At 43.4% G+C, this 144,179-nt stretch overlaps 2 protein-coding genes across 8 annotated transcripts; both read left to right on the top strand.

Annotated features, from left to right (window-relative positions):
- The first annotated feature begins 13,136 nt into the window (after positions 1–13,136).
- On the top strand, positions 13,137–18,361 carry LOC123348023 (collagen alpha-2(VIII) chain-like). Of its 3 annotated transcripts, XM_044985428.1 has the most exons (3): positions 13,137–14,329; positions 15,802–15,858; positions 17,420–18,361. In XM_044985428.1, the coding sequence occupies exons 1-2, from the start codon at positions 13,286–13,288 to the stop codon at positions 15,814–15,816; spliced, it is 1,059 nt and encodes a 352-aa protein (XP_044841363.1). In that variant the 5' UTR covers positions 13,137–13,285; the 3' UTR covers positions 15,817–15,858; positions 17,420–18,361. The 3 variants fall into 3 exon arrangements, 2 of the variants coding, with proteins under 2 accessions (XP_044841363.1, XP_044841270.1); XM_044985335.1 differs by having other exon boundaries at positions 15,802–18,361; XR_006573153.1 differs by having other exon boundaries at positions 13,137–15,858.
- A 42,162-nt stretch (positions 18,362–60,523) lies between these two features.
- On the top strand, positions 60,524–101,743 carry MSL3 (MSL complex subunit 3). 5 transcript variants are annotated; one of them, XM_044983801.1, is made up of 15 exons: positions 60,524–60,655; positions 63,701–63,783; positions 66,364–66,459; positions 67,987–68,087; positions 69,601–69,689; positions 70,576–70,698; positions 71,158–71,318; positions 72,443–72,580; positions 74,176–74,334; positions 74,869–75,131; positions 78,741–78,850; positions 79,696–79,795; positions 80,444–80,528; positions 94,856–94,944; positions 97,598–101,743. In XM_044983801.1, exons 1-14 carry the CDS (start codon positions 60,557–60,559, stop codon positions 94,902–94,904), a joined length of 1,656 nt encoding a protein of 551 aa, XP_044839736.1. In that variant the 5' UTR covers positions 60,524–60,556; the 3' UTR covers positions 94,905–94,944; positions 97,598–101,743. The 5 variants fall into 5 exon arrangements, with proteins under 5 accessions (XP_044839736.1, XP_044839591.1, XP_044839810.1 ...); XM_044983656.1 differs by lacking the exon at positions 94,856–94,944 and having other exon boundaries at positions 97,598–101,736; XM_044983953.1 differs by lacking the exons at positions 60,524–60,655; positions 94,856–94,944 and adding an exon at positions 61,052–61,466 and having other exon boundaries at positions 97,598–101,739.
- The last annotated feature ends 42,436 nt before the right edge of the window (positions 101,744–144,179 follow it).

Raw genomic sequence — 144,179 nt, 5'->3', positions numbered from 1 at the left:
CTTCTCAAGCCCTGCCAGGCCACTTTTAAACCCCTCAGGGCCATGGGCGCCAACTTATATGGGCTCGTGGAGCTAAAGCCCCAGGAATATTCACAATCAGGGGCTCTGCTCCACCAATATTTGGAGCTAGGTTTTGCCCCTTTAAATCCCAGCCGCAGCCGGGAATCAGAGGGCTCTGGGCTGCCCGCTGCTGCGGGGAGCCCAGAGCCCTTTAAATCCCAGCCGCAGCCGGGAATCAGAGGGCTCTGGGCTGCCCGCTGCGGCGGGGAGCCCAGAGCCTTTTAAATCCCAGCCGCAGCCGGGAATCAGAGGGCTCTGGGCTGCCTGCAACCGCGGGGAGCCCAGAGCCCTTTAAATTTCAGCCGCGGCTGGGATTTAAAAGGCTCTGGGCTCCCCGCAGCAGCGGGCAGCCCAGAGCCTTTTAAATGCCAGCCGCGGCCGGGAATCAGAGGGGTCTGGGCTGCCAGCAGCAGCGGGGAGCCCAGAGCCCTTTAAATCCCAGCCGCGGCCGGGAATCAGAGGGTTCTGGGCTGCCCGCTGCGGCAGGGAGCCCAGAGCCCTTTAAATCTCAGCCGCGGCTGGGAATCAGAGGGCTCCGAGCTGCCTGCAACCGCGGGGAGCCCAGAGCCCTTTAAATCTCAGCCGCAGCTGGAATCAGAGGGCTCTGGGCTGCCTGCAACCGCGGGGAGCCCAGAGCCCTTTAAATCTCAGCCGCAGCTGGGAATCAGAGAGCTCCGGGCTGCCTGCAACCGCGGGGAGCCCAGAGCCCTTTAAATCCCAGCGGCGGCTGGGAATCAGAGGGCTCTGGGCTGCCCGCTGCGGCAGGGAGCCCAGAGCCCCTTAAATCCCAGCCGCGTCTGGGAATCAGAGGGCTCTGGGCTACCGGCAGCAGCGGGGAGCCCAGAGCCTTTTAAATCCCAGCCGCGGCCAGGAATCAGAGGGCTCCGGGCTGCCTGCAACCGCGGGGAGCCCAGAGCCCTTTAAATCTCAGCCGCGGCTGGGAATCAGAGGGCTCTGGGCTGCCCGCTGCGGCAGGGAGCCCACAGCCCTTTAAATCCCAGCCGCGGCTGGGAATCAGAGGGCTCTGGGCTGCCGGCAGCAGCGGGGAGCCCAGAGCCTTTTAAATCCCAGCCGCGGCTGGGAATCAGAGGGCTCTGGGCTGCCGGCAGCAGCGGGGAGCCCAGAGCCTTTTAAATCCCAGCCGCAGCTGGGAATCAGAGGGCTCTGGGCTGCCTGCAACTGCGGGGAGCCCAGAGCCCTTTAAATCTCAGCCGCAGCTGGGAATCAGAGGGCTCCGGGCTGCCTGCAACCGCGGGGAGCCCAGAGCCCTTTAAATCTCAGCCGCGGCTGGGAATCAGAGAGCTCCGGGCTGCCTGCAACCGCGGGGAGCCCAGAGCCCTTTAAATCCCAGCTGCGGCTGGGAATCAGAGGGCTCTGGGCTGCCTGCAACTGCGGGGAGCCCAGAACCCTTTAAATCTCAGCCGTGGCCGGGAATCAGAGGGCTCTGGGCTGCCCGCTGCGGCAGTGAGCCCAGAGCCCTTTAAATCTCAGCCGCAGCTGGGAATCAGAGGGCTCCGGGCTGCCTGCAACTGCGGGGAGCCCAGAGCCCTTTAAATCTCAGCCGCAGCTGGGAATCAGAGGGCTCCGGGCTGCCTGCAACCGCGGGGAGCCCAGAGCCCTTTAAATCTCAGCCGCGGCTGGGAATCAGAGAGCTCCGGGCTGCCGGCAGCAGCGGGGAGCCCAGAGCCTTTTAAATCCCAGCCGCAGCTGGGAATCAGAGGGCTCTGGGCTGCCTGCAACCGCAGGGAGCCCAGAGCCCTTTAAATCTCAGCCGCGGCTGGGAATCAGAGGGCTCTGGGCTGCCCGCTGCTGCGGGGAGCCCAGAGCCCTTTAAATCTCAGCCGCGGCTGGGAATCAGAGGGCTCTGGGCTGCCGGCAGCAGCGGGGAGCCCAGAGCCTTTTAAATCCCAGCCGCGGCTGGGAATCAGAGGGCTCTGGGCTGCCCGCTGCGGGGAGCCCAGAGCCCTTTAAATCCCAACCGCGGCCGGGAATCAGAGGGCTCCGGGCTGCCTGCAACCGCGGGGAGCCCAGAGCCCTTTAAATCTCAGCCGCTGCTGGGAATCAGAGGGCTCTGGGCTGCCTGCAACCGCGGGGAGCCCAGAGCCCTTTGAATGCCAGCTGCGGTGGCTGGGATTTAAAGGGCTCAGGGCTCCCCGCGGCTGCCAGCAGCTTAGAGCCCTTTGAATCCCAGCCCCTGGCCGCTGATTGCCCCCTCCCCAGACCCCTGCCCCAACTGCCTCCGAGGACCCCCACCCCCTGTCTAAGCACCACTGGTCCTTGTCCCCCAATTACCCACTCCTGAGACAACTGCCCCTTGGGACCCTAGCCCCTATCTAAGCCTCCCTTCTCCTTGTCCCCAACTGCCCTTCCTGAGACCCCACCCAACTTCCCCCCAGGACCCCACCCCCTACCTCTCCCCTGATAAACCCCCTGGACTCCCATGCCTATCCTCCTGCTGCCTGTCCCCTGAATGCCCCTCCGAACCTCTGCCCCATCCAACCCCCCCTGCTCCTTGTCCCTTGACTGGCCCCTGGAACCCCCTACCCCTTCTCCAACCTTGTAATCTTGTGGCACTGACGCGTTGTAGCTTCATTTTATATCGGCTTACAGGTTGTGAGCGGGGGGGCACCACCATTTTGGGCCCCACCAAAAATTATACAAACCTGCCGCCTATGCTCAGGGCAGGAGCAGGGGCCACTCTGCTACAAGCAGCATTTGCCAAGCAAAGAAATTTATTTTCAGGGATTAACAAGTCTAGCGAAGATTCAGTAAGAGCAAGTTTTGTGATAAGCGAAATGATAGCTAAATCATCGCGACCTTTTACAGAAGGCTTATTCATAAAAGAATGTCTTATGAAGGCCAGTGAAATTTTATGTCCTGATAGGAAGAACGTTTTTGAAGGCATAAGCTTGTCTGCAAATACAGTTGCCTGCAGGATAACGGATTTAGCTGATAATGTGCAAAAACAATTGATTCAAATGGCAAAAGACTTTGAAGTATTTTCAATTGCTCTTGATGAGAGTACAGATGTATCAGATACCGCACAGTGTGCAGTGTTCATTAGAGGTGTGGACTGCAATTTGAATATAACTGAAGAATTGCTAGACTTAATGCCACTGAAGGGTACCACAATGGGACGTGACATATTTCAAGGATTGAAAGAGTGCATTGAAAAAGCTGCGCTGCCATGGAATAAACTCGTATCTTTGGCTACGGACAGTGCGCCATCAATGTGCTCTGAAAACATTGGTGTGGTTGGATTATTGAAGACTAAACTGAACAGCCTCAATATACCAGGAATTAGCTTCACCAGTATACATTGTATTTTGCACCAAGAAGCCCTGTGTAGTAAAAGTCTACAAATGAAAGAAGTTATGGATGTATAAAACTGTTAATTTTATACGTGCACGAGGGCTGAATCACAGACAGTTCACTTCTTTTCTAGCAAGTATGGACAGTGAATATGGGGAACTTCTGTATCACACTCAAGTTAGATGGCTGAGTCGTGGAAATGTTTTGAAGCGTTTTTTTGCACTTAAAGAGGAGATTGATTCCTTCATGAAAATGAAAAACAAGGAGGTTCCACAGCTTGCTGATTCCACTTTTATCTGCAACCTTGCTTTTCTAACAGATGTAACTGATCACCTGAATGCACTGAACTTGAAACTTCAGGGTAGAAAACAGGTGATAACACAGATGTATGACAGTATTAAGTCATTCAAAGTCAAGCTTACTTTATGGGGGAAACAGCTGACTGCTGGCAATTTGGTCCATTTCTCAACTCTGAATTCCTTAGGAAAAGTTGAACCCAAATCCTTGAAAGAATATGCAGAGATCATTTCTAACTTACACAAACAGTTTGATGTGCGGTTTAAAGATTTCAAGGCACTTGAACCACATTTTCAACTTTTTTCCACACCATTTGCTGTTGAAATTGACAATGTTGCAGAGGAAATGCAGATGGAGTTAGTGGAGCTTCAGTGTGACTCGATTTTGAAGCAGAAGTATACAGATGTTGGAATTCCAGAATTCTACAGGTTTCTTTCACAAGAAAGATTTCCCACGTTATTCTCTGCTTCTGCAAGGATAATGGCAATGTTTGGAAGTACATATATATGTGAACAGTTTTTCTCTTCCGTGAAGATTAACAAATCTGTGTTAAGGTCAAGGCTCACTGATGAACATTTGCAAGCAACACTGAGATTGGTTTCGTCTCAGGATATCAAACCTAATATTGATGCTCTGGTTGATGCAAAACGCTGCCAGCTAAGTGGCCAAAAATGAAATGACTGTCAAAATTAGCACTGACGTTTCACATTACAATTAAAGAAGTTAATAAAAAAGTTAATAAATTGACTTTTAATAGCATACTATATTTTAATACTATACTACTATATTACTCTTCATTTTTTTTTCTGCCTACCTCCAGGCGCTTCCCGCCACCAAGCAACCAAACAGCTGTTGGTGGCGCTTAGCACTTTCCAGGAGGGAGGGTGGGGAGTGGGGAGCCGCGCGCTTAGGGGAGGAGGTGGAGAAGAGACAGGGCAGGGGCGGGGCCTCATGGAAGGGGTGGATTGGGGGTGGGGCCAGGGGCAGCAAGGGGGCGTGTCAGTGATGCGGCCCTCGGGCCAATGCACTAGTCCTCATGCGGCCCTCGGGGTCATTTGAGTTTGAGACCCCTGCTATAAGCTAACATCTGAATGAGCTCTCCCTTGCCACCTAGTGCTGAACTGGGGTGTGGCAGACTGACAATTTCCTGCAATGTACTATTAAATGAAGTTTACTGAATTATACTTGATTGAATTCTGTTGATAGATTTGGAGTCCGTTGTATTAAAATGCAACTGTGTATGTGTTATTGTATATATTTTCATGGGAAGGGTAAATAGGAGAACAGCAAGAGGTGATTAGGCAAATTAACTCTGGTTATAACCTCCCCAGAGAAACCACCCCCATGGAAATGTATACATGTACTTGTTCAAACTGGTTTCTCCAGGGACCAACAAAGGAAAGAGTTTTTGGATAAATATCTTAGTTTTAAACTGGCACTTAGCCTTCTTCCTGATGCAGCAAACAGACAGACCCTCAATCCTTAAGGTAGGGGGGTTGGAAGGACTGATCCTGCCAGAATCCTTATTAGGGTTGGGGTTAATTCTGGTAATCTTATTGGCATGGGGGTAAGTTATTTTATTCTTTCTCATGTGTTTTCTCTGTAATGCTTTTTACCTTAATAATAAATTAGACTTGCATAGAAAAAGCTGTATTGTAACTTATAATTGTAGCAATTCTCCTTGTTAACCATCTCTGAGGAGAAAACAACCAAGCGTCCTTAGGCAACATGTCTGTGCTGGGAAATACACAGTGAAGGCAGGGAACATGTCTGTGCAGCCTGGAAATACTCTGGTCAAAAGGAAGAGAGGTGTGGGTCTCTCCACCCAAGAGAGGTGATAGCCAGGGGAGCTGGAAGCCTGAGAATGGGTGCCCTTGCTGGATCACGGAGGGAAAATACACAGTGCTTAATTTGTAATGAAAGAGGGCCAGGGCCTGCTCCAGGCACCAGCCCAGCAAGCGGGTGCTTGGGGCGGCCAACGGAGAGGGGTGGCATTTCTGGCTCTTCGGCGGTAATTCGGTGGCGGGTCCCTCCCTCTCGGAGCGAAGGACCTGCTGCTGAATTGCTGCCAAAGACTGAAGTGGTGGCGGTAGAGCTGATTGTGATTGCACCTTTTTTTTTTTTACTGCTTGGGGTGGCAAAAACCCTGGAGCCGGTCCTGGCCAGGGGTCCAGCATCTGTTTTACTTTCATAATTCATACGGCAAGCCCAGAGGTGCCGGGCCTATGAACTGCCAAGCCTAGAGCTTCTGGAGCTCAGTCTTGGCAAGCCCTGGCACAAATTAAGCATTGGAAATACAGATGCAGTTGCCTTGCACCGTGACATGGGAGGAAAGAGCATACCTTATTTGCATAGACACACCTATTTTGCCTAGGTAATCATCAGACAGACCCGCTTTGTCAAAGTGATCAATTTTGGCTGTTTTGGGTTAAAATTCTCTTTGGTCTTGAATGCATGGTTAATTCAATGTTGTTATCCTCATTGAATGAGTAAAGGATAGCAGAACTGTACTTAATATGCCCTAGTGGGGGGGGGGGCGGGGGAGAATCTCCCTAACTTTAACCTCATTTACTAAGCAGGGGGTAGTGATGAAACATTCAAGTGAAAGTTAAAAAGGGTGAGTATTTGGTGGTAAAGTCTTTTTTTAAAGAACCCCAGTTACAAAAAATTGATTTTTTCCCTTCCTATGTTTAAAGACAGATGATAAGATTCAATTTGGAGTATTCAATTCAATGTATCTGCTCAATGATCATTAGAGCTGAAATCACTGATCAGCTGTGGGGATAGTTTTGTGATGAAAGACAATATGGAGGATGTAGTAGTGAGTTTCCTCACTACCTGCTGAAATCACTAAGAACTGGGTTATGTGAAGGAACCTCACAATGTGATACTGCAGCTAGAGGCAAATGCAGCAGAGACAGCGGTGAGCAGTGGCAAATGCAGCAACAGGTGGCAGCAGGGACAGCAATGAGAAGCAACAAAGTTTGTTGCAACATGCAGTGACAGACAATGGTGACAGTGGTGAGCAGCAGCAAATGTGTTAGTCAACCCCCCCTTCATGGGTGAGACGTGAACCCATGCAAGTGTACCCTTGAATTGTCTGACTTTGCTGACTGCGAATAGCTAGCTGCGCAATGACACTGAAAGGAGTGGTGTATTAAAAGGACATTCCTCCATCAGACTTTCACATCATTATGTGAGAAGCGAAAGCAAAGGACACTGCCCAAGATTCTGCTGGGTTGGTGTTTAGTTATGGTTTGCATACTTTTGTATCACTGGTACAGTGTTTTCCCAAATTAATGCTGAATTCCTTCTGCTCTTAATAAAAGTTTTCTTTTGTTATACACAGACCCAGTGCTCGTGAGTGGGGAAGTATTGCCTCTTAGAGGCAGCATGGGATAGTATTTAGTTCTTTACCCAGATATCTGGGTGAGGGGTGGCACTGTTTAGGTTTTGTAATGTTAAGAGGAACCCTTTCCCAGGGCTTCCGCGGCTATTTAAAGGGCCAGGGTGGTAGAGGCAGGAGAGCCCTGGGCCCTTTAAATAGCTGCCAAGCCCTGGGCTGCTGCTGCTACCCCGGTGGGGAAGGGAGGAGGAGGGGGCACTTACTGTACAGGGTGGGCTGTACCCCCTGTACCCACACCCCCTGCCCACAGCCAGTCCCTGCTGCACCCCCTACCTGCACCAGTCCCGCACCCCCTGCCCTGCCCACAGCCAGCCCCTGTCTCCAGCCAGCCCCGCACCCCCTCTTTTTTTACATTTTTTTTTTTTTTTAGTCATCCCTGCTGAAAATGTTCCAATTGGGCCCCACACTTCCTAAAGCTGGCCCTGGATATTGAACCCAGCCCTTGTTGCTGTCAACGCCACCTGGCTGAAGGGTTATACATGGTACCAAGAAGAAGGTCTAAAATGTAAAATATGAATAGTTATTTGATCTTGGTTTTGGAGCTGCATGACAGAGTGTTAGCAATATTGGAACCCATGTGCGCTGTGCAAACTTCTTTACAGAGCTGCAGCTATCAGCTCTCTTCCTCTCCCCCTCCTCCAGTCTTATCAAGGAACATTATGGGGACAAGAAAAGAGAGAGGAGTAGAGATGCTGGGAATTGAAGCTGTGTCCTGCTCTCCCCAGTTATCCTGTGGGAAATGCACCTGCACATCATCAGCCAGAGAATCCAGTTGTAAAATGCAGCCTGAATCCCCTCTCATACCCTCCCCAATACTCCATCACTGGGGAAGGGCTGCCTAGGTTACTGTTCCAAGGGGTGGGGGGGAAGGCACAAGTTGTTTCCCTTTGCACTTGTCCACAAAGTGGGGAAGGGGTCCTATGGTTCCATTTCCCCTATTCAAGGCTCCCCTGTATACTATATGCCTATCTCCAGTGAGTGATCCAACTCTGGATCGTCAGTCACAAGTGCCAGTTTAGCAACTCACAGATGGATCATCAGAATCATAGGCCATGTCTACTCTACAAAATTATGTTGACTTAACTTACGTCGGCATACTGCCACCCCAGTTATTAAATTGCTTGTGTGTGTTCACCTGCAAACTCAATCATGTGAAGCATGGATAGCACATGAAGCAGAAAGTGGCGTGCACACTAAAATACATAACTGAACATATGTACAGATTAAAAAAACCCACTAACACAGGCGTTAGCAACCTTTCAGAAGTGGTGTGCCGAGTCTTCATTTATTCACTCTAATTTAAGGTTTTGCGTGCCAGTAATACATTTTAACATTTTTAGAAGGTTTCTTTCTATAAGTCTATAATATATAACTAAACTATTGTTGTATGTAAAGTAAATAAGGATTTTAAAATGTTTAAGAAGCTTCATTTAAAATTAAATTAAAATGCAGAGTCCCCCGGACCGGTGGCCAGGACCCGGGCAGTGTGAGTGCCACTGAAAATCACCTTGCATGCCGCCTTTGGCACCCACGCCATAGGTTGCCTACCCCTGCACTAAAACTTAAGAAAACTAGTAGCGAAGGCACTATACGACTGAGCATGCGAGACTGTAAACAAAAGTCTACACTGCTATTATATCAACCTAATTATGTCAACCATGATTTTATGCCGCTCGGGGAGATGGTGTTACTAAACCAGTGTAGAGAGGCACTTACGTTGGCAGGAGTCAAATTTATGTGAAGACACTTTCACAGCTAGGTCGACACAAGGCAGCTTACATTGACCAAACCCTGTGCTTTAAACTCAGCTCAGCAGTAAGCTTTAAACACAATTTGCTACCACAAAGCTGAACATGATTTGTCCTGAATCTATATTGACTGTTATGCTACATCATGTCCAGCATTTTATCATCACAAATGTTCACAACCGTGTTCAGATGGCAATGTTTTGTAATGGAGACCAAGCCTGAGACTTCAACTGACATGTATGTCTCTCTCTAATTGAATACAAATTGCACTGCATATATCTTTCATTGTCTTCAATCATAAACAGGAATCTTGCATGTTTCATATTCAGACTTGTTGGATCTTTCATTAGCCACTCTTTATTTCAGTTTTTGCTTCGTTCTTTAGCCCATCTCCTCGCTTTTTACAACCTGCTAACGTAATGACATTACAGCACCCAAATTTTGCTGCCTGCTGTTTACTGCATGACTAAAATTTTGAATGTGCTGTATTTATTAACTCCTACCTCTGCTAGCTACTATTTGAGTTTACTACTCAGCACTAACCTCCACTCAGCTCAAACTCCATTACTGCAGAGTATGAAAAGTTTACCAGACACCTTCTAGTTGATAACCATTTTTTCCCACAGTGGCACTTGTAAGTTGCTGAGAAATGTACTGAGATTCCTATCAGGTTGCCGTTTCTGGCCATTGTTCTTTTGCATGACTCTCTGGTAGTAGATATCTGATAAATTTGAAGACCAGCTCCCTTCTACCTGCTTGGTGAATGAGCTTTTTTATTATCTTTTCATCCCACCCAGACCCTCCTGGTAGTTGAATGTCATTACTATTCCTATCCTTCCCCTATCCCATTGTCAGTTAAGGCAGGTTTCTCTGATATTCTACCCTTTCTCTCACTTCCAGTATATTTATCCTTCTGTACCACTATTATTAATTATATTATTATTTATTATTATTTATGTTGCACTAGTGCACAGAGCCCCAATCAGGATCAGAGCCCTGTTGTGTTAACACAAGGATGCATGTCTTGCTCAGAAGAGCTTATCTTTTTAGGCCCAGACCCTGACACTGCTTTCATACGGGCAAAGCCCTGCATGCATGAGGAGCTATCTTGACTTCAACACTGGTGTCCACCCACACAGAGGCAGTTGCAGAATCAGGGCCTTAGACAATGGACATATGAGGCACATGGAAAGAGACACACTCAAATAAATACAATGATATGGTCTGTGTTGTTTTTTTTAAAGGCTATAAATGAAGTAGGTGCCAAGTGTCTGCATTCCCTTCCCTCCTCCTCCAACCTAACCATTGTTTGGTATCTGATATCTGATAGGTGTCATGACAGATGTGGGTTCTGAGGTGGGATTTGAAGGAAGAGATTTACGGATTACTTTAGAAAAGGAGTTCCATGCGTAAAGGGCAGTTTGTAAAAAGATGTGTGGAGGTTTGTGTGAGAAGCTGATAAACAAGCAGATAAGGCTGGTATTGTCAGAACAGAGGGTCTGGAGGCAACACAATAAAAGACTAAAGCGAACACTTTTAGTGATTGTCTTTGCTGCTGCTTTCTCAAGAAACAGTAATATGACACTGATTGCTGGTTATGCTGATAATATGGCATGATTGCTGGTTATGTTGCTGCCCACAGGGTTTTCAGTGGCAGCCTAGGACTATGTCCACACTACAAAGTCTATGAGTGCATAGCCCCTATTGTAGACAGGCAAGTTTTAGAGGAATTATTGTGCTGTACAAAATTTTCAACAAATTCTGATAAGACTAATGCCCCAGTTTGATGAGTTAGTAAGAGGTTGAGTTTTGGGGTTGGTTTTTTTTAAGTTACTTGAGAGGAATTTAAAAACAAAAAGTTTAAAAACTCATCACTAGAAATGTACCTACTTATGCCAGCAGTAATTTTTGCTCATAGTCACTACAGAATATGAATGAAACGTCGCTACAAAATATGAACTTCATTTCACAAACTGAACACAGATTCTCCTGCTACTGTGACTAAAACCTTGTTAAACTTAAGTTAAAAGTTAATTGGAAAGAAAAAGAAAAAGGGGTTGCATCCTTTCATTACTGCTGTACAATGTATCAAAATGGGCTCAAGTATAATTAAAAATATGTAGTTAACTTATTTTTTCTTACTTCTTTCTTACATTAGAAACTCCAAGTCTTGAATTAATATTTTTTGTCAGAGGACCAATTGGAGGACTGGAGATTTTAAATAAAGCAGTAATGTCACAATAGGCTGATACCTAAGATGTAGCTTTCCTAGTCCTCAGCTGAAGAAGGAAGGGTTGTTAAGTCTGTAGCAGAGGCCTTATCTACATCATGGCATAAATGGTAGCATACACCACCAGCATAGAGGTGTTTTTACCACCATATTGTCTAACCCTGTTCGGAGCTGCCACTCGACAGGGGTGTGCTCTGAAAGCAAGACTTCAGAATTCTGTTCCCATTGGCAAGTAGGTGAACATAATATCCACACAGGATAGTAACCATGTCCCAGATCCTCAAAGGTGTTTAGGCTCCTCACTCCCATTGAAATCAATGGAAGTTATATGTCTAAATACCTTTGAGCATCTAGGCTCAAATACCTTTCAGTTTTGTTAATGACTTCAATGGGAACAGGACTGGGCCATCCCCATAACAAAAGATTTGGACATGACTGGAACTGCAGCTGATTGCAGGACCCTGGCTCCCTCCATAGTCCTTACATTTACTCACTCCTGACCTGGCTCAGAACTCCACAGGTAAGTAGCTATGGCACCTCCTAATGTCAGCAGACTTCACTCAGACCAGCAGCTCCTTATCTGCTAGAGCCTGATCCATAAGGACATTATATTTAAAAACATAAATTCTTTATAAATAGAGATACAAATTAATAGTCAAATGAGATAAATAAGGAGCTGGAATGATTCTCGGCCCCCACATAATATTTTTTATTATAGATTAGATAGAGCCTTTCAGTAATCAGCTTTACACTCCAAATCAAACACTCCCAACATATTACATTATTCAGCCAAGAGGTTCAGATGAACACATAACTCCAACAGGAAATTAAGTTTTACTAACCAAAGAAAAGAGCTAAATGAAACTGCAAATACAAATTCATAACAATGTTTCTCTCAAATGCCATTTACTGTGATGTGTTCCCTGAATCACTGGCAGCACATGCCAAACCCATGGGGAAAAAAAAACAGAAATTGAGCTTGTTTTTGGCTAAATTGGCTTGTGAGCTGTTTGTTGGCTAGTTTTTTGTTTATAGCTTGCTGCTTGTTTGGCCTGTAGCTTGTTGCTTCTTTTTTTTGATTGGCTCCCGGCAAGCAGGGGCAAGCTGGGGGGAAGTCAGGGATTGACTCCACACTGCACACCAGGGGGATCTAGTCACATAGAATGTTGAGGTTCTTAGGGATTGGCTTGTTTTGGCCTTGTTTTGAAATGGGATTAGCTTGATTTTTGGTTTATTGTGAAAGTCGGGGTGCTTATTTACTGCGTGAAAGTTGGCAACAGCGGCACACACACTTGTGTATCACACACATGAAACTGTTTGGCTATAAGCCACCATGACATGGGGTGAATGGTCCCCTCTCAGGATCTGCTTTCACAGTCCCTCCCCTTAGACTGACAACAGCAGAACAGAGCTGTCTGCCACTAAGGCCCCATCTAAACCTGGTCCTAGTTTTTAGATAAATTAGACCCTCACCTATACAGAGCAAGCAGCCATGTTTAGCAACTGTATTTAGTTAAAATTAGCTGGCTAGTGTGTCAAGAGGAGCCAAACTGTGTTATAGCCAGGTTTTATTAGCCCTGGTACAGACACATAGCTCACACTGGCCATGTCCATCCTGACTAACCAAACCATGCTTTTGCCCAATTAGCCACATGCATAAACTATGTTACCACACAGCTGCTTTGTGTACCCACTGGGACCGTAGCTTGTGACATGATTTGGGGTAGACAGTCTGCCCATAGCTATATTGTGTTTAAACTGAGTTCACCACCACGTGATTCCCTAAGTGGGGTCTTGGAAACAGTCCCTGACTGCAACACCAGCCTTGGGGCCCCGCTTCCAGCCAGTGCAACCGCGCAGCTCTCCCTGCTCTGGGCCACAGAAAGCTCTGGGCATGAAGCGAGGGGCCGCACACAGGGCACCTGCATTGCAACTGGGCCCCGGAACACAGATGTGAGTCCGGGGTGTGTGTGTGTAAAACTGGGGAGGGAGGAGCAGCTCGGGCCGGAGGGCGGCGGTGAGTCCCTGTCACGGGGGCGGGGCGGGGCCGGCCCTGCGGGTCCCTAGTTCCGGGGAGCAGAGACGGGACTCGCTGGCCTGGGCGGCTGTAGGGCCCTGGAAGCACCGATCCGCCCCGGTCCTGCGGGCTGGCTCCTGCCGCTCCGCCCCACCACTGGGGCTGGAGCCGGAGCCGCCGCCGCCTCCCGCGGCCCGTCAGCCCCAGCCGCGCCGATGCCACGTGGGAGGCGGAGGAGCCGCCGCCGGCGCCGGCTTGGAGCCCCGGGCCCCCCCCAGGCGCAGGGGGCGCCGCTGGCGGGGCTTCGAGAGGCGGGAGGCTCCCGGGAGCGGGCGGGGCTCGGCCTGCCCCGCTGGGCCCCGCGGGCGGAGGGGCTCGGCGGCGCCCAGGGAGAGCTGGGCCTAGCGGGGCTGCTCCCGGCCCCGCCCGGTAGCGCGGCGGGGCCTGCCGGGGTCTCCCACCCGTGGGCCGCCCCCGTCCCGCTCCTCGCCCCGCTCCTGGCCCCGCCGGCCCCCCGAGCGCAGGGCAGCGGCCTGCCCGCCGCGCTGGGCATCTTCCGGGAGCTGGCCGGGCTGGCGCGGGAGCCGGGGCCCGGGGGCAGCAGGGCGGGGGCGGCGCCGCGGCTGAGGACCGTGTACGTGAACCCCCGGTGGCTGGAGCGGCAGGCGGCCTTGGCGGCGGCCCCGGAAGGCCCGGTCGGGCCGCAGGGCCTGGAGGCTGCGAGCGGCTCGCCGGGGCCTCCGCCCGCCACCCAGGGGGAGCCCTGCCCGGAGGCAGCGAGTCCCTACGTGGGGTTGCGGAGACCCCTGGGCTATCAGCTGGCGAAGGCCACCAAGGAGCAGATCTGGAGGGGGGAGTTCATTGACCTGTTCTCCTTGCTCCACACAGAGCTGGCCCCGGAGCACGAGCCTGGCCAGGGCCTGGGGGACACGCTGGACCAGTGGGTCTCCGCCTTCCTGGTGTACGCCAGTGTGCTGTGCGAGAAGCACCCCAACAGGTGTGGGGCCATGTTCAAATACCTGGATGTCATCCGCAAATTCCACGCCACCTACGGCGGCACTTCCTGGCTGCACTATGACGAGGACTTCAGGCGGCTGGCGGCTAAGGACCCCACCATGGCCTGGGGGGATGTGGACTTGAATCTGTGGATAAAGTGGATGGCCCCGTTGAAGCCATCAGCAACCAGGGAGCCGCAGGCTGCGGGTGACCAGCAGGCTCCACTGCGGTCTCAAAATTCCAGGACAGATGATAAAAGTCAGGTGTGCCGGGCTTGCAACAGTGGCACTTGCTCCCACACTGTCTGCGCATTAAAGCAGAAATGTACAAGGTGCCAGGGGCATCAGGGTGCTGCCCATGCATGCTGTGCATCCAAAGGGGAAGAGGAAGAAGGGCAGATTGAAAGACCACGGAAAGCAGAAGAGCAGCAATGCTCAGAATGTCACTCGAGTTGAGACAGGGCCTCACTCCTAATAGTCTAGAGATTTTTTTCAAACAGATACAGATTATTTGGCTAAAAAAGTCAACTATGGATTCTTAGTTGACTGATGCAGCATGGTTTAGGGTGTAAACAAAGCTCCAGCAAGTTAGAACAGAACACTTACTACAAAATGTGTTCCCTACTTGTATTCATTTTTTGTACATGCTACTACCCAACGGAAATTAGTTATTGATACTGTTGTAATGTTAAGGCCCCCCAACAATCTGTTTTTCCTCTTTGTAAAGAATATGTTGCTTCCCAAGAAATCCCGGGTGGGCGGGAAAGAAAACCAGGAGACCTCTGATTGTTTTAAATATGTTCCTAATGATAGAGTTATTCATATACAAAACAGAATGTGCACGAGATTTTGCTGTTGTCATTTTGGGAGGTTTTGGCATCTCCAGGTGGGGTGAAAGATAAAAGCTGGTGAAGAATGCACGTCAATGCAAGTGAGATAAACCAGAGTTTTGGTGGGCACAGTTTGCACCACTGCTAACGAATAGAGGATTCAGGTCAAACTCAGGATTCAACAGATGAAATCCACAAGAGTTTTAGCCTGCCTTGGTGCAAAAGCACAAGAAGAAGGCCTTATCTACATTGAGGATTTGCCATTATTACAGTCATGGGTGTAACTGGACTGGTGCAACCCCTAAGGTGCACCTGGTGAAACTTATTCTATTTGAAGCAGGGAGGGGCTCTTCCACCAGTACATATAGCAGTGCTGTCTGTGTACATGAGGGGTTGCACCTGTCCAGTTATAATAATGACTGAAATGAAAGCAAATCCCCAGTATATACAAGGTCAAAAACTGAATATTGAGTCTCGGGTCAAATTTATGCTAGTTGAAAGGCTTTGTTAATGCATTCACTATTCTTATTTTTTTTAATTGTTTTGAGGACCCTAGGAGGCAAACTAATTTTTGATGCATCCTTTTGGATTCTTGCTATTCTATATTATATTTTTATAGTGACTGGCACAGAGCTGTTAAAGGTTGGGACTGTAGTGGCATGATCTGGAGATAGATAGCTTTTCTAGAATTGCAATTATTTAATCAGTCACTAAGTCCTGTGTTTTGTACCATATCAAAACTGGTTTGTCTGAGCCAACTGCAAAAACAGTGGAAATAGGTACCATAGAATGTGTACCAAATAACAAGTACTATAATAGCTCCCAGTGCAGCTATTGTGGCATTAATACATTTTTGTAATGATAATACTCTATGCTTATGCAATTTGTTCTGACATCTCTCTTTAGACTTCTCATTTCTGAAATGTAGCAGATCAATTTTTACTTCACTGCAGATCTTACCATGTGAGTACTCTAAATATAACATGTTAGACATATTTTTCATCCTGTTAGAGATTGGATTTGCAGTTTGTAATCTTAATCAGACTCTTAATTCTGTTAAAGGTTATTCTAATTATTAGTACTGGGTATGGAACAGCTGTTGTATTAATCACGAGAGGGTTTGATCCTCTTCCTATTGAAGTCAGGGGCAAAACTCCCTCTGATTTCAACAGGACTAGGATTGGGCTCCAATTTGCAGTGTTTTCCTAAGAATTTGAGGAAGCTGTCAGAACTTCCTAGCATATACAAAAGTGTTAAATGTGTCTGGGAGGGTTATTTTAAATGGGTTCAGAGAAACAGTTTGTTTGTATTTTACAGTAAGGGCTTGTCTAAAATGAAAAATTGTATCCACCTTAACTATAATGGTAGTTAACTCTACCAGTGTAGTTAAAGCAGTATAGCTGCCCCTAGCATGAATGCAGTTGTGTTGGTATAAAAGAGCTTATACCAGTGTAGCTTCCCATAAGGAAATAATCTCTCATACTGCCAGAACTGCATCCACACTGGAGCACATACAAGTATAACTATTTCAGTTTAAAAAAAAATGTGCATTCCTAACTGAAATAGCTATGCCAGGATATCCGTTATGGACCGGACCTAAGTTAAAGTGTGAGGCTTCCATGGCAGGGCACTGATGAAGGCACAAAAGTGTCGTGGAGTTGCTTTCCTTATGGGTGACCTGCAAAGGAAAACATTTCTTTTCCTGAGCTATTTATTGCTCCTTTATGATGTATAAAGATGGTCTCCAAGAAATAAAAGTTGTGTTGTCTGTTTGTGCTGGAAGACTATAGAACTAAACGGAATAGTAACATCACATTAAGCTTAAATCTTTTTCATTCTTGAATGAGAGAAGGAGATGCTGTCTTCACACAGGGAGCTTTTCTCCCAGCTGTTTGTTTGAATATTTCTTTTCATTTTTTTGCTTCATAAAAACAAAACAATACAAAAATTCAGTTTTAAGCTATGTGACTAAACATTCTTTCCTTTTACAATTAAAGGTTGTGAAAACTACATCTTAGATTTCAGTTTCTTGTAATGTTTTATCCCCCTCAGTTCTCCTGTTCTACAGAAGGTTGATCACAGCTAGAACAAAATCAAGACTTGATATTTCTAATCTAAAAATTAGAATAACTTAAAAAAATAAAAAAACAATTGAGGCACTCTTTACTTCATAAGGAAGCAATCAAGAAACAATTTTTAAGGGCTGGAGTGAGAAACGATATTTTGGTTTTGGACTTGATAGCATCAGTGCATCAAACTTATGTCAAGATTAATTTTAGGTAATTCTCAATTCTTTTTAATACCACATTCAAAGAGGAAGCTAGTTGGAAGGGCAGTCCAACTAAATTGGTGAGTTACATACTATAACTGACTAACTCTTAAAATTTAAATGTGTGTGCTTTTGTTAAATACAGAATTTTTTATAGGTACCAACAGCCTGACTCCATTGTTGTTTAAGTGGAGCTCAGGTATTCTAATGCATCCATTTACCTCTGTTTTTGCTACATTGCATGCTCTGCTAAAGAAGACATAGGAGATTCATTTTACCCAACCAGCAGTTGTAGCAATGGACTACAATCAAGCCAATTTGTTGGACAGTAGGAATACTTGCAGTGCAACATTTGACACAGACTATCCAAAGAGGGCAAAGATTCAGGAGGGTGAATGAGTTGAACCGCCTTTGCATGAAGTCTGAAACAACTTCCGGAAGGGGAATCCTACTCTAAAATACTGCATAGAAAGTATAAGTTAAAGTGAATATTGTAATTACCAGATTGTCCCTTCTCATTCAAGCAAACTCTTTTGTGCTGTTCTGGGTCCTTAAAAGATCACACCTGAATATTTCAAAATCTGTGTACTACCCTTATTTTAAAAAATATTTCAAATATTTGTCTTTATTAATTTTGCCATTTCATGAAGAATATCTGCAACAACAGGTACTGAGTTGAAATAATACCCTACATTCAATAGATCAGCAGCTGTTGACAGTTTTATAAGATTCACACAACATTTCCTCTCTTTTTCCTCTGGGGGAAAAGAAGCATTAACTTCCATTGGCACCTTCAAAGAAGCCATAGGGCTGTCATACATACCTCGCTTCTTCTCCACATAGAGATGACAAATTATTCTGCCATGCATCCCAATAGTATATCTAGCATTGTAAATATCGGGTTATGAATGGTTATTGTCTGGTGCCAATGAAAGTTAGATTAGATGGATCATGGCTTAATTATTTTTTTTTCCAGTGTTCTGTTTTTCTCTCCCCCTCAGCTCACATACTAGGGCGTATGATCAAGGTGATAATAGTATTAGGTATCAGAAAATCAACCATTAGCTGTTCTGTTTTCCCATTCTTGGTTGTCACAATATTATGCACTAACTTGAAATGTTTGTAAATTCATATTAAAAATGTTTGAGACCTCATCTAAATAATTTTTTTATATAAAAATGTCATGCTTAACTTTTAGCTTTAGACTCATTTTTTGTTTTCCCTTGTGCTGCTATGTCCCCTTTAATTGCTTTCTGACCCTTTGTGGTTTTGGTTTTTCATTGTGATGGTGCAGCAGAACCTTTTTTGTGCATGGAAGGAAATTTTACTAGGATCATCTACAGAAGATGCTTTTAGACATGGAGCTTTTGTTTCCTTGGAACTTGGCAGTGTGTTTTACAAGAGTTTCCTGAGTGCAGTAACTGTTCTGGGGACAGATTCTCAGCTGGTGTAAATTCACCTAATTCCAGTGACTTTAGTGGAGCTGTTTATACCACCTGCCGATCTACTTCCTGTTGTCCAGAAGTTGGTATGACTTATAGTTGTGCTTGGATAATTCATGCTGTACTTGAGACAGTAACACTTTGAAAGTCCCAAAATAGGGCCTCCACGAGTACTCTAATAGTCAGTGGACCACCTAGTACTATAAAATCCAATTGTTAATTTTATAGCTCTGCAACTGAAAAGGCTTGTTTTAATTAAATGCGTTGTCCAGGTGCTGAAGATTGCCATATTTGAATTTCATATTTTTCTGTTCTTTACCCCCCCTTTTCTTCCTGCTTGTGTTAAAATTCCTCTACTCGGCAATCATGTTGTCTCCCACCCATTGCTACTGCTGCAGGTGCTGACTGGGGAAATGGTTGTTAACATTGATGCTATTGTGACAGGATCCCTAGGGGTTAGCTTGGGATTGTGAGGCTGTGTCCCCTTAACTCTCCCGCCTGGGCTGTCACTCACAATGCCTTGCTAGTGACCATCAGCAAACCCCTCCAGGTGCTGTGACTGCTCAGCACAACAGCACCTGGAGCCCCACACCCAGCTATATTGCATGAATGCTCGCAGAGCCACTCATGAATCACACACAGGCATCAGAGCCAAATCACCCCCTGCTCTCAGCACTGTACCCCAGGAATATACTGTCTTGCACTGCTCAAGATGACTAGTGGAAATGTATTAATTGGCTCACCACTTTATCAATAGAAAGTGGATATACACCAGTCTTTGCAAAATCTGAGCAGATTTGCCATGAACTTCATACAAACTAACTGGTAGCGATGAACAGTTAAACAAATTTATTGACTATAAAAGATAGATTTTAAGTGATAGGCAAAAAGTCAGAATTAGTTACCAAAAGAAATAAAATATAAGCATGCAGTCCAAACTCTCAACCCTGTTAGACTGGGCAGCAACTAGATTAAGCAGTTTTTCTCACCCCGCTGGATATTGCAGTCCTTAATATACAGATTTGTCCCTTAAAGCTGGGCCAGTCTCCTCTGTTGGAGTCTTCAGTCTTCTAGTGGCCTTGTTGCTTGCATCATAGGTGGGGGCAGGAGAAAAAGCCAAGCATGTGGCCACTGTGTCTGGTTTATACCCTCAGTCCATGTGCTTGGAAAACACAAGTCTAGGCATGTCTGGGTGAGTATTGCTGAGTCTCCAGGCAAAGTTGAGTGTGGCCTCATGTGGGTGAGTCATTGAATTGTAGCTCCCTTGCTGGAAATGGCTGTTGATGGGTTGTTTCATACCCTGCCTGGGCACTGGTTACTTTCATTGCTGTTGCCTCTGGGGAGCTAATATCTGGCTGAATCCCCAACTTACAGCATGTTTTAGTGACAACCATACAACATAATTCTCATAACTTCATATGTGTTAATGATATGGATAGACAAATGATTTTCACCAGATCATAACCTTTCTCCTGATACCTTACAAGGCATGCTTTATATCAGGGGCCAGCAACCTTTCAGAAGCAGTGTGCTGAGTCTTCATTTATTCACTTTAATTTAAGGTTTCGTGGGCCGGTAATACATTTTAATGTTTTTTAGAAGGTCTCGCTCCATAAGTCTATATATTATATAACTAAACTAGTGTTGTAAAATAAACAAGGTTTTCAAAATGTTTAAGAAGATTCATTTAAAATTAAAATGTTGATCTTACGCCGCCGGCCCGCTCGGCCCGCTGCAGGTCTGGGGTTCTGTTCACCTAGGCCAGCAGCGGGCTGAGCGGGGCCTGCAGCCGGGACCTTGGCTGGCAAGCATCCGGCAGCCAGATCTCCAGACCAGCAGCAGGCTGTGTGGGGCCAGCGGCTGGGACCCCAGACCGGCAGTGGGCTGAGTGGCTCAGCCCATTGCTGCTCAGGGGTTCCATCCATGGGCTTCTGACAGCTGGGATCCCATACAGTGGGTACCTACCTTCTCCCTGGTTCTGGCCCATTCTCTTCCTCTCTCTGCACTGAGCTGAGGGTGGGAGTGCACTGAGCACAGAGCTGGGGGTGAAGGGTCTGGCCAGGAGCTAGAATGAGGAAGGGGGCTCAGGAGATTTGGGTGTGGGGCACTTACCTGAGCAGCTCCAATTTGGTGCGAGGGGTGCAGGTGCGAATGTGGGTGTGGGTGTACAGAAGCTCTCGTTTGCTGTGAGGGGTAGGGATGGGGATGCGAGAGGTGTAGGGGGGCTAGGTATGTGGGGGGTGCAAGTCAGGACAGAGGGCTGGGGGCATGTGAGGGGAGTGCAGGTATCAGGGTGGAGGGGGCTGGGTATGTGTGGGGGTGCCAGAGTCAGGGCCGGGGTCTTGGGGGGTGGGTGAAGGAGTCAAGCAGAGGGCTGGGTGTGTATTAAGGGGGTACAGGGCTCAGGGCAGGGGCCTGGGGGTTGTGCGGGGCTCAGGTCAGAGGGCTGGGTGTGTGAGTGGGGGTCAGGGCAGAGGGCTGCAGAGTGTGTGAGGAGGGGTCAGGTCAGGGCAGGGGGCTGGAGGGGATATGCTCAGAGCCGGTGCAAGGAAGTTTCGCTTAGGGCGTGAAACTTCCACCTTGCCCTCTTCTCGCCCTGCGGCAGCTCCCCCCCTTCCTCTGCCCTGAGGTGTCCCCCCAGGCGGCAGCTCTCCCACCCTGGGGAGCCATGCAGCACCTCCCCACCCCAGCTCACCTCTGCTCCGCGTCCTCCCTGAGCACACCGCCCCCGCTTCAATTCTCCTCCCAGGCTTGTGATGCCAAACAGCTGATTGGTGCTGCAAGCCTGGGAGGCGGGAGAAGTGGAGCAGTGATGCGCGCTTGGGGAGGAACCGCTGTAAAAAAAAATTGGCACAGCTTTTTGGCGCCTCCAAATCTTGGCATCCTAGGCAACCGCCTAGTTCGCCTTAATGGTAGCACCGGCCCTGTATATGCCCCTATTCCACCCACCCCACTGCTTCTTCTCTGCCTCCGCAAGGAGCAGCCAGTATGCTGACTCTGCTCCTTCCCAACCCCCTTCCTTGCAAGGGTCATGAGCTGATCGGCCGGCAGGGAGAGAGGGATGGAGAGGCGGAGGAGGGGCAGGAATCCAGCACACTACGGGAAGAGGCAGAGGAGCCGGCAGGACCAAGCTTCTGCCCATAGGTGTGCACAGCACATTTCACTAGGGTGTGCACCCAGGGAGCCCTGCTCTAGCCCCGCCCCCCATGACCTAGTCCTGCCCCCGCCCTGCCCCCATCCACTCCCTCCTACTTTCTGCTCCTTGACTGCCCCCCTCAGAACCCCCAACCCCCCTGCTCCTTGTCCCCTGACTACCCCCTCCTGGGACTCCTCCCCCTAATTGCCCCCAGGACCCCACCCCGTATCTAAGCCTCCCTGCTCCTTGTCTCCTGACTGCCCCCCTAGGACCCCCTACCTGTCCCCTGACTGTCCTGACCCTTATCCACACCCCTACCCCAGACAGATCCCTGGGACTCCCATACCTATCCAACAGCTCCCTGCCCCCTGACAGGACCCCCAGAACTCCTGACCCATACAACCCCCACAGCTCTTTGTCCCATGACCATTCCCTCCAGAGACCCCCCACCCTAACTGCCCCCCCAGGACCCTCCTGGCTCCCAGTCCCCTGACTGCCCTGACCCCTATCCACCCTCCACCCTCTGACAGACCCCGGGACTCCCATGCCCCATCCAACCCCCCCTGCTCCCTGACTGCCCCCTCCAGAGACGCCCCCCACCCCTAACCACCCCGCCCGGGATCCCACCCGCTATCCAACCCACGCTGCTGCCTGTCACATGACTGCCCCCACCTCTTATCCAACCCCCCCCCCCCCGCCCTGGACCCCTTACCATGAGGCTTCTACCAGCATGTTCTGCTCCGCACAGAGCCAGACACGCTGCCCCGCGGGAGACACAGCCCCGTCCCTCAGAATGCTGCACGCGGAGGTATGGCTCCAGGGGAGGAGGGAAGGCGGGAGAGGGGCTGGCGGCTTGCTGCACACCGGCCTGGGAATGCGGACCCCGCGGCTTGCCACGCTGGGAGAGTGGGGCCATTTGCCCACCCCTGCATCAAGGTGTGCCTGGGCACACCCTGTGCGCACACCTATGCTTCTGACCCTTGCCCCCGCACGGGGGGAGGGGAGAGCGGAGGGCAGAGAAGAGCGGGCTGGGCAGGATTTTTAATGGCACGCTGCTGCCTGCTGGGACTCCGGCAGGCAGCAGTGTGCCATTAAAAATCGGCTCGCGTGCCATATGTTGCTGACCCCTGCTTTATATGCAAGATCACAATCATATATAAATGAGGCATATGGGGGCTACAGGGTGCTCCCCAAGATATAGAATGTCACAGCTATCATCAGTGACACTTCTGCTGGAGAAACATTGTGTAAGAGCAGCACAGGTGTTCCTCCAGGGGTTATGGAAAACACATAGCCTTACTACTGCCTCTGAACTTAACTATCTCCAGTATTTGTTTCCCCCTGAACTTGCTTAACTCAGCCCTCACAGCCTCCTACTATCCTCAACAGTTAGTTACTTGGCACTTCTACTAACTCCCATTCTGTCCATGGGATTGACTAGCCTTTTCCCTCATGAACACTGAAGTTACCATGCCTTTGGTTAGTAATCATCCCAGTTGTGTGCACAGCAATTTTTTCTTTGCTAAGTTTCACCAAATATAATGGAATCTCTAGTTGGAAATACTCTAAAATGCTCGGGCCCTAAGTTTGCATTAACTGACTTGCTTGGGAGAATCAGCACCATTACAGCGTTATGGGATTCTGAAGTAGTTGAGCAGGCCCAAGCGTATGTACTGCTTGAGATAACTCCAAATAGTTTTTCTGATTTCTAGCAAGATAGAGAATGTGTTTTCACAGATGTGCTTTTCAGTGTCCTGGTTTGACATTGATTGTTGTTGCAAAGGGCAAATTAAAAACACTGAAAACAGAAAAAGTGCCAGATGCAACATGACTCTGACAACACCAAGCCTCTTGTGTCTCGTCTGCAGCGCATACAACAGAGGAGAATTAAGATAGCCAAAGGGATTTGTCTTTGAGCTAGCTGATAGTGTCAATTGGCTAAAAGAGTGAGGTTACAGTAAAGGCAGCATCAATTTAATGGAGTTTCTTCACTGTAAAAACACCTCTAGTAACGTTTACCCAAAGTATTTGAAATTAATTGTGAGCATTTGAAAAATGAAATAATATTGACATTATCCTGACCTGACTGATAAAGTGACTTGTCTTATCATCCTCTCTTTAGCTGAATGAGCTGTATCTGGAGAAACCTCTGCGCGCCAAACACTTGACTCTAGAAAAGTGATAACCTTTGAGCTCTAATATGTGGGGGTGGGGAGAGTACCATATATGATTTAGATGTGGCTTCAACTGCTATTCTAAAATGCTCTTTTTTCTTTCATACTGGAGCACTTGGCTTGTTTTGTGTCAGGGCCAGCAGGTCAGCAGTCAGCTGAAAAGGTGCCAAGTCTAAGCTTCGCTATCCCTGCTTTTGCGCAAGTAGTACTTTGAGCTAGCTCAACTGTGAGTGATGTTTTGTGGTGCTCTTCTTTCCTCTTCTTTGCCAGTCAGGGTAGAAAAGTATGTATAGGGCTAGATTCTATTCCTCTTTGCATGAATAAGTGTTTATAGGTTTGGACCTTAGTAAAGCAAAGCATCACAAAGCCTGCAAAGCATTAGTCAAGCCAGATAAAACACCCATCTTTAGTGTATGCACTGGCATCAGACTAATCTCCTTTTGGGGCATAACACATTTCCATTTGGTTTTCATTGTTTTCTTCCTGGAAAATACTGTTTATCACAGAACTTATAGCATCTTGCTGTCCTGCACGTTAGTGGGCATTTCGCAAAGGGATAGATGAGATTTTAAAAAATGGGACTTCTTTAATAATTAAAACTGAATATTTTTTAAATTGGCCTGTTTTCTATATTTGATCTTTGTTTAATGGACACTTTCAACATCCCATGCCCCAGCACAATATTGCTGTGTTAGGGTTTCTAGCATAGCAGGGGAATGTTTACATCCAAATAGAATATTTTCTTTTTCTTTTTTTCCCAATTGCAAACAGTTGTAGCCATAGAATGCCTTCCACTCCACTGTTTAATTTGATTCTCAATTTTAATTCAATTTAAAGGCTCTGGAATGAAATTGTGTATTTAAAAATAAGACTTTTACCTTGTTTAGGTGAATTACTTTAAACTAGCAGTGGTGGATAATTCAGTCAGGATGTGGAAAATGTCCTTTACCATTTAACAAATGAGGTACCAAAATTCTAGAGATTCAACATGTAAGAATGACCTGCGTGGTAATAAATACAAGTAAAAGTTGTGGTACTGATGTGTGTTGTGGGGCATACTTGCCCCCATATCATCCTCTGCTGCTTGAGAGTGGTACTGCAGGCATTCCCTGCTTGAGTTTCCTTCTGCAAAGTAGGTTTCCTCTGCTCTCCACCCACCTGTGTGTTGGAGATGTACCTGAGCCCTAGGGCCAAGTCACAAACAAAACTTAACCCCTTCTACAGTAGCAAAAATCCAAACAAGCTAAAGATCCTTCTGACCTTTGGGGCTTCTCTTCAGCCCACCCTCTGGGCCCAGTTTTTAGCCTCTTTCTAGGCTACCATTAAGACCTGCATGTTGTTTGTGAGGGGGCCAGGTGGGAGCTACAGCAGCAAATTATTGTGAGGCACCCCAAGAGTCTCTCTGACTCTGAGCTAGAGAATTCAGCCCCCAGGCTGGCTTCCCTAGAGCACTCTGTTCCTTGTCACCTTCCTTGCTCTAGTAAAGGGCAGTGGGCCCCAAGCTGATTCCCCAGAGTACCTTCCTGCAGACCATAGCTCAGTATCTCCCACAAGAGCCTACCCACTGCCTCTGCTTCTAACCCCTGACTGAGCGCTCTCTCCTTTTTTAAGGCCTAGGTCTCCATTAAACTATCACTTGACCCCCTTAGCCCTACCTCTCAGGCTGGGAAGTAGTAGCTAATTAATTATAGGACAGTCATGCCTGGTCCCTTCTCCCCTTAAAGGGACTGGTCACCCTGAGACAATATTATAAGTTCTAACCATCAGCCATTTCACGCTGTGAGATGCACCCAGCTGCTCATGAACAAAACATGGCTAATTTTGTATTTTAATCAGAAGTTCAGCTAGTAGCAAAATCTTGGGGGTTAACTTCCAAGGACCCGCTTGGGGAATTCATCCCTTAGGGATCTCTCTGTAGAAAAGGCCATAGGGCCTGCCCCAAATTTGGAGGGCTTCATGGATCTGTGTGGAGGCCTACTGTCTTTGCACTGGGCCTGGGCCATGGTACTACCCCCTCTAGCTCCATGGCAGTATGGCTACATTGGACTGCACTATCTCTTGCCTATAGTTACCCTTGGGGAGGAGAGGCCTTCATGGAATGGATAATACAGTGCAAGCCTATTTGTAAGAGCAGAAACATAAGAATGTAAGAATGGCCATATTGGGTCAAACGGTCCATATAGCCCACTATCCTGTCTTCTGGCACCTGTTGCGGCAAAACCTCTGTCTTTAGGGGGGCGGGGGTGAATCATAACATCCCTGAAGACAAAAGTTTTGTCGTTCAATTGCCAGTGTAGACATAGCCTCAGAGAGACACAGCTCTGAGTCACAATTCCTCCCGTCCCCTCCCAGGGTGAGGGGGTGTGGTTGTAAATTACTTACAGGGTAAGCTCTTTGGGGTAGGAACAGACTTTTTGTGCTATGTTTTTACAGTACTTAGCATAGTGGAGTCCTGGTCCATGATTTGGGCTCCTAGGCACTACGGTAATCAAACAGACTGAAACATTAAGGAGAATTTTGGTTGCAGGAAAAGGGTGTGGCTCATTCTGAATAAGACGATGTTGCATTTTAGGCCCGAGTCTTGCAGTTTACAACATGCAGGCATACTCCTGTACCCATGCACATCCCTATTGAGGCTTTCCATAGGCACAGGAGTCCACCCCTGCATTGTAAATTGCAGGAGTGGGGGCTTATTGTCTGATATCTAGGAAGCTGTCTTGGTATGAAAGATCAGTAAGTTTAAATCACCCTTGCCCTAAATGTGAAGATGACTAAAATAACTGGTGGCTGTGAGAACGATCACACAAACTACTGTCTGTAGTTGTGAGGAGCTGAGAACATCCTGCTTTGGTATGTTCCTTTCCTTCTCACAAATATATAGAACTATACATTAAGTTTAAATAAATACATTTTTTTTAATTATCTGAGCAAAAAAAAGGTCTGAATAGTTTTCTTCATATCCAAACAACTGTTTTTCCTGTGTATGTAATTCAGAAATGTCCCAGTAGAGTTTCCTCATGCTTCCTCTTACTTTATTTCCATAGTAATATCAGAGCTAAATGCCATTTAGAAGTTCTATCCTAAAGGCAGCCTCCCTTGATATCAGACCCTTAGTGGACCAGGATGTTGCATGTGCTGGTTGCATCACTAGTGACAGGTCTTCACAGTCTTAAATTACATTTTGGGCAAGCGCCAAATGAATTGCATTGTGTGTCATAGATTTACCATCACTACTGTAGATACGTGTGCCATAAATTGCTTAAGCTTCCGGGATTTGTTATCATGCTAAACTAGATAATTTGAAAGTGGATGACAAAATAGATCATAGACAGTTTCTAAGAGCAGGAATCGTTTGAATACTCTCTTGCTGCACATCATCCAAATATCCCAGAAAGACTTTCCACTGCCAGAAAAATGTTTATTACATTTTAAAACAGGATACATCTTTCTAACTGTATGTGTTCATGTTGGTGTCAATTAGTTTTCTACATACTAAATATAAACCTTTCTTACCTAGGTAGCAAAAGTCATCGTATCCTGCTGAGACAATAATGTAACTTCTCTTTGCCACTGTTGGATCTCATAATGCACTGTAGCTCAAAATAAATACTGAGTGCTTTTATTGTGCAGAATTTTAATAGATAGTTTTTGAGTTAGGAAAACATATCAGCATGTTAAATAGATTGTAGTTCTAGGCAAAAAAATTAGTTGGAACTTGCTGCAGTTTTGAATTGTGAGAATTCTATCTGAGAATAGCGATCTCTCCTGGGAAAAAGACAGGAAAGGATAAATGAAATAAATAAGAGAATTGGGATGGAAATCATGAGTTATCAGCAACCCAAGGTGGAATGCAAATGTTTATCATAGAATGTGTGCATGTAGTAGACATACATTTCAAATCTAGAGAGCATACACACAATCTGTCCATTCTTTCCATCAACTACCTTTATGACATTATCTAACTAAAACAATTAACATTTGTATTTTCAGATAGCACAAATACTTTAATAGGATAATATATTTTGTACTGTATAACTAATGGGAGATAAACTGTAGTGATATATTTAGGTGGTTAAATTTGATGGATTGATAATTTTGATCCTTTCCACACCCCACTTTAAATTACACCTTGTATGCTGACTAGCTGGTTATTTTGTTGTCTAGTGGAAAATATACAAACTTGGTAATTTTGCTGTTTGATTTATTCTCTCATTTAATAAACTCAGTGTTATAGTTAATCAATACATGGACAGCTTCTGATACTTGTGAAAAATAGGGGTAAGAGATTCTGAGTGTAAGCGAAGAAGAGTTAGATATTTAGGACCAGATCCTGGTCCATGAAAAGTCTCCTTTGTGTTGTTCAGAGGTTGGATGAGGATTAATTTAGGACTTGTCTACACTTACAGCACTGCACTGGTGCAGCTGCGCTGCTGTAGCGCTTAGTGAAGATGCTGCCTATACTGTTGGGAGAGCTTCTGCCATTGATGTAGATACTCTACCTCCCTGAGAGGCGGTAGCTACATTGAGGCGGTAGCTCCTGTTGACACAGCGTGGTCTACACTGGGAGTTAGGTTGGTATAACTGCATCGCTCAGAGGGGCAGATTTTCCACTCCTCTGAGCAGCATAAGTATACCAACATAAATCTGTAGTGTAGACCAGAGTTTAGTGTGGGAGACATCTTGGTTGATGTGAGTAATTGCAGCTGGTCCTACACAGCTCTCATGGTTCCTTTCCAACATGAGCGATTTACTAGAGTGAGAGAACATGGCTAGAGCATAATCTAATGATCACTTTTGACATAAAGGCCCAGTTTCAAGCAAGCATAATTTAGAACAGCCCTGAGGATCAGAAATTTGGCATGTCACTCCTTCCCACGTGTGCTGAGCTCATCTAAAGTACACCTGTAGCTTTCTGTAGACTTTTGTGTCTTAGAGCCACACAGTGGAGGAGGAGGGAAGATATGCTACAACGGTGGTGCCTGGAGACCTTACACTTTTGGTGGCCAAAAAGGAGATGCAGTGACTACCAGGGTCGGCTCCAGGGTTTTTGCCGCCCCAAGTGGCAGAAAAAAAAAAAGCCGCGATCACAATCAGTGGCAGCTCCACCATGCTGCTTTCTTCTTCGATGGCAATTCGGCAGCAGGTCCTTCCCTCCAAGCTGGACCAAGGGACCTGCCGCCGAATTGCCGCCGAAGAGCCCGACGTACCGCACCTCTCCGCTGGCCGCCCCAAGCACCTGCTTGCTGAGCTGGTGTCTGGAGCCGGTCCTGGTGACTGCTCCTGACATACTCAGCAGCAGCCCTTGTACACCTTTGGAAAAAGCATGGCATTCACTTCCCAAGCACAACCCTCTAGCTGCAAACTGCCACAGGAGGTGGATGGAGACATTGCCACATACCTACACTATCAAAGCAAGCCCTCTCTGGGATAGCACTGCTGTCACTGGAACTCCCTCACCCCCACTCCACACCCAGAGAATGCAGGTATTATAGAGCACGGGGCAACACACTTTTTTACTTCTTCCACGAAGCTTATTCCACATGCCAGGGGCTCCTTCCATCCCTCCATTCCACCTCACTAGCTCCCTTTGTTGCACCTCGTGTCCCCCTCTATTTCAGGGACTCAGTGCAATCCCACCAACTTCTTCCTTCATGCCAAGGGCTCTTAGTAGTCTCCTTATCCTTCTTTTCACCAAAATCAATAGGGTTCTGCCCACTGATACCTTGAACATTCCCTGAAATTTTGGAATTGATCAAATGGGGCATTCAAAAGTAATCATATTACAAACAGACAGACAGACCAAAGAGAGCAATGTGGACCTGTGAGTTGCATGTCGGACCTCACTTCACTCAGCCAAGTATTAGAGCTGGATGAAAAACTGGACAACATTTTGGCAAAAAAAGACCTTTTTTGGGGGAGGGGTGTCAAAATTCCAGATTTTGGAAATTTTCAACTAGTCCAACATACTGTAGCTGCTCCCTGCACAAGAGGGGCAGCCATAATTTAGCTCTTGGACATGGGCTTCACAGAAATCTCAAAGGTAAGGTGAATAACAGGAGTGAAGATGGTCAGGAGATGCTAAGGGTGTTTAATATTGTAGCCAGTCTTTGTTTCCTCAGCCAGGACTATCAAATCATTAAATAAGCTCCTTGCCAAGCTCTGACTGAGTGCTACAATTGCTGAGAACCATCCCAATTTTGCCAACCTACACAAACTCTTATGCTTTATGGACCTTGGATTGAAGGCTACGTAGGCCTTGTGGCCAAGGAAAAATAGACAGGATTCCCTTTTTGAGCAAACCAATTGTGCTCCGTGGCTGCTGTTGAGTAATATGAGGCATGCCTTCTTTCAACAGCAGGGCTCTTTCTTCTACAGTGCTGAAGGTTCACACAATGGTCTTGTCTACCCTAAAGAAATTTGGCATGTAATATTGCTGTTTGGTCCCTTAGCCTGCTTGTAACACCACAGAGCCACATGCAAAAGTGCCTTCAGTGGTGCACAGTGTCAGGATCACACCTATCTTTGGATTCAATTTGCTTTGAGCAAAGCTAGCCCACATGTGGTCCTTCACCAGGCTAATCTCTGCCAGTGCAGTGGCTGTGTACAGGGGAATGAATTATGTTACAATAATCCCACCTGCACAAACAGTCCTCCCGTTACCGATCCATAGTGCATTGGTCACTGCTTAGCTACTACTGCCAAAGAGCTTCAGACATGGTCCAGGACCCCACAGTGCTAGGCACTGTACAAATATAAAACAAAAAGTCAGCCCCTGCCTCAAAGAGTTTACAATCTAATCTTTGACGTCCTATGGGATCTTGGGTCTGCATTGTACCACAGAGGACCAGCACTTGCTGGAACCCACTTACTTGTACAAATAGCGCTTGCAAACATTTGCCTGATATTTTATCAGTATCGATTTCTTCCACAATAAATTTCTCATAAATTTGTAGTAACTTAACCATGCCGTAGAGGAATACTTCCTGTGAGTTTATTGCCAGAAGCATGTGTGTGGGCACTGGTGACTATATGGAATGATGAGGTAATGCAATCTCATCTGAACTCTCTCATATGGAACACCCTGGTCTACACGAACACCTTGATAAGCAGGGCCCCACTTGGTCTGGCAAGCTCTTACATTTCAGAAGGCAATCTAGAGAAACTCACACCAAGAACAAGAAGAACAAAAAAAGCATACAGCAACTTTGTGAAGGGTTTTATTTTTTGTTTTAAATGAACCTCATCAGAGATGAATCTCTGAAATACATCACTGAGATGCAAACTAAGACAATATTCAGATCTGAAACTAGACAAAAAAAAAGTCTATCATGGTGGGTTCAACATGTCACAGTAATGAGATGGGGGACAAACCAAAACCCAGCTCCAAACACCCCCCGTATTTTGAGGGATTTGATATCCATAATCTAGGAATCATCTCTACCAATAGTGTTTTAGACATTTGCTTTACACCGGGCTCTCCTGAGGGGCGAGGTGTTGGTCCGATTAAAGGTATCACATCACATCTTCCTTCTGTATTCTTTCAAGAACTAATACAGGAACACAAACATAATCCTGTTGAATTGCTCTTTATAAAGAAAGCGTTATTAAAGAAATCTCATTTTAAGGTTCATTTAAGATCTGACACTTTTAAAATCCCATTCCTACTGTCTGATTTGTGATGTTCCACTGCAGGATCAGTTAGCTGTACAACATTTTACTTGTGAAAATAAAGTTAATATAGTTGTCTTAATAAATGCTAAAGAACTTTATTATTTGTACTTTAAAAGCTACTTAAATTACCAAATCTATTGTGGAATAATTTTAAACTACAACTGTTTTTTAAATAAAATGGGCAGCTCCTCAGCTGAGGGATGATCCAAAGCACAGTGAAATTAATGGGACTTTTTCCATTGACTTCAGTGTGCATTGGATCAGGTCCTTGGTATAAACTGGCATAGCTCCATTGCCTATCTGGCCTGTTGTCTTTAGCAACTAATGCAATAAACAGCACTTTTCCAAGGGCCCAAAGAGTGAGTTCAGGTTAAGGTCACATGATTAAAAGGGTTATTTGATCCTTGGGAAGATGTTAACCAAACCTTTCAGGAACCTTTGGTTGGTGGGATAACTGAAAATAATAAAACTATCCACTAGCAAACACTGAAATGGCAGACAGATGCACCTTGAAAGAATAAGAGGAGAGACTGAGATTCTTTAGTCCAAATAATTAGTCCAAAACAGATGATAAGAGAACAAGATTGGAGACAGATAGAAAATGTATGGTCAGCAGATAACTATTTCTCAAGGCAACCGTAAGTCAGTGAGCTAGCATATGAGCCCATCCGCCAAAGAACATGCTCTAGCAACAGAATCATAATGTCAGTCTCCTTTGTTTTCAGGGCTTCAGTTTTAGTTCTTCAAAGTAAAAGTATTTAGCACAAGTTCAAAATCTCAGTCATGTCCTCTCCCCCCTGACCCAGGGTCTTCTACAGGAGCTTATTTACTCCCTGCAGCTCTTGCACTCCTTCCTAAACTGCTCCAAAGCCATCTAGATTTAAGCTAGGAGCTAAGGTAAGCCTCTCTTCTCCCTTCTTTCTCTAGCATAGTTCTTGCAGGATTACACCCACCAGGCTATCCACATGGGAGGTGCATAGGAACTGAATTCTTTCTTCTGATCTATGGACTCCAGTAAAAACCTTCCTACTCCCTCCAGTTCAAATGAGCTACTTGCTGGCTTTTATGAGGACCAGATGATATGCAAGCTATCACTTGATCCCTTGCCTCACAGTATCAGATGGCAGGGTGATGGTGTGTGGTAATGCCAGGTTAGACCCAAATACTTTAAAGGGCCAGTCACCCTGTGACAGTAACATTGCAGCATAGATGGCTTTCTATACTGCAGCATAAACTTCTGTACTTCTGCAGCGCTTGAATGTCAGAAGTAGTTACTGTCACATAAATGGGAAGCATGTCAACCTTCACTAACATGAATGGGCATGGTTCACACTACTTAAGTGTGTCCTTCTTATCTTATCTTTGGTAGCTTGATTGGCCCTGACCAAAAAGGTTAGAGAACTTGGTCCAGATAAAAATTAAGTGTGGAATGGCTCAAACTACCCAAAGCTTACTAACTAAGGCATTGTTGCTCCTGCAAATGCTTAGATAAATGCTTATCCTTAAACATGTGAGTAGTCTACTTGAAGTCACAGGAACTACTTGTGTGCTTAAGGTTAAGAAGTGACTTAAGTGTTTGCAGAAGAGGTGTGTAATTAATTACCAACATAATCATAGGTGCTGACTTCCCCTCTTTCCCCATGGTGCTCAATCCCCCGCTCTGCCCCTGGCTCTGCCCCCATTCCAACCCTTTCCCCAAAGTTCCCACCCCAACTCTGCCCCCTCCCTGCCTCTATTCCAACTCCTTCCCTAAATCCCTGCCCGGCCCTGCATCTTCCCAGCCTCTTCCCCTGAGCGCGCCACATTCCTGCTCCTCCCCCTCCCTTCCAGAGCATGCTAACGCTGCCAAACAGCTGTTTGGCAGCAGCCGGGCAGGAAGCACTGGGAGGTAGGGGACGGAGCGGGTATGCGGCGCGCTCAGAGGAGGTGGGGCGGAAGGTATGGGGAACTTGGCTGCTGGTGGGTGCAAAGCACCCACTAATTTTTCCCTGTGGGTGTTCCAGCCCCGGAGCACCCATGGGAGTTGGTGCCTATGAATATAATACAGTAACTATAAAAACTAGGGTGACGGGCAGTTGCATATAATCTCTGAAATCACCCAAGGCATGTAAAGAAGGTCCTTACACCTTTAACTAGCTATGGAAACAGCTGACATGGATGGGGCCACAAGTCCCTTTTATAACCAGGACTCCAAATATTCAGGCATCTCTACACTACAAACTTTGGTCCACACAAATTATGTCAGTGTAAAGCTGTCACAGTTAGTGTGTTGCTTGTGTGCAAGCATGTTTGACTGCTTGCATGTGCTTCACGTACTCACTAGGAGTGCTTGTGTTGATGCAAAGTGCAGTGCACTATGAGTAGGTATCCCAATGTGTCACATGCCACCTGTATCGGGGTGGTCACCCGCTCCTGGCCTGAAAGAGTTAACAACAGCCCTGGGAGAGGGCTGTGGCAGGGGAAAGCTGGGCTGATTGGGGGAAGCAGCCTCAGCTGGGGGCCACACCCCAATCAGGGTCCAGCTGGCCCTATAAAGGCCAGTGAATCCAGGAGCTGACACAACCTCTCTCTGCTTTCAGAGAGCATGGGGCCTGGCTGCTGGGAAGCTCAGGGTACCTAGAGTGAGGTGGGGCTGGGGAAAGGCCAGAGGGGCTGAGGAGCTCCAGGTTGGCACCTCCCCAGGTTGCAGGGCCTTGTCCAAGGCCCCATGGAGGTATTGGGTTGCAGGGAAAGGCAGCAGATCCAAAAAACTCCTTGCCTGTGATGAGTGGCTCATACCGCAGTCTGCCCAAGGGAGTGGGGGCTAGTTGGTGACTGGCAGCCTACCCCTTGCTTTCCTGTTTTAGGAAGCTGTTCACCAGCCACCTTAACTGAATCTTTCCTTAGTGCTGTCATCATGTCAGCAGGTGAAGAATGACAGTTAAATATGCTTTCAGCAGACTGAATGAATATTGTTGGTGTTTCCTCACTAGATTGGATCCCAATGAGAAAAATATCCTAGTTGTTATGCAGCACTCAACAGGCAGTTATAATATCTGTGAGGCGGAAGTTGCCACTGTGATGGAGAGCAGAGGTGGAGTGGCTCTCTGCTGAGTTTGAACAGCTAGACACAGGGGCCATTAGAAGATCCGTGTGGAACTATGTGACTGAGGGAGACCTTGAAATAGCACTTTAATGGTCAGCCAGAGCAATGTACTGTGCTCTATCTAGCCCTGAAGTTTTGGGGGCTGTTAGGAATTGTGTAGGGCTTGGTGTACATGTATGAATATCACACTGTCATAGAATCATAGAATCATAGAACTTAAGATCAGAAGGGACCATTATGATCATCTAGTCTGACCTCCCGCAAGATGCAGGCCACAAAAGCTGACCCACCCACTCCTGAAATAATTCTCTCCCTTGACTCAGCTGTTGAAGTCCCCAAATCCTGATTTAAAGACTTCAAGTAGCAGATAATCCTCCAGCAAGCAACCCCTGCCCCATGCTGCGGAGGAAGGTGAAAAACCTCCAGGGCCACTGCCAATCTACCCTGGAGGAAAATTCCTTCCCGACCCCAAATATGGCGATCAGCTGAACCCCGAGCATGCGGGCAAGACTCTCCAGCCAGACACTCAGGAAAAAGACTTTCAATATCCCAACATTGACCCTCGGTACTAATTACCAGTGGTCGCACGTTATTGACCTATTGACTAAATCACGTTATCCTATCAAACCATTCCCTCCATAAATTTATCAAGCTTAATCTTAAAGCCAGAGAGGTCCTTCGCCCCCACTGTTTCCCTCGGTAGGCTGTTCCAGAATTTCACTCCCCTGATGGTTAGAAACCTTCGTCTAATTTCAAGCCTAAACTTCCCGACTGCCAATTTATATCCATTTGTTCTCGTGTCCACATTAGTACTGAGCTGAAATAATTTCTCTCCCTCCCTGGTATTTATCCCTCTGATATATTTAAAGAGAGCAATCATATCTCCTCTGAACCTTCTTTTGGTTAAGGAAAACAAACCGAGCTCCTCAAGTCTCCTTTCATACGACAGGCTTTCCATTCCTCGGATCATTCTAGTGGCCCTTCTTTGTACCCGTTCCAGTTTGAATTCATCCTTCCTAAACATGGGAGACCAAAACTGCACACAGTACTCCAAATGAGGTCTCACCAACGCCTTGTATAACGGGACTAGCACCTCCTTATCTCTACTAGAAATACCTCGCCTAATGCATCCCAAGACCGCATTAGCTTTTTTAACGGCCACATCACATTGCCGACTCATAGTCATCCTGCGATCAACCAGGACTCCGAGGTCCTTCTCCTCTTCCGTTACTTCCAACTGGTGCGTCCCCAGCTTATAACTAAAATTCCTGTTAGTCATCCCTAAATGCATAATCTTACACTTCTCACTATTGAATTTCATCCTATTACTAATACTCCAGTTTACAAGGTCATCCAAATCTCCCTGGAGGATATCCCGATCCTTCTCCGAATTGGCAATACCTCCCAACTTCGTGTTATCCACAAACTTTATCAGCCCACTCCTACTTTTGGTTCCGAGGTCAGTGATAAATAGATTGAATAAGATCGGACCCAAAACCAAACCTTGAGGAACTCCACTGGTAACCTCCCTCCAATCCGACAGATCACCTTTCAATACGACCCGCTGCAGTCTCCCCTTTAACCAGTTCCTTATCCACCTCTGGATTTTCATTTCGATCCCCATCTTTTCCAATTTAACCAGTAATTCTTCATGCGGTACCGTATCAAACGCCTTACTGAAATCAAGATATATTAGATCCACCGCATTTCCCTTGTCTAAAAAATCTGTTACTTTCTCAAAGAAGGAGATCAGGTTGGTTTGGCACGATCTACCTTTCGTAAAACCATGTTGTAATTTGTCCCAATTGCCATTGACCTCAAGGTCCATAACTACTCTCTCCTTTAATATTTTTTCCATGACTTTGCATACTACAGATGTTAAACCAACAGGCCTGTAGTTACCTGGGTCACTTTTTTTCCCCTTCTTGAAAATAGGAACTATATTAGCTAATCTCCAGTCAAACGGTACAACCCCCGAGTTTAGAGATTCGTTAAAAATTATCGCTAACGGGCTTGCAATTTCACTCGCCAATTCCTTTAATATTCTAGGATGAAGATTATCCGGGCCGCCGGATTTACTACCGTTAAGCTGTTCAAGTTTGGCTTCTACCTTGGATACTGTAATTTCCAACCCCGCACCTTCATTCCCATCAGTCACTCTGCCACTATTCCTAAGCCCTTCATTAGCCTCATTAAAGACCGAGGCAAAATATTCGTTTAGATATTGTGCCATGCCTAGCTTATCCTTAATCTCCACTCCGTTTACAGTTTTAAGCGGTCCCACTTCTTTCTTGGTTTTCTTCCTATTTATATGGCTAAAAAACCTTTTACTATTGGTTTTAATTCCCTTCGCAAGGTTCATCTCTACCCGGCTTTTGGCCTTTCTCACTGCATCCCTACACCCTCTGACCTCAATAAGGTAGGTTTCTTTGCTGATCCCTCCCATCTTCCACTCCTTGTATGCTTTCTGTTTTTTCTTAATCACCCCTCTGAGACGCTTGCTCATCCAGCTCAGTCTAAAACTGCTACCTAAGGACCGTTTTCCCTTTCTCGGGATACAGGCCTCTGACAGCTCCTGCAACTTCAACATGAAATAATCCCAGGTGTCTTCCGCCTTTAGATCCCTAAATATGTTAGTCCAATCCACTTCCCTAACTAGTCGCCTTAATTTAGTAAAGTTAGCCCTTTTGAAATCGTAAACCTTAGTCTCAGATGCAATTTTGTTTATTCTTCCATTTATTTTTAACCAAATTAGCTCATGCTCACTCAAGCCAAGGTTGTCCCCTACAACCATTTCCTCACCAAGGTCCTCACTACTCACCAAAACCAAATCTAAAATGGCATCCCCCCTCGTCGGTTCAGCTACTACTTGATGAAGGAATTCATCAGCTATCACTTAAAAGCTGTCTTTTAATGAACCCATGAATTATGTGGTGCTTGCTGTTCATGTATAATTAAAAAGCGACAAAGAGTCCTGTGGCACGTTATAGACTAACAGACATATTGGAGCATAAGCTTTTGTGGGTGAATACCCACTTCATCAGTCTATAAGGTGCCACAGGACTCTTTGCTGCTTTTACAGATCCAGACTAACATGGCTACCCCTCTGATACTTGACATGTATAATTAATACACTGTGTTTTTCACTGAACCTATGAGCTCTGAGGTCCTGTTCTACTACAAGTAAAGTGTACTGTGAGGAATGTTCCTGTCCATTTCTGCCTAACACACACCAGTTATGGTTCTCACAGGTCACTGTATGTGAAGCTGTGGTTGTCCTGACTGTCCCCAAATGGTAGGGGTAGAGATGTGGCCCATGATGCCCCATGAAATGTTGCACTGGAGGGTGGAGGGAGCTGCTGAAATGGTGTTCTCCATGGACTGCAAAGTGAGGCGAGCTCATTGCCGTTGAACTTGTAGGTCAAGAAGAGTCTGCAGCATTTGTGCTTTCAGCCTGGGAATCCCTATTACATCCTGTTGCATCTCCCTCTCCTTTTGCTACTGGGACTCCTGGGCCTTTCTTCTGCCCACTCATTCCTCCTCCAGGCTGTCTGCTGGATTCACCCTCCAGACCCTCTGTTCCCGGTCCAGTGCAGCCCTTGCTTGCAGGATATCAGTGAACATGTCCTCCTTAGTCCACTTCTTTCTCCTCCTCATCAGGATCAGGCATCTGCAGGAGTGTAGAGGGTAACCCTCAAGGTCTCAATGGCAGCAGCTACAGATAAAACAGACAGATGTATCACTGTATGTACAGTCACAATGGAAAGTGCAAAATAAGTTTCAGAACCTCCCTTCTTTTATTCCCATATGAGTTTTGAATAAGACATATTTGTGATACTTCAGCAAAACGCCACTCTCCAGCCCTCCCAATGGTGAGTATGGTCTGCCATGGACAAGGTGGAAGGGGTAATGAGGAGGGAATTATTCAGCTGTGTAAATCAATAACATTTCGGCCCCTGTTTCCATGGACGTGAATAGGGCAATGGCACTGAGCATGGGCACTATTTTCCACAGTGGTGGTGATTTTAGCTGATATCTCATTCCTGAGGGTCACAAAGGCACAGAGTATACAACTGCTGCTTGCATCCTGAAGCCGCCTGGGCCCGTATGTTACTAGCAATGGTGCCTGCTGAAGTCATTGCAGAGCGGCGTGGGAAAGGGTCAGAAGAAATAAGATCGCTAGAAATCTTAGGGAGAGGATTGCAGAGGACCTCTCAGGAGGACACAAGGGACATCCCTGTGTACTTGTACAAACTGCTCTACATGACTCCCTGTGCCTAACCCTACAGGGGGATGAAAAGCAGATAACTCTACCTCTGTTTGTTGTACCGTTGCCTCTTCTCATACTAGTAAAACAATAAACAGTTGTACCTGTGTCCAGCTAACCTGGGGTTGAGCCAGGTGCCATCTTCACATTTAAACATTGTAAGGGAGAATGCTTGAACACACTTACAATTGGGCTTCCCCTGCACTGGTCTCATCCATGCTCAGCTAGTGGGACTGGCAAGACTGCAGTGAAGTCTAGAAAAGATCCTGGCTCACAGCATAGCTAGACCTCCCCCGCCCCCTGCACTGCATCAACAGTATATCAACCATGGTTTAAGGCCATTTGGAGAAGTGGTGTTACTGCATTGCCATAAATAGGCACTTACATCAGTGGGAGACAAATCTGAGTGTAGACAGGTGCACAAATAGGTTGACGCAATGCAACTTACATCAAACTAACTTTGTAGTGTAGACCAGGCCTCTGTGTCATGGGCTCATACTTGTACAGCTCCAATGGGCACCACTTCCAAAAAGGTTCCTGCAGCTCAGTAGCATCAGAGGCATACTTGGAAATATACAGAGGCCACCATATAGAAGAACATTGTTTGTTGTGAAAAAAGAGCCACCATTGATTTCTCTACTAACAGGTCTTTTAATATAAGAAGTCAAATGTCAGGAATAATATTGGTTGGCATATGCTTCTACAAAATAAAGGTCTCCTTGCAAATTATTTTCACAAGAAATCAGCATTTGTTTTGCCAGTATTTATCTTAGTTACAGTAACATCAGTTATACAGAGATAATCTCATTTTCTGGGAACCTTATTGCATGTTTACATGGCACCCTGAAAGCAACCCAGTGCATAGTATGAGGGTGAATGTATATACTGGCAAATAATAATTGTGTCAGATGTTGTGTATGAAATAAATAATTGAGGACAGTGTTATGTTACTGCTGAATGGATTAAGTAGCCAGGCCACCTTGAGGAAAATGAAGGCAATAACAGCCTTTACTGACTGTACTTTGTGAAGGGGAGATTGAATGTACAGTAACTCTTCACTTAAAGTCGTCCAGGTTAATGTTGTTTCATTGCTGATCAATTAGGGAACATGCTCGTGTAAAGTTGTGTAATGCTCCCTTCTAATGTTGTTTGGCAGCCGCCTGCTTTGTCTACTGCTTGCAGGAAGAGCAGCCCATTGCAGCTAGCTGGTGGGGGCTTGGAACCAGGGTGGACCAACAGCCCTCATCAGCTCCCCCATCAGCTCTCCGCTCCCCTAAGTTCCCTGTGCAGCAGCTGCCTGCAGTTTAGCTGTGTCCCTCCTCCCACTGCCGTGTGCTGCTCCTGCCCTCTGCTTTGGAGCTGCTTCCCGAGACTCCTGCTTGCTGTGCAGGGGGGGAGGGAAGGAAGAGGGAAGCTAATGTCAGGGTGTCCCCCTCCCTCCTGCTCCTGCACTCTGCTTACCCCATCTTCCATAGAGCAGGGGGGACACACCGGGGGGACACACCAGGGCTCAAGATGGAGGGAGCTTGCAGCAGCTGCCTATCAGCAGGCTGATCTAATTAACAAGGCAGTGTACTTAAGGGAAATGCGCATATCTCCCTCCATTCCTGCTGCCTTGTGTAGAGAGAAAGTTAACCCTTGAGGGCTCAGCCAATGGCTAGTTCATCATTTAGTAGAAAGGGAAATATCCCACCCTCTGACTCCTCCACCTCAACCAAGCTTCACAATCATCATCACTGTGTACTAGTATTAAATTGTTTGTTTAAAACATATACTCTGTGTGTGTGTGTGTGTGTGTGTGTATATATATATATATAATATAGTCTTTTGTCTGGTGAAAACAATTTCCTTGGAACCTAACCCCCTAATTTACATTCATTCTTATGGGGAAATTGGATTCGCTTAACATCATTTCGCTTAAAGTCGCATTTTTCAGGAACATAACTACAACGTTAAGTGAGGAGTTACTGTAGTATGTACCCGAGTAGTCAGATTCTAATATCTAAACTGTATTGTTAAATCTATTCACCTAAATTTAGGTTATTGCTGATTATGTACTCTATGTATTATATAACTTTTAAAAACTAACTTTATATTTGTGGATAATCTAAGCACTATACCCAGATGTACAGACACTCTTTTCCCAATCTATGTATTATAATTTTTTTTACATCATTTAGCTGTGTGTTACTGTTCCTTTGTTCTACCAAAATTCAGGTTCATTTACCATGAGTTTTATTTTTTTTATCAGCAGAGAACGTTAGCACACTGTACCCTAATCAACTGCTACTTTCTTTACTTCAGGTTAGTGCCATCTTGGAGAACACTTTCAGACAAAATCCACATTCTGCATCCTGTTATAATTCAGACCAGTTGGCAACCTTCTTTGTGAAGAAGTAAGGAATAAGACCATAATGAGGAGGAAATTGCAGCATAACCTAACAATGATTTGGTTGTAGCTATGGTAACTGAGAGGGCAGTAGAAGGAAGCTCCCCTCACTTTACCCATTTATAGATGAGCAGGCTTCAATGTCTACAGTTCTGGAGACCAAACCTTCAAACCCACAAAGCAGTTAATAAAAGAAACCCTAATAAATCATAATAGCCCCTGTTATTCCCTATGTTAAAAACAAAGTTTAAAGTTTTCTTAAATCACACTAAGCAGATTAATCAATAAACATGTTAGACATGAGAGTATGAAATGACCAAAATGTTTGGCCGGCATCAGGCCATTCTCAGTGTTTGAAATCACACATTAAATTATGTGGCTGTGAGGTGTTGATTGGCTTTGGTAATTCATTGATAAGTGTTCAGAGACTGGTGGTATTTCTGTTCGGTTTCCAACTTTTAAATCATCACAGAAATTATATATTTGCCCGTCATTTGTTTTTCTTAGACTCTAGCTACTGGCAAACTTCAGTCTTCTTTTCAACCATGTTCCTGCCCTGCTAATGTGAGTGAAGCAGTGCCAGGTTTTGTAAATATCCTTCTCAAAAGTGTGACCAAGTCAGATCTGATAGTTATAAGAGAGTGATGGACGCCAGATATATCTGTCCCAGAAAGTCCTTTCCCCCTATGAATTGAAAAGAGGTTACTTCAGGTTAATTGGAGGCACCTGAATCCAATTAAGGGCTGCCAATGACCTTTAAACCGCCCCCCACCAGTCCCCCTTCTCCTGAGAGGAAGGGGGAATGAAAAACAAGCTCTAGCAGTAAAAAGAGGGTCCTCCTAAGTGGATAGCTGTTCTTCTCCCTATAAGGAAACAACCAACTTTACTTCTGTTTGGGGAAGGGCTGCAACCAGAAGCCAGCATAATAAGTCAAGGCCCCAGGGAGGGAGGAAGAAAATATATTTCTTATGTGCTGTGAGTCTGGCTTTTTTGCTTAAGAGAACTATTTGGGCCTACCCAGAGGCCTACCTTGTAAATACCGGTATTTGAAAAAAACAAAACCAAAACCAAAGTGAAGAACTGATTTACTCCAGTCCCACACTGCCAGAGGGGAGAAACTCTGAGACTGACAAGGCCAAAGAGATGCCTTGTCACAATAAAAGCAGCAAAGAATCCTGTGGCACCTTATAGACTAACAGACGTTTTGGAGCATGAGCATGATGCATGATGCATCCGACGAAGTGCTCATGCACGAAAGCTCATGCTCCAAAACGTCTGTTAGTCTATAAGGTGCCACAGGATTCTTTGCTGCTTTTCCTGATCCAGACTAACATGGCTACCCCTCTGATATTTGTCACAATGAGCATTTTAATCTCTTCTTCAGACCCCTTGTTTTTATTCTTTGTTATTTCTGGATATGTACAATACATAAATCCAGTCCTTGTACTCAATAGCCAAGACTAGTCTACTGAAGAACAGCGTCGTCTGTATGATCCAAACATATCTGAACACCTTTAGGCTATTTGTCTGACATTAACAACTGACTTCAATAAATAAAATTGACAATATAAACAAAATGTTATGGTTAAATGGTTTTTTTTAACATAAAAATTTGTAAAATGGAAATGCTAAGGCCATCATTTGGATACCAGCTATAGTTTTAATATGGCATGAGGAATGAACCACTTAGCTTCTACTAACATCACTGATCACATAGCCCACCTTCCCAGTATATAGGCTAGAAAAATATTTTCTGGGAGTGTAGAAAATGATCTACATTTTTTCAGATCTGATCACATATAACAGAAAGACAACTTTTCCTAGTGAAAGCATAATAATAATAGTAGTAAACAAGGAATATGCACTTTTCTAGCAACTGTTAATTATGGATTTCAGTGTGCTTTACAGACATTAAGCAATTAAACCTCAGAATAGCTGTGTGAGGTATTTAGGTATTAATATTTTACAGATGGGGAAATGGAGGCTGGTTTGCTCAAGTTTGATGCAGAAACCAGATTAGTAAATACAGGTGAAATCCTGATCTTACTGATATTAACAGAAGTTTTGCTCTTCATTGGCGTTGGGATTTCACCCCATATTTCTTGATGCTAAGTTCTGTGTCTGATGGGTTCCCTGAGGTGCAACCTGGAACTGGGGTACCTTGAGCCCTCTGTCTTACCAACTTGGGCTCCCTCTCACACTGTGATAAGCTGAAAACCTCTCTAGGTCCTGCACTTACGCAACCCTCCACAGGCAGGGACACACCCAGCTGAGTTACATGAATGCAACCCAGCTCCCCAGCCTAGGACTCACAGAGCTGTACTGTCTTGTCCTGGTCAGAAGCCTGACCAGTGTATGTTTATTACCCAGTCTGCCACTTCTACAAAGGAAAGTGGATGTGTACCAGCTTTTGTACACTGAGCAGACTCACCAATCACTTCAAGCAAAACACATTGTTTTAAGTAAAATATAAAACAGATTTATTAACTACAGAAAGATAGATTTTAAGTAATAAGTGTACAGATCAAAGTTGGTTACTTAAGAAATAAAACAAATTGGCAGTCTTAGTTTTATAAACTAAACAGTATTTGAATCAAGCAGTGTCTCACCCTGATGGTATCGTTCCTTAATAGACAGGCTGCAATTCTCCTTTCTATCTTGGGACCACCTCCCTGTTCAAAGACTTTGTCCTTCAGACTTATTTCCAGGTGTTGAGTTGTGAAGGGAGTGAGGCCAAATGTCACTTCCCCTCCTTTATAGGTTCCTCCAGCTTGCTGGAAAGATAATTTGCTATGATGCGAGACAAGCAGTCTCCACTGTCTACATGCTCTCTCTCAGAGGTCTCCATTGTATACAGTTCCTGGGGTAATCCTCATGAGTGTGTATTCCCCTTAATGGGCCATCATCAGTGTCTGGTTGCCCCATTGTTGTATCTGAAAGGCTGGTTGTGGGTGTTTTCACAACATATTTCAGTAACATACACACAACACAACTTCATAACTCCACATACAAGGATAGCACAGACAATTCAACAGGATATTAATGTTTAACAGAGCAATTATAATTTAAAAATAATACCTCACAAAGCATACTTTGTACAATATATATCACAATTATATGACAGAAACTGCTAGACCAAATGCTTTGAGACCCAGGATGAACATTAGTATCTGTATAACTACTGACTGAGGAAGGAGACATTGACAATTGCCCTTAGAACTGGCTATCTTGCATAGTTACTTGTCTGTAGGGCACCAATATTGGGCTGGAGAGCCCAGATATTATGCAAAAATAATCATACTTGCATGAATGTTTGTAAATAGTGAATAAAACACATATTTGCAGTATTCAGTCTGTTCTATTATCAACCATTATTGTGTATTTAGAGTATATCTTCAGTGCAGCTGGTTGCATAGTTACAGGATTCCGTACAGTATAGCCTGTGCACAGTGCTTAACTGTTTGAAAATGAATCTGGAAAATTTCCCAGGATATGCATTTGCCTTTCTAATACACCTCAGATGATGAGAATGAACAGGGAGGCACTCAGAATAATAAATAACAGTGCTGGACTATTTTATTTCTGTAGAATAACTTTCTCCTGCTCAGACGTGTGCGCAGACGCACCTCCCCCCAAATCTAGCATATTTTGAATCAAGCATCTGTATGCTAGATATACACAGATGAGTTTGAATTGCTGGTAAACCATCTGCAGAACACACCACAAGCTAGTTGTTTGATTTGGGGTGAATTAGGAGAAGAAGTTACTGAGAGGGAGTGGGAGGAATGGGGGGAAAGAAAGTTCACAGCTCAGTTAAGAAACCTTGGAGTAAAAATTCTTTTCACTGCTCTTATCTCCCTCTTTCTCAAGTTTCTTTGTTTTTCCCCAGATGTAACATAAAAGTTGTGCCAAATAGTAATGAGAACACTTGGTTGCAATCCCAGACAGTCATTTTTCAAGCAATTTTTCTTGGTTTTAGTTTCACCAGTCACCTCATACTTACGTTTTAAAGGTTGATTACTTTGGAGTATTTTGATGGATCAGGTATTTAAATTCTTGCACATTTTTAGAGGTCTGCACAGATAAAATATTTACAGATAGAAATATGATTTAAAGTGGAAGTTGTCCTTTTAAACCTCCTGGCCAGATTTTATGCTGATTTATGCTAACCCACTGATTTGAATGGGATTGCAGGGTTTGTAAATCAGTGCAAGCTTAATGGTTATAGTTCAACTTTCTCTTTCTAGTTTGTAGCCATTAATATAAGCAAAATAAAAGTACAGGTAAAAGGACTGAGCTCTACAGGGACACTATTCAGTGCTTCTCTCTCCACTATGTTGGCAAAACTCCATTTTCTCTGTTTTGTTCTGTTGCCAATTTTTTATTCTTTCCCATGGTCCAAGCAGGATCCCTGCTGCCTTTAGTTTAACTGGTCCATTAAATGGAACAATATCAAAGCCTTCCTGAAAATCTAGATCAATCATATTGTATGCATTTCCCGTTACCCAATTAATCTGTAAATTTCTCCAAAATATACATATGCATTTAAAGCCAATGAGATTAGTTAGATTGGCTCTTTCTATTTAATTTGCATATTTTCCCTAATCTTAAGGCTTTAGGCCAGTGGTCCCCAATGCCATGCCCGCGGGCACTATGCTGCCTGCCGGGGCATCTATCTGCACCCACGTACTTGCTGGTGGACAAGCATCTGCCGAAATGGCACCAAAAAGCGGCAACGTCAAGAGGCATTGCCACCGAAAAGCTGCCGAAAAGCAGCTTCTACACCTGTTTAGTTAAATTGGTACACAAATTGAGTGTATACAAGACTTTAGAGCGGGGATGTCAAACTCATTGGAGGAGAGGCCAAGAGTCCATATTTAAATGTGACCCAGGGAGTGAGATATAATTTCTGGACTTCATAGTTCCCTCACTCCACAGTAAATCTCCCACTCATATCAATAAATTTGCTCTGAGATTAAGAGGACAATATAGTCTTTATGCAGTAACTAAACTTTTTTTTTCCCCAACAACATTTCATTCAGTATCACTCGCTAAAATAAAATTTTAAAAAATCTCACTTTTAGGCCACTGCTGCTTCTGCTTCTTTCCCTTTTGTTAATAAGGGTTGCAAGGGGTTGTATGGGAGAATGAAGAAAGGCAGCTGGGAGAAGAAAAGGAGCAGCTTGAGGAGAAAATTTCACATTTTGAAACTTTCTCTTCCCCCACCAAGTGCCAAGCTCCCCTTTCAGGCACAAAGTGAGGACCTGAAACATTTATTTTACCCACTTTTTATGGTATAAGCCATGCTGGAAACTGCAATATTTTTGGCATTTTTTTCTGCAGTAGCAATTGAGTTGAAAGTGAATGGTGGAGCCACAAATTGGTCTTTCCCTTCTAATTCTCTGTGAGAAGGACAAAGAGGGCGGGGCTCCACTCTGCAAACTTGTAGCTTCTTGTTCTCTGGGAACACAGAGTATCTTCCGAAGTGGGATTCGAACCCACGCCTCGAGGGGAGACTGCAACCTGAACGCAGCGCCTTAGACCGCTCGGCCATCCTGACAGCTGTTCTTCCACATGGAGGTTTGCTATGTGCCACATGATCAGCTCCTTGCCTCCCTTGGGTAGCATGGCCCCTGCAGGAACCATGGTGCCAGGGCCCTGGCTCACATTTGCGCCAGAATCACCTTCACATTGTGGGGTTCTAGGAGGATGAAGTAAGTGTTAAGATACTAATGATTCTTTATCTGCAGTAACTTGCCCCAACTTCTCCCACTAGGGTGACCAGACGTCCCGATAAAACTGGGGCTATACCAATATTTAGGCATTTGTCCCGTTTTTTGCTACACCGGCGAGACCCCCCCCATGTGTCCTGATATTTTCTTCCTCTCGTCTGGTCACTCTATCTCCCACAGATTTGGATGGGGTTGAAGAGAAAGTGGCATTATCGGAAGATTTGAAACCAATTGTATTAAGCCTATGACGTTGCCTACAAATGCTGCTCTTAATTTAAGACCTTTATTTTTAATTTATCTATTCCAGTAATTAAGGATGTGGCCTGCCCTAAAGGAGGTTCCAGGTGAAGCTGCGGCTAGCTAACTTTCCCTTGAAAGGATACGGATACAGCCAGCCAATCAAGAATAGACAGTCAAGCAGTAAATCTTCGAAAACAAAAGTAATATTTATTGAAAAGTGAGTGGTTACAGTGAAAGAGTAGAGATATAATAGAGTTACAGTTAAACTGGTTAAAAAGAAGCGGCACAGCAAATAAAAACGCAACACTACAATAACAATTTCAATTAACTCGATGGCATATGACGGTAGAATCATTCACTTAATACTCTATACCAGTGGATGGCACTCCCATTTCAAGCTTGGATCCCTGGACACAGGATCCCTTCTGCATTTATTTGATGGGGACCACAGGACGATGGCCTTTGTTATTTCAAAACCAAATTTTTATTGACCAATTAAAGGAACATTTTCCCATTCACAACTAAGTACATGCCAAGTTTCAGTGTTTAAAACCAAAATTAGTTTGGGGCTAGCCAAGACAGAAAGGGTCAGGGGGAGGAGGGGGAGTGAACCTGAAAACAAACAAACAAAAGAGATTTTTTTAATGTTTAGATAACTCAGAAGAGGCCTAACAGGCATTTGTGAAACTTTCCAAAAGGAAAAAAAAATCACTTAATCATGTATGGGCTAAATCAAGCATGTAAAATGTCAAACCCTTTAGGAGAAAATTATAAGTCACTGAAAATGGGGATTTAGAATGAGAGTGCCATCTCAACCTTAACTATACCATTGCTTCTCCAGTGCTGTAATAAAAATAGATGAAGTTAAAGAACAGTCTCCTCAGTGTGAGCTTTTGCCCATTCAATTTGTGTAGAAGTGATTCAGAGTTACTCACGTCATGTGAGAGAAAGATTGTCAAGAGTACTGCTTGAAAAGATATCTTCATTACACTGGCATTGTAAGGGATTTTTCGCCAAGGGTTGCTTTGAGACCCCTGTCACATAATCTTCCCAGAAATTGCACAAGTCAAGGACTACCTGTGTTGGAGACATCCAAACTTTCTTTTTAAAATTCTAAAACATATTTCAGTGGTACTATATATCATGATTTTGTTGGAGCCTCATTTTGTCTGACTTGTTCAGTCTACATGTATTGAAGCCAAAAGAAGAATGGAATGCACTGATTGGGTGACCCCACAGCATAAAAATAAATATACAATATGTTGTTATTTTAAAACGATCTTTGGATGGTCTTTTATACTTTGGATTAAGCAGTTGGCTATGTGGTGTGCAGCCCACGGTCCCAGTAGGAATAAGACAACAAGGAAGTCCCAGGCTCAATGTCTAAGTTAAAACTGCCCAGTAATGATTTGATCACATGCCTCCCAGCAGAAATGTAGGTGACTTTACCAGTGGACACTTGGGTGCCTAGGGACTTCAGGTGCCTACAGAATTAGGCAGCTGCTGAGCAGGGGTTTTGTGAATATCAGTGGCACCAGTATGTGGAACCTGAATGTCTAAAGGTGCAGTTAGATGCCTATGTCTCCGTTGTGAATCCAGCCCTCAGGCACTATAATAATAATAATAATAGTAGTACCTAGCTCTTATATAGCACGTTTCATAGGTAGACATCAAAGCTCTTTACAAAGGGAATTAAGTATTGCTCCATTTTACAGAGAACTGAGACACAAGGTGTGACGTTGCACCACATATGTTTTAGGAAATAAGCTAGTGAGTGTGAATATAATGTAACTGGAATATGCTTTATACAAAAGGTCTCTTGTCGGGTATCATTACAAAGTTTATAATCTACTGAGTGTGTTCATCCTATTTGTTTGCATGTATTACTTCTATGTCTGGAGCTAGGAGAAAAAGATATAAACTTGTGTTACTGATGTAAACATGTTAAGTGGAAGCCATTAAGGGTGCTTCAGAATCAATGAACTGTGAATGGGTTTGTTTACCTGGAACCCTTCCTATGTACCTGTGTCTTCCATCTACTAGGTAATGAAGAAGGAGGTCTTACAGTGACGTGTGATCATGACACCTGAACTGGAATCCATCTTAAACCTGGTCCTTTTCCATTTAGAAGGAGAGGTGGGGAGCCAGGGAGACAAAAGATTCCCACCTTGGGCCAAAGCTATAAAAGGGGGTGGAACAGAACAAAGGGGGCTGCAGTCATGAGAAAACCCCTAGTTACCAACTGAGTTGCAATTAACAAGGATAGTACCAAGGGAAAGGATTGGGCCCAAACTAAGAAGGAGTCTAGTCTGTGAAAGAAGCTTATTGGAACATCTCTGAGAGTGAGATTTACCTGTATTCAGTTACTTAAATTAGGCTTAGACATGCGTGTTTTGTTTTATTTTGCTTGGTAACTTACTTTGTTCTGTCTGTTATTACTTGAAACCACTTAAATCCTACTTTTTATACTTAATAAAATCACTGTTGTTTATTAATTAACCCAGAGTAAGTGATTTAATACCTGGGGGAGCAAACAGCTGTGCATATCTCTCTATCAGTGTTATAGAGGGCGAACAATTTATGAGTTTACCTTGTATAAGCTTTATACACAGTAAAACGGATTTATTTCGGGTTTGGATCCCATTGGGAGCTGGGTGTTTGGGTGCTAGAGACAAGAGTACTTGCTGAGCTCTTTTCAGTTAAGTCTACAGCTTTGGGGGCGTGGTTCAGATCCTGGGTCTGTGTTGCAGCAGGCAAGTGTGTCTGGCTCAACAAGACAGGGTTCTGGAGTCCCAAGCTATCAAAGAAAACGGGCTGAGTGCCAGTTTCAGCACATCAGTGACATCCCCAAGGGGGTCTCTGTGACTGAACCCATCACACAAAAAGGTGAAGTGCCTAGCCTAAGGTGTGACAGTTCTGAGGGTGCCCAGGATTGTAAGTCATCTTGTTAGCTCCCCTGCCCCCAGTGTGAGTGAGATTCAAGATCAGCACTTTGTTTAATACTGCAACACTATGATATAATTATAGCAAAAACAAGAACCCAACCCTGGACCTTTATTTTCAAAGATTCAAGAGATAGTGAGTAAGGATAATGAAAACAAGTGGTTACATATAAAACAAAATCATAGCATGCCTTCTAGAGACTAAATTTAACTGAACAAGCCAACCTCCTGTTAGCAGTTTATCTCACCCCAGATGTCTTCTGCTGCTTTTTCAACGAAGCCTAGCTGGGATCCCATTTTCATGAATGCAAATGTACTGCTCATTTACTTCTTAGGCCCAGGATGAGGGGGTATCTTCCTTGCCTTCTACTTATAACTCCCAAAATTCATTATCTGTACTCAAAGACAGTATAATCCCTGTGGCTTGCTTTCCTATGTGCTGCCCCATTGACTTCACATTCCTTTGATAATTTAGTATGTAAATGTGCAACCATTGTGTTAGCTTATAGTTCTTAGCTTACATCCAACGGAAAGGTGGGTGAATAAACATCCCTTGTCTGACAGGAAACCTGTTTCTCCACTTCTGTTGTGATACAAAATCTAAGAACATATTTTTAGTATACATACATAACTCCTGACATCGTATCAGTATATACATTTCACAATGATATCAATGACCAGTGTAACCTTGGCTTTCATTTAGGACCTCACATGATTTTCTCTGGGAGACCACAATCATGATATTCTTGTAGCCTCCTTGACTTGACAGTTAGTACTGAGGGCTTCTTAAGGTCACACAAATTCTGTTCCCAACAGAGCTGGGAACAGAACTCAGACCTCCTAAATCCCAATCTAGTGCTCGGTCTTTTTAGCCACACTACCTCCCTCAGTGATGAGTGCCATAGAAAAGCCTCTGAGGAAATTAATAATTCTGTCTTCAGAGCAGGGCTTGAATAGTGTGCAGTAAATAAGGCCTCAGGCCATACATTCAACAATGAGGAGAAAACTAAATATTGAATAGCTGCTCATTAATGCAGCATCATCCATCTTGTGCACTGAGTGAAGCAGAGGTCCAGTGGGAAAACATAGTATGTAGTTACAGACTGCAGCATAATACATACATATATGGGGGTTAAATTAAGATTGCACCAGCAACCTTAATTCTGGCATTTCCTAACTTCTAAGTGCTTGACTTTGCAACCTTAATAAAATTCTTTTAGGGTTTTTGTGTTCAATTTCCACAGTTTTTAGAAAAGCAAAATGAAAAAACAGAAATTGCATCATGGGGCATCACATGGGTCATTAGCAAGGTTAGAACCTTCAGATCCACCACAAAGACCTCTTCCACTTGATAACAACTTATTACTGCTTATCAGTTAGCTTCTCTTTGTGGACTAGCACTAGAAGGGGAAAAGACACTTTGCAGTGGCTTTCACAGATATTTGCTGACAACAGAGGAATGGTGAGACTCAGGAATCTTGGATTCTATTGGCTCTGGTGTGCTCTACTGGGCACAGACTCTGCTGCCCTTTCCACTCAGGCTTCACCCCTTCAGCTGGACCCTTCCAACCTGTCCCAGTCCTGTCTCTTCTCCTTGTTCAGTCCCTTTTTCCTTGCCTACCCAGTCCCAGTCTCCACTCCTCAGGCGTCTCATCCTAGGCCCAGTCTCCTTGACCAGTCAATCCTACTCTCTCTCTTCAGGTTTTTCTGTCTGAGTCCCAATCTTCCCCACCTCCTCATTCCCAGTTTCCCCCTCTCCTCACTCTTCCCGGTCTCACTCTTTTTGCCCAGCTAGTTCTAGTTCTCCCCTCCTGACTCCTCCTATGACTGGTGTCTCCCCACACTGGCTCCCAGTTCCAGTCTGTCTCCATCCCAGGCTCCCCAGCCAATCTCATCCTCCCCCTATACCCCAACCCTGGACCTTGGTCCCAGTTTCTTTTCCCAGCCAGTTCCAGTTCTTTCTCTGCACCTCAGCCCCTTGTCAGATACATCTCCCTCCTTCTTCCCCATACTGCTTCCTAGTCTCAGTCTTCTTGTCCAGCCTGTACCAATTTCTATCCTCCCCTCAGGTCTTCACCCAATCTCAGTGTCCTGTCCTCACCCCCAGTCAATTGGCTACCAGTCTTTCCTCAGACCCCACTTTGCTCACTAGCTTCCAGTCTCCTCTGGGTCTCAGTCTCCTTGTCCACCCAGTCCCAGTCTTCCCCCAATTCCGAGTCACAGTTTTTCTCCCCCAGTGTCCCAGTTTACCAGACTGCTTGTCCCAACCTACTCCTTTCCATCTCCCTCTGGTCTGGGTTTTGTCTCTTCTGCATTCAAGTTAGGCAGCTTCCTCCTCCATGCAGCCTGGATCCCAGTAGGGGGGTTATTGAGCACACAGGAGACACAGGGTCCTTGTTCTCAGTTCCAGTGTCCTGCCTCACCCTGGGAAACAGCAATTACAGGGAAAGTCCTGTTAGCCCTGGGCTGGCGCATGCTCAGTCACTCAGTGTGGATTGCGCATGAGTAGTCCAGTCAGCACCAGGAGCTGTAAGAGGCTCGACCATGCACACTGAAGATGGAATCTTCAGACATTTTAGCTGCTAAAATGAAGACGTCTCTACTGAATATGTGCACACTGCAATTTTTTAAATGCTTATAACTTGGCAAAATGTAGGCAGATGTTTTCACGGGGATGGCAAAAGGCACATCCCTGACACAACAGTCACCCCCTTGCTGCCAAATTTCAAGTCCCTGCTCTAACGCATGGGTGCACTAGAGCAGCTGTTCAAAGAAAATGCCACCCTAGTCCTAGCCTTGTTCTCAGAAGCAGCTGAACTATTTTGTCTGAAATTTTCCAAAACAATTCAGCCTGAGGCAGACACCCAGCATGTAAAATTTCAGACCAAACTGTTCAAGTTTGGCAAAGTTATATGTAACTGAAATGGGAAATGTCAGGAAACCTTAATAACAGGCAGAGATACCACACACACTCCTGTTACCCCACCCCACTATACTAAATGGAAATGGAGCCCTTACTTCCAGAGTTTCCCATGGCTTTTTGTATGGTAGAATAGTGATTGCCCTTTTCATATCTCTTAATTAAATTATGGAAAAGCAAGAAGTACACTTTGTATAAGTAATGTCAGGATCTCTCTGTAGAGCTGTATCCTGAAAAGAATAACTGCCTCACCTTGGGTAAAGGTTTATGGAGCCATTGTAAACAGCTGAAATTAGTGTAATTAGCAGGGCAGAACCTGAAGGAGATTTGAAAGGAGCAAATTTCCCCTTAATAAAATGAATTAGTTTTTATGTAGGAAAGGGAGATTGCAGAAGCAAAAAGGAGTTTCCACTATTAAATGTTTACTGTCTGAGCCTTGCTAATGATTGTCTCAAAGAATTTAGAAGTTGATTCTCTCCTCCCATTCAAGTCAATGGCAAAATTCTTATTGGCTTCAGTGGGAGCAAGATTAGCCCTTTACTTGCTTATACATGGGGATATAATTTTCTTCATATATGATATTCCAAATCAGCCCAATATTAAATACTACCAGTCATGCAATATTTCTGAAAAGCTGTACAATGGATTATTGTTGAAGGGAAGTTTTTTATGAGTTGTGCTTTGATTCTCACTATGGAGTCTGCTGCTCTGACAGCTTGATGCCTCTGTCCAGTTCCTTCCAGTGACCTAACTGAGAGGGGACAGAAGTATTGAAAGCATGAGTTATTATACTGGTGGGAAGATTTGCATGACTGGATTATGAAGGATTAAGGGGGCGAAAGGAGAGGGAGAATGGGACTCTGTCAAAAATGGTATACCTGTTTCTGAGTCATCGATGGAAGCAAATGATCTTGATTTCTTATGGATCAAATCTCTAACAGGTAAAACACAAGATGAGATAGTAGTTGATGTCTGCTACAAACCATTAAATCACACTGGAGAACAGGATGAGCAGATCCATAAGCACTTATCATTAAGGGGTAGGGAAAAAACTCTGTAATATTAGGGGACTTCAATCTGAGCAATATGCCAGAGGTCTTCCAGTACTACACTGTCCCTGGAATTATCATGGACAAGTCTGCCATTCCCATCTATAGTGGATCAACACAATTACTAGAGTTCCTTTTGCTCCTGATGTACTTAAAGAACTCTTTATTGTCTTTAATTCGGTGGGGCATGGAGGTCTCCTTTTCTCCTTTGACTTCCCTTATCAATTTTCTACAATTCCTAGCCTCTAATTTATATTAATTGCCATCAACCTCCCATTTTTCCCCCATCTGTTATACATTGCATTATTTTTTACAGCTGCTTTCACTTCCCTATTAAGCTAGACTGTTTTTGTTTGTTTGTTTGGGTTTAGTTTTTTAACCATTGTAGTCTTCTTTCTTGATTATAGGATTGCGGCTTCTTGGGCATCTAGTAAATTGTTCTTAAACCATTCCCAATTATCCTCACTTTTTTCTGTTTAAATTCTATTTCTCAGTGGATTTGGCTCATAATTGTTTCAGCTTTGTGGATTGGCCCCTTTAAAGCACCAAGTATTTATATTACTGGTTGGCACTTTATTACGTTTGCACATAACAGATATAATCATGCAATGGTCATTTTTCCCCAAGCAACCACTAATTTTAGTTTTGTGATCAATTTTTCTTGATCTGTCTCCGGCAAAAGGAGGTAGTGAAGGAATCCTGCTGGGGAAGAAGCAGATGTAAGAGAAACTTTGCAGGGGCCAGGAAAAGGAGCCAAGAAGCAGATGACAAGAGGCAAAGCATAAGAAGTTATTAGTTTGGAAATTTATTTATTGAACTTTCTGTTGCCCTGAATGGGGCATGGATTTTATGTGACTTGGCTGGAGGGCTGAGCCACAAAAGACACAGTGAGAGGCAGTTGGCTTGCAATAGGCACAGGAGCCGAGGATAATGGCAACCTCACGCACTGACACAAGGGGGCATTATGGTGGCAAACCCAACCTATCATAACCTACGTTAAATCGATTAAAATCTGGCTTTCTGGTAGGTCTCAAAATGTAATTGTAAATGGGGAATCATTAAGTGGGTGTGTTTCTAGTGGGGTCCTCCAGGGATTGGTTCATGGCCCTATATGAACCATTTAATATTTTTAGCAATGACCTGCACAAAAATATAAAATCATGCTGATAAGTATAGATGAAACCTAGATTTGGGGAGTGATAAATAATGAAGAGGGCAGGTCACTAATACAGCGTGATTGGGATCACTTTGTAAGCTGGGTATAAGCAAACAATATGTGTTTCAATAAGGATAAATGCAAATGTATGCATCTAGAGACAAAGAAAGTAGGCCATACTTATATGGTGGGAGATGCTATCCTAGGAAACAGTGACTAAAAAAGGCTTGGCTATCATGTGGATAATCAACTGAACCTGAGCTCCCAGTGCAGTGCTGTGGCTAAAAGGGCTAAGGTGATCCTTGGATGCATAAACAGGGAATACTGAATAGGAGAAGAGAAAGCATAAGAGCATAAGAAAGGCCATACTGGATCAGATCAATGGTCCATGTAGCCCAGTATTCTATCCTCCGATAGTGGCCAATGCCAATGCTTCAGAGAAAATGAACAGAACAGGCAATCGAGTGATCCATCCTCTGTCATCCACTCCCAGCTTCTGGCAATCAGAGGCTAGGGACAGCCAGAGTACTGGGTTGTATCCCTGACCATCTTGGCTAATAGCCATTGATGGACCTTAACTCCATGAACTTATCTAGTATTTTTTTGAACCCCGTTATAGTTTTAGCCCTCACAACATCCCCTGGCAACATCCCCTGGCACAGGTTGACTGTGAATATATTACCTCTGTTATTTGGTACTGGTGTGATTGCTACTGTGCAGTACTCATGTGTACAATTCAAGAAAAAGGTGAAAAATTGGCCAGGATTCAGAGAAGAGTCACAAGATGGATCGGGAAACACATCTATTTGTGAGAGATTCAAGGAGCTCAAAATATTTTGCTTATTTAGCTTATCAAAGAGCAGGTAAAGGGTGATTTGATCACAGTCTACACGGCCACAGAAATTTTGTAATACAGGGCTCTTCAATCTAGCAGACAAAGCTATCACAAGATTCAGTGGCTGAAAGTTGAAGCTAGACAAATTCAGTCTAGAAATAAGGTGCACATTTTTAACAGTGAGTATAATTAATCTTTGGAACAACTTACCAAACTTTTTGGTGGATCATGGATTCTTCATCACAGGAAACTTTAAAATCAAGATTGGAGGTTTTTCTAAAAGATATGATCTAGTTCAGTGGTTGTCAACATTTTTTCCTTTGTGGACCCCTAAAAATTTTGAATGGAGGTATGGACCTCTTTGGAAATGTTAGACATAGTCTGTAGACTCCCAGGGGTCCAGGGTCTGCGGCCCGTGAGTTGAAAACCACTGATCTAGTTCAAACAGAAGTTAATTCAGGAAAGTCGTTTGGCCTGTCTTATACAGGAGGTCAGACTAAACGATTACAATAGTTCCCTCTAGCCTTAAAATGTATGAAAGCTACAAAATATGGATTTACAGGTAGTAGTACAGGCTCTGAAATAAAAGCACTCAGAATACTTATCCAAAGTTCCACAGGTTTTGGAGAGCTGTTTTTTCATCACATTGTGTCTTTTCTGTGTGGGGCCAGTGAAGATGCAGAAAGGCCAAGGGATGAGCCTGGCCACACAGCCTGGTATCTACAGGAAAACCTGACCCAAACCCCACTGATTTCTGGCTAGATGTGGGTGCGACACTTCATCCATTATTTTTCATGGTTGTAGATTATGATCTGATTATGACATAATTATGATGCAATTTGTACAAGATGAGTCATGTAAGGTGTCACTGGAAAAGTTATAATTTGCTGAATATGATTCTTATTTGTGTACATGTATAATTTTGGATCTAAAGTTATGAACATTGACTATGTATCTGTATTTCAAATGTAGGTTTCAGAGTAGCGGCCGTGTTAGTCTGGATCCACAAAAAGATCAGGAGTACTTGTGGCACCTTAGAGACTAACAAATTTATTTGAGCATAAGCTTTCGTGGGCTACAGCCCACTTCTTCGGATGCATGGAATGGAACATATATTGAGGAGATATATATACACATACAGAGAGCATGGAAAGGTGGGAGTTGCCCGACCAACTCTAAGAGGCCAATTAAGTAAGGGGAAAAAAAACAACCTTTTGAAGTGATAATCAAGATAGCCCAGTACAGACAGTTTGATAAGAAGTGTGACCCTTCTTGCTTCAACCACCATTCTAGGGGACATGTGTCCATGCCGATGGCGAGTTCTGCTTGATAAGAATCCAAAGCAGTGAGAACCGATGCATGTTCATTTTCATTATCTGAGTCAGATGCCACCAGCAGAAGGTTAATTTTATTTTTTGGTGGTTTGGGTTCTGTAGTTTCCACATCAGAGTGTTGCCCTTTTAAGACTTCTGAAAACATGCTCCACACCATGTCTCTCTCAGATTTTGGAAGGCACTTCAGATTCTTAAACATAGGGTTGAGTGCTGTAGCGATCTTTAGAAATCTCACACTGGTACCTTCTTTGCATTTTGTCAAATCTGCAGTGAAAGTGTTGTTAAAATGAACAATATGCTGGGTCATCATCCGAGACTGCTATAACATGAAATATATGGCAGAATGTGGGTAAAACAGAGCAGGGGACATACAGTTCTCTCCCAAGGAGTTCAGTCACAAATTTAATTAACACATTATTTTTTTTAATGAGCATCATCAGTGTGTCCTCTGGAATGGTGGCTGAAGCATGAAGGGGCATATGAATGTTTAGCATATCTGGCCCATAAATACCTTGCAATGCCGGTGACAAAAGGGCCATGCAAATGCCTGTTCTCACTTTCTGGTGACATTGTAAATAATAAGTGGGCAGCATTATCTCCTGTAAATGTAAACAAACTTGTTTGTCTGAGTGACTGACTGAACAAGAAGTAGGACTGAGTGGACTTGTAGGCTCTAAAGTTTTACATTGTTTTGTTTTTGAGTGCAGTTACGTAACAAAAAAAATCTACATTTGTAAGTTGCACTTTCACGACAGAGATTGCATTACAGTACTTGCATGAGGTCAATTGAAAAATACTATTTTAAAACCATTTTTACAGTGCAGATATTTGTAATAAAAATAATATACACTTTGATTTCAATGAGAACACAGACTACAATATATTTGAAAATGTAGAAAAATATCCAAAATATTTAATAAATTTCAGTTGGCATTCTATTGTTTTAATTTTTTTAAAATCACGATTAATTTTTGAGTTAATCACGTGAGTTAACTACAATTAATCGACAGCCCTAGTTCATTTATAAATATGTTCTTTAAGTCACTGCCTCACACATTTGTTTTCTCTTTGTGGGGTATTTTAGTGCAATATCTAGAGGGACAAACATCCATCTCAGGCTTATGTTGTGCAGAGTGAAACTGGCTGTATAGTGAGGGGGAAGCTTTGGCAGGATTGGCATCCATGTTTCTTGTTAGGTTCATGAAGGGATTATATACTGAAACACTCAGCAATCCACACTGTGCACAACAAACATATACCTTTGTTTTCATGTATCTCAGATGCTTTTGACCTTTCTAACCATGGGGATCTCAGCAGGGGGAAAACATTTTTCCAAATGATTGAGACAGATCACGAATCACTGACTGGAATATTAGCACTTTCCTAGTTCAGGAAAAAAGCCATTTTCAGAATGAGGTTAACAACAAAATGTATGCTACAGGGGAACAGTGCTTCATAGTGAGGAATGAGCAAATGTATGATTGAGGTTTTTATGAAGTGCTTACTACTTACAGCACAATGTGTTACTATCAGATCAATTGAGGTAAAAAGATATGATGTGCAACTGTGCAAGTTATGGTGAGACTGTGCTACAGAAGCTCCAAAATTGCAAATGGGAACACATACACCTCTACCCTGATATAACACGACCCGATATAACACGAATTTGGATATAACGTGGCAAAGCAGTGTTCCGGGGGGCGGGGTGTGCACACTCTGGCGGATCAAAGCAAGTTCGATATAACGTGGTTTCACCTATAACGCGGTAAGATTTTTTGGCTCCCGAGGACAGTGTTATATCGGGGTAGAGGTGTACAGGTAATAAAATACTAATGTGAAGGTTTCAATAACATTAATTTGGTTACGTTTCACATGAGTAGAATTTTCAATTGTTGGCTAGTGTTAAATGTATAATTTAAAGTAACTATATGCACTGTCTCTCTAGTTAATGGACGTTAAATTCTGGACATTTAATTTTGTGGTTTTGAAAGTTTTTGTGTTTATATAGTATTAAGTTTTTCAGGTTTTCTTTATAGAGTTATTTGTAAGACTGTCTTTGGTCATATATACCGTTATTATATATTTCATGAAAATTTATTTTAATTTATAATCTTAACATAATTATTTTCCTTTTTGTTTAGTGTTGTGGATTCCTCTATGATTATCTTCACATTACAGGTGTAATCTGGATAATTTAGATTGTCAAGAACAGATGCTGATTTTTTTTTTGAATATTTGACATTACAGATGAAAATAACTAAATTGCCTAAGAACTGCAGATACAATAGTGAAGTTAGCACTAGCATCATGTTGGCAGGCCTTTTAAGGGTAGCTAGGTTCAGCCACACCCCTGTGGGATTAGGGGCCCCTTTCCTGATCAACTGGGTGATTTCTATACAAAGGGCTGAGAACACTGTTTGCAGGAAGACCTACAAAGGCAGAGTGAAAACAAGGAGGAGTCCTTGCGGCGCCTTAGAGACCAACACATTTATTTGGGCATAAGCTTTCGTGAACCCACTTAATCAATATATTAAATACCTGCTCCTATATTTTCCACTGCATGCATCTGATGAAGTGGGTTCTAGCCCACGAAAGCTTATACCAAGATAAATTTGTTAGTCTCTAAGGTGCCACAAGCACGTCTCCTTGGTTTTGCTGACACAGAGTAGCAGGGCTCCCGCTCTGAAGGCAGAGTGAGTTAGCGGGCGGCTCTGCTGGAGACGGCGGGGAAGGAGCCAGGGACTGAAAGGCAGCCCCGGAGGGACTGGGACCGAGGAGGGGGCTGAAGAGGAGGCAACTGGGCCGCCCCCTCCCCCGGGCGGTGACGGGCACATCATCCCCAGAAACGCTCCCTGTGCGCCGCACGTCAATCATGCAGCCCAGGGGCGCTACAGCCGCTCCTTGCCCCCACCCCTCTCCGTGCCCGCGGCGCGGGGGCCCGGCCGGGGGGCGGGGCTAGCCCAGGCCCCACCCCACCGGCCGGGGGGCGGGGCTTCTCCACGCTTCGCCATGACGAACAAATGACCGCGCGGGGAATGAGATTGAAGTTCCAGCGAGGCGAGCGCGTTCTCTGCTTCGAGCCCGACCCCACCAAGGCCCAAGTGCTCTATGATGCCAAGGTGACCCGCCGGCCGCGCGCGCGCCGCTCCCCAGCCCCGCCCCCCGCCGCGGCCCCCTCCCTCGCCCCCCTCGCGCCGGGCCCGCAGTCGGCGGAAGCGGTTGCTCCGCCCGGCCGGGGGGGGGAGGGGCGCATGAGAGTCAGAGACAGGCCCCGCCCCGCCCGCCGGGGTCTGGCCCAAGGGGCTCCTGGTCCCCCCCCGCATTTCCCGCTGGCTCCAGCCGGGCGCCCCGGTCTCTCCCGCCGGAGCCTCGGGCCGGGCCGCTTCCGCCCCGCCCCTCCCCCCGGGCGCGGTGCAGCGTCACACCGGGGCCTGGCTGCCGCCGCGGCCCGCCCCCGCCGCCTTCGGGCCCCCGCCGCCGCGCCGCGCTGAGCCCCGCGTGCTGCTGGGCCCCTTCCCTCGCCCCGCCGCGCCGCGCTGAGCGCCTGGAGCCCGGCGGCCCCGGCCCGGACCCGCAGGGGCGTCAGTCGCGGTCCGGGGCACTTCAGTACCTTGGCGCACCGGGGCCCGAGGCCGCCAGCGAAGCGCCTCGCCTGCTCCGGGCTGCGTCCCGGACTGGGTTAACATCCTTCCCCGGGCGGGGGTGCTCGGCGTGGGAGAGGGTGGCAGCTGTGTGGGCTGCCAGTCCCGGGCTCGCTCGTGTAGTAAAAGCTGGGAGCGAGGAGATTCCCGCATCACAGCAGGGCTCTTCCTAGCCTGGAAACAGGAGCGGTGTGAACGGGCCTGGGCCAGGCACTTGCGCACCCGCAATCCCTTGTGCACCTGCAAAATAGTCTCCACTCTAGAGTTCAGTCCTAGGAGCCTTTAATAGGTACAGTACTGTTAGGGAGCCCTCCCTGCTAAAAGCGTCTTAAGTTTGGACTTCAAGTCAAAGGTGCTGTTGAATTAAGCAGAAACAGAGTGGGTAAAGTGGCAGTGTGAGCTGAATGACATAGTGTTGGTTAAGTGGTTTATTTCTAGGCATTCTGACTTTAAAAAAAAAAGATGTAAAAAAAAGAAATTTCTAGGAATTCTGACTTTAAAAAAAGGTGTAAAAAAGAAATGTAATATTGGTTTTGGGTGTTAACTAAATAACATTGAAACACCCTTTAAATTAATTCCTAACTCAGGCTGTGTAATGGTGCAGATTCTTGTCTTTCCAGTTTCAGGGACTTCATCAACTTTGATTTTTTTTTTTCATCACACCCAAAGGATAGTTTGAAACTTTTAAGTCCAGTTTTCATTTCTGTGATAGAGGACTTTTCAGTTTCTCTCTTTGAAGACTGCCCTTTTAGTTGCTATAAGAACATCCAGGCTTGTATGTCTGACCTGCTCCCTTTAGAGTTCCATTGGGATAGTTGCCTGCAGGAGCTCCTTAAAGTGGGTGTTGCAGAGTTGTGTATTATTTTGTTAATGCTCCCAAATGTATTTGCAAAAGACATAGAAAAACACAAAGACCCATTCTCTTCTGTGGCCCTGGCTCCTTAGCTGGATCACAACTCCTATGATGGACTGCGTTGATTTAACTGGTGAGAAGACTACAGTGCATCACAGGAGATGTTACAGTGAGGTCTAGTGAGGGAGCCAGGCCCATAGAGGAGAATGCGGGCATGAAGCACCTGAACTACACAAGGCACGGCACAGGGCCGGCTCTAGACCCCAGTGCGCCAAGCGCACGCTTGGGGCGGCATGCCGCTGGGAGGGCGGCAGGCAGCTCCGGTGGACCTCCCGCAGACATGCCTGCGGAGGGTCCGCTGGTCCCGCAGCTCGGCTGGACCTCCTGCAGGCGTGCCTGCGGATGCTCCACCGGAGCCGCGGGACCAGCGGACCCTCCGCAGGCACGTCTGCAGGAGGTCCACTGGAGCCGCGGGACCGGCAACCGCCAGAGCGCCCCCTGCGGCATGCCGCCCTGCTTGGGGCGGCGAAATTGCTAGAGCCGCCCCTGGCACTGCAACAGCACAGGTGGATACAAATTAATGTTGACCTAAAACAAAATGTTTTGGTTCAGTTCTGCAAACCAAAATATTTAAATGAAACTGAATTTCTAGTGGAAAATAGAAAAAATTCAGCCACATTGAAATTGTGGAAGCTGCATTTTATGCCCAAAAATCCCAAGCAGAAAATTCCAGTCCATCTCTAGTTAATATAATTGACTTGATTATTGTGAGCATTGTGGAAGAGATGAGGTTTCTCAAGGGATTATCCTAAGAAGCACTATATAACACTCCTGATATGTGTGGTGTGTATGTTGAGTGTGTATTTAAGTCTTATGTGAGGCACAATTGTCCAGACTAGATTTTAAGTTATTTGGCAAGATTTAAGGCAATCCTTCAGTCTTCTAGATTGTTTAGTTTTTTGGGAGATATCAAAGTAAAAGTACTTTGAATTCAAGTCTGTTTATATGAGTAGGTAGAATTGCGGTACTAGATGGAATAAAAGCACACTCTGTGAGGGGCTATGGCTGTATTCGCTTTTAGTATCAAGAATATCTCCATTCTCAAAATCTGCTGTGTTATTTCACTTGGAGTTCAGTTCTGACATTCGCAAAGCATACTGCAGTTTGGCCCTACATGCTGTTCACGAGAAGTGTTAAATAATTTTAACTAAGCATTTGGTCTTCCTTCTGTACCATGATGTTACTGGTTAGTCTCCTGTATTGAAGGTCTGCAGAAGCAACTCATGCAGGAGATAAGGCGGCTACTTGTCCAAATGTGCAAATCCACAATGTTCCATCCCTCTTCTTCAGAGCACTTTTTGGGATGCTTTGGGATGGATAGGAAATGAGGACAGGGCAGGGCCCATTGGTAGTCTCTTCAGTGTCTAGATCTCAGGTCAGTACACAAACATTGTCTATCATCTTTGCTGCTCTTAGTAGTTCCATGGGCTCAGGAGAAGGTGCATGATTTCCTACAGTATGGATGTTCAAAGGCAATTCATTAGGTTTCCATTTACTCATAATTATCCATTCCTTTCTTGCGCCCACAAACCCATTCCCTAAACACTCATTTCTATAGAAAGTGCACTGTAATCTTTGTATTATGCCACATTCTTTGTTTTCTTTTTCAGATTGTTGATATTGTTGTTGGAAAAGATGAGAAGGGCAGAAAGATTCCAGAATATCTGATCCATTTTAATGGTTGGAACAGAAGGTGAGAATATACAGTGCACCATTTTAAATAAAAAGTTTTTGTATTTACAAAATCTTTTCAGTGGCATGCTGTAGCCTACAGGATGGTGTAGGCTAAGAAATAAGTAGAAGTTAGGTTTTGGGCCTAAATTAGCGTAAGGGTAGAGGAGTATGGGAAATGGAAGTTGCTAGTGTAAGGAAGTTGGAAATAGTGTTATGGGTAGGGCCCTACCAGTTTCACAGCTGTGAAAAACACATCACAGACGGAGAAATAAGCCCTTTCCCATGAAATCTGATCTCCCCAAAATCAGCTGGACTGGGGAGGGACAGGGCATGTCTTTCCCCTGCACAGCTATTATTGGAGGGAGATCAGACCCACCTCCACGGGCAGTGCAAAAGTAAGGTGTACCATCCTCGCTTCTGCGGTGCAGCAGCCCCAGTGCTGGGCTCCAGGCGTCCGCCTCTTGCGGCTTTTGCCAGTGCTCGGGGCACCTGGGCTGGGGGCTCCTATCGCTGCTCGCAACTCCTGCCATGGCTCTGGGCTGCTGCTCTTCCTCCCACCTCCGGCAGCTCCTGCTGGGGCTGGGGGCTGCCCAGGCTTCATCCAGAGCTCAGAGACCTAGGCTGGGGGCTGCCACACCCTGTAGCTCCAGCACCTGCAGGTCCTGCCCAGCTCACCTTACCCCCTCATTCCTTCCACGGCTCCATCTGGGCCTCGGGGCTTCCACTCCTTGTAGCTCCTGCCCGTGCTTGGTGACCTGGCCTGGGAGTCCACAGCTCCATCCCCTGCAGCTCCTGCCAGACTCAGGGCTGCCCCCCCGTCACCGTGGCTCCTGCCCAGGCTCAGGGACTTTAGTTGGGGGCTGCCTCCCTGCAGCTCCAGTCGGGACTCGGGACTTTCACTCCCCACAGATCCTGGCTTCTGTCCCCCTTTCCCTCCCTGGCTTCTGGCCAGGCCCAGGGCTGCCGCCCCCACATGGCTCCAGCTGGGGCTCGGGGTGCCCTGGCTCAGGGCTGCTGCCCCCCAAGGCTCCTTTGTGGGCTTCTGGCCACCCAGGCTCGGGGATTCTGGCCCTCTCTTCCTGGCTCCTGCCCAGACTTGGTGCTTCAGCCCCTGCGGCTTCTGCTGGGGCTCAGGGCGCCCGAGTTTGGGGCTTCAGCCCCCACAGCGCTTGCTGGGGCTCGGGGCTTCCACCCTGTGGCTCTGCCAGGGCCGGGGCCCCCATTTTTGAAATTTTCTGGGGCATCTAGGCATGGGCCCATGAGCCCATGCCTTAATCCACCACTGGCCCTGACTAGCTGCTAGGAGCCCCTGGTTGGGGCACTCCCAGCAGCACTGGGGCGATCGCACCTACTTCCACCTCCGGGAGCCTCCTCCAGCTGCAGGAAACTCCGCAGCTGCTGCCTTCAGAGATGGTCTCTGAAGGCAACACAGAAGTGAGTATGGCAATCCTGCAACCTCCCTACAACAGCTTTGGGCCTCATCACAATCCCCTTTTGGATCAGGACCCCCCCCCCACAGTTACAACACAGTGAAATTTCCAGATGCAAGCATCTGAAATTGTAAAATTGGTCAATTTTAAGACCCCCGGGGCATGAAATTGACCAAAGAGAACCTTGATTTTGGTAGGACCCTAGTTATCGGAAAGTAAGAGTTAGGAAGGATATGGCCCAGGGTTATGATACCATTATGTTTTGGTTATAACTGGTTTGAGCAAGGTTTTTAACGAGTACTTTTAAAAGTTGTGAATGTTTTATTAAAAATTCTATCTATATTGATAGTATGGGAAAGACGTTGACGCAGATGTTAATTTAAATGATGTGTAATATAAAGAGCCAGTAAGAAGGTGGTGGGAATATAATTATGGAAAGGGGCAGTTTAAAGTTACTTAGTATTATAAATGAGTGTAAAAGGAGTAACCTTGCTAAATTTCAGGAGATCTCCAATTAACATAAAAATGGCACTGTTAGGTTCCAGGATTATAAAGCTGTATTTCTCTCTGTTGTTGCACTGATTACCCATTGATAATTTGAGTGTAATTATAATTGTAGTATTTATATTAATTGTGAACATTTCAACATAAAGATTACTATACCTTCATAGGAAGAAATAATACTATAATGAAAAAGGACGATTTCAGTTATCTTTATTTTGTGAATACTTTTAATCAATGCTTTCTATGGGACTAATTCATTTATGTTGACATATTGGTTTATGGCCCCTTTGTAGTTGGAAACTCAAACTCTATCTCTGTCATAATCTGAGTTGCTTGATGGTGAAGTCTGGAAACATTCTGATGTTGACAGAATATTCCTTAACATTATCTTGTTGCTTCAAGTACTGCAACTTATAAAGTTAAGGAGAAAGTCTCAGTCTCTCTCTGTCTCTCTCTCTCTCATATTTAAAAGGAAAAATAAAGCCAAAGGATGGTGCAAAAAGATGCAAGTCTACATCATAGTACCACTTAATTCCAGATTTTGCTTCTAAAGAGCACTAAAATATTACTTTGTAGATGACTGTAAATCTACATTTGTCATTCAGTATTTATTGGTAAAGTCAGTTTCTATTTATTAACATTTTTTTCTTTTGCCCCATATTTAGCTGGGATAGATGGGCAGCTGAAGATCATGTTCTTCGTGATACAGACGAAAATCGCAGATTACAACGTAAATTGGCAAGAAAAGCTGTAGCTCGCATGTAAGGAATACGTTTATCTCTTGCCTTCAAATGGGCTCTTTCTCCAAAAACAAATACCGTATTGTTTCGAGTATAGGCCGCTCCTGATTATAAGCCGCACCCTTAAAGTTTGGTGCTATTTTAAAAAAATTAAATTTTTAACTTTTTTTAACTTAAAATATGTGGCGGGAGCCGGACGGCCAGAGCCAGGTAGCTGGCCGGCCAGAGTAGGGCAGCCGGGAAGGGATGCGGGGCCGGGGCCGGAGCCGGGCGGCGGGGGACGGGCGATGCGGCGCCGGGCGGTGGGGGACGCGTGGCCAGGCAGGGCCGCCCAGAGAATTCCGGGGGACCAGGGTCTTCGGCGGGGGGGGGGGGGGGGCTTCCATTCTGGGACCTGCCGCCGAAGTGTCCTGAAGACCTGCGGCGGGGCGCCCCCGCCGCCAAATTACCGCTGAAACGGGACCCGCCACTGAAGTGCAGCCCGGTCTTCGGCGGTAATTCGGCGGCGGGAGGCCCCGCCGCGGGTCTTCTGGGCACTTCGGTGGCGGGTCCTGGAACGGAAGGGCCCCCCGCCGCCAAATTACCGCCGAAGACCGGGCTGAACTTCGGCAGCGGGTCCTGCTTGGGCGGTAACTCGCCAGTGGGGGGTCCTTCCGCCCCGGAGCGGAAGGACCCCCCCCTCGCAGGCGAAGACCAGGAGCAGAAGAAGCTCCTGCGCCCGGCCCCGCAAGAGTTTTCCGGGCCCCCTGGAACGAGTGAAGGACACCGCTCTGGGGGCCCCGAAAAACTCTCGTGGGGGCCCCTGCTGGGCCCCGGGGGCAAATTGCCCCCTTTGCCCCCCCCCCCGCGGCCCTGAGGCCGGTGCCCGCGGAGTCGGGTACACGGGGCTGGAGCCGGGTGGTGGGGGAGGCGGGGACGCAGCCGGGGTGGAGCCGGGCGGCAGGGGAGGCGGGGACGTGGCCAGCGGAGGCAGGTACGTGGGCCTGGGGCCGGAGCGGGGCGGGGACGCGCCCGGGGCTGGAGCCGGGCGGCGCGAGGCCAGGGCCGATGGACGCGGGTACGTGGAGCCGGGCACACTGCTGGGGCAGCCCAGAGCGCTCTGATTCCCGGCCGCGGCTGGGATTGAAAGCGCTCTGGGCTCCCCGCCGCGGCTGGGATTTGAAGTATTTTTATTGTTTTTATTTTTTTTTTCAAGTTCCTGATTATAGGCCGCACCCCTAATTTAAAGACTTAAATTACGGGAAAAAAGTGCGGCCTATACTCAGGACAATATGGTATCTGTCTGTAATACTTGCTAGCCTTTTATGGCCACAGAGAAGAACAGGGTGGCTGGAGTATAGTAAAATGTAAAAACATTGATGTGTTCACCACCGAATATTGTCCCTCAAGTAAATTATCGTTGAAATAATAAATACAATCACAAACATTCATTGCCTATGCATATTTTATTCTTGCTTTTGCATATAGCATTGCTTCTTATGCTTTGGCAGCAGTAGTAAACAAGTGGAGTAATGACAGATTGAACAATTCACTCAAATTCTTCTTTAGGAGAAGAAAAGGAAGGAAGAAGAGACATTGTCGGCTGCCTGGTGTTGACTCTGTGTTAAAAAGCCTTCCTGCTGAGGAAAACGATGAGAGCAGTGAAAATTGTGAGTTGTCTTCTCTTTGATTTGATGACTACACTTGCATCATGCTATTTACAAAATTAACTTATTAAACTACTGTAGCATCTCAATTTTACAAACTTCAGTCTTCTGAACAACCAGTTATATGAACAATTTTTCCCGAGTAGATGGAGGCGGGGGGAACACATAACGAAAGTGATGTTGATGAGGAACAAGTTGACATCCCTTCACATTCTGATGCCTTCATTGTGTTGGTAATCACTTTGCAGTGATTTGAAGGACAAGAAAACAATGCAGGGCACCATACTGCAACGTATCCTGTATATACTGTAAATTGAGATGCTCAGTTTTATGAACTCGATCCTCAATTCATTCATAAAACAAGTTTTACTGTAATTGTGCAAACTGAACAATCTGATTTGCTACTGGGTTTGGTATTATAGGCATGTAATAGCACTGGCTAGAATGTTAATATAACCATATGAAATATATTAATATGTTTTTTATAAAAAATGAGCAGATGTTACACCAAGATATCCTCCTCCTCTCCCTACCCTTGAGGCAGACAGTACTTTTTGCTTCACCCTCATTCAGCTCTTCTGGGCACTCTGGCCCAGATTTTTAAAGCTATTTAGGTGTTGCTGCTCTCAGCTTGTCAACATCTAACTGATTTAGGAGCTTAAATCTCATATTCAACAAGGGATTTAGGCATGTAGTTGCGATGCAGAGAACAGCAGCACCTAAATATCTTTAAAAATCTGGCCTCTTCCCTTTGATCTGAGAGTAGTGTTGCTCTGTCTGGCCCCAGCCTCTCCTGTTGTCCTTGCCTTGCTTGCGCAGTTACCATTTTGGCTTGTCCTGATCTTCTGGGAAACAGGATTTTTCCCTACCTGCATGGTAAAGAGGTCTGTTTCTTGCCTCCAGCATGCTGGTGGTTGTTCCTGGCCTCTTTCTTCTATCAGCCATCTAGTCCAGGGCATTTTTCCAGTAACTTTAAGGTCTGTTTGTATTGTTTTGCAGCGTCAACACTTCATTAGTATGCTGGCCATTGTCATTCCTCTGATTCAGACATCTTTACACCGTTATTATTTACCACTTTTTCATTTCAACATTTGGTATAACTTGTTCACAACTTGCATTTGGGCATATGAAGTGATATTTATTTAAAAGCTTTTTCTTCTTTTTGCCTTTTTAAGCTGAATACTGTAACCTTTTGCTTACAACAAGAGTCCAGTGAAAATTAAAAGAGCTACTGGTTGTTGAAAAATTTTGTGAATTTGCATATATTGGGGAATGTTCATATTTAAAGTTGATATATGAACATTCTGTTTGTTTGAGCTTCCTAACTATTGCACACTAAAATACTTAAAATATTCCTTCAGCATTTCTAGTTTATACCTCATTACAAAAAACAAAGCAAACAGCCTTGAATTAAATGTTACAAAGTGAAAAATTGTTGGGTATGAATCTCTGTCCAATGTAATATGCAGAATAAATTTGTTAAATATCAAAGATAACTCATTTCTCTCTTAAACAGCTATAAGTAGTTCTTCTGATGACAGTGATGAAGGAACCGATGAAGAAATAAAAAGTGAAGAAAGTGACATTGAAGAGAGGACAGACATGGTATATTCCTATGAGCTCCCTTGATTTTAATAATACTTAGTACTTTGCATGATTGAAAACTGGGAAAATTGAGATAGGTTAAGTGAATTAATTGCTCAAGGCCATGCAGCATGTAGTCATAGGGCCAGGACTAGAACTCATGATTTTTTGACTCTTAATAGAGGTCTTATTGTAGTAGAGCTATTCAAACTCCTAGAAGATGTTTTATTCCCTTAGATGGCATTGATCTCAATACAAAATGTATTAACTTGGATTTGTTCCTCTCATTCTATTTCCACTCTTAAGGTCTGCCAGCAAACAGCACTACCCGGATTTATAGTTAGTGTAAAATGTTACTAGTCTCTTCAGGTGAAGCAGATTCTAATGCCATCAGGATTTTAATGGCTGATGTACAGTGTTTCTTTAAAGAGGGTCTGCCAACTCAAATTAGGCTAAAATTTAGACCTATTTGTAAGAATCTAAGACCAGTAGAAATATTTCCACTGTACAAAAACGTCAGTGGAAACAGGTGTGTGAAAGCTGTTTATAATCTAAACACTGCAGGAGAGATCATTTGAAAGTGGAATTGGTTATAAACAAACAAAAAGTGACCTAATTGATAATTTAATTATTATTAAATTAAATTTAATGTGAATGAGCAAAAAGCAAACAGGAAAACAGTGAAAAAACAAATAGAATTTTTAAAACATGACTTTCACATAAATTGAAGGTGTTACTGGTAAGAAACTACATTGTGTACTGTTACATGTATTTTACCATACAAGTAATTAGATTCAGTTTCTATTTCACAGAAATTTTAAAATTTGATCTAGTTTTGCCTAAAATACTACAGTAATTAACTAGTAACACTAATCATTTTTTCTTACACTGATTTGTGCTGTTGCAGAAAGAAGAACAAGAGATTCACAGTAAAAGGGATATGGAAGAAAGAGCAATAAGTATAGAAATTCCTGAAGTTTTGAAAAAAAAGCTTGAAGAAGACTGTTATTATATTAACAGGAGAAAACGGGTATGATTGGCTAAATGAGGGAGAGTATAAGAAAAAAATACCTGAAGGCAGTCAAAAGTTGTACTTGCATGTAGTGATTTCCATTATTTTAGCTAACTTGCTTTCACAGCAAAACCCCTAAGATTTCAGGGGATAAGGCTTCTAAATTACTAGAGTACTGAATTAACAATATATTAATCTGTAAAATGGGGGTTCACATCTTTATTTGGTTTTGTTTTAGGAAACTTGGAATAGAACATTGAGCTAATCCCCTTCTATTATATTTATATGTTCCCCAAAACTGGACACACAAGGGATTGAGCAAAAGTATAATTTAAGGAGCAAATTTGAAATATATGTATAAAGTTTTGCTGACTAGGCTAGTTAATTAGGCTAGGCAGTGGGTCACAAGTTAATGTTGTGGCTCATTGCTTAAATCCATAATTGTACTATTTGACAGTCATCAAATTGTCTCTTCAGCTAGTGAAACTGCCTTGTCAGAGAAATATAATAACTATCTTGGAGTCATATGTGAAGAATTTTGCCATTAATGCAGCGTTTTCAGCTAATGAAAGATCTCGGCACCATCAAATGACTTCACATGTCAACATGAACCTTCATTATGTCCCACCAGAAAAGAAGTAAGTCATGTTTAACATTTGTTTGGATGTAGAGGAAGAACGGATTTGAATTTCAAGCCCAGGTTTTAGGTGTGTGCTTTTGTGCCCATCCATATACAGTGGACTCATACCCCAGTGTATAAGACAGCACAACAATATCAGGACAACTTTATGTTTAGAGATGAGAAAATTACTCTTATTCAAAGAGTTGATGTTGGAATTGCTAATAATAATACAGGGATATTACCACAATACTAATTTAACCATAAAGTCCTTTATTAAGGCCAAATGGTATTTTATACAATTGCTCTAAACATGCCTAACAGCCCAAAGGATGAGCAGTCACTGCACCCAAATACAGCAACAAAGCATTCATAAGCGTGTGATCAGTATACTTACAGATAGTTTCCCCTACATTTGGCATTCTCATCCTGGTGTTCTTCAGCATGATCAGGTAGGGTCTGACAAAGAACCCTCAAATTCATAGCTTTTTATACCCTTCAACAAACAAATGATGTCATAGCTATTACTACTTTAGCTACGAAACAATTTGAGACAGTTCACCCTTATTTCCAGTATTAATCCAGACAAGATTTACAGCCTCCTTTTTCCCCAAGGCCTCTCCTCCTTGCTGACCAGTAGCTTTTTTTGTTGCACCTGGGTTCACATGGGGCTTTACTTTTTAAAATAATACTGGTCTGTGGGATGGGGAGCTCCATCCTGGCTCCTTCTTGGACAGATTCTCTCTTATTTAAAACCGTCTGCAGTCACCCCTTTTGGTCAGAGGTCCTCTTTTTAGAGACTTCACCTTACTTTATTAGTTATTCTTTGAACCAACATCCTCCCTAGTTAATTTCTTTTGGCCTTAGATTATTACTTTCAAGACCTTCTTTCTGCTTGCTAGTTAGGTCCTTTCATTACAGCACATATATTTCCTTAACTGAATTTAAACTAACTAATTATTTAATTTCATATTTATTCTGTATTTACATTACAATAAAACATCACTCTCCCCTTCTGTCACATAAGTCAAGGCTTCTATTTTAGCCATTTTGTTAAGAATTTCTGTATATATGGGGCATTTTCACCTCTGCATGACAAGAATCTAATTTTGAGCACTAAGAGGTACCTATCTTCCACTGCAGGGGCTGGTGTGAGACACCCCCTGCTGAAGTAAAGTTAAACTTTGAGCTTTATGAGTTGGCACCTGGTCAAGTTATAAGAGCGCAAACTCCAAAAGTGCAGGTGTATCACAAAATGCCTTCAGAGGACACCAGTTACAGGCAAGTCACTTTCTTGTGTGATTAGGCTGCCGAATGCTCTTAATCTCAAGGATCACTATGCAGTGAAGATAAATGTGTGTAGTGATAAAACATCCATACATGGCATGTTGGTGATTTTTTTGAAACTTATGATCCCTCCTGCTCCGGGGTTAACTCCTCTTAAAGTAACAGTCCAAATGGATGGGCTGTCCTATTTCAGGTTAACATTGGGGTGTAGTCTTTAATCCTTTTAAAAAACAAACAAACTTTAATTTGTTTTGTCACATTCTGTTTTAGCAATTCAGAATTTTCTTATTCCCTGCAGTGCTTCAGTTTGTACTATCATGTATCATTCACTATTTTGACAGGATAATGATACTTAGGTTCTTTTTGCAGTACAATATCCCAAACTAGTGCTTATCATGAGACATCAGAAATAGGAACAGAGAACTCAATGTACTTTTTTATTAATTTAAACTAGTGTATGTGTACTAATTGAGACTATTAGATTTTTAAATGTTGATTTAAATAAAATAAATTACAGCTAATGGGAACTGTGGGAAGCACCGGGCCAGCACGTCTCTGTTGCCCGCTGCTTCCCACAGCTCCCATTGGCCGGGAAGGACGAACTGCAGCCACTGGGAGCTGCGGGGGGCCGTACCTGCTGACGGTCAATGTCAGCAAAATGTTTTACTACTCGCAATCAGATTACCCTGATGGGCTGCATGCGGCCCGTGGCCCGCTGGTTGCCCACCACGGCTGTAAGTAGTAACTTCAAAGCAACAATTCCAGGACTCTTTGTCACTTACAAGCAAATTATGGTCAAGGGGATTATCTGCCACCTAAATTAGAGAAACTCCGTCCTCCTTACTGCTCACAAAGAGTCAACTAAATAATGAAATGGTATGCACTGTTTGAAAAACAGTGCTTTCCCAAAAGCTGTATTCCTTTGTCCTTTCTCTCCTATGCTTTTTCACACCATTCTATGGTCTGTTTATGTGAACTTACAGGTATTTCCTTTGGTCTCTTTATTAATGGGAGTGTCCCAGCATTTCACCCATATTAACAACACCCATGTGAGATAGAGTTGCCCTATTTTGTAGACCAGGGGTGGGAAATTTTTGGCCCAAGGGCCACATCTGGGTGGGAAACTGCATGCAGGGCCATGAATTTAGGGCTAGGGCAGGGGGCTGGGGTGCGGAAGGGATTGCAGTGTGCAGGAAGGCTCAGGGCGGGGGTTGGGGTGCAGGAGGAGGTGCAGGGTGCAGCAGGGGGCTCAGGGCAGGGGTGCAGGAGGGGTGCGGCAGGGAGTTGAGGTGCAGGGTGCAAGAGGGTTCGAGGTGCGGGCTCTGGCCCAGCGCTGCTTTCCTGGAGCAGCTCCAGGGTGGCGGTAGCCCACTGCAGGGCTAGCACAGGATAGACTGCCTGCCCTGGCCCCGTGCCGTGCCACTACCAGAAGCGCCAGCACCATGTCCCTGTGGCCCTTGGGAGAGAGGGGGGCAGAGGGCTCCACGCGCTGCCCTCGCCTTGGGTACCTCTCCCGAAGCTCCCATTGGCCGCGGTTCCCTAACCTAGAACTGAATCCTCCTCTCCCTCCTTTTCAACCTTTTCTCTAGTGTTGAGTTATGTAAAGAAATGGTGGATGGACTGAGGATAACCTTTGACTTCATTCTTCCATTGATCTTGCTCTATCCCTATGAGCAAGCACAGTTTAAGAAGGTGACTTCATCCAAATTCTTTCTTCCAATCAAAGAAAATGCAGCAAACACTAACAGGTAATTTGGATAGACTCTGAATTGTGTCATGAGGCAGTAAACACATTATTTTGTTGAGCACTGAAATACATTTTGAAATAGGTAGGGTGATTAATCATAACATGTTGCTTTTGTATTTCAGAATAGCTTTTATAAAATCTTGAACTCTTTCTTCCAACCATTGTTTTTGTGGGTTTTTTTTGTCCTGGTTTGGAATTTTTGTTGCAGCCAGAAGGTTAACTTAACCTCGGAAAGAAAATAAGGTAGAACTAAGTGGTATAGAAGGAAACTGAAAATTTGGGAATAGATTAAGGTTTACATTTGTTTAATTGGTGTAAAGGGCTTCAACATTTGAAAAATAAATACTTATATTTGGGGAACTCAACATTTTAAATAATAAGCCACATTGTCCCCCAATTTTCAAAAGGAGACTTTAACCCTAATTTGGAAAATTATTTAGCTAGATCCGAGAAGACAGGATTTTTTTATTTTTTTTAAATCTGGAAAGCTGTTCTCTTTTATAATTATATGAGAGGCTTTCTCCTCATTTCCTAGAAATCAGGAGGAGCTATCCCCGAGTCCACCTCTGCTGAATCCACCAACTCCTCAATCCACAGACAGTCAGCCTACAACAGGAGAGCCAGCAACACCCAAGAGGCGAAAAGCTGAGCCTGAAATACTACAGTCTCTGAGGCGTTCTACACGTCATACATCGAACTGCGACAGGTTGTCAGAAAGTAGTGCATCTCCACAACCTAAACGACGGCATCTCGATACGCCCGCTTCAATGCCAAAACTGTTTTTGCATCTGGAAAAAAGTAGGTTTCAGTTTTATGATATTACTGTAGATCACAACACCTTTGTGGGCTGCAGAACAAATATGTTTGTCTTGAGTAGTTCCTTGTTGTCATATTAACCTTTTGCCTCTAATTTTTTATGTACAAATGGGAAATCTGTAGCGACTGTGGGGGAGTTTTAAGCAAGTAATGGAAACTGGGCAGAGAATGGCTTTTGTGAGAATCATGGGAAAGACTTGGAAGTAGGTAGGACCAGTAGTGGAGAGGTGAGATTGTAGTAAAGGGAGAGCCAGCTAAGTGAGAGGACCCTGAGTGCTGACTGGCCTACTGTCGCACAGAAGCTGCAGCTGTGACACATGGTAGAGAAGAGGAGATGAAGCTGCATGCTGGGATTGTGAAGAGGTAACTTTTTAGGGAGTTAAGGGAGAAGAGCTGGTCGGTATGTTCCGTTTGTTTAGGTAAGGGCAAAGCACTTCTGAAGTACTGGGATGTTTTTGTTTGCCAGCTTTTTCCAGTGTGCTGAATTATACATACTGTTTCCAGTATAACTGTTTTATGCACAGAAGAGTTTCTGTTCTGAAACTTCTTACATTTCCAACACATTATAAAGAATCCATTGCCCAGTATGAAGGATCCTACCTTACTCTTGTCCCTCCCAGCCTCCCCTTTAAAAATAAAAAAATAATATCCATGATGTCAGAAATAGGAACTGTAAATTGAGTTGAAGAAAAACTTTTTCCTCCCTCTCTCTGTCCTGTTCACTAATTACTTTTGTTCTTTTTAGGTAAAACCTTCTATATTCTGTATGGCTTCTAAACTAATAATAGGTACACTTTGCCACTTTGTGGGCAACAAATGAAACTTTTTACTTATTCACACTTTCACTAGTAGAGGGCATCTCATAGCTCGTTACACTTGATAGATGTATTATTGTTCTTGTAGGCTGTCCCAGGTGATTGCTTATCCCACTGATGTGGGCGGCGGGGGTGGGGGGTGTCCACTGGGACTCAGTGTTCTTGGCAGATTTTGACTAGTCTGGGAACTTGGGGGTGGGGGGGAAAAGAGTTGCAGAATAATACTTGCGAAGTGTTCTGGGGTTTCTGCTGGCTGGGTGGCTGTAGGGTGAGGTGCTCTGAGGGTCTGGGGTCTGTAATAGGCAGCCACAAATGGCTCTGTGCCCACCGGATGGGAGGCCACTTGGATTGTTCTGTAAGACACTCTGGATGAATAGGTTTACAAGGATTTGTCTGAAGTGGTTGGATTAAAAACTGGTTGCCTGGCTTTCACATGATGGGTCAGCAGCTTTGAAAATCAGGCCAAAGGTTTTCAATTGAGCTTTCAGGTGGGGGGAGGGATAGCTCAGTGGTTTGAGCATTGGCCTGCTAAACCCAGGGTTGTTAGTTCAATCCTTGAGGGGGCTTCTTAAGGATCTGGGGCAAAATCAGTACTTGGTCCTGCTAGTGAAGGCAGGGGGCTGGACTCAATGACCCTTCAGGGTCCCTTCCAGTTCTAGGAGATAGGTATATCTACATTATTAATTAAATTTCTGATGGTTGAGTGGCACTCACAGGAACAGTTCTTTTTAGTTCAAGTCTGCACAAACTGCCTCATTCACATTGTCCACACGCATGTGTGACTTTTCTGACATTTAAATGAGCTTTGATCATCTGGAAAAATTACTCTAAAAATGGATTCCATGTTGTTGTCTGTCCCAAAGCAAAATTAGGGAACAAGGTCATAAAGTCATCGTTTTTCAGAATAAAAATGCAGATCTGCTCTTTTTTTATATATATAATATAATATAATATATATGACATAGTTCTTGTATATATTCAGTCATATAGGTAGGTAGGACCCTACCATATTCACAGCCATGAAAAACACGTTACAGACCATGAAATCGGGTGTTGTCTCCCCCCAGTGAAATCTGATCTTTTGTGTTATTTTACCCTATACTATACCAATTTAATGGGGGAGACCAGAGTTTCTTAAATTGGGGGTCCTGACCCAAAAGGGAGTTGCAGGGGGGGCAGGTCACAAGGTTATTTTAAGTATCAGAGGGGTAGCCATGTTAGTCTGGATCTGTAAAAGCAGCAAAGAATCCTGTGGCACCTTATAGACTAACAGACGTTTTGGAGCATGAGCTTTCGTGGGTGAATACCCACTTTGTCAGATGCCGGTATCTGACGAAGTGGGTATTCACCCACGAAAGCTCATGCTCCAAAACATCTGCAAGGTTATTTTAGTGGGGGATTGTGGTATTGCCACCCTTACTTCTGCACTGCCTTCAGAACTGGGTGGCTGGAAAGCGGCAGCTATCGGCTGGACGCTCTGCTCTGAGGGCAGCGCCCTGCCAGCAGCAGCGCAGAAGTAAGAGTGGCAAAGCCATACGGTGCCTCCTTACTTCTGCACAGCTTTCTTCAGAGAGTGGCGGCTGACTGAGGGCCCAGCTCTGCAGGCAGCAGCGCAGAAGTAAGGGTGGTGATACCATACCATGCCATCCTTACTTCTGTGCTGCTGCTGGCAGCAGACTGCCTTCAGAGCAGGCCTTCTGTCCAGCAGTCGCTGCTCTCTGGCCACCGAGCTCTGAAGGCAGCGCCACCACCTGTAGCAATGCAGAAGTAAGGGTAGCAGCATCGCAACCCCCCCTGCCCCCCACTACACACAATGACCTTACGACCCCCCCAGCTCCTTTTTGGGTCAGGACCCCCTATGATTACACCATAAAATTTCAGATTTATATAGCTGAAATCATGAAATTTACAATTTTTAAAAATCCTATAACTGTGAAATTGACCAAAATGGATCCTGAATTAGGTAGGGCCCTACATATAGGCATACTTTATTTTTATCCCTGGTGAATCAACACAGCTGCGGGAGTGAACTGGATACTTTTCTGGTTGTGTTATAACTAGAATTATTGATAGTTCCAGTGGTAGGATGATCTGTGCAAAACTTGTTGTCTTCTAATTATTTCTCCTGTTAGACCACTGCCTCTCCAGTAAAGGCAACTGAAGACAGCTTTTTAGTCTTTTAGCAGTGATAATAGAACCAGAAAGAAAACAGCTGGACTTTAACATCGCGATTGAGTTTGCAGTGCTGTCTGTTAGAAAACACTTTGTAAACCTGAACAAATTTGATCTGGAAATTTATTTGGACACAACGCTTTCACAACTCTCCAATATCAGTTCTACAAAGTAATTTGTTTTTCTAGCATTGACCCTCTTCTAAAGTATTGCAAGAGTGTTTCAGGGCTGAAGGCTGAAAAGCCAATGGGTGGGCTGAGGGATTGGACCAAGTTCTGGAACTCTTCTCGCTTAAACCCGTCTGCACCACTTGCCGTCCCCCTTGATAACTTTACACAAAAGCTGCCAACTTTACTGATTGGTGCAGGTCAGAAATGAAGGGCAATGGTGTTTTGTTTTTGTTTTTTGTGGGCAGATTTGATAAACTCGTGATAGGTGTTTTGCATATTCAGTTTGTTCCTATGTTTAAAATTTTAAAGGTTTTAGCAGCAGGGGTTGACTCTGTTTAATAGCTGCATAAGAAACTGACCTTTCTAGCTGAATGAAATAAACGCCACATTTAATGGATCTTTGTGTAAAGTATTTTTCTGTTCACTTTTTGAAGAAACGCCGGTCCATAGTGGGTCGTCATCACCTATCACTCTGACTCCTAGCAAAGAAGGGAGTGCAGTATTTGCTGGCTTTGAAGGTAGAAGAAATAACGAATTCAATGAGGTAACAGCTATGCTGAAGAGGCATCTCCACAATTGGTGCCCCAAACTGATGGATTTATGTGGAAAAACTTGGGACCCTGTAAAATGCAACATTTTTTTAGCAGGGCAGTAGCATCTCTATAGTTCAGAGTAAAATAGTAGTTTCATTACTTATTGGTTTATAGGCTTAGTTTCCAGTCCACCCATCACCCTGAAGACTTCTTTTCCATTCTGTGGCCAAGTTGGCTTTTTGTCTGTCCAACATTTACTTTAAAAATGAAGTCACTTTGAAGTGTAAGTGTGTGTGTGTGTGTGTGTATGTGTGTGTGTGTGTATGTATATATATATGTATATATGTATATATAAAAAGTACAGTAGCTCCATTTTTCCATATATAAACACAGTAAAACCATTAAGCAAAATATTTCTTTTAAAATTACTACTCTGAGAAATTAGTGTGACCGGGAAAAATGGAGCTACTGTACTTTTTTTTTTCTAGGTACTGATGAAAAACAGCATTCTGTGTTTCTGCTGTTAACTCTGTAGCACTAGGTACATAACAAAATGCTTATTCCTAGAACTGTGCTGGCATTGGTTGGATAGGCTAATTTACAAGACAATTGGGAGTGCATTTGTGTTTAGGAGGCATGGACTCTACAGTATTGTAGTGTGTACAGCAAAGCTTCGAACGGTGTTAAACAGCCTTTTTAACATCAAACAAGAAAGTTAAATAAAAGGAGGAATGTAAGAAAATATTTTAAAAAAATCTGATTGTCCTCTAATCCAGATTTCTGTGTGAATTAAGTCAGGCTATACTATTCTTTATCACACCTTGAAATATTTTTCTAACCAGAATGTTGTATTTAGGTGTTGTCTTGGAAACTGATGCCGGAGAACTATCCCCAAAGCGATCAGCCACCTCCTCCTTCTTACATCTATGGATCTCAGCATTTGCTACGGATGTTTGGTAAAACATAACCCTTGTTTTATGAAACACAATCTGTATGCTGTACATCTAAATTGATGGTTTTACATTGCTGTTTTAATTTTTTTCCAATAGTGGCCTCAGGTAAATTTGGCTCATAATTTAAAACTATTAGGTCCCATGTGCACTTACAGAACAGCCATTTAAAAAAACTTGGTATATCTCACACTGGTATCACAGCAGTTCAAAATGGAAATTTTTATGTTTAATGCAGTTGTCTAGTTGCAGTAAAATATTTTGAAAAATGTGCATTAGATTTTAAATACATTTTTAAAAAATTGTTCTTTATATGAGCATTTAAAAATCTGCCTGTTGGGTGCTGAAGCCACAGAGTTCTGAGCTCACTTTGCTGGCTTTGTAGCAGTTACACTGCAGATATATATAAAAATATTATCTCCAGTGTATGTCAAGAAACAGAAGTAATAGTATTAACTTCCTCATTATATTTATAATGCACAGTAAGTGTTTTGTGGTGGTGATTTATAAATACTTTCGAAAGAGAAGAGAAGCTGCTAGGAGAAAGATTTTTTTATTCCTCTTTGAGTATTAAGTCAAATATAGGGTGAAAGCAATTAAACTATTTAAAATGTAGACTTAAGTATTTTTGTTTATTTCTCTGTTTATTTACAGTTAAACTTCCAGAGATACTGGGGAAGATGTGCTTTCCTGACAAAAATCTAAAAGCTTTGGTAAAGCATTTTGAACTGTTCTTGAGGTAATTTGACATCCTGTATTACATGCAGAAATGATGAGGTAATATTGGCCTAAGCTTTCAAGGGTAACTAGTGATTTTGGATGCCTTGATTTTTGGGTGCCTGGTGCAATATCCTTAAAGGCCTGATTTTTTTTTTTAAATTTATTTTAATTTTAATTTTTTTTTCTTTCTTCCAAGAAGCTCTGAGTGCCATTGAAGATCAGACTCCTTTAAGGCATGCGATTGGGAATGCAAAAATCACTAGTAATTCTTGACAATTTAGGTCATTGACTCCATCTGGTGTAACTGCCAGAGCAAATTATTGTCCTTAAACTTTGTCATAACTTTTGTTAAGATGCTTCTGTAATTGATAGACTCAAGGGGGAAGCAGAACTTTCATCTGTAGTCTGTGATGGGCATATAGTGGTTCAGAATTATAGCACATAAAACTTTTATTGTTGACCACCAGACACATAATATCCCATCTGTCTTGGCCTGGAAATAAATTTTATAAATGAACATTAACTTACATCTGCACAGCTTGCACTGAGGTCATAACCTGAAGATAGGGAAGTTACACAGATACAACTGAGGGAAGAAATTTGGTCCCCAGAACCTTTGTTAAAGATGTTAACTTACTAAAAGGAAAGAACCAACTTGTATTTTAGGTCCCAACACAAGTTTGCCAAGGTTGAAGCTATAAAAATCTTGTAAACTGAATGTACTTGGTCAGGAAGGCATTGAAAGAAAATTAATAAACCTCTTTTAATGTCACATTGTGTGTGTCTTCAAAGTAGTCACACATTGAAAAGTGGTTATATGGAACTAATGTATCAGAAGGTGTGTAAGGTTATCATGTTTGTTTAGTTTATGAACATATGAAATGAATTTTTCTGTGTTGATTGTTTATTGAAAATAAAACCAATCTTAATTGTTACAGTTTATCACAGTATAACTTTAAAGCGTATAACTACAGTTCTGGTGAGTCAGGTTTTTGATCACTTATTTTTATTTGATAAGACCTTCCAACAGTAATCAACATTTACTTACCATAATATGCTTGTAACAGGATCACCATTATTCAGCAGTTGGATATTGTTTTTGCTTGGATTGAATATTATTTGATGCTTAACAGACGCAAGGTGTTAGTTTATCGCCTTGCTGTACCTCAGTGACCCGTATCTGGATGACAACTCCTCATTTCCATAATATGTACATATCTGCATTTTGTTATCACATACACTTATCAGGCAAGGTACAATACCTCTTTGCATATCCTTGCCATTGGGCAAAACATTTAAAGGTATTTTACACGCAAGTTATGGAGAGGGAAAAAAATTGCTTTTCACAAGCAGCTAACTAGAATTTTTGCCAGACCCTTTAGTCCATATCTATCTTAGACTTCCATCAAGTTATCATGCTGAAATTTCTACTCGTAATCACTAACATGATACCTAATTATAGATGTTGCTGAATTATTTCAAGTTTTAACTTATAAAAATAAACTCTTCTTGTTGGTTCGTAGTGATGGTTGAGCAGAACTTCTTGCTTAGTGTTTCTTTCATCTCTCTCTCATATTGCATAGTTTCTGTTGCTGTCCCACTCATTCTTCTGTATATGGGCTCAGACATCGAAGTGTCTAAGCACCTCCTGACTGTTTTTAAAGATAAAAATAATATCCTTGACCCTATACCCTTATTTGAAAAGTTTGGGTACTATATTGATATCAAACGTGTATTTGTGTCTTTCTGCCATCCCTAGACTACTGGTAGTCTGAAACCTTTGCTTAACAAGCATGTCATCACTGAAAAGTGCTTTCATTTTTCAAGGCTTACGTACTGTCATTCTGCTTTTAAAGACACTCCCAATTTTATATTGAGAGTGCAGTAGCCTATAATTGACTAAATGCATTGCTCCTGAAAATCCTTTCATTTGGCTTTCAATCCAAGTCCATTTTAACTTGTTTTATTATATTTTAAGGCACTAAATGATTATGGCCTTCATATGTGATAGGCTAAGATACATTGTGATAAAAGCTCTATCTGTTGAGGTTAGAATGAGCAAGCTGGTGGCACATTCAAATTGTAACTCAAAATCTTAGAAAAAGGCCTCCAACTATTTTTCTTGATTATGAAACTTTTATTACTATAGTCAGTACTCTGTTACAAGTTTTTAAAGAAAACTAATTGTTTCATGGTGCTTCCTAAATTTTTGTGATGTACTTTCTAAACCAAGGAGACTGATGCTTTTTTTAATTCTATCCCTCTCTTATACTGAATTACTATTTTTATAATCTGTAGACCAGGGGTGGGCAAACTACGGATCCAGCGCTGCCTTGAGTGGCGCTGGGCCGGGGACAGAGCAGGCATGCAGGGAGCCTGCCCTGGCCCCGGTGTATGCCACTGCCACCCCGGAGACGCTTTAGGTAAGCGGGGCCAGAGCCTGAACCCCTCCTGCACTCTGCCCCCCAACCCCCTGCCCTGAGCCCCCTTGTGCACCCTGCACCTCTCCTGCACCCCAACCTCCTTCCCTGAGCCCCCTCCCGCAGTCCGCACCCCTACTCTGCCCCAATCCCTTGCCCTGAGCCCCTTCCTGCACACCGCACACCCTGCACTCCCTCACGCACCCCTGCCCCAGCCTTGCATACAATTTCCCCACCCAGATGTGGCCCTCGGCCCAAAATGTTTGCCCACCCCTGCTGTAGACTGTTGGAAGTATTGGTTTTTAATTTGTGGGCCCCTCTAAAGGAGAGTTTCTTAAATGTAGCTCTTGCTGTAGGAGGGTCTTACTCCTATTTTATTTGAATTTCTGACAATTTCTGTAAAATAGATTCTGAATTTGTGCTGTAATTGTCCCAGCAGGAAGGACCATTAGCTTTATTAGCCAGACACTAAACTGCTTTTCTTAGCAGGTATGCTAGCATCTATTCAGCAAGGATATTTATAATCCAAAGTAGTTCAATGGAGTTTTCTCCCTAGAGCAGTGGTCACCAACCAGTCGATAGTGATCCATCAGTCAATCTTAGAGGATCTCCCAGTCGATTGCAGTCTCCAGTGGTGTAGTGGGGCTGCCGCTAAGGCAGGCTCCCTGCCTGCCCCAGCCCCACACCGCTCCCAGAAGCGGCCAGCATGCCCCCAGGGGGTGGGGGGAACAGGGGTCTTCCTCCGCTGCTGCCCCTCTCTGCAAGCACCGCCCCCGCAGCTTCCATTGGCTAGGTATGGGGAGCTGTGGCCAATGGGAGCTGCGGGGGCAGTGCTTGCAGAGAGGGGCAGCGTGCGGAGCCAAGTGCCCCTTCCCCCAGGGGCCCCGGGGTATGTTGGCCCCTTCTGGGAGTGGCATGGGTCCAGGGTAGGCAGGGAGCCTGCTCTAGCAGCAGCCATGCTGCGCCGCCAACCAGGAGCCACCAGAGGTAAATGCTGCCCGGTGGGAGGCCGCACCCCAGCCCTCAACTGTCTCCCAGAGCCATTACCCCATATCCCCTCCTGCACCCTGAACCCCCTCCTGTTCCCCAAGCCTCAGCCCTGACCCCCACCTCCCAGAGCCAGCACCCTGTACCTCCTCCTGCACCCCAACACTCTGCCCCAGCCAGGAGCCCCCTCCTGCACCCAAGCTCTCTCCCAGAGCTTGCACCCTTCACCCTCTCCTGCACCCCTGCCCCAGGCTCATCCCAGAGCTTCTTCCCACACTGCAAACCCCCCAGCCCAGAGCCAGCACCCCCTCCCAAACCCCAACCCCTTACCCTAGCCCAGTGAAAGTGAGTGACGGTGGGAGAGAGTGAGCAGCAGGGGGGGATGGAGTAAATGGGGTGGGGCTTTGGGGGAGGGGAAGGGGCATGGTAGATCCTGGATTGCTCTTAAAGTCAAAAAGTGATCTTGGGCGTAACAAGGTTGGAGACCACTGCCCTAAAGAGTATAATTTGCAAAAACTCAGAACTTCAGAGGTAAAAATAACTATTTTTAAAATTGTCAAATTAGTCCTTAACAAAGGAGAAATTGAGTGAAGAGAACTTAACTCTTTAGGTTGGCTTTCTCCTCATATTGTATATGCTAGCAGTCCTCTAGATGACTAGTGACTGTACAGTAAGGAGTCTCTTTTCCCTCTCCCCTGCACTTTGAGATTTATTTCCCCTTTAATAAATAGGAGTTGAGTTTGTTAGAGACAAGTAGCCTACTCACCTGAGGACAGTTCAGTGAACATCTTGGTGAGAAATTGCACAGTTCAGAATGGCAGGTTGAAGTTCTCTCCCTTTTTCTTTAAATTGTGGCTGATCGAAGGGAGGAGATCTACACTGTCCATATAGTATAACAGTGTTCCTAACCCCCTTTTTAACTAACCAGTATAGATCAGGCATAAGTAGTTTACTATTACACTGTTGGCATGAACCATGTTTGTTTTATTTAAGAAAAAAATCAGTTAAACATTTTCATCTCTAGTGTAGACAGGGATTTAATCTCTGAATTTTAGATTATGAATTTAGTGTTTAAGTTTATAGTTTCACTTAAGTCTCTGGGCTATTGCAGTCTATCCTGAACTGAGAAACTTTCTTTGATATACCACTTTTGTCTGGAAGCTTATTTTACACTACATTTACTCACAGCCTGGTGGATGTTATAAATGAGATACTGCTCTGTAATACTTCTCAGTCAAACGTCAGATTGCTTCTGGACATGATTGATTTCAGTTTTCCAGAATAAATATATTGTAGTAAGAAATATAGAAAATATACACTGTTCTTTCATTAAATGAACAGTGTACCCATTCTGCTCAGCAGAGCAGTCTTACAGACTGTAGTGAGCATTTCTTCATGTACCGTTGAGAAATGTGTTTTAAGTACAGTACTCTTTTTGAAAATGTTCAAATTAAAACTGGCACTTGAGAAAACACTGACCCTGAGTCTTAAACAGTTCAAAACACTTGCTTTAAGAAGGTAAAACTGGGTTGCAATTGAGGCTAGTGCCTAACTTGCCATTTCTTGGTTCTGATAATAGTGAGAGTAATCTATCAGTAATCCCTTCCAGTCCTACACTTCAGTGATTCTAGGCAGCTTGGGTCAGGGGCGACTCCAGGCACCAGCATGCCAAGCGTGTGCTTGGGGCGGCAAGCTGCGGGGCGTGCTCTGCCGATCACCGCGAGGGCGGCAGGCAGCCTGCCTGCCGTGCTTGGGGCGGCAAAATGCCTAGAGCCGCCCCTGGCTTGGGTTAAAGTGATCATGAAACAGTAGAGTTCATAATTCTAAGGAATGGTAGGAGGGAAAACAGCACAACAAAGATAACAGATTTCAAGAAGGCAGACTTGAGAAAACTCAAGGATTTGGTAGGTCAGATCCCATGGGAAGCAAGTCTAAGGGGAAAAACAGTTTGAGAGAGTTGACAGTTTTTCAAAGAGACATTATTAATGACACACGAGCAAACTATCCCACTGCATAGGAAAGATAGGAAGTATGGTGAGAGACCCTCCTGGCTTAACAAGGAGATCTTCAATCATCTGAAACTCAAAAACGAGGATTGGAAGAGGGCAAATATAGTGCCAATCTATAAGGGGATTACAGATCAGTCAGTTTAACTTCAGTACCTGGAAAGATAATGGAGCAAATAATCAAGCAATCAATTTCCAGACACGTAGAAGATAATAAGGTGATAAGTAAGTCTGGATTTGTTAAGAACAAACTGTGTCAAACCAGCCTAATAGCTTTCTTTGACAGGGTAAGAAGCCTTGTGGATATGGGGGAAGTGGTAGATGTGCTATATTTTCACTTTATGTATATTTAGAGAGTACAGTTATAAAGTTTGAGAACGATACCAAGCTGGGAGGGATTGCAAATGCTGTGGAGGATAGGATTGTAATTCAAAATGATCTGGACAAAGTGGAGAAATGGTCTGGAGTAAATAGGATGAAATCCAATAAGGACAAATGCAAAGTATTCCACTTAGGAACAGTCAGTTGTACACACACAAAATGGGAAATGACTGCCTGGGACGGAGTGCTGCAGAAAGGTATCTGGAGGTCGTAGTGGATCACAAACTAAATATGAGTCAACATTGTAACACTGTTGTGCCAAAAAAAAAAAAAGGCAAACATCATTCTGGGATGTATTTGCAGGAGTGTTGTAAGCAAGACACAAGAAATAATTCTTCCACTGTACTCTGTGCTGATAAGGCCTCAGTTGGAGTATCATGTCCAGTTCTCGGTGCCACATTTCAGGAAAGATGTAGACAAATAGGCAAAAATCCAGAAAGCAACAAAAATGATTAAAGGTATAGAAAACATGACCTGTTAGGAAAGACTGAAAAAGACGGGTTTGTTTAGTCTTGAGAAGACTGAGGGGGAGGGACAAGTTTTCAAGTACATAAAAGGTTTTTTACAAGGAGGGTGAAAAATTGATCTCATTAACCTCTGAGGATAGGACAAGAAACAGTGGGCTTAAATTGCAGCAGTTGAGGCTGAGGTTGTATATTAGGAAAAACTTTGTCAGGGTAGTTAAGCATTGGAACAAATTGTCTAGGGATGCTGTGGAATTTCCATCATTGGAGGTTTTTAATAACAGGTTAGACAAACACCTGTAAGGAATGGTCTAGTTATTACTTAGTTCTGCCTTAAGTGCAGGGGACTGGGCTAGATGACCTGTTGAGGTCCCATCAAGTCCTACACTTGTATGATTTTATCACTAGGTTCATAGAGGTATGTGCATATTTGGTAACACTGAAATTAGGTCTGTAAGATTGGTCATGTCCTACACAGAACCAGGAGAAGAGGTGACTTGAGAGAGATGAGATTTAGTATGAGACTTTATTTTTCCATAACCATCTGATGGGTAGCATAACCTATGAAAGGCAGTTTTTTTTGCTTAACATTGTTCTGACATATGAAGGCTGTTGCCACATAAGCACAATTAATGAGGGGAAATTTTAATTTCTCTAGTAGATCCATATGTCCAGGAATTCTCACCCTTGGGACTTCATAGTTCTGGAATGGCACTGGGTGTAACCCCTCCAGCTCAAACCTTTTCTGACCTTGTGAATTTAAGATAGTGGATGCTGGTGCAAGAACTCCTTTTACTCACAATGTACAGTAGCACGCATCACCTATGACAGCTACCTCAAACCTTCCTGCCACATACCATGGGTATAGTGTAAGAATTCCCCCCCCCCCCCCAATTATGTAATTTCAGTCTATTTTTAATAAAATGTGCTATTGGGCTGTAAACTCTTTGGAGCAGATGTCACAGATTTCTGTCTCTCATGTGAGGCACCTAGCATACCTTGATATGCTGTTTAAATAATAAAAGATGGTATTAGCGTGAGCTGCCGCACCCATTTTCCATAATTCTGATCTAAAGCAGCCACCTCTCAATGAAAAGGGTAAGTTCACGTTCTTTCCTCCTATATCCTTGGTATCTGTCAGCAAAAGATACCAGTTGTAATTAATCTTCTGTGTTGTGGACCTGTCTCTTGACTGAAAGACCATTTCCAGTAATCTATTTGTTTCATGTAGGTCCTTGAACAGCTTCCAGAAGACTACAGCTATTCACCATTTCTCTTATTCACTACTTTTCTTCTATTTATTCATTAGGATTTAGAGAAAGGTATGTTAGTTCCTAAAATGACACTTCTAAAAAGTTCCAATAAATTTATCTTTGCAAGTCCAACATGTGGCTTTTCAGATTATAGGAAAGTGCTTTCCTAGTAGTCCATAGCTTTTTCTGTTAGAAGCTAATAATCTTATTAAAACCCAGTAAATCCTGTAGGCGGCTATTTCATTGCATCCCTTAAAGCTTTCTTTTAAGAATATTTTAAAGCAGCTTACCTCCTGTACTGCCGGTCTGAAACCTTTTGCATTATGGCAGTAAAGAATTTTATTTCTTTTCATACTTTGAATATTTTCCAAGTAGGGAGTCAGATCAATATTTGACAAAAGTATACAGGAGTTTAATCTTATGAGACCAATAAGCAAAATCTTGTGTGTGATTATTTTCTGTTGAAAATTAAAGTTGTTGCAGAAGATGTGACTTTACGAAAAAATGTCCACTGGATTGTGCAGTCATACTATTTCTGGAAGTAATAAGTAATGTTGTTACTCATTGTAGTAGTCGGTTGTGTCCACTAGTCTGTGCTAATGTGCAATTAATGTTAAGCAGTTATGCTACTAGAAGCTTCATACGAGTGTGATAAGGTTACAGATTTCAGATATTCAGTTGATAAATGTTTAATGGAATATTTTATATATTTTAAGAAAAGATGTTTGCTACTGAGCTGGGAAGATGAGGTAAATTGAAATATTCTGAGATAAGAGCTGGTTAAAAGTGGTTATTTAACAAATGTGAACTCTGTCAGGAGCCTGGTTCTGTAGCTGTTTCTCATGTTGAGTAGTGCTTTATTCTCGTGAATAATCTCTCTAATTTCAGTGTAAAAACTCTGATTCAGGAAAATATACCTATTTAGGACAGTAATTAATCACCTGCTTAAGAGCTTTCCTGAATCAGGGTCTAAATGTGGCAGAATCAGAATTCAAATGAAGATTAGAATTCTAATTAAGCAGAAGTCAAGGTATTGGAAGGAGTGGATAGACCGCGTAGTAAAATCTCTAAGGACAGGTCTACACTACAGCCAGGATGGACACTCTGAGATTGATCCCCCAGAGATCGATTTAGCGGGTCTAGTGAAGACCCGCCAAATTGACAGCCGATCGCTCTCCAATCGACCCCTGTACTCTACCCTGACGAGAAGAGTAAGGTAAGCCTCAAACTTCCGATGGGAAGGAACCCCCCCACCCTACCCCCCGTGGTAACTAGACCTAAGGTACGTTGACTCCAACTTCAACACGTAGCTGGAGTTGCGTAGCGTAGGCCAACTTACCCCGGTAGTGTAGACATAGCCTAAGTTTACCTCTGGAATATTTCAACCAAGCTGATACCCCTCACAGATGCTCCCATTTTGTTAATGTAATTTAAAATTACTTCACCCTAGGATCCACCTTTTGGTGCTGGGATCAAAGAGAATGTCACTTACATTATAAATTTTTTCACCTTTTTTGTTTGTAGACTGCACACTTAATTGCTCTTTAATAAATTTAGAATTAGATTTAATGAGGGACTCTTATTAGCTCAGTTCTGCTTAAGTGCTTCATTCCAACTCTATTCAACCCACCTATCCCAGGGACAGAGACAAAGCTTAGTCAAGTCCAGTAGTATTTTATCATTCAGCATTCCTTGTTTTTAAAAAACTACTATATTTATGGTAGGCTTTTTGTAGTGTTTTCCTACAGTAAAACAGGTGCATAGTACATATGACAAACCGTTTCTGTGGGAGCAGGGAGAGTTTTTCGTTGACTCTTGAAATAGAGGTTTGTTTTTTTAAGGAGTGCCATCATATGTTCTGTGTTAAGTGTTGCATAAAGTCTTTGACTAGTTGTGCAGCCTGGTAAACTTAGCAGAGTGGCACCTATTTGTCTAGTGATCAGCTAAGGTGGTGTGGAGACACAGATTATTAAAATCTTGATTACTGCATTGAGTTCTGGTTCTATATTAGTTTTTATTCATCAGTAAAAGTGTTCCTACTCTTTTTATTCATCTTGGCAACTGCCAAAGTACTGTCCTATAAAACCCATTTATATTCACTATAAAGTATCTTCAGTTTCTTTGATTGTGAAGAGCAGCCTTTTATTCTTTAAGGACCAGATACATAAGGAACCGTCGTCATTTCTGTGAACAGAAAGCTGTAATAATACATCTGTAACTCTGCTGAGCCATTTAATACCATTTCTTTACCTCAGATGAGGGTAATTTTCATAGAAGTCTTCAATTCTGTCTATCTGCCCCCTAATCATATGTGCCTTTCTGCTTTGTGCTACCCCAGTGGTTCTCAAACTTTTGTACTGGTGACCCCTTTCACATAGCAATCCTCTGAGTGAGACCCCCCCCTTATAAACTATAAACACTTTTTAAATATATTTAACACCATTATAAATGCTGGAGGCAAAGCGGGGTTTGGGGTGGAGGCAGACAGCTCATGTCCCAACCCCCGGTTTCAGAATCCCGTGCTAGCTTGTTAAATACTGAGCAAAATCTCCTGATAGCTTTTGCAGGAACTAGTGTGAAACTAGTAGAATGTGCATATTATATTGCATATAGAAGACTAACTTAAAAACATACAGTGCACAATAAAGTATTCATAAGTTAGGAAATGCCAAAATGAAGATTGCCCTTCAATTTGGCCCTTATACACATACATTATGATAGTTTTGCCCAGCATCAGTATGTGACAGAGCCTCTGGAATCCTTGCTTTAAACACAAAGGAACATCCTTCCCCCTCCACCTCCTCGCAACCCTCTTGCTCAAATACATAATGCCAGAATTAAGGTAACTTGGCAGTTTGAGTTCTTCTAATGTAGTTTTCTGTATGTAAATTCCTAAGCAACTCCATTCCCCCCTCTACCTGCCCAAAAGGCACAATTCTATCACATGGAAACATATCGTCTCCCCTGCCCCCTTCCTTCCCGCCCCGGTCTTGGCCCATCAACATGATTTAAAAGTGGGACCTTTTATGCCCAATATAGAGCTCTGCCAGCCTACACTGTTGACTTTCTGTAATTAACACCCATGAGAATGAATGAAATTTCATAGGATGGCAGAGGCCACTCTGAACAAATAATGATGAATCAAAGAGATTTTCACTAGATAAAATGTCTGTCTTTTATTGCTTACATTATTTTATTTTTTATAAATATTGAAGTAGTGGTCTTGCTTAAGCAAAACCAGAGAAATAACATGTTTGATACCCTGTTCTGAATAAAGTTTTAAGTAAAGGCAAGTGTTGTAGAGAACACCTTTCCATGGTTGCTGTAGTCTGTTTCTATTTAAAATGAAAGATAAACTTCTGAGCTTTTAGTAATTAATGTATTTCTGTTTAAATTTTGATTGCCTTATGTGTAGAATCTTCTTTTTCAGTATTCTTTGCTGCTTCAGATTTCTTAATATACAAGATCAAAAGAAATTACTTATTTAAGGGGAGCTTAGTGAGGAATAAGGTTGGAGAAATGTACAGTTTTTTTATACATTATATGCTGAACATCATTGGTACCACTTTCATCTAGATCGTATATACCAAAGTATTTATTATACTAAATTTACTGACTGCAGTTCTGGCTTCTAACAGATAACTTCTGTCCAAGAGCCAAGCACAGTGGGGCCAGATTTCCATTGCTTCCCTACCCATGTACTAATGTGCAAAGTATGGCTAATAGTTGGAAATACTAAGTGATATAAAACTTGTTTATTTTCTACATGGATTATTTTTGAGAAGGAGGGGTTTTGTTTTGTTTTTTACTAAACTTGTCCATTCCCAAACCCTGGTTTCATGTGCATGTGTCCCAGAGAAGGGAGAGCTTGTCAGTTTTAGCAGCTCTTTCCCCAAGCATTGGTGGCTGCACCATTGCTTCCTGGGCTCAGCTCTCCAGGCTACACTGCTTGGGTCTCCCTCATGTTTCTGTATCAAAGCTGGGTTCCAGGTGTGGCTTCCATGAAGCCATGAAAAAAGGGGGTTGGAAGAGTGAAGGGAATGTGCACTGTAAGCCAGGTAACTTCCCTTTATGGGGAAAGCTGGCGAACAAGAGGCAGGTCGCAGCAGAACAAGGAGACAACAAAATGTCACCCTGCTACAACAAAATGATGCATTTTGTGGCATCTTGGAAAAATGCCATATTATGTGGCTGTGGAACTGCAGTGTCTACAAAGGAACACGTGTGTGTGGAATCAGGGCCTGCCCTAGACCAAATGGCACCCCAGGCAAGGAATGTCTTCGGTGCCCCCCCCGTTAAACTTTTGAATACCTTATTTGTTATCGCAGTCGTAGTCCATTTCATGACTTTGATGCACTATTTGCATGCATTATTTATCTCTATCATATACGATAAATTTGCACACTAGGATCTGTAAATCTGTATTTATCATGCAATGTATAAGCAAATAAAATTTAGTTTCCTCTAAGTTTATAGAAACTTTTTAATTTTAAGAATAACTGAAATGTACTAACATCAAGAAATTGAACAGTGCACCAACATTGGGTGGACCCCAGTATTAAATAATATTACAGTGGACCTTAGAATGTTAACCCTAGTCCTTTAGTTCAGAAGGTCGTTTTCTCGCCTTTGCCCTCGCAAACTGAATCACAGCATGAGAGAGATCCAAAGATTGGCCAGTGGCATTTTCAAGCGGTAAAATAGCAAGCGATGTCAGTCTTGTCAGCAATCGTCGATCAAAGATATGTTTTAATGAGCATGAGTTTTGAAAAGCTGTGCTCATCGCTTGCGACTCTGACTGGCAGCATGAGCAGAATCCTCAAAGCTATTCACACATTAGTGTCCTTCAGCTCTGCATCTTGAATGAATTGGAGAACTTGGAGTGGCGAGTGCCACTCTGTGGCAGAATGTGACAGATGTTGTCCAGTTTGACATAGAGGTCTTTATCATTGACATCTGAATATTCCCCATGTGTCAGCGTCTGGTGAAGGTCCATACAATTGTTCAAGAGTGTTTTACAGTATACTGGAGCTTACTAAGGTCAGACAAAACTCCCCAGGTGTTTCTGTGGTGCTTCATTTATCTTAACCTTTCTTCGGTGGACACTTGAGCAGTGTCAGTGAGCAAGCAAAAAAACTCTCGAATTTTTCTTCTGAGTTTCCCGTTACCTCATCTCTTCCCTCATAACCAAACTTTCTCTTCTTCCGATGAATACGAGTTTTCTTGAAGACCGGCTGAACTCCTAAGTTTTCCACCATTTCTTTGCCAACAGTGATGGCATCTTCAAATCCATTGTCTCTGTAGGCCACAACAAAATCAAGGCAACTTCTCATCAAAATAGTAGCAGTTGTCATATCCATTGACTGAGTTTGTAATGCCTTGCTTAGAATGTTTACTTGGAACAGGATATCATCCAAACCACAATTGAGACCAGAAATTTGAAGTCAGTGATCTGGTTTGGCTAGCTTTATGCCTTGTTGAATTCTGGCCTCAGGTTTACTCGACTGCACCAGTTCCATCCAGGCATTGTATACCTCAGTCACTTGTTAGCTCACTGGTCTTACGCTGTCAATGTGGCTCTCCCAGCAAGAGCCACTTATCAGCTTCATGGTCAGATTTGTAACATTGTCCGTGAGGATCTTCCACCTGATAGTTGATGCTGAAAACAGGATATTTATCCTTTGCAGTACACTGAAGAGAGATACTGAATCTAAAGATGACAATGCTGCATCTGACACAACCAGGCTGAGAGAACGGCAGCTACAAGGCACGAAAGAAAGCTCTTGGATTCAGCACAAGGACCTTTGTCTGGATGCCACTGTTTCTTCCTTCATATTCATGCCATTGTTGTAGCCTTGTTGTAGTCCTGAAGCTTTATTTTATTCTCATTCAAAACATTCATAAACAGTTCTGCTGGTCTTTTCCAGTAGTCATCCACAGACCAAAAACAGATAAAGCATTCGTTTACTTGGCTATAGCCTTCCTTCTCAACAACAAATCTTACTGTAAACATCTTTTCACAGTGTCTAATATCAGGAATGCAGTCCATTATTTTGGCATAGTACTTAATTTTGCTGAGCTGCATCAATATGTTATCAAACACATTCCTTGCCATAAGGTCAATCAATTTGTTTTGAATAATTTTGCTGCAGTAATGGTCCATAGCTTCTTTACAAACTACTCTACGTAGGTGCTCACGCATGACATCATCATATTTCCCCAGGAGCTCTACCAAACTGAGGAAATTACCGTTATGCTCAGTGAACAACTTATCTGGCGAGCCCTGGAAAGCCAAATTATTCTTTGCCAGGAAGAGGATAATTGAGATCAGACGCTTGAGCACGTTCCTCCAATGCTGGGTTTCTGTATTAATGTTGCGCTGGTTTTCTGACCGACATCCATTTGGGGGAAGCTGTAAAATTGTTGGGTGACTTTTCATGTTGCTTCAGAGAATCAGCTAAATTATGCCAGTGATTGTAATCAGAAAGTGCAAGCAGTGACTTGGCATTCTTGTCAATTATTTTGTAACAAAACCAGAACGTTTTGTCCATTGATATTGAGTAGCAAACACCAATTCAATTTCTCACCATTCTCAAGCACTCTCTTGCAGTGCGACTTAGAGAAGTGTTGCTTCTACTCATTTGCTGGAAATGTTATTCTCGATTTTTTTTCTTGGCCCGTTCAAAATTGTATTATCATTATCAGCAGAGTTTGGACCACTGACCATAAAGCAGAATCTAATGTATCGATTTGTGGTGTGCAGGTTTTTCTCACTACTGTTTGTCATCATGCAAGGCTAATTCTTTATTATTTCTCTCCTTTTCATGTAAACTAGATTCTTCTTTGTCATCACTCTCCTTTACAATGCCAGGAAAACTGGATGATTTTCCATCACTTTCCTCACATTTCATTCCTTATCTTCAGGTAAATCTGTTAATTCCTTAGTAATAGGACTTCCATTATTTATACTTTGCTCCTCAATTTCTTCTGCACTGGGACAATCGGTATTGCCTAAAGCCTGGTCTATGTTCTGCTTCAGATGTTTTCCCATCAAATTTGCCTGTTGCTGCAAACTGGATTACAGTTGAGCTTTTCACTTCCTATACTGAGCTCCTCAAGGCTTCTTCAGGGGCATCTTTTATTTCTTACAGAGGAAAATAGACAATGTTAGGGAGAGCAAAAGTCTATGTTCCGCAGTCTTATAAAGTTATCAAACGTGTTAAGCATGGCAAAAGAAGTGTCAGTATTTCTGTTATATTGTTGCGTAGATAGGCATTTGATAGATATCTCTGGCATTTCATTAAATATGTCCTTTATTAATTGCTACTTACCTTCTTCATGTCTTAAAACACAAGTATACTTTCACAATTACACAATAAAACAAGGATCACAATATTGCAGTTGGGCTCTCATTTTACTTCAGTTCGTTCTTTATATCTCGCTGACTGACTGGCGAATCCATACCCCTTATATACTCACAAGGGCATGGCTGACGACATTGTAGGAGGTTTGAGGAAAATGTAGTTCTCAGAAAGTCTGGAAGGTTCCATGAGATTTTACAAAGGTCCAGAACATTGTAGAAGATTAGTGAAAAATGAATCCACATATGGAATACCTGAAACATTTTACTTCAAACATTCTATTTTCCCTTTTGTCGCTAACAACAAAAAGAGCACCCAAGCCCAGCACCCCAGCTGATTGCCTGGCTCACCTGGCCCTAAATCCATTCGTGTGTGTGTTGTGTGAGAGAGAATTAAAAATCCATGAAAGAAGGGGCTAATTCTGAAGCACTTAGAGGAGAGGAAAGTGATCAGGAACAGTCAGCATGGATTCACTAAGGGCAAGTCATACCTGACTAAGCTGATTGCCTTCTATGAGGAGATTACTGGGTCTGTGGATGAGGGGAAAGCAGTGGATGTGTTATTCCTTGACTTTAGCAAAGCTTTTGATACAGTCTCCCACAGTATTCTTGCCAGCAAGTTAAAGAAGTATGGGCTGAATGAATGGACTATAAGGTGGTTAGAAAGCTGGCTAGATCGTCAGGCTCAACGGGTAGTGATCAACGGCTCCATGTCTAGTTGGCAGCCGGTTTCAAGTGGAGTGCTCCAAGGGTCGGTCCTGGGGCCGGATTTGTTCAATATCTTCATTAATGATCTAGAGGATGGCGTGGACTGCACTCTCAGCAAGTTTGCAGATGACACTAAACTGGCAGGAGTGGTAGGCTGGAGGGTAGGGATAGGATACAGAGGGACCTAGACAAATTAGAGGATTGGGCCAAAAGAAACCTGATGAGGTTCAACAAGGACAAGTGCAGAGTCCTGCACTTAGGACGGAAGAATCCCATTCACTCTTACAGACTAGGGACCGAATGGGTAGGAAGCAGTTCTGCAGAAAGGGACCTAGGAGTTACAGTGAACGAGAAGCTGGATATGAGTCAACAGTGTGCCCTTGTTGCCAAGAAGGCTAACAGCATTTTGGGGCTGTATAAATAAGGGCATTGCCAGCAGATCGAGGGACGTGATCATTCCCCTCTATTCGACATTGGTGAGGCCTCATCTGGAGTACTGTGTCCAGTTTTGGGCCCCACACTACAAGGAGGATGTGGAAAAATTGGAAAGAGTCCAGCGGAGGGCAACAAAAATGATTAGGGGGCTGGAGCACATGACTTATGAGGAGAGGCAGAAGTCTGCAGAAGAGAAGAATGAGGGGGGATTTAATAGCTGCTTTCAACTACCTGAAAGGGGTTCCAAAGGGGATGGATCTAGACTGTTCTCAGTGGTACCAGATGACAGAACAAGGAGTAAAGGTCTCAAATTGCAGTGGGGGAGGTTTAGGTTGGATATTAGGAAAAACTTTTTCACTCGGAGGGTGGTGAAGCACTGGAATGGGTTACCTAGGGAGGTGGTGGAACCTCCTTCCTTAGAGGTTTTTAAGGTCAGGCTTGACAAAGCCCTGGCTGGGATGATTTAGTTGGGAATTGGTCCTGCTTTGAGCAGGGGGTTGGACTAGATGACCTCCTGAGGTCCCTTCCAACCCTGATATTCTATGAATGCTTGCAGGAGGACAGAAAATGGGATTATATTTACTTTCAAGGCTGTAAGCTGTCGGTTTTATTGGATATCCAATAAAAGCTATCTGTGTAGAGCTACAGATTCCATTTAAAATAAATATGGGTGAAAGTACATAGTAGACATAGGTGGTGTCTGCTACAGTTAAAGTTGTGAAAACATTTCTACAGTATCCCCTTGTTTTCATATGCTTATTTCCTGAAACTTTTGTTTTGCACTGAAATTTTCCATACATAGCCTCTATCCCAGCTGTTTGTGTTTTTTTTGGTGATGCTTGAGCAAATTCCTTCAATCTCCTTAAGATTTGAAAGTATGAGGGGAAAGGCTTCTTCACTATGTGTGTAAGACTTTAGCACTTTTTAAGCTTTGAAACTTGTGCATGAAGGACTATGTACATCAGCACATGATTTGCTAAACTTAAAAAACACTTTGAGAATTGCACAGCCTATTTTACTGCATCTTTAAACCTAAGTCTTTGTCTGATTTTAATCTGTGTGCTTTCTTCTCAGGTTTCTAGCCGAATATCATGACGACTTCTTCCCAGAGTCTGCTTATGTAGCTGCATGTGAGGCTTACTATAGCACCAAGAATCCTCGGGCAATCTACTGAAGCTTTTAGTGAACAATAAATCCTGCTGTACATAGCCCATGGTTGTTGCTGCTTTGCCACATAGCTACGAGATGAAGATGAAATGGAATTTGAATGGCCTTTTTCAGATAGGAAAAAGGGAGTCGCTTCTATGACTACTGGATTCGTTAGCAAAGATGGACCACTTCTTGTTTCAGAGCCATGCAAAGATTGCATTCTGAATTGCTCCAAGTGTTGCATGTAAGCTGCACTTCTAGAAGAAGGCCTGCACTGATTTCTAATGCATAGGACTGCATAAAGTTCTTACTAAGAAGTGTGTGTGGGGAGGGGGAAGCAGGTGCATTAGCAGTGGGACGCTTTCATGAAAACAATTACCTCATGCTGTCTTTCATTTTAACATGAACTGTTTTCAGCATGAAAAGTAAAACTGGCTTCACTCTTGTGTAAGGAGAATGCATAACAGGCATCCTGTGGATTTCGTTTCACACACAGAACCCACACTTCATTTTGTGAAACGGTCATGGCAGGAAAGAGTGCTGCATATAGAGGAAGAATTGCATAGCGATTTTATTGTCATAGTCTGTGACTCAAGGAAGTAGTTTTCTGTGGCTTAAATGAAAAATGTTGCTTGCTTTTTCTTTTTAAAAAGCATCTGTCTTTCCCATAGTAAGTTGCCACAGTTACGAGTGCAGACCTCACCAGTGATTCATCTTATCCATGTCTGTGAATGATTCCTAAAGGCATTAAAGAACAGGATGTTCTAACAGGTTCTCACAGAGTAAGCATAGAGTGAATAAAGTGACAGCAGTTACTTTGGCAAACTTTTTTCTTAATAAAGAAACTGGTTGGTAATTGAAGGTGTGATATTTGGGTGGATAATCTCAACAATAGGGTTTTGTTTGGGCTTTCATTGTATATTTTCACTAAATATTATTATGTAGAGAATGGGGGGTGGGAGTTGTGACTGTAAAAATGGCACCTTTTTATTGTACAATTTCTGTCCGTAAAGCAGAGGCACATCTTAGATTTACACTGACAAATTTTACTCTCTTTAGCACTGCAGAACTCATGCAGCTGTGTGAGAATGAGCTGGATTCTGTTATCCATCATCCCTCTGACAATACATACTTGGCAGAATTAACTGTTTATCTTGGGTACTTCCATTTCTGAGAGTGCCTCACAATCATTAGTGTATTTATCCTCACAACAACCCTGTGAGGTAGAGAAGTGCTGTTATCCCCATTTTGCAGATGGGGAATCTGAAGCACAGAGAGGAAAGTGACTTGCCCAAAAACACAAGAAACCTGAGCAGGAAATTGAACCTAGGTCTCCCATGTCCTGGGCTCATGCCCCAATCACTGGTCAGTCCTTATTCCCTTGAAGCACCCCAATTATAGAACGATTGCCTGTGATTCTGGAGCCAAAAAGAACCCACTTGAACTTGCAGGTCTTGGAGTTAGTAAAACCATCTCTTTCCATGTAAATCACAAATATATTCTGTAAGAAGTAACCCAGATCTGAAGAAAGAGTTTGTGTAAGCTTGAAAACTTCTTTAATTGACCCAACTTCTGTTGGGGTGAGAAAGATATTACTTCACCCACCTTGTGTCTCTAATATCCTGGGACGAACACGGCTACAATAGCACTGCATTACCAATTAATGTCACTTGTCAAGAGTGGAATGGCATGTTCGAGCCTTGAACTGAAAAGGTAGAGATGACCTTGGTTTTAGTGAATGAGAGACTGCAAAAGGAAAAGATTCTACAGAGTCTTAATGTCAGGGTAGCTACACTCATTTTGGATCCATACCAAAATGAGATTTGGAGACCCTTATTTCTAAAGATTCATTTAGTGGTGCTATTTTTTAAATTGTATTCCTGTAGTACCAAGTTTCCCAGGCCATAGTCTCCAAACTGTAGTGATTCTGAATCTACAGTACAAGCTGAGTAGTTCATGATCCTCTTTAATATGGAACACTCCTGTCATAAACTTGATACAGCAGGTAAAAAATACCATTCAAATATTAGTCTAACAAGATATTAAGCTTAGAATATCGCTGAAACTCCATCCTTAATCCTCTCCATTGTGGCAGAGTGTTGCAGTGCATATGATAGGGAAAAAAGATTTGACCTATCAATGCCTAAGAATAAGAGGGCAGGTTGAGAGTAGAATTTAAACCTTATTGCATGGTTATGTTTAACTGTAACAGTGACTTTTTGTGCATGCCATAATTATTTATTAATGTCTGTATTCAGTTTGCTCAGTGATTTGAGAAGCAGTTTAGGTAGTACCTGCATGCATTGTGCCTTGTTCAAACCAGTTGTATGAACTCATTTTCATGAATAACCAGTTTCCCCCCATCTTTCTACCTCTACACCAGATAAAAACAGACTCTTGCATCCTATAAATCTTCAACATGTGTGAGCCTGGTCAAAGTATTCATTGATTTGTGTTGAGTATAACACTAAAGGCAACCTGCAAATCTTCCTACAAAATTTCTTCATCTGGAGCAATATGTTTATGAGCACTATTTGCCACATTACCAGATTCCTCAAATGGAGCAGAGAGATTTGCAGGCTATCTTTTTATACCTATGATTTAATTATAGTGGTACTGAAGAAGCTGCTATAGGTGAAGGTTAGTAAGCATTTTGGTTACTTATAATATGTGTTGTAGGCTGCTTGTTTTTAAAAAAGAAAATCCTCCCAACAGAAACACTTTGGTTATGTTGGTTATCTCACATGTGTGGCTGAGTAGGAGGTAGTTTTACTAATTGTTTGTTTTTAATCAAAGTTTAAGATGGATTTTATACTTTTTACTGTGGGTAAGTGACTAGTGCACAGTTATCTAATTACTCTGGCATTAAATATCTGCTGTTTTTTAATAAAAATTTTTTTGAAATGTACAATTGATAAAAACAGCAGCTAATTGGATATTTCATAAGGATTTTACTCAGTGACAGATGGATGATATGACACACACACTATATATGCAGTATTGTCAACCCCAATCATTCTGAAGTCATGAGTTATTCCCCAAAAAGGCGTGAGATTGGCTTACAAAGCATGATGTTTACCTTCTGGTTTTTTGAGTCTCTAAGGCATACATGAGTCAAGTTTTCATGCTTTTCTTTGCAACTATGAGTGTTAGAAACTTTTTTGTTTTTTAAATAAGAGCTGAGATTTTCAGCTAATCATGAGCCTCCAAGAGCTGGGACTTTAGGAAAGTATCACAAGATTGGCAATAAAATTGTGAGTTAACACTGCATTGTTGCAGGATGCCATTAAATTCAACACACACTTTGCAGTTTTTCTGATGCAAACAGATGTGAGATGCAACTCGGCTTCCAATGGGAGTGTTTTTCAGATAAGAAGTAGTTGCTTAAACAAAATTGTACTGTATAAACTGGTCTACCTATGCCAGAAGGATATATCTATAGTTTATGGAGCAAATAATACATTTTTATGATTTAAAGTTACTCGCAGTGAATATTAATGTCTAGCGGAAAATGTATAGGTAAATACTGTATCAGCACAAAATTACACTTCTTTAGAAAGAAGGAAACAAGATGACATTGTGACACTTATGAGTCACTGACATAGTGGTGATATTGTTCGTATTGTTCCTGACCCCCTCCTGAATATTTCAATTTCTTTTGCTTATAAGAATAAGGGGGAAATAAGTTACCTAGTGGTATTGTCTTAATCCTCTTATTACTGAATCCAGAAGAGACAGGAACTCACTTGTTCTTTCTATCACTGACCAAACACACACTATGTATCTCAACAGATCAGGCTGACTTGAGGCCCCGTAGTTGCTTGTGGCTAATGGTATTTGGATCCTGTTAGTTACAGAGCCCCATTAATTATAAATCCTTCCTCTGGCCTTGCACCAAGCTTGTTATTACTGATGTCCGTTTGCATCACCATATTATTAAACAAGTACAACCAAAAAGACAGTGTTTCTAAATGGGAGGACAAAGGCTAAAACGAAAAAAATAATGCCCAGAACATGGAAGAAGCATATTTGCCAGTTTTGTCTGTGCAAATAACTGGGTAATTTATTGTTCGCAGGAAGAAGCAGCTCTGTGTGGCTTGAAAGTTTGTCTCTTTCACCAGCAGAAGTTGGTCCAATTAAAGATTACCTTACCCACCTTGTCTCTAGGTAATTTATTGTAAATGTACGTAAATGTTTAGAAGGACTGTAAAGGAAAACTTGTGACTGGGGCGGGGGGGGGGGAGGGGAAATAAGATCAGTCCTACAGATTCAACTGCAATTCCTGACAATGAGGTGTAAGATGCAGATGATGGTGACTGGAGGCATTCTGGCCAGATAGCAAGTATAAATGTCTTCAAAAACACTACTATTTTATTATCATCTGGGATAGACGATAAAGCTAAGGGTTCATATGAATCAAAAACTCTTGAAGACTGCTGTACAACTAATGGGCCTTTTTATTATTAACCATAGATAACATCAGTGATTTGGGGAAGGACAAATGTAGTTCCAGTCTTTATGAAGGTGAAAAGGGACTTATCATATACATATTGTGCTGAAATTCATGTGAAATTCACACTTTGTACCAAAGATCTTGACTCCCCTTTTTTTTAAGATGGTCCCTGGTTCCTGGCTAAATAATGCTTTCTGTTTAAAGCTGTTTTTAAATTGGGTTTGAAACTGCTGCAAGTAACAGAAGTAGTCAGTGCCAGCAAATGTCAAAACACCAGTACAGCTTTCTCAGGGTATATCTACACTGCAGCTGGGAGAAGCCTTCTAGCCCAGGTTGGTTGACTTGCGCGAGCAGGGTTCAAGCTGGCATGCTTGAAAATAGCAATGTGGAGATTATGGCTTGGGCTCTGAAGCCTGTGGAAGAGGTGGGTTTGGGAGCCCAAACTCTGGCTTGAGCTGCAACATTGAAGCACCATTTACACAGCTGTTTTTAGAGTGCTAGCACAAATCTGGGCTGGGGGGAGCTTCCTTCCAGATGCAGTATAGACATGCCCTTAGAGGCCAATTTCATTCAGGGCTTGTGTGTCAGCTGGAGAAGATGAGGAAATGGTGGCAGCCAAGATGAGGAAACTGAACGAGTGAGTCAAAAGGAGGTATAAATTATATCTACGTGTGAGGGGGAAGAAAGATTGATGAAGACTTCACTAACTATGCCTGCAAAAATGCTGGGGAAGGGGCCCCTCACTGTTCAGAAATGCAGTGACCGCATCTGCAAACCCCACACGTAAAAGATGATTTCCATGTGGAGATGCTAGAGGCATCCCTGCTGCTTCTGACAAAACGTAAGAATCTCCCATTAGAACAAGATATTTTTCTGGGATGGGAAAACTGATGTTATTCTAATAAAAGTGCAAAGGGAGATCAGAGTTTCCACCTGAGATTTGGGCTTCTCAGTTGAGGGTTAAATTGAACACCAAAGGGTGTGCGATCTGTGTGCAATGTGTGCTTGTGTCAATAATTAAAGAGTGCTTCCTCTTTCATAGGTAATAATCAGTTTGGGGTTCAGTAAAGGAAAGTGAATTCCAAGTCCCATCACGTTTTTATTACTGTGAAAATGAAGATGAAGGATTCAAACTGTAAATGAAGGAAGCTTGTTTCCAAAGGGGCTGTTCAAGTGTTGAAAAGAAAATGGTTTAACCTAGTTTTTTAAACAATAATAGTTTAACATAGGGGTTCTCAAATTTCATGGCATCGCAACCTCCTTGTGACAACAAAATTACCACATGACCCCAGGTTGGGGGAGAGGGGGCTGGAGCCTGAGCCCCAGGTGGGGGTGGAGCTTGGGCTTCAGCTTCAGCCCTGGGTCCCAGCAAGTCTAATGCTGGCTCTGGCGACCCCATTAAAATGCGGTCTTGACCACTGTGTTCCCAACCCACAGTTTGAGAACCACTGTGTAAAAAGATCTGAAAACCAAAACAACTTTTGGACCTCTCTGATGTCCTTATCTTTGTTTTATGGCTGAAGTGGGAAGCAGCTCAGATTCTCCATATGTATTGCAATGCCACAAGCCTTGCTAATTTCTAGAATGGAAAGCATAAGAGAGGGGCTAGAAATCCAGTCAAGGTTGTAAAACAATTTCCTTCTCACCTGTGTGAGAACCCCATTTTTATGAATTTTGGGGTAGGTTTTTTTTTCCAAGTCTCATAACATGGAGGTTTTTTTTCTGCTTTAGTTGAAGAATGTAAGGGTGTAGTGATCAACGGCTTGATGTCTAGTTGGCAGGTGGTATCAAGCGGAGTACTCCAAGGGTCGGTCCTGGGGCCGGCTTTGGTCAACATCTTTATTAATGATCTGGATGTTAGGATGGATTGCACCCTGAGTAAATTTGCAGATGACTCTAAGCTGGCAGGAGAGGTAGGTACGCTGGATGGTCCAGCGGGATAGGGTCCAGAGTGACTTAGACAAATCGGAGGTTTGGGCCAAAAGAAATCTGATGAGGTTCAACTAGGATAAATGCAGAGTCCCGCACTGAAGACTGAAGAATCCCATGCATCGCTACAGGCTGGGGACCGACTGCCTAAGCAGCAGTTCTTCTTCGAGTGATTGCTCCTATGCATTCCAGTTAGGTGTGTGCGCGCCTAACTGGAATGGATAGGAGCAACACATCTCGAAGAACAACAGTTACAACGGTGAGTAACCGTCTTTTCTTCTTCGAGTGATTGCTCCTATGCATTCCAGTTAGGCGCGCACACACCTATCTGGAATGGATAGGAGCAACACATCTCGAAGAACAACAGTTACAACGGTGAGTAACCGTCTTTTCTGTAGACAAGGACCTGGGGATTACAGTGGACGAGAAGCTGGATATGAGTCAGCAGTGTGCCCTTGTTGCCAAGAAGGCTAAAGGCATATTGGGCTGCATTAGTAGGAGCCTTGCCCGCAGATTGAGGGAAGTGATTATTCCCCTCTATTCAACACTGGGTGAGGCCACATATGGAGTATTGCATCCAGTTTTGGGACCCCCACTACAGAAAAGGATGTGGACAAATTGGAGTCCAGCAGAGGGCAACGAAAATAATCGGGGGTGGGGCATATGACTTACAAGGAGAGGCTGAGGGAACAGGTTATTTAGTCTGCAGAAGAGAAGAGTGACGGGGGATTTGATAGCAGCCTTCAACTACCTGAAGGGGAGTTCCAAAGAGGATGGAGGTCAGCTGTTCTCAGTGGCAGAACAAGAAGCAATGGTCTCAAATTGCTGTGGAGGAAGTTTAGGTTGGATATTAGGAAACACTATTACACTAAGAGGGTGGTGAGGCACTGCAATGGGTTACCTAGGGAGGTAGTAGAATCTCCATCTTTAGAGATTTTTAAGGCCTGGCTTGACAAAGCCCTGGCTGGGATGATTTAGTTGGTGTTGGTCCTGCTTTGAGCAGGGGGTTGGACTAGATGACAACCTGAGGTCTCTTCCAACCCTGCTCTTCTATGATCATATGAAGTTGATTAGGCCAAGCCTACATTAAAAACATAGGTTGACTTAGCTGTGTTGCTGAGGGCTGTGCTATATATACACCACTGACTGACAGAGTTAAGCCGATCTAACTCCTGGTGTACGCTGATGGAAGAATTCTGTCAGCCTAGCTACCACCTGCTAGGGAGCTGCTTTAACTACAGTGATGGGAGAACCTCTCAATGCTCTGTAGGGAAAGTCTATACTGAAGCACTGCAGCTGGCAGTGCTGGCAAGTAGCTTGACAGTTATGAGTACAGGAGTAATTTGGACAAGAGAAAATGCAGTAGCCAATCAGAATAGAACGACTTGCAAAATGTGGAAATCCAAGTATTCTGGCTGTAATGGTTATCCAGTTACAGTACAGAGATTTACATACTGTGTGGTTACTAAGAAATAACAGCATAATGATGATGCAAACAGGATACCAATAGACTAGTTGTATTGTAAGATATTGCCTAATTGATTTGTGTAGTCATGCATTAATAATTATACAGCATCCTTGCACCTAGACCAAAGTTCTATTTTGGTATAATAATATTCAAATGGAAAAAAGATACATCTGGTCAACCTATGGTGTATAGCTTAATGTTGATATCTTGATGTCTGTCAGTGCTATGAGAGGAATACTTTTTATGTTTAGAATAACTGAGGGCGGATGTGTGGCCAGAAGCTTTGAGGTGAAGTGAATTTATTTTTACTTACTCTTAAGAGCTGTCAATAAGTTACTACTTCTGTTTCAAGCTTTTATAATATATCATGAACATGCAGGTGTTGACATTTCTCTCTCCTTCCTAATTTGGAAACAGATAAGATGAGAAGTGAAGTACAAGATTTCTCCTGTTAGTAAAATTGATCTGTGTGCATATCTGTTTAAATATGTAAAGGCATGCAGTTGTCATTATAGTGAGTCATGCTGTATCTGAGTTCTGTGTCATTGTTTTTAATTAAAACATTTATTTAGAAGACTAATTTTGGAGCTCAAAAATATTTCCAACCAATGAGACTAAGCTCTCATTTATGATGTAAAATGCTGAAATAAGTAGTAAGGTAGTCACGGTATAGGTACTTGGAGGCATGTAAGTTGATGAGTTGTAGGCAACATGAGTTCATAAACAGTATGTGCCAAACTTAATTGCTATTGTTGATTCAATTACAATTTCAATAGATAAAGGACATAACCTAGCTAGATTTCTGTAAAGGTTCAATGGGTTACCACATGGGAGTCTAATTAAGCTGAAATGATATTGTTCGAATAAACATAATTTTGGTGTTAGTACAAAATTGGCTGAACAACAATAAATAGAGAACAATTATAAATGGTAAAATAGCAAAGCGGGGCTCAGCAGGAGCCGCATATTGGAACTAGTATTGTTAAATTTCTTAAGTGATCTGGAATAATAACAGAATTAAAAACTATACATTAATCAGATTCACAGATGCACTTTCTTTGAAAACACTTGTTATATGGTAGCTTGTTAGAGACAAACTACGGAATGTGTTAATCCAATTTAGAAAAAATGAGAAACATGGAGATGATTTTTGAGAAATGCAAGGCAATTTTGTAAGCTAAGGTAACACTAACGTTAGTAGCCACTGGAGTCGATAGATTACTGCTTTTGCCAGCTGACAAGAATAAGTGTTCTATAACTCTGCCTCATGTCATGTAATAGGCCAGGCAATTCAGCTCAGGCTTTAATAGCAATCTTGTGTGTCACACTCTTTTCCTCAGAGCTGGCTGGAGGACAACAATTAAAGTAAGCAACAACTTTTGTAATTTGTTTCCATGCTACATTGGAATACAACATCTTTTCAATATTTTCACAAAACAGAATTGTGTTGAAATGTCCATTCTCATATGGCCAGGCCAGGTTTTCAATTTGTGTCTTGGCGTTTCTCTCTCTGGAAGTGACCAAGGAGTCCATCCTGTACCTCAAACCTTCCCATTGAAAACTTCATCCAATTCGATGCAAGTCCGGCAAAAAGGGTAAGTGGAACAACCTGAATCCCTCATTGTGGAAAAGGACTTTGTGGAAAAGGACTTTGCACAAAACTGCAGGAGAAGGTTGCTGCGCTTCCAAATTTTCTGAAAACAAGTGATATTGCAGATAAATATGAGAAGGAGAAATCCTCCACATTGATGTATGTGGCAAATGTTAGGGGCTTAGGATTGTACAATAGACTGTGCACAAAATGTAGATCAAGCTGCTAAACAAAGCCATCCAAAGCTTTTGAGATTACTGTGATCCATGAAATATTGTCACTTTACAAGAAACCAAATGACTGGGAAACCACTGACCATTATGTGTGCCCTTGGTCAAGTCACTTAATCTTTCTGTGCCTCAGTCCATCTGTAAAATGGGGATAACTACACTTCCCTACCTCACAGAGGTATTTCTAAAAATTGTGAAGTGCTTGGTCACTATGATGTGGGTGTGTGTTGGGAGACACGGGTACAATAGATATTTAGATACATTTCCAAATGAAACAGGAGGCAAGCAGTGAAAACTGAAGTGCACGTACAAAAGTGTGGCATTAAGGTATTAACACACACACACACACACACACAAAAAACCACCACACTCCAATCCTACTTGACAGTCCAAGCATGGAGGCCAACAACTGAATTGGCACAGAATGAGTTACTCCCTAAAAGCGATCCCTTTCAGTGCAGGGGTGAGAGCATATTGACGGAGGAGCTTGCAGTATCTTTCTTTAAAGAAAAAGAGGGTGTAATAATATGAAATAAAAATTGCTCCTCCAACACACACTTCTGTCTTTGGAGGCAGAAAAAGGTGAGTGCACACGCTGCTGCTCTAGCTGACACAGCAGTTGCATTATGTGGGTTGGGGTGCTTTTACATAATGTGGCATGGACACAAATTCAAAAGGTTCTCCTTAAACACCTTCAACCCAAACTATTAAAACATGATCTCTCTTTATTTTTATGCAAAGCACTGTTTTGGAGAGATTTTGGTCTGTCTCTCATTAGCACAATATTTTCTTTTCCACTTCCTGTTTGTATGTTATGGTCATTTTTTACATGTTTTCCCCATGTCTTTCAAATCATTAGGATTAGAAGAAAGCTACATCACTTTAGAAGTCCCTGTAAGTTTTCAAAATGACTGAGCAGTTTTCTGTTTACGACTATTGGCTTGTTTCACATCTTTTGGTGAATGTGGCATGCAAATGAGCCATGCTGCACGTAGGGTGGGGAAGTGACTTATACAGTCAGGATCCCTGGGGAAAGAGCAGTTTGCTGGGTACGCAAAACTTCTGAAAATCAGTCTCTTTATTTAAGCTTTCTAAATGCAGAGTTAGATGCCAAATTTAGCTCCCTCCCCTTCCCATTTTTGAAAATGTCTGCCAATAAACTTATATGTAGTTTTTTTATGATTGAATGCACAACCCACAATATAATGGTAGAATACTCATTAATCAATAGCCTGTAAAAATTAAAGAAAAATGTTAGATGGAAAATGTTACATTGGGGTGTGCAGTTGTAATTGTTCTTTGTTCTTCTATGCAGGAGCATAGCCATGGGTGGGCCTGGGTTGGCTGTAAGCATTCATGACTACCTATATCTGAGCAGGGTGTAGTACTGCTAGGTGTAGTCCTGAAACTATTGCTAATAATTAAGCAGGAGTGATTTTCAACAAAGTGGATGACCAACTGTCTACCATGGAGAAAGAGTGGACTTTATTTTGGGATTCTACCACAGAGATTCCTGGAGAACAACTGGGACTAAAGAGGGAAAAAAAAACAATGCTGGATTACACATAACTTCCAATTATGGGGGAGAAAAAAAAGTGCAGTGCTGATGGGAAGGTCAGAGGCAAGTCAGTGAGGGGAGGAGGAAATGGGTAGTAGAGGAAAAGAAGCTTCTTGAAAAAGCAGTGAAGAAGGCTTGTTAAAATGATCATAATGAATGGTGAAATAATATGGCGCAGTGCATTGAGGAAACCGCTGAAAGACATGACCAGAAATCAGAGTTTGAAGGCCTTATTTGGACATGACCATAAATGAGACTTTGAAGGCCTTAATTGGACATCTGTTCTCATGGCTTCTGCCAGTTAAGGACAAAAATGGAGAACACTGCCAGGATATTGATGCACAACTTAGGCATTGGTGTGAGCATTTTTGTAAAATAATGAATGGATACCCACCAGAATGTAAACTACAACTTCATCCAAAATGAATCCTGCAGAAAGCAGCATGGTGTCACTGTCTACAGCATCACTTCCTCTAAACATTTTCTGAAATAACCCACCCGGTCTTGACAATATTTCATCTGAACTGCTTAAGAGTGTAGATCTGGACTTAGTTCAATGACTTCATAAAGTTGTCTTAAAAGTTTGAGAAACTGGTCACTTTTTAGAAGATTGGGAAAGGGGGGGCTGCGTCTTCCCTTTTTTCAAAAAAGGAGAGAGAGCGGCTTGCTCAGATCATAGGGAATGAATGCTGCTGACAGTCCCAGGGGAAGTGTTTATGATCATACCATTGAGCCAACTGAAATATTGTCTCAATCCAAAAATGAGAGACAACCAGTGTGGTTTCTGCACAGGTTGATCTACAATCCATGCAACTGATGCTGTGTGGAATGTTACTGAAACACAAGTATAGCAACAAAAGGGAGTTAATAGACTTTATCAACTTTGCAGCTACTTTTGACTCAGTGCGTCAAACAGTACCACGGATACTTTTACACTAGTATGGGGTGTCTGAGCACTCAGTGTGCCCAGGGCAGGAAAGGTACCACAGTACATTTAGCTGTAGGCAGGCCAATGGATGAATTAGGCTGGTTTTCAGTATAAGCAGGAGTGCACCAGGGATGTTTCTCTCACTTACCTTATTTAATATTCTAATAGACTATCTGAGGACAAGGCTGATTGAGGCCAAAATAGGAGGTGTGAAATTTTGAGATTTGTCTTTAGAGGATCTCAAGTATGTGGATGATATTACCTGATTCTGAGAGGCTACTGACCAACTACAGCTAATGCTGAAAGAGCAGTGAAAAATTGCAGAATCTATGCGTCTTAAAATCATAGACTTAAATCAGTGGTGATAAAACCCGTCTTCCATAAAATAGAAATCAATGACCTGCCAGCACTGCATATGGATAGTAATGACACTGAATGGGTGAATAGTTTGTATCTATCTGGGTAGTCAGTTGACAGCAGGAGGTTCTATAACTGAAGTAATCATGTCAGACTGGTCTTGCATCAGTGGCATTTCAGCACCTTCAAAGTCCATTGTTTAGATGGTGGGATGTCTGTGTGACAACTAAGATATAAGTATTCAACATGGTAGTAACGACAGCTCTGTTACATGGAGCAGAAACGTAGCTGTTAAAAATAGCTGAGGAGAGAGAACTAAACAGTTTTCACTGTCCAAAGTTATGGCATATTTTTAACATCCATTGGTTTGATTTCCTCACAAATGAAGGGCTTCTTAGACACTTCCAGCAAGTTGCAGTCTTGCATCACTTGAGAACAAGATGACTGCAATGGTGCGGTCATGTCCAATGTGCAGAAGAAGATACGCTTTGACAGAAGGCTTATAGGGCTGAAATTAAAGGAAGCAGAGTACGAGCCAACCACAAATGAGGTTGGAAGATGCAGTTTTGAGGGATTTAAGAAGCCTAAATTCTCCCATACTGACTCTTGCCGAAGGAAGAAAACTTTCAAGGGATTGTTCAAGCTGATAGTCAATTCTACATGCCACCATGGCTACATTGTAGCCATGTGAATATGCCGCTGCTGTAGTACTGCCAGGTACTCCTGAGCATTACTCAGGCACCTGAAATCCAGGATGTATTGACACTTTGGCACATCAGAAAGCTATGCTCTAGCAGCTCTGCCTTGTCATTTTGAGCCACCCTGTGCATGTGCCCAGTTTGGCAAGCGAAGCCCCACATCCAGCACACCAGAGCCAGAAAGAGGGCAGGGTGCGGTGTCGTGGGTGGGGCCCTACCTATGTGCAGACACACAAGTCACCTGCTGCTGTGGTGGGCTCCTCCAACTTGGTGAGTGGTGAGAGCCAATGGGCTGGAGCAGGGAGCTAAGCCCAGCCCCCAGGGACAGGAGTACTGCTATGCGGTGAATGCCTGGGGCTTGCTGTCCAATACTCCTCCCCCCAGGATCTTCCTTCCACAATGGCCTCACACCTCCCCCTCAGAGAGTGGGCTTGTCCTCATGCACACAGGGGAGGGGGAAGGTGCCTATCCACCCTGTGCACCTGGAGAGCCCTTCCCCACAGAGCTGGAATTCCGGTCATTCCCCCCACCCAGCTACAGAACCACCCTCAGAGAGAGCCGACACAGACCCCCCTCCTCCCTGTGTGGGTGTTGGGGCAGCTCCTCTGCCTCATGGGCCCCACATCTTATTTTGCACCCCCAAAGGCCATAGCTGTGTGTACCAGGGGAAGACATCTCCTCCAGTCAGAGAAGTTTCTCTTGCTTCTTCCCTACCTTAGACCCAGGGAGTTGGGCGGGCTTGGAGCAGGTGGCCAGTCTGTGCCGCCGCATCCACACCACTATTTTTAGTGTGCTAGTTTGAGTAGGGTTAGTGCGAGTCTGTCATTTACCATCCACCATATGTTAGGGCCCACCCAAGTTTCCATTCCTCGCTACACCACTGGTTCTATGTGGTGTGTATTGTTTTACAGCCTATTTAAAAAAGAAATCCAAAGTAATCACTATATTTTGGCCTGCCACAAAATATATTAACATTTTGCACCCCGTCTATATATTTCTTAAAAGTATGTGTAACAGGACCATGTATTTTGTTTCCACAAATCTCTCAGAACAAAGCCGATTTGTGTGGTTGTGGTTGTTTTTTAAAAAAAATATTTAGGGTTGAATGAACTGTGTTTAAGGTAGCTTGTTAATGTTATAGAAAAGCTTTGGTGACTAACTGCAGTCAATAAGGGTCTTTTAATGCAACTTCTGGTGTCTTGCTTGAATTGCAGTTTCACCTCTAGTTATAAAAGATTGCTGCTGGGACTGTCAGTTTGAGTAATTTCACGTGCTTTTTAGGCCTGCAGCTCTTAATGGACTTCAAGATCACCAGTTTGATAAATAATTCAGCCTTGAGCCATTTTTATTGCAGTTTCATTTTTCATATTTTGCTTCTCTGTACTGATCGTATCAAATCTAAGTCTGCTTTAAATTTAATTAAATGTCTGGATTTGGCAGGGCAACATGGTTTCCTAACCTATAGGAATCTTACAATACAACAAAGAAGCTTAATTCATACACTTGCTGTGAAAAATCAGATTTCTTTAAGCTGAAATGACAGGCTTTTCACATTTAAGACACGATTTAAATGGCTGACTTAAAAGTGTAACTGTATTGTGTGAATAAGGAAACGATAAGTGTCCAATTACTTTATCAGCACTGTGAAATGTACTTCACATTTTGTAAATCATTTTGCTAACTTATTTGATTTTCATCTAAAATAGCAGTTAAAATGGGATGATGACCAAATGAATGCTTAATATATTTTAGTTAATATGATCTGTATTTTTCAAAAGAACTACAGTGTTACATTTTCTAAAATTATAAATTGTGGCCTAATCTTCAGACAACCACATCCTTCCATTCCAGCCCTCCCATCTTGCCATAACTCTTGATCCATATTGTGAAAGTGGGCCTTCAATTTTTCACTTAGACTGCATTGGTGTTTTAGTTTCTAATGACATCGCTGCATTAAACCACCTGAAGCCAAAAACTATGTATAATTTAGACATAAGCCATGTCTACACTACAGAGTTAAGTTGATGTAAGTTATGTTGACGATCATAAACTGTTGTAATTACATTGCTTATGCATGTCCACACAACGCTCCTTGTGTCAGCAGAGCATGTCCACAGTTGGTGCTCTAGCACTGACAGAGAGACCAGTGGACTGTGGGTAGCTATCCCACTGTGCAAATTGCCACCTTCTCTTGCTAGGAGTTCTGGGAATGGATTGCAGTGTATCATGGGGGTGGGATCACAACCCAGGATGCAGTTTTCTCCGTCCTATAATTCCAAGGGCTTCCGACATTTCATGTAATTTTTCAACTGCTCCTGTAAACTTTGCGCGCGCCATCTCTGCCTGAAAGCATGGATCCTGCACTGCTCACCAGTCTTGTGATAAGCATTATGAACACAATGAGGATGATCCAGCAGTATTTTATGAGTTGGGAATCTGAACAGGAATCCATGGTCCCTGCCCTGCTGTGCACTATGGAAAGAAATAATTCAAGATTGATGTTAGCATTCACAGAGCAGCTGCATATGACGGACCATTGCTATTGGGCTCAGAAAACAAGCACTGAGTGATGGGATTGGTTTGTGATGCAGGTATGGGATGATGAGCAATAGCTGCAGAACTTTCGTATGCACGAAGCCACCATCCTTGAACTGTGTGTGGAACTCACGCCTGCCCTGTGGTGCAAGGACACCAACATGAGAGCTACCCTCACAGTGGAAAAGCAAGTGGTCATCACTGTGTGAATGCTGCCAACTCCAGACTGCTACTGGTCAGTTGCGAATCAGTTTGGAGTTGGGAAGTCCATTGTGGGGGTTGCAGTGATGCAAGTGTGCAAGGCCATTAATCGCCTTCTGCTATGAAGGACTGTGACTCTGGGCAATATGCAGGAAATAGTGGATGGCTTTGTGGCAATAGGATTCCCTAACTACTTCTCTGTGGTATTGCAGGTGCTGGTGGATCACTGGGATCATTTCACTGACATCAGTGTGGGGTGTCAGGGAAGGTGCATGAGGCACACATCTTTAGGAACACTGGCTTGTATAGAAAGCAGCCTGCAGGGACTTTCTTTCCAGACCAGAAAATTCCAATAAGGGATGTGTAAATGCCCATAGTGATCCTGGGAGAGCCAACCTACCACTTACTCTGGTATATTATGGCTCATGAAGCCTTATACCAGAAACCTTGAAAGCAGCAAGGAGCACTTCAACCACAGGCTCAGCAGGTGCAGAATGACCATAGAATATGCATTTGACAGATTAAAGGATTGGTGGTGCTGCCTTTTTGACAGATTAGACCTCAGCAAGGAAAAGATTCCCATGGTTTTAGCAGCCTGCTGTGCTCTGCATAACATTTGTGAAGCCAAGCGGGAAAAGTTTCCCCAGGGGTGGAGCATTGAGGTGGCTTGCCTGGCAGCTGATTTTTGAGCAGGCAGATACCAGGGCTATTGGGGGCTATTTGAATCAGGGAGGCTTTGAAGCAGCATGTTGACAATGAGCCATGGTAATGTCTTTGTGTAATGCATTCAGGCAGGTATTGTTTGTTTGCCACTTTGAATGACACTTGTAATGATTCCTGCCTGAATGTTAATTGTAGTATGCAAATGTGCTGATTGCCATTGTGTGTGAATTTCTGTTGCAACCACAGTATATATGTCACAATAAAGAATCATTATCTTTGTAAGATTAAATTTTTATTAAACAGAAATACACAGAGTAACATTTCTTACAAGGGCTACGACTTTAAGCAGCACTCTCTGAAATGAGGATCTCACAGCTGTGTGTAAATCCAGCTGTTATGGAAAATGTCTCTGGGTACTGTGATGGGCTGGGAACGTTTGGGGAATGTCTGTGGGAAGTTTGGGGAGGGCATGGAATGCAGGAGGAATTGAGCATGGATGTGTTCTGACTGCAGTGCAATCAGGGACCTGAGCATCTCTGGTCCTCCATGAGCTTTATCATCTGCTTCTGACCTTCTGTTATTCGCTCCTGCCCCTGTCTCCTCTCCTGGCTATCCATTTCTAGTTTTTCATTTATTGTCTTTCTCCACGCTGAAGTGATGATCAGATGATTGTTGCACTTCTTGAAACATATCCTCCTGGCTCCTCCTCATTCACCTCCTTATCTGCCAGAGGTGCTCTTCTGGTGTGTAGGAGCTGGTCATCAAGGGCTCATCTAGAGAGGCAAAAGAAATAATATGTAGAGTCAGTATTGTGTGTGCATTCCATACACCTCTTTCTCACTTTCCCTTGGAAAGCATGGAGCACATTCAGAGCACTAAACATGGTGAGTTTGGCCTGAGGGTTGTGGGAGAGAGGTGCAAGATGGGACAAAGGGTCTGTGTGGTTTCAGAAGGCATCAGTACAAGCGCCTAGGGGCACTATTCTGAATCCTGGCATGGTTTTCCACAGGAGGGGGTGATCTAAGCTGATATCTCACTACTGAGGGTAGGTGCATCTCCTGTATGCGTGTGGCTGCAGACTGGGTCCATATGCTGCTGGCCTGGGTGCTTGTTTTGTTCCTGCAGAAGTAATTGCCAATTGACGCAGCAAAGTTTCCTACAATGGGGGAAGAAACAAAGTAGCTTTTCCAAGGAAACTTCGGCAAGGGATTGCAGAGTATCGCCAGGAAAGTTTCCTAGGCCTTCACTGCATAGCTGCACAGGGGAACGAGAAACAGATGCAAACATTACCTAGTGTTTCAGTCCCTTCTCCCACATGCACCATGTAACCAAATAAAGGACACCTTTACCTCACGTAGCAGTACTGTATCAAAGCAAAATAAGTACTTATCAGAGCTCCCTGCTTCTGCTTTAGGCACACCATAGCCACAATGCTGCGACTTGCTAAACCACTCTGGGGTCCAAAAGAGGTCCTGGCTCACGGTGCCACTGGACGAGCCTCTTGCCTGTCCCATATCCTCCTCCAACTCGACCTCTGTGTCCACTACTTCATCCTCTGGGTTGACTCATGGGGATCTTGACAGTGGAGTCGCCACCAAGGATGGCATGCAGCTCCTTGTGGAAGCGGCATGTTTTCAGCACCGCACTAGAGTGATAGTTGGCCTCCCTTGCCTTCTGGTATGCCTGCCTGCCTCAGCTCCTTGATCTTAGCACTGCACTGCTGTGTATCCCTTTTGTGCCCCTTCTGATTGATGACACATGCAATCTGCCTCCTCTATCCACAGATCCATCAACTCCAGTGGACTTCAGGCGGGTCACATTTGCTGTGGAAAGCCGGCATGGTCACCTGGGAAGATGCAATGTGAGCTGTCCACGCCAAGCAAACAGGAAGTGGAATTTAAAAAATTCTGGGGCTTTAAAGTGGGAGGGGCTCATATCTGTGTACCTGGCTGCAGGGCAACGGAGTAGAAACTGCTGACCAGAGCGGTCACAATGGGCATTGTGGGACACATTCTGGAGGCCACTTAGGATGACATAAAGCAAGCACACTGTTTATGCTGACACTGTGTGGCTCTAACTTCATCGCAAAAAGCTCTATGCTTTTCATTAAGGTAGTTTTATTATGTCGGCTGAGCAGGAGTGTTAAAATGGCAGGAGGAGCACTTCCACTGGTTTGCCGATGAAACCTAACTTTGTTGACAAAACTGTGTAGTGTAGGCAAGGCCTTAGAATCATGATTTCCCAAGTATGAGCCCCCTTCCATTTCAGAAAAATTTTCACTTTTTAATTATCTCGCAAAACTACTAATAAATCTATGATCAGAAATGAAACACCAACAGTGTGCATAAAAAATACAACAAGCCAATGTAGTCTGTCCTATCTCATCTTCATCCTGTTAGCCCCAGCAAGATGAGTTACACAACAGCACTGTTAGCATCATTCTCTTGGACCAAACACAGTCACAGATGTCCTGTCAAGTCTCCCAGCTTTGTCTCTCTGCTTTAGTAACAAACACAATAAGATTTGTTAATCACCATTGTTTCTATTCTATGATGGTTATTGGCCTTTCTTCTTCTTTTGCTATACGGATAGCACATTGATTCTTCATCTTCCTTAAAGTCATCAAGATGCCATATATTTGTTTTTCTCTCTCCTTGAAGGATCCAATATATGGATATGTCTTTACTGTAGACTTAACTCTAGTTATCTACACTCAGGTTACTCTTCTTGAGTTAGCCTAGCATGAGTGAGAGCACAGAGCAGCCACATTGTGAAACAACACTTGTTGGTGTGTCCATTCTGGCTCTGTTTTCAGTTGTTTGTGCATTGCTAAGACTGGAGGCATATTCCATGGTTCTTACTGCTGCAGAAACTGAGCCACTTTACAAATTCTCTTGCCATGTATTGTGGAAGAACTTGTATTGGGCAGAGCTGGAGGAAGGTCTGGGAAGGGATGAAAGTACTAGCAGCACTTTAATGGTGCTAGCCTGCATGCACGCTATAGAATGGTCATTTTAGCAGCTAGTTTAGCAGTTAATGAGCAACTAGTTGTGCTCGTTAAAGTTTTAGCCTATGCCCCCTGATGGGCTAGTCAACTTTAGCTAAAAGCACTAGTGCACTTGAGTTAAGGGATTTTATGTGTGGATGGGAGTTGACTTAGTGGCAACACTTGAATTATAACTTCTTAATTTTGCAGTGAAGACAAGCGTTATACCTTCCTATATCACATTCTTGCTGGCTTTTGGGAGTGAGGGGCGAACCTCAGAAGGCTTGGAGGTTCTGTCTGTATCAGCATCCAAAGATTTGGCTATTTATCCAAATGTATATGTCTCTTTGGTCTGGAAATCTCACGTGATCGGTTTTTTTTTCAAATACTTCCTTGTTTCAGTTGGGCTGAAAATATGTATATGAAGGTGGTGTCCAATATTTTGGTACTTCACATTCTGAGCCATAAGGAAATGTGACTTAGTGTGATAAAAAAGAAATGCACATGTTTGGAAGCAATTCTACTTCAGAAGTGACAGTGTGTTTGTTTCGGAGCTGTAAAGTGTGTTAGTATGTTTGGGAGTTTTGATGTTCGGATGGTATTTCATGTGTCATGATTTGGCTGGATGGTAATAGCACAGTAACAATTCAAACAATAAACTTCACTTGGATACTATATTGAGGGCATCATAGAGGTGACTAAAACAAATGTAAATACAATTGTATTGCTGCATAAACTAATCTTGTAAAATGTGTTTTTGTCATAAGATCAGAGAGCGATTTAAAGATCCTGCCTCTATGTGAATTTTCATGAGAGAGGACTCCGCTCCTAAGGCACTAGTGTCTCCTTCAATGCTACTGCAATTGTGCTGAATATAGTTGCACATTAAGATCATAACCATTAGACCCATGCAGGGAAAATAGCCTTATTGGGTACCTCACTTTTAATCTAAACACATGCCTCTTTTTGGTCCTGTATGTGTTTAACTGGGAATTTTAGTTCTATGACTTATTATATTAAAGATGAACAGCCTAATGATCGGTAGATGCCACCAGCTCATCTGACACTGCGAGATATAAAAGCTTGGCCAGAAGAACACAGTGGGTTGACATTGTCTCTTTCTTGTAGTGGAAGGGTTTGCCATTAAAATGTGTGGGAGAATGGGATGGTGGCAAAGTGGTATCTTTGGCACAAAACCAACAAGTTTTAAACAAACTTCCATACCATGGAGGCACAGTAAACATTTTCTCTTTTGATGGAACTGTAGGCACAGATTCCAGCTTCCAGTAACTGAAAATGCTGAACAAAAAGATAATCCCAAACAATGCAGTCATACACAAAGATGTGCTGCTAAATTTAAATCCATAAATACTCATTTATAAGAACAAGATACATAAGACAGGAAGAAATTGATTTGAAAGATGGGAATTGGCAGAACTGTTCTGTAAAGTGCCATAATGAATAAGAACTGCCACTCAAAACAGAGAGTGAGCAACCAGATATTTAATGTCCACTTTACCTCTGTTTTCTTTAAGTCCTGTGGGCAGTAGCTTTGCTTTTCACTTCCACACAATTCTAAAGTGTTTAATACCACATGTTAAGTGCTTTTCCCAGATGCTATGGTGACTCCTAAGAAATGAAAAGAATTTGTCCTGTTTGCAGAACTTGGCTTACACACTTGCGTCCCTGGGAAATCGTTTTGTACATATGGAATGAAACAGCACAATAATATTCCATGTATTGTTGCATCCAGTTGTTGTTCCATTTTTATTTATGTAATATTTATGCAAAAGGAAGTTATGCGGGGTCAGAGTTTAGTTTAGCTACAAGAATGAGGAGTTGTATTTGTGAGAATTTATCTGCGTGCTCTCAGACATCTTTGCTGCAAGCAAAAGCTTTTATTTTAGACCCACATTTGCATAATATAATTGTGATGGGTTCAGTCACAGAGACTCCCCTCAAGACTGTCACTCAATGAGCTGGGCTACCACTGAGAACACCCCTCCTTCCAGAACAGGTGCCTCTCCACTCCTGTCTTGCTGAGTTAGACACTCCAGTCAGCTCCAGCACAGACCCAGAGGCTGGGCCACACCTCTCTACAGTTCACTGAAACTGAAATTCACTCAGACCAGGGGCTTCTCAGTTAACAGGGACTTTCCCAGCGCCCAGTGTTCAGCCTTTCTGGAAGCCTGAACCCCTAATAAATCCATTTTACTCTGTATAAAACTTATATAGGGTAAATTCAGAAATTGTCTGCCCTCTATAACACGGACAGAGAGAGCTGCACAGTTGTTTGCTCCCCCAGGTATTAATCACTTACTCTGGGTTTATTAATAAACAAGTGATTTTATTAAGTATAAAAAGTAGAATTTAAGTGGTTTCAAGTAATAACAGACAGAACAAAATAAGTCACAAAGCCAAATAAAACAAAACACGCAATACAAATAAGCCTAATACATTAAGAAACTGATTACAGGTAATATCTCATCCTCAGAGACGTTCCAATAAGCTTCTTTAACAGACTAGACTCCTTCCTAGTTTGGGCCCAATCCTGTCTCCTGGTACAGTCCTTGTTAGTTTCAGCAGATATCTCAGGTGGTAAGCAGGGGTTTTCTCATGACTGGCAGCCCCTTTTGTCCTGCTCCCCTCCCCTTTTATAGCTTTGGCACAAGGTGGGAATCTTTTATCTCTCTGGGTCTCCACCCCTCCTCCTAAATGGAAAAGTACCAGATTTAAGATGGATTTCATTATCAGGTGACATGGTCATATGTCACTGTAAGACCCTTAGTCTCCATTCCCCATGGGCTGGCCCACACATACACAGGAAGGCTTTCAAGTAACTAAGGCCATTTATAACTGATTGTTTCTGGAGCACCCTTAATAGCCTCCACTTAATATGTTTACATCAGAGATACAAGTTTATATCTTATTCTCCTAACTCCAGACATAGAAATAATACATGCAAACACTCAGATTATAAGCTTTGTAATGATACCTTACAAGAGACCTTTTGCATAAAGCATATTCCAGTTACATCATATTCACATTCATAAGCATATTTTCATAACATATGGAGTGAAACATCACAATAATATTCCATGTATTGTTGCATCCAGTTGTTCCATTTTTATTTATGTAATATTTGCACCTCAGAAAATGCCACATCATGAAAGATAAGCTAGAAAGAAATGATCTCAACATCATAGCAAGATCCATCTCTGATCCTTCTGCCTGTATCCTTTGCTTGGTAATGCAAGGCCTGTGTTTTGCAATTAAATTCATGGCAAGTTGAGAGCTTCAGATTTTAGTTTTAAATGTTGTGTTTTGTTTCATCCTTTTGTATTTGTGTGTGTGACCTATGAAGTGGTTTGAAGCTCTCTTGCCTGCCTTTATTAAAAAACAAAACAAAACAAAAAAACCAGGAACAAACTTTATCAACACATTTTTATTTCCTTTGTGATCTAACTCCAAGTCTTGGGCTGTGTATACATTGACCATTTTGGTGATGTCATGGGTCTACCCTCACTTGAAACGGGGGGGTTTCAAGGTGAGGACCCGCATGCCACCATGTCCTAGGGTCTCACCCCCACTTTGAGCTTGTGAGTTCAAAGATGGGGACCCGCAGGTATTCTCCCCCCACCCTAACCTTTAGGGTAGGTTTCCTTCTCGCTGCCACCACTCGATTATTTCGGTGAATCGAGACACCCCTCTGTTCCCCCCTCCTCCTTCCAGAGACTTTCCTGGGGAAGCACAGATCAAATCACAGGGGGAGAAAGATTCCTTTCACTTCCCTCTCCCTTCCCTGCTTTCTCTGCTTGGAGACAACCCTTGTCTCCACAGAGTGGCGCCTAGCTTCCTTCCCCTGAATCCACAGGTAAGGAACTTAACCAAGTCCTGAACTTAAAAAGAGTTTATTAAGAGAACAAAAAGAAAATACAGAATCTCTATGAGTCCAAGCTGGACACTCATAGGGGATAACCTTATCAATCTCTGGAGAGAATTCCCCCTCCCCCCTTTCTCAGTAAAAGCAATAACAGCAAACAGGAATAAAGCATTTCCTTTAGCAAACACACAATTGCAAATATAGAAATCAAATCATAAGACTAATTCGCCTTTCTAATTAATACTCACTATTAATTAGTAGAAACTACTCCAGGAGAACTTGGAGACATGACTGGTCTCTTTTAGATTCAAAAAGAGTTCTCACAAAGAACACAGACAAAAGCTTCCCTCCACAGAGATTTGAAATTATCTCATCTCTGATTGGTCCTCTGGTCAGGTGGTCACCAGGTACTGCATGTTAACCCTTTACAGGTAAAACAGACTTTAACCCTTAACTATCTGTTTATGACAGGTGAAATCTCCCATTGTTGCACTATATCAGTGCAGATACCTTGGTGGTTAGAATGTTGGGAACATTAGTGTAGATAGGGTTTGGGCATTCTTGCCACTGGATCTACGAATCTGGCTTTGATTAGGGTTAGACAATACAATAATAACATCTGACTCCTATCCACACTAATGCGCCTGCTGTTGCTGCTGCTAGTGGAGCTGTACAAGTGGTACATGCAACGGTGGGAGATTTCCCGGAATATGTCAGTGTAGTGGCAGCTTCATAGGCATACGTGATGGCTCTCAGGGTTCCCAGAACCGTGAGAGACCTTGTTACCACCTGCCTCCAATATGAGGGAGTCTTGCCTGTGCCTGGAGGGTGCCAGCTCCCTAACATCACCAGCCTTTCAGCCACTCAAGCAGTCTACTCTAGGCTATGCCAGCCCAGCCCCTGACACTGACTTCTCAGAAATCCCAGATCCTCTGTCCCAAAGAAGCAGTGTGCCCCAGTTTACCAGATTTACGTTAAATCACCACACCTGTAAACCGCACAGAACTTGTGAGCACTTATAATAAAACAAAAATAGATTCACTTAAGAGAGGTTAAAGGTATAACTAGAAATGAGAGAAACTGGTGGAAACAAAGAGTTACAATACAAACCAAACTTAAAAAACACAAACCTGGGTCTCCGCTTATGAATAATTGCCTTTCCTATCTAATAAAGTAGGGGTCCCCGCCCCGCAAATTCAGTGTGTTGCAGGGTTGGTTGGTTTCACAAAAAACAGGATCCAAATCTTTATGAAAAGATCTCTGCTCCACAAGGGTTTCCTCAGTGAATGGATTCAGAGGACCTCTCCTCTGTGTTATACTGAAACAGTCTTTTGTGCCTATTTATATAGAGGGGAAACCTGTCTATGTTCCTTTCGTCCCTTGAAGTGGTTCATTTGTTTGCAGATGCCTCTGATGGTTTTCCATTGGAAATCTTAGGGTACGTCTTCACTACCCGCCGTATCGGCGGGTAGCAATCGATTTTTCGGGGATCGATATATCGCGTCTCATCTAGACGCGATATATCGATCCCCGAACGCGCTCATGTCGACTCCGTAATTTCACCAACGCGAACGGCGGTAGCGGAGTCGACATGGGGAGACATGGACGTCAATCCCGCGCCGTGAGGACGGTAAGTAATTCGATATAAGATACTTCGACTTCAGCTACATTATTCACTTAGCTGAAGTTGCGTATCTTATATCGATTTTTCCCCCGTAGTGTAGACCTGCCCTTAGTGTTGTGCAAGGCTAAACAATTGAGCCCTGCATTGTATCACTGGCTAAACAGGGTGAGATGACAACTTGCTCCTGCCTCAATGAGCTATTACTGAGACACATTATCCCCTGGTGACTAACCTTTATTCTATGTCCATAAAATATACTTTCAATATAAACACATTATTCCTTAAATGCTACCCATACACACATCGTACAATGATTATGCATCTTGACAAGTTATGAGCTTCCCGTAGATACCTGATGTAAGCAGAGTCTGAATGAGCTCTCCCCTGACATCTAATGGTGAGCTGTGGAAAAAGACTTCAGAAGCTGATCTTGTTTGCATAGACACACACACCCTGCCTAGGTGCTCAGCATGATGGGATTGCTTGACCAAATGATCACTTGTGGCTGGTGTTGGATTCCCAGTCTCCTTGTTATTGGGGCAGGAGTAATAAAGGATTGTTATCCTTGTTGTGTGAACTGAGGCCAGCAGAACTGTACCTGGCATACCCAGTGGTGAGCTCCATCCGGTTTGCACCGGTTCGCAAGAACCGGTTGTTAAATTTAGAAGCCTTTTTAGAACCAGTTGTTCCAGGACAACCGGTTCTAAAAAGGTTTAAATTTAACAAAGGCTCGGGCAGATGTCCACCCAGCCCCTGGCCACAGCTCTCCTCCCCTTCCCCTGCTTCCCGCGAATCAAATGTTCGCGGGAAGCCTGAAAAAAGCAGCAGGCAGGTAAGCCGGGCGCGACGGGGGAGCGGGACGGTGCACGCATGGCCCAGTACAGCTTCCCCTGGCCCCGGCCGAGCGCCCCAGCCCAGTCCCAGCCAAGCACCCCCAGCTCGGGCTGGTCCCGCCTGCGCGGCTCCGACCGGCCCAGCTCGGAACCCGCGGCTCCGGCCTCGGTGCCGGCCGAGCGGCTCCGGGCTGGCCCGGCCCGGGGAGTCAGGCCCCATGGCTGCGGCTCCAGCCCCAGTGCCGGCAGGGCCCGGGGAGTCGGGCCCCGCGGCTGCGGCTCCGGCCCCAGTGCCGGCCCGGGGAGTCAGGCCCCGTGGCTGCGGCTGCTGTTCCGGCCCCGGTGCCGGCCCGGGGAGTCGGGCCCCGCGGCTGCGGCTCCGGCCCTGGTGCCGGCCCGGGGAGTCGGGCCCCGCGGCGCCAGTCGAGGTCCCAGCAGAGCGGACCTGGTCCCGGCCCCAGGCAGTGTGGTAAGGGGGCAGGGAGGGGGGTGTTCGGTGGGTTGTGGAGGGGTCAGGGTGGATAGGGGTCGGGGCAGTCAGAGGGCAGGGAACAGGGGGATTGAATGGGGGCAAGGGTCCCGGGGGCCAATCAGGAAGGAGCAGGGGTTGGATGAGGTGGTGGGGGCACTCAGGGACAGAGAGAAGGGGTGGTTGGATGGGGCAGGGGTCCCGGGAGGCCATCAAGAATGAAAGGAGGGGTTGGATGGGGCTGCAAAGGGCAGTTAGGGGACAGGGAAGGGGGGGATGGGTCATGGGTCCCGGGGGGGTGTGTGTCAAAAAACATGGGGGGCACGACCCCCAGGGGGGCACGGCCCTCTCGTGAGGTGAGGAGGAGGGAACCGGTTGTTAATATTTTGGCAGCTCATCACTGGGCATACCCCAATGGAGGGATTTGCCCTCATCTGAACAGCACTCACTAGGCAGGGGACATGGGTTCCAAAACCTAATGAGTGGAGAGAGGGTGGGGCTAGGTATTTGTACTGGGTGCTAGATACCATTTGACTCTTCCCTTCTCCATGGTATAATAAAAGAGTTTATTTAGACTCAATTGAGAGTCTTGTTACATGCTGCAGAGCTGAAATCACTGATACCTGGTCTAAGTATTAGACCTACTTTGGGACAGTGTCTCTATTGCAAGAGAATGTGCACCAGCAATGAGGCTCCCCCACTAACAGCTGAAATCACTGAGAGCTGTGTTAAGTGTGTGTGGGGGGCCCCTGAAGACATCTTGGTGAGTGGACAGCTGGTGGAAAGGCATGGCAAAAGGCTAACAGGATGGCTTGTGGAGAGGCGCAGCAAGTGGTCAGAAGGTGGAGAGGTGTGGCAAGCAGCCAGGAGACAAGCTGGTGGAAAGGGCCAGAGCAGAGCCCTGCAGAGGCGTGGCAATTGGCTGTTGGGTTGACGAGCGAGTGCCTGAGCAGTGCAGTGTGTAAGGTGCCTCTTTACTCTCCCCACCTTCCACACATGGTCGAAGGTGAACTCTGCGGATGAACCTCTGAACTGGGGGTTCACTGGCCAAGGACAGCAACTGTGAGTGGGATACAGAGAAGGGACGGGCACTTTAAACGGACTTTTGGGTTCCTAGATTCAAGAACCCGAGGGGAAAAGGACCCTGCTCAACTTACTTGGGAGTGGGTCTTTGGCTCATGTTTATATTTATGAACCCTAGTTGCAGTGTTTTCCCAAATTAATGCTGAGTTACTTCCCTCCTTTTATTAAAAGTTTTTGCTGCACTCAGACTCTGTTATTGCGAGAGGGGAAGTATTGCCTCTCAGAGGTGCCCAGGGGGTGGTGTGTAATTGTCCCAGGTCACTTGGTGGGGGCTCAAGCTGGTTTTGTGTTGTATTGTTGAAAAGGAACCCCTAGATACTGAACCCAGCCCTCGTTGCTGCTGGCTGCACCTGGCAGAAGGGTTACACTTACATGTTACTCTTTATGGATAAATATCCTCTAAGATGAGTTTGGTGTAGTGAGTTTGTCAGGTCTGAGATAAGAGTTGTTTGCAAAGAATAGACCCTCTGCTAAGGAGCTTTTGTGTCACACCTTGAGAGGCATTCAGGAATTTCAATCACAAGCTATCCAGATCCAAAGGGCAGAAGGAGAATAATTGTCTTTGTTTGTTGATGGGAACAAAAGAATAGCAAATCTGAATTGTTTCTGGAAGGCCAAGCAGAGTGGATAGCAAATTACATCAATAGCTTCTCCTGTCTAGAATGATGGAACATGGCTCTTGTAAATTACAACTAGAAACATTAAACATAAAAGGTAGGTTTGTGACAATTACTATTATGGCTTGAGTTTTATGATAGCGCCTGGTAGATTCCTGTTAGGTTTAGGATCCCATTGTGCTACACAAAGGCCTGGTCTACACTACGTGTTTAAACCGGTTTTAGGAGCGTTAAACCGATTTAACGCCACACCTGTCCACACTAAGAGGCCCTTTATATTGATATAAAGGGCTCTTTAAACCGGTTTCTGTACTCCTCCCTAATGAGAGGAGTAGCGCTAATATCGGTATTACCATATCAGATTAGGGTTAGTGTGGCCGCAAATCGACGGTATTGGCCTCCGGGCGGTATCCCACAGTGCATCACTGACCGCTCTGGACAGCAATCTGAACTCGGATGCAGTGGCCAGGTAGACAGAACTTTTGAATATCATTTCCTGTTTGCCCAGTGTGGAGCTCTGATCAGCACGGGTGGCGATGCAGTCCGAAATCAAAATCCAAAAAGAGCTCCAGCATGGACCATACGGATGTGATCGCTGTATGGGCAGGCAAATCTGTTCTATCAGCGCTCCGTTACAGAAGACGAAATTCCAAAGCATTTTTTAAAAATCTCCAGACAGAGGCCACAGCAGGGACTCAGCACGCTGCTGCGTGACAAACATAACGGAAAGCCAAAGAATCAAATGGACGCTCATGGAGGGAGGGGGGACTTAGGACTTAAGCTATCCCACAGTTCCTGCAGTCTCCGAAAAGTATTTGCATTCTTGGCTGAGCTCCCAATGGCTGTAGTGTCAAAAACATTGTCCGCAGTGGTTCAGGGAATAGCTCGTCAATTTACCCCCCTCACCCACCCCCAGAAGTAAAAGGGAAAAAAATCCTCTCTTGACTCTTTTAAATGTCACCCTATGTTTACTGAATGCTGCTGATAGACACGATGCTGCAGCAGTCAACGGCAGCATCCTCGCCCCCCCCATGGGTGGCTGATGGTACAATATGGCTGATATCCATCGTCGTCATCAGCCTTGTGGCAGATGGTGCAGTACAATAATTTTGTAATAAAAATAAATTTGTTAGTCTTTAAGGTGCCACAAGTACTCCTGTTCTTTTTGCGGATACAGACTAACACGGCTGCTACTCTGAAACCTACAATAGGACTGGTATCCGTCCTCATCATCAGCCCATGAGTGCTCCTGGCTGGCCTCTGGTGAGGTCGGCTGGGGGCGCCTGGGTAAAAAACTCCTGATCATTCCCAGTAGATGGTACAGAACGGCTGGTAACCATCTTCATCATAGCAACAGGGGACTGAGCTCCATCAGCCCCCGCCCTTCATGTGTAAAGAAAAGATTCTATTCTGCCTGGACTATCATAGCAGCGGGATGCTGGGCTCCTCTCCCCCACACTGCTTAATGTCCTGTCTGGACTATCATAGCAGCTGGAGGCTGCCTTCCCCTCATTTTATCTCACTAACAAGTCACTGTTTCTTATTCCTGCATTCTTTATTACTTCATATCACAAATGGGGGGACACTGCAACGGTAGCCCAGGAAGGCTGGGGGAGGAGGGAGTCAACAGGTGGGGTTGTTGCAGGGGCACCCCCTGTGAATGGCATACAGCTCATCATTTCTGCGGGATCTGACACAGAGCGGCTGTGCTCTCTGGTTCTCTGATACACTGGTTCTCTAGTACACTTGCCCCATATTCTAGGCAGGACTGATTCTATTTTTAGATGCCATAAAGGAGGGATTGACTCAGGGAGTCATTCCCATTTTTGTCTTTTGCGCCCCCGGCCGATCTCAGCCAGGGGCACCTATGACAGCAGCAGATGGTACAGCACAAAAGGACTGATAACCGTCATCTCATTGCCAATTTACAATGGCATGGTAGATGGTACAGAACGGCTGATAACCATCTCTGCTATCATGCAAAAGCAAATGAATGCTGCTGTGTAGCGCTGCTGAATCGCCTCTGTCAGCGGCATCTAGTGCACATACGGTGACAGTGACAAAAGGCAAAACAGGCTCCGTGGTTGCCATGCTAATGGCGTCTGCCAGGGCAATCCAAGGAAAAAGCGTGCGAAATGATTGTCTGCCGTTGCTTTCCCAGAGGAAGGAGTGACTGACGACATTTACCCAGAACCACCCGCAACAATGATTTTTGCCCCATCAGGCACTGGAATCTCAACCCAGAATTCCAAGGGGCGGGGGAGACTGCAGGAACTATGGGATAGCTACGGAATAGCTACCCACAGTGCAACGCTCCAGAAATCGATGCTAGCCTCGGACCGTGGACGCACACCGCCGAATTAATGTGCTTAGTGTGGCCGCGTGCACTCGATTTTATACAATCTGTTTTACTAAACCGGTTTATGTAAAATCGGAATAATCCCGTAGTGTAGACGTACCCAAAGACATAGGAAGGCAGGGACCTGACTCTAAAAGATAATGAGCTATGGGTCTGATTGACTGGTAATTCCTATGCTTCTGTAGAACTTTTTTAGAAAGTTCAGGTCAGCAGAGTTTGACTGTAAAATAACGGTTTTAGAAAAACAGGGACTGAGAAAATGAAAATGGGTTGTGCCTATTTTTACTCTTTTATGCCGTCTTCAGTACAGAGACCTGTTTTATTACTTTTGTGTAATTTTATATAGGTTTTGGGGGCAATTGGCAGACATGGCATACTGTTGGTTAATAATGACATGGTTTTTCTTCAACATTAATTGTCCTGGTCCTAACAGACTTCCTGTTTGGATCAAACACATGATATTTGAGAGTTTGAATATAACTTCAATATATTCCATTTTAAGCCCCCCGATTGCTGCAAAGGCCTAAACAAGCTAACAATGCCCCTTTTGCATGTGTACTGACCTGACAGGCTAATAATTCATCCCAAAGCTTTTGTGAACAAATGGAAAAAAGTATTGGGAAGTTGAATTTTAGAGAAACCATGAAGATGTATTCCATTTTGTTTAGCCTTCTGCTATATTCCTAATGTAGTCAGTGATTTATCTGTGAAATTCCTAATGGGTCAAGAGGAGAGCTATACACATCATGAAGACATCAACCAAGATAAATGGCTTGTCACATTAACACATGGGTAATGAAAACCGCAGAAAAACATACTGAGCAAGGAAAAGTACATTCTATGGCTGGGAAGCTATTGAAGATTTAGTGCCATGGAACAAGTAGCTTAGAAAAGAGATTTCCTAGGCTTTGCCATATACAAAAAAAGGTCAGTGCTTTAGCTTTTATTTTAAGCTTTAGGGGTTACCAGTATTTTTTCTTGATTCTTTATAGTCCATTCTCCATGTGTGGAACAGCTAAGAAGTGTATCTTCTTTTCCTTCAGCTGGAATGGCACAGGGTTTTTCCTTTGAAACCAGGTACTTCCCATGATCTAAGTCAAATACAAGCTTTTAGTTAATGAAAATGATTCCCCCCTTCTAATTAGTTTACTAAGACCAATATTTTCAAAGCTGACTGAGACAAAACAAAGACAAAACCAAAGATTTTGGGTGCCCCCATTTTTTGCAGTGCCGAAATGAAAAACCCTAAAGAGAGCTATTAAGAAAGAGAGAAAGAAAAAAGAAAAACTGGGCACCTGAAAATCAGAGTGGGTAGTGTCTCATTTTGGGCAACCAAAAATGGAGGCATTCAAAATCACTGTTGCTTTTTGAAAATCTTGGTACATAGGTCTGGATTTCTGTAGGAATATTGCAACCAGAGCCAAGGAGTGGAAGAATTAAGCCATCTGCTACACAGGCATAGCTTCAAATGACAGTGAAAATTCCCTCTTTAAATGCATTCCTTTCTTTAGCCTTAAAACTAAAAAAAAGAAAAAAGAAAAAAAAAGTTGCATTGGCTGTAAAATGAATTGCCACTGTAACTCCATCATGACAGAGGCTAGACCTGGGGATGTTCAGAAATGTAAAAGCCTCAGTTTAGATAAATGCTGCACTTACACACAACAATTCTTACAACAATAATGCTATTTGAAAATGATAGAAAACACTTAGGGAAAGATACAGTTTTATGAAGTGTATGAATCATCAGTCTTTTGGGGAGCTAGCTTATAGCATCTTTCTGCTGATTCTGCTCTAATATACTGATTTAATTTCTGACCCATCCTCTGGAGAGAGAGCTTAATAATCACAACCTTGAGAAGGCAATGTCAGTGTTTCAAAAGAAAGTAACCAGAGTTATGGAGGGGAGAACAGATTGTTCCCCATCACTGCAAGCACCCTCTGTACTTGATCTGGGAATAGCAGAACTGCCAGCCATGTGGTGACTAGACTGGACCTGCGAAAGTAGATATGGCAAGATGTTTTGTTTGGGGAAACTGATGTCCCAGGAAGAAGAAGTAGGTGAACGCCCCATGACTAATTTTGATATTGTAGTCCATCCTTTGGAAAGGTCCTTGGCACACAATTCTGTCTGTATATGGGTGAGAGAGAGAGCACATTTTTGGATATAGTCTAATTGGCTAAAGGTCCCTTACATGCGTCATGATATTATGAATAGAGTACCTTCTGACTGCTACAACTATCCTAACAATTGATTTTTATCTGTAGACAGGGTTAGTACTGCCAAGGAACTTTCTTGGCCGAGCTGCAATTTTGTCAGCTGGTTCTTTAAAGACTAGTCAGGCTTATCTGCATCTCTTTGGTCCATCTATCTCTTGGTGTTACATGTGTTTAGATTACTGTGATTAGATTTCTTATGGGTTTTTTTGCACTCTGCTTTCATTCCTGACTGTAAGTAGGCCATGATGAATTCGCTCTGAGGTTGGATCATATTTAAAGACATATCTGTTTCTTTCTCAGTGATGCTGTAAAAACAGTCAATATGATAATAAAATATGAAATAACTTTTAGTATTTATATATACTGTTTATTTACCATTTTGCTTCGTTTGGACAATGAAAACTGCTCAATTGCTTTTACTTTCTGGTTCTCAAGCATTAGCACAGTCCTGCAATGTTTGGGCAGCACATGGTGTGGAGGGAATAATTAAATCTTAACATTGCTGGCATCTGGAAAATAAAATTAAGGAATGCAATAAAAACATCTCTTGATAAACTTTATAAATATTTTAAAATGAAATTTAAATGTGGGTCTAAATCAATGTGGAGTTTCAGATTTCAGAAGACATTTGGATTTACTCTGAATTTTTAGGACCTTATCCAAAGTTTAAAATCAATAGTAGTCTTTCCCTTGACTTCAGTGGGCTTTGAATAAGGCATTTCATGGAGATTTTGGTTATTTTTATTTGGTTGAGCATAGAAAACATAATCTCCTTACATCCAGTTTTCTGTCCTGGTCTGTCTGGTGCCTCTCTTCAATTCCTTTCTAAACACCTTTAGCTATTTGAGAAGATTTTCCCTCTTGGAGAAGGGAAGAACCAAAAGTGAGCAATTGTGTCTATCATCCTGTTGAGATGCAAGGAAAAGAGACAGATTCTAAAATCTAGTGATGAAAGCTTAAGGGCTGGTCTACACTGAAAAGCTAGCCTGGCATAGCTACATTTTTCAGGAGTGTGAAAAATCCACATCCATGAGTGATGTAGTTAAACTGACCTAACCCCAGGTGTAGCTAGCACTAAGTTGATGGAAGAATTCTTCTAGCTACTGTCTCTTGGGGAGGTGGATACCTCCACTGAAGCACTATAGGTCTGGAGAAGGAAACTGGAGTGTTTAAGCTAGATACAAGGTGGGACAGATTGTTAAGCAGAAGGGGTTCACATATGTTGAAGTGGGCAATAAACAACCCTACAGTGGTGGGACAATGGAGGATTAGTAGGCAGCAGGGTATGTTACAGGTTGTTGGAATTGGCCATAAAACCAGTGTCTCTGTTAAGTTCATAGTTGTTACTGTCCAGCAGAGTTATGAATGTAAGCTCCCAGCCTTGTCTTTTGAAGGTGTTGTGCAGGTTTTCTTTGAGGACAAAGACTGATAGGTCAGATATAGAGTGATCATCCTATGAAAAGTATTCACCCACGGGTAATAGGTTGTAGTTTTTTTAATATCCTTGTTCTGTGTGAGTTCATTTAAAGGTGTGTGTTTGTTCTTCTGGCCTTCAGACAACCCCCTCTCCCCCCAGTCTCACCAAGCTCATTCTCAGAAGCAAGCCCCTCACAGACCAAGACACACCAACTCAAAGTGGCACCAGACCCTGCCAAAATAACAGATGCCAAACCTGTAGACATATTTCCACTGCTACAGTGATCAATATCCCATCCAACACAACTTTCCAAGGATCTTACACATGCCTGTCGCAACATGTGATGTACCTCATCCATTGCACCAGATGTCCCAATAACAATGATGTGGCTGAAACTAGACAATCACTATGTTCTGCAAGGGGAACTATGCCTACAAAGAGAGCTTCACTTGTGTAAGCTTTCTTCTCGAATTACTCCAGTGACACTTTGGGAGATACGATAATTAAATACAATCTCAGAATTGGTTGGGTGGTGGAACCTGAACTGAAAGAAGAAAAAGGGCTCCCATCTGGTAGCAAAGAGTGCATCCCCAGTGGCAAGGACTCTGTTCAGGGTCCTATAGGCTATTAGTTCTTCTCCACTGAAGAACCTGCACCACTGGCAGGGCTTTTTGCTGAAGCCATAAAGGACAGCAGCAGAGCTGAGCAAACTCTCTGGTGAGGCTCCTTCTATCCAGCTACTAAATAAAACTAAAATCACCGTGGCTGGCCTACGTGGTGGAGATTGAGGACAGAACCAGGCAGCACTCTCCAAAGAACTGGAACCAGACCTCCCCAAGTGCACCTCAGGACTCTAGGAATACACTACCCACTGATGTGAGTTGGGTTTAGTGCATGGCAAAGGGAGAAGAGAAGTGGGAAAGGGACAGTTGTGTATTGGACATTGCAAACAGAGTTAATGCACTACTGCCAAAGTCACTGTGAGAAATTATTTATTTGTCATTTAAATACATATATTGTTGCTGTGTTCAATTTCCTTGTAATAAAATGTCCATAAGAACAGCCATACTGGGTCAGACCAAAGGTCCATCTAGCCCAGTATCCTGTCTTCTGACAGCGGCCAATGCCAGGTACTCCAGAGGGAATGAACGGAATGAGTAATCATCAAATGATCCATCCCCTGTCGCCCATTCCCAGCTTCTGGCAAACAGAAGCTAAGGACACCATTTTGGCTAATAGCCATTGATGGGCCTACCCTCCATGAATTTATCTAGTTCTTTTTTGAGCCCTCTTATAGTCTTGGCCTTCACAACATCCTCTGGCAAAGAGTTCCACAGGTTCACTGTGTTGTGCGAAGAAATACTTCCTTTTGTTTGTTTTAAACCTGCTGCCTATTAATTTCATTTGGTGATACCTAGTTCTTATGTGATGGGAAGGAGTAAATAACACATCCTTATTTACTTTCTCCATACCAGCAATGATTTTATAGACCTCTGTCATATCCCCCCTTAGTCGTCTCTTTTCCAAGCTGAGAAGTCCCAATCTTATTAATCTCTCCTCATACAGAAGCCGTTCCACACACCTAATCATTTTTGTTGCCCTTTTCAGTACCTTTTCCAATTCCAATACATCTTTTTTGAGATGGGGCGATCAGCTCTACACACAGTATTCAAGATGTGGGTGTACCAGGGATGTATAGAGAGGCAAGATGATAGTCTCTGTTATATTATCTATCCCTTTCCTAATGATTCCTTTTTTGACTGCTGCTGCACAACTATCCATGACTCCAAGATCTCTTTCTTCAGTGGTAACACCTAATTTAGACCCCATCATTTTATATGTATAGTTGGGATTGTTTTCTAATGTGCATTATTTTGTAGTTATCAACATTGAATTTCATCTGCCATTTTGTCACCCAGTTTTGTGAGATCTCTTTGTAACGCCTCTCAGTCTGCTTTGGACGTAACTATCTTGAGTATTTTTGTATTATCTGCAAATGTTGCCACCTCACTGTTACCCCTTTTTCCAGATAATTTATGAATATGTTGAACAGTACTGGTCCCAGTACAGATCCGTGGGTGACACCACTGTTTACTGCTCTCCATTCTGAGAACCGATAATTTATTCCTACCCTTTGTTTCCTATCTTTTAACCAGTTACTGATCATGAGAGGACCTTCCCTCTTATCCCCTGACAGCTCACTTTGCTTAAGAGCCTTTGCTGAGGGACCTTGTCAAAGGCTCCTGAAAATCTAAGTACACTGTATTCACTGGATCACCCGTGTCCACATTCTTGTTGACCCTTTCAGAGAAATCTAGTAGTTTGTGAGGCATGATTTCCTTTTACAAAAACCATGCTGACTCTTCCCCAACAAATCGTTTTCATCTATGTGTCTGATAATTCTGGTCTTTACTATAGTTTCAACCAATTTCCCTGGTACTGAAGTTAGGCCTGTAATTGCTGGGATTGCCTCTGGAGCCTTTTAAAAAAATTGGGGTCACATTAGCTATCCTCCAGTCATCTGGTACGGAAGCTGATTTAAATGATAGGTTACATACCACGGTTAGTAGTTCCACAATTTCACATTTGAGTTCCTTCAGAACTTTTGGGTGAATGACTTATTACTGTTTAGTTTATCAGTTTGTTCCAAAACCTCCTCTAATGACACCTTAATCTGGGACAGTTCCTCAGATTTGTCACCTAATGGCTCAGGTTTGGGAATCTCCCTTATCCTCAGTTGTGAAGACTGATGCAAAGAATTCATTTAGTTTCTCTGCAATGGCCTTATTCTTCTTGAGTGCTCCTTTAGCTGCTGGTTGTTTAGCAGGTTTTCTGGTTCTGATGTATTTGTGACACTATACCCCATATTTGTCATAATGACATTATTATGATATGATTATGGCAAATTATGATGCATTTTGTACAAAATGGGTGATGTAAGGTGTCATAGCAAATCATAACTTTTCCAGAATATGTTTATCCTATTTGTATGCATGTATCATTTTTGTATCAGAAGGTATGAATATTGACTATGTATCTGTATTTCAAATGTGCTTACTCTGGAAAACACTCTCCGCTAGCCTTTCAGGTACAACAATGAAGAAGCTAGACCATGCTGATGGCCCATCAGCAAAGACAATGGACCAGGGAAGAGCTTAGCCTTCCTGAGAATGCTCCAGCCAGCCTGTAAGTAATGGCTGCTATGACTCAGCAGGGCATGCAAGGGCATGTGACCAGACAACATGATATCGAACTCCATTTGGATACCTGCATTTTTCCACAAACTGGTCTGGGAACTGAGTTTGGAACAAAGGGTTCCCGTCATATGGTAAAGCTATACAAGGTGGGATGTGACATCATCTAGTGGCCTCACTCCCCATACAAGGACATTCCTGGAAACACCTGAGGAACAAAGACTGAACTGGGGAAGTGCTGGTCCCAGGCTAAAAGGATTTCTAGCCTGTGTATGGAAACCTGGTGAACTGCTTGTACCATCAGCCAGGGTGAGAAATTGCTCATTAATATCCAATCTATCTAATATGTTAGGCTTAGTTTAAATTTTTGTTTACTAGGTAATCTGCTCTGATTTGTTTGCTATCACTTAAAATCTATCTTTCTATAGTTAATAAACTTGTTGTTTTGCTTTATCTAAACCACTTTGCCTTTGAATGAAGTGTGTGGGGAAAAATCTCAGCTTGGTTATCACAGGCTTGCTGCATATCCTTCCCACATCGAGGGGAATGTGAACTTTATTAAAGAGCTTACCTTGTCAGATCCCTGTGCATTGTAAGATGGTATAATTTTGGGTTTATACTCCAGTGGGAGATACAGGCCTCAGGAACTGGGAAATTGGCTGTCTGTCTTTGAGTGGCTTAGGTAAGCACTCAGGTAGCTCAGTTTGGGTGTGTGGCACCACCTGCCAGAGTTTATGCTCCCTTCTATTTTCCTCAATAGGATTTAACTTCCACTTTTTAAACGATGCCTTTTTGCCTCTAACTGCTTCTTTTACTCTGTTGTTTAGCCACAATGGCACATTTTTGGTTCTCTTACTATTTTTTTTAAACTTGGGGTATACATTTAAGTTGAGCCTCTATTATGGTGTCTTTAAAAAGCTTCTATGCAGTTTGCAGGAATTTCACTTTTGGCGCTGTACCTTTTAATTTCAGTTTTTGTGTAGAGTCCCCTTTCTGAAATTAAATGCTACTGTGGGCTGCTGTGGGGTCTCCCTGCCCCAACAGGATACTATATTTTATTATGTTATGGTCACTATTACCAAGTGGTCCAGCTATATTCACTTCCTGGACCAGACCCTGTGCTCCATCTATGACTAAATCAAGAATTGCCTCTCCTCTTGTGGGTTCCAGGACTAGCTACTCCAAGAAGCAGTTATTTAAGGTGTCAAGAAACTTTCTCTGCATCCTGTCCTGAGGTGACATGTACCCAGTCAATATGGGGATAGTTGAAATCCCTCATTGTTGTTGAGTTTTTTATTTTTATAGCCTCTCTAATCTCCCTAAGCATTTCACAGTCACTATCACCGTCCTGGTCAGGTGGTCAGTAGTATATCCCTACTGCTATATACTTATTATTCAAGCATGGAATTTCTATCCATAGAGATTCCATGGTACAGTTTGGTTCATTTAAGATTTTTTTACTTCATTTCTCTCTATGCTTTTTTTTCACATATAGTACCACTCCCCCACCAACACGACCTGTTCTGTCCTTCTGATATGTATTGTACCCTGGTATTACTGTGTCCCATTTTATTATCCTCATTCCACCAAGTTTCTGTGATGCCTATTATATCAATATCCTCATTTATTTCAAGGCACTCAAGTTCACCTATCTTATTATTTGACTTCTAACATTTGTATATAAGCACTTACTTAATTCATACACAGACAATATTTCACCACTTGCAAGCACTATTTTAGAGTGTAAAGGAATATACTCCTGTATTCACACCCTACATACTATTGTAATAATCTTTGTACAAGATATGCCTTGTAAGGTATCATTTGAAAACTCATAATTTGCTAGTCAGTATTGTCCTGATAAAATGTGTAGTACCACTGTAAATCAAGTTATAAGATGTTGTATGATGTTGATTGCATGTTCAAAACTCACGTAGCATCAAACAGGCTTGTCTTGAACAAAGGAGTGTATGTTTGCCTTAATTTGTGTTTAACAGAGTCATCAAACAGGAAAGGAAAACCATGGAATCTCAAACAGGCTGGAAGGGAATATCCTTCCACATAGACTTTGTCTCCTAGTTCCCAGCTGGAAATGTTTTTTAAAGAGAAGGGCTGAAATGAAGAAAAGAAAGGGAAACATCGCAGGAACCCCCTCGGTCTGTCTTTGGTTTCGCACCTAAGAAGACAAAGGAAAACAGCCATTTTTGGAGGAAAGGTTCTGACCTGAAGATGTTTGGTCAGTAGCCTTACTGGAAAAATGTGATGAGAAATTTTGCTTGAATCCGATATAGTTTGTTAGGCACTAGTAAGCGTTTTACCTTTTATTTTTGTTGTAACCATTTCTGACTTTTGTGTCTCATTATTTATACTCAATTAACATCTATCTCTTTGTAGTTAATAAACTTGTTTTATCTAATCCAGTGTGTTCAAGTTGAACTGTCTGGATAACTCCATTTAAAATAATCTGGCGTATTATTCCCTTAAAGGAATAATGGATTTAATATATTTGCACTGTCCTGGAGAGGGCTTGTCAGTACAGGACATACCTTTTTGGAGGAAAATCTGGGACTGGAGTTGTGTTGGGGTCTCCCTGCAGTATAACCAATGCTGGTGAGAGCTTGGATGTGACTGGCAGGCTGCAGTTACACACAAACACTCAGAGTGTGGCTTGCGTGCTGGAAGTCTGTTTGTGAGTGGCCCAGATGAGAACTACTTTGTAAGGCACCCAAGGTTGCAGGGCAGGGATGACACATCCCCCCCTCCCGCCACTAGTCTGGACTGTACCACGGTATGTCAAATTTAGGGAAAATATTTGGTCATCTCAGAGGCTCTGGGTGGGGCTTAAACCATTTGTTTTAATTTTAAAGCAAGTCTTAGCTCTTTGAACCTGGCTCCTGTTGTTGCCAGCATCACCTTGCAGAAGGATTACACTTATGTCAGGTATTACATCTTCAAAATGCCATACAAATATGAATGAATCTAACTTTCCCCACCTGTAGAGGGATGTTGTGAAGACTAGATGTTTTGTCCAAGGTAGAGAATGAGCCAGTGGCAGAGGCAGGGGTTATTTTTTGGGAGTGCTTGTGTCAGGGTTCTCTTCCCCACTCTGAACTCTGGGGTACAGATGTGGAGACCCCCATGAAAGACCCCCTAAGCTTATATTCTACCAACTTAGGTTAAAACTTCTCCAAGGCACAAATTCCTTTTCTTGTCCTTGGATGGTATATTGCTGCCACCACCAAGTGATTTACACAAAAATTCAGGGAAGGGTCACTTGGAATCTCTATTCCCCCAAAATATTCCCCCAAGCCCCTTCACCCCCTTTCCTGGGGAGGCTTGAGAACAATACACCAACCAGTTGCCTTAGCAATGTAAGCACAGACCAGACCCTTTGTCTTCAGGACACTGAAATCAATCAGGTTCTTAAAAGAAGAACTTTATTTATAAAGAAAAAAGTAAAAGAATCGCAATCCTGCAAAATCAGGATGGAAGGTAACTTTTACAGGGTAATAAAAAAGATTTAAAACACAGAGGATTCCCCTCTGTAATTTGGAAGCTCAGCTTCCAAATTACAAAACAGGAATGAAACTACTTCTTTAGCATAGGGAAAATTCACAGCCAAAACAAAAGATAACCTAACACATTTCCTTGCCTTACTCACAGTTTCTGTGGGTTTAGATGGTATATGTTTCAGGAAATATTGTACCTGCTTGAGTTCTCCCTCCATCCAGAGAGGGAACAACCCACAGAACAACAAAACAAATACTTTTCAAATTTGTGAGGGAAGGATCTTCTTTCCTCATTGGTCCTTCTGGTCAGGTGCCAACTAGGTTATTTGAACTGCTTAACTCTTTATAGGTAAGGCAATCCAGTATAGCTGCAAAGCATACATAAAGGTCACTACCCTTCCCCCATAGTCATGACAGCTTGATCTTAGTCTTTGTGTCCAGTCTACCAGAGCCACACTGCCTCTTCTATGCAAGATTCTTGTACTGACAAAGCTGGCAGATTTACCTTGCCAGGAAGAGGACAAAAAAGGCCTTTATTAATTCATTCTTTCTGCAATAACAAAGGAAGTTGTGGATTCCATCAACTGAATCATTCCACAAAGAAAAATTGGTCTCTTCGTTCCTGCCAGCTACTTACTAAAAATAAACTATTCATAGTTGTTTATTAAAATGCAATCATGAAGTGCTCCCTTCTGTTCTGTGCTTCCACATTAATAAGCAAGATATTAACTAAATCATCAAATGCCTTTCTACATTGCGAGAACTTGCTAATGAATGTGAAATTCCCTTTGCAACAAAATGTGGAAGATTATCAAAAATAGTGAATACATTTAGAGAACAATGGAATGAAGCTGTTTATACCAGCATTTCATTAGCACAGATGTAGTTTGCAATTTGTAAAAATTCTTTTATCAGTTGTTCATAGTCTTTGGAAATGGGTTCTTTAGAAATCTGCTCAAGGGCTTACGCGCAGAGTGTGGTAATTTCTTTTTTTAAATGGTGTTACATAATTTTGTTAAAGTAGAATTCACACTCCATAACATGTCAATGGGTGTTTTAGAAATGTCCAGTAGATTGAGGTCCCAATTCAGGAAAGCATCCAAAGAACTGCATCTTCAACACCCTCCTCCCTTCTGCCTCTATGCCCTGTCTCTGGGAGATCTCATTCATAAATAGAACTTGAGCTATCATCTTCATGCTAATGACTTGCAGATTTATCTCCTTCGGAGATTTACCTCTGGACACGTCCCCTTCTGCTCAAACTAAAACATCAGCTTTCCTTCTCAACATCTCCTCGTGGATGTCCAGCCGTCAGGTAAGCTAGACATGGCCAGAACAGAATCTTAATATTTCCATGCTCCCTACTTTGTCAGTCACTGTGGACAACACCACCATCCTCACTTTCAGTAGGATATCTACTGGATATCTCTCTTGTCTCAGTTTTCTCTCTAGATTCTCATATCCAAGCTATGTCTATATCTTGCTGCTATTTTCTGTGTAACATTTCTAAGACTGACCTTTCTTCCCCATCTACACAGCTAAATCTTTTGTCCAGGTCTACTCATCTTGTATCTCAATTACTGCAACCTCTTCCTCTTTGATTTTAGCAAATAGTCCATTTTATACTATTTATATCCATTCAAATTGCTGCAACAAAGATCATTTTCATAAATCCCAAGGCCAGAAGGGGCCACTGTGATCATCTAGTTTGACTTCCCGTATAACAAAGGCCATATAACTTGCCAAAAATAATTTCTAGAGCACAGCTTTCAGGAGAACATTCAATCCTGATTTAAAAACAGTTGTGATGGAGAATCCACCATGGGTAAATTGTTCCAATGGTTAGTTACCCTCACCATTATATAATTATGCCTTATTTCCAATCTGAATTTGTTCTAGCTTCAACTTAAACCATTGGATTATGTTATATGTTTCACTGCCATGCTGAAGAGCCCATTATTAAATATTTGTTCCCCATGTAGATATTTATAGACTGTATTCCAGTCATCCCTTAACCTTCTCTTTAAGCTACAGTGATTGACTCAAGGAGCTCAATCTATTTAATGCATGTTTTCTAATTCTTTAATTCTCATGGCTCTTCTCTGAACCCTTTCCAGTTTATCAGCATCCTTGAATTGAGGGGAACCAAAACAGGACACAATATTCCAGCAGCAGTTCCACCAGAGCCAAATATAGAAGTAAAATAACCTCTTTACTGCTCCTCAAGATTCCCTGGTTTATACATCCCAGGATCACATTAGCTCTTTTGGTCACAGAGTCTCATTGGGAGCTCATGTTCTGCTGATTATCCACCATTATCCCCATGTTTTTTTCAGAATCACTGCTTCCTGGTATTGGATTCACCATCCTATATGTACAGCCTACATTCTTTGTTCCTAGATGTATATATTTACATTTAGTCATATTAAAACACACATTGTTTGCCTGTGCTCAGTTTACCAGGTGATAAAGATCGCTCTGTAGTTTACCAGGTGATAAAGATCACTCTGTATCAGTGACCAGTCCTCTTAATTATTTACCACTCCCCAAATTTGTGTAATCTACAAACTTTATCTGGGGTGATTTTGTTTTCTTCCAAGTCATTGATAAAAATGTTAAATTCCATGGGGCCAAGAACCAATTCCTGTGGGAAACACACCCACTCAATGACAATTCCCCATTTACAATTACATTTTGAGACCTATCAGTTAGCCAGTTTTAAATCCATTTAATGTGTGCCATGTTAATTTTATATCATTCCAGTTTTTTAATCAAAATGTTGTGCGGTACCAAGTCAAACGCCTTACAGAAGTCTAAGGGCTAGTCTACACTTACCAGCCGGATTGACGCGGTGAGTTCGACTTCTCGGAGTTCGAACTATCGCGTCTAATCTGGACGCGATAGTTTGAACTCCGGAAGCGCCGCGGTCGACTCCGGTACTCCACCACTGCAAACGGCGGTGGCGGAGTCGACCTTGGAGCCGCAGACTTCGATTCCGCGGCGTCTGGACGGGTGAGTAGTTCGAACTAGGGTACTTCGAATTCAGCTACGCTATTCACGTAGCTGAATTTGCGTACCCTAGTTCGACCCCGCTTCTTAGTGTGGACCAGCCCTTAGTATATCATATCAACACTATTACCTTTATCAACCAAACTTGTAATTTAATAAAAAAAAGATACAAGTTAGTTTGACAGGATCTATTTTACGTAAACCCATCTTTATTTGCATTAATTATATAACCTTCCTTTAATTCTTGATTAATTGAGTACCTTACCAGCCACTCCATTATCTTGCTCAGGATCTGTGTCAGGCTGACAGACATAAAATTATCTGGGTCTTCCCATTTATGCTTTTTAAATATTGACACATTAACTTTCTTCCAGTCATGTGGAACTTCCCCAGTAGTCCAAGACCTACTGAAAATAAACATTATTAGTCCAGATTAGGCCACTTCACCCTCTCTTTGCATCCCTCCATGGGCTACCCATCCTCTACTGGATCAATTACAAATGACTTGTCTTCACCTTTCAGGTCCTTTCATGATCAATCCCTGTGCTAGCTGTCATCTCTTACACAATAGCGAGATGCTGAGTCTGTCTGTGTTCTGCGTCTGATGCCAGTTTTGATTGCCCATTTAAATATTTTTTCAACAAGCACCTTTGCATTTTCTCTCCAGCTGCCCCTTTTTATCTGGCAGAAATGTCCTTTAAATAGCTGCAAGGCCACCTCACTTTCCTCTCTTAAATCTTTCTTTTAAACTCTTCCCTTCCATGATGCTTGTGGAAAAAAAAAATCTCAACAATTGGTAAGCAGCTGGTGTGTTGTGACCACTTCTTATCATGCTGACCTGCATTGACTCCTAGTTCCCTTGTGCTGCTTCTCCCCCAGCCCCCGCCAAATTTGTTTGTTTGCATTCACCTATTGCATATAGTCTTATCCTCAGATTGTACACTCTGTAGGGCAGGCACTGTTCCTTTGTTATGTGTTTGTACAGCACCTAGCACAGTGGGGCCCTGGCTGCTAGTGGCTACCATGGAAAGCATTCACACACATCCTTAACTTTTAAACATGCGTTTAATTCCCATTGAAGTCAATGCTACTTAAGCAAATACTTAAAGCTAAGCATGTGCTTTCTTGAATCTGGGCCTTAGATTGTAGCCTCACAATCTAATGAGCTGATCAGATGATGAACATAAGCACGTGCATTAGGATAGCATAGATTACACAATATAATCCAAGAGTATTACTGTTCAATTACTATTGACGTTTCTATGGCACCTGTTATTGTAATGTGATTACCCATAATAATTCCTTGCATTGCTATAGCATCTTCTATCCTACAATCTCAAAGTCCTTTACAGACATAAAAGGCCATGTTCTATGAAAGGCTGAGAATTTTGGGAGCTGCAGGATTAAGCTCTAAATAATTACTTACTTTAAAAAATAAATAAATAAATCTTGGCTTGCCTGTTAACAGAGTTAAATTTGAGTTGGGAAAAGGTTTCAGGTTTGTTCCATTTATGCAATTTTATGATCATTTTTGTTGTTCCTAATTTCTGAAAATAGAGGTAGTTCAGTTGGCATCCTGATACTGCCTGGGTCACGTACCCCAGCACTGTGACTTCAGGACACTGAGGAACTGCTTTGGAAGCTCCTTCCTTCTCATTTGTGAACAGCCCTTGTTACAGCTGACTGGCTGCTACAGATAGAGCAACATACCCCCAATGTCTCAGTGTTATGTAATTGTACTGCAGTAGTTCTAAGGCAACAGTGATAGGTGCCATGCATATGCATAGCAACAGACCGTTCTTGCTCTTCTACAAATAGACAAGACAGACAAAGGAAGTATATCTCTGTTTTATAGTTGAGGAACTGAGACACAGAGACTTAGGCTATGTCTACCCTGCCCCACTGTTCACACTACAGGTGTGTGAATAGTGTGCACCAAAGGGCTGCACTGTAACTTCCCCTTGTGGACACTGCAGAGGTGAACTAAAAGAGTCTTAAACTAGTTCACATTAACATGGTCCTATTTGAAGGGGATTACCTGGATGCAAAGTAGGAACCTTTTAGTTCATGCCTGCACAGGGAAGTTACAGCACAACGCTTTAGGGTGCTATTCACATCCCTGTAGTCTGACCTGTGGGGCAGTGTACACAAGCCCTAAGTAACTTGCCCAATGTCTCATAGGAGTTCTGCTGCAGAGCTGATGATTGGACCTAGATCTCCTGAGTGCTAATGCAGTGCTTTAGCCACAAGATGATTCTTTTTCTCACATTTGTTCCCTTTCCTTCCCAGCCTTGATAATTAAGCACTTTCAGGGGAGAAAATGTTGGGGAACCCAGTATCAACACTCACCCCGCCCTTTTCTTTTGTTCAGCAGTCTGTATTTGGGAGAATCTAGAAGTATTCAACTTATGGTGACAATAGTGATAGGTTGAGAAGTCTACCTGATAATAATCCTTTGTACTAAAGATGTTTTCACCACAACCATATTAGGCAACGGAACCAGAAGGAGAGTGGCCGTGTGGTCTGAATCCATGATGCTGGAGCACCTAGATCATCTATCTCATTCAGGTTCTTATGCAGCAAAGTACTTCAGTGCACATTTTTAAGTTTGTAACTCCGACTGACATCAATGGGACTAATCATATAACTAAAATTGGGCTAATACCTTGCTGGATCATGACCTAAAGCAGGAGTAG

This window comes from Mauremys mutica, chromosome 1, assembly GCF_020497125.1.
Source record: "Mauremys mutica isolate MM-2020 ecotype Southern chromosome 1, ASM2049712v1, whole genome shotgun sequence".
NCBI classification, from domain to species: Eukaryota; Metazoa; Chordata; order Testudines; family Geoemydidae; genus Mauremys; species Mauremys mutica.
This window is presented reverse-complemented; position numbering and strand designations above follow the sequence as displayed.

Coding starts and splice junctions, on each gene's coding strand:
- LOC123348023 (XM_044985428.1), top strand. CDS start 13,286: ATGCCACGTGGGAGGCGGAGGAGCCGCCGCCGGCGCCGGCTTGGAGCC.
- MSL3 (XM_044983656.1), top strand. CDS start 60,557: ATGACCGCGCGGGGAATGAGATTGAAGTTCCAGCGAGGCGAGCGCGTT. Junction 66,460..67,986: donor AGAAAAGCTGTAGCTCGCAT/GTAAGGAATACG, acceptor ATTCTTCTTTAG/GAGAAGAAAAGGAAGGAAGA. Junction 70,699..71,157: donor ATATTAACAGGAGAAAACGG/GTATGATTGGCT, acceptor TTGTCTCTTCAG/CTAGTGAAACTGCCTTGTCA.